General features: G+C 46.8%; 3 protein-coding genes and 1 non-coding gene across 9 annotated transcripts; 2 read left to right on the top strand and 2 right to left on the bottom strand.

Annotated features, from left to right (window-relative positions):
* Positions 1-19574: 19574 nt before the first annotated feature.
* LOC122703387 (dolichyl-diphosphooligosaccharide--protein glycosyltransferase subunit 4-like) lies at positions 19575-19904 on the bottom strand. Its single transcript, XM_043917644.1, has one exon. The coding sequence runs from the start codon at positions 19902-19904 to the stop codon at positions 19803-19805; it is 102 nt and encodes a 33-aa protein (XP_043773579.1). The 3' UTR covers positions 19575-19802.
* A 5061-nt stretch (positions 19905-24965) lies between these two features.
* Positions 24966-31980, top strand: POMC (proopiomelanocortin). The gene is made up of 3 exons (XM_043917643.1): positions 24966-25061; positions 28908-29059; positions 31147-31980. The coding sequence occupies exons 2-3, from the start codon at positions 28928-28930 to the stop codon at positions 31804-31806; spliced, it is 792 nt and encodes a 263-aa protein (XP_043773578.1). The 5' UTR covers positions 24966-25061; positions 28908-28927; the 3' UTR covers positions 31807-31980.
* On the top strand, positions 28058-28193 carry LOC122704192. Its single transcript, XR_006343804.1, has one exon. It is a non-coding gene; the product is annotated as a small nucleolar RNA U109 (small nucleolar RNA).
* Positions 31981-33715: 1735 nt separating the features above from the next.
* Positions 33716-129214, bottom strand: EFR3B (EFR3 homolog B). 6 transcript variants are annotated; one of them, XM_043917331.1, is made up of 23 exons: positions 128882-129213; positions 87125-87201; positions 85982-86109; positions 78645-78795; positions 65067-65188; positions 57961-58110; positions 56387-56521; positions 55864-55942; positions 54991-55099; positions 54555-54716; positions 53267-53378; positions 52632-52683; positions 50482-50654; positions 49876-49951; positions 49246-49407; positions 47598-47729; positions 46109-46176; positions 45115-45242; positions 44278-44369; positions 41020-41068; positions 39587-39693; positions 38196-38245; positions 33716-37756 (listed from the first exon to the last, which is right to left on the bottom strand). In XM_043917331.1, exons 1-23 carry the CDS (start codon positions 128886-128888, stop codon positions 37651-37653), a joined length of 2427 nt encoding a protein of 808 aa, XP_043773266.1. In that variant the 5' UTR covers positions 128889-129213; the 3' UTR covers positions 33716-37650. The 6 variants fall into 6 exon arrangements, with proteins under 6 accessions (XP_043773266.1, XP_043773267.1, XP_043773264.1 ...); XM_043917332.1 differs by having other exon boundaries at positions 54991-55096; XM_043917329.1 differs by having other exon boundaries at positions 54991-55126; positions 128882-129212.
* Positions 129215-140534: the final 11320 nt, after the last annotated feature.

The raw sequence follows: 140534 nt of genomic DNA, 5'->3' as shown, positions 1-140534 counted from the left end.
AAAACTCTGATGAGGTTAATTTTGAGCAGAGACCTCAGTAAAGTGAAGGGGCAGAACTAGTGGCCTTCTGGGAGAAAGCAGCCAGGGACAAGATGTGCAAAGGCCCTGAGGCAGGAGTGTGCTCAGGTGGGAATCTGTGTGCGAGTGGGGAATGCAGGTCCTGGAGAGGCACACGACCCCACAGACCCTGCAGGCCATTGTAGACTTTGCCTTTCCCTCTCAGCAGTTGCATTGAGAATAGTCTGTGGAGGCGCAAGGTGGTGGCAGGGGGATTGGTTATCCGGGTGAATTGATAGTGGCTTTACAGCCAGAACTGTCAGTAAACGCTTGTTGAACTAAGCTATTCTGGTCTGATTTGGCTTGAAATCATGACTTCCTGGCTCGCTGCAGGGAATGGAAAAAGCACCACAGGAACAAAACCTCCAAAGGAAAAACTGCCCCAATTTTGGAGGTTGAGATAATAAAAAGGAAGACTTTTTTTTTTTCTCACTAGTCTCCATCAGGAACCAGAATTCTAACAGGGCAAAGCTCCTGGCTAGAAATGCCCAACCAGACCTTGAATTTGGCAGAGGAGCTGTCTGAAGTCCAGGGCAGCGAGGTGACTCATCCAGCATCACAGTGGCCACCTGGGACTCGGGAATGAGGACTCTTGCCCTGCACTGTGTATCTTTCACTGCTTCCTTCCTTTTCCCAGGCTCCCAGATGGGTTCTTCTCTGTTCCCACAGTATGAGTTGCCCCTGGCCTGGGATTCTGCTGAGGTCTGGCTACTTGCCAGCTTGGCCAAGTTGCTCCCAGCCTCCGCAACCTTGCCCTGTTCTTCCCAGGACCCCCAGCCGGCTCTGGTCCTCTTTCCTCTTGGCTGACTCCCTGGTTCTCTCACTCTTAATTCAGAGCAGAAATAGATTTGATCCATGGCTGATGCTGTCATGCAGTGCTGATGAGAGAGAGAACTTGCAGTGTCTGTCAAAATTATAAGTGCCATGTCCTTAGACCTAGAATCCCCCTGCAGGATTTATCCCATGCAGACACACGGAGACTCATGCCCAGGGATCACTGTGGAGGGCCCTGCATTGTGAAATAGCCCCCTCTGAAGTGACCCCTCTTGAGAGTCCCTTGGACTGCAAGGAGATCCAACCAGTCCATCCTAAAAGAAATCAGTCCTGAATATTCATTGGAAGGACTGATGTTGAAGCTGAAGCTCCAACACTTTGGCCACCTGATGCAAAGAACTGACTCATTGGAAAAGACCCTGATGCTGGGAAAGATTGAAGATGGGAGGAAAAGAGGACAACGGAGGATGAGATGGTTGGATGGCCATTACCGATGCGATGGATGTGAGTTTGAGTAAGCTCTGGGAGTTGGTAATGGACAGGGAGGCCTGGCGTGCTGCATTCCATGGGGTCACAAAGAGTCAGACATGACTGAGTGACTGAACCGACTGACTGAAGTGACCCCTGCATCCTGTGACTCTGCCACCTAAGCCCTGAATGTGACTGTTGCACTGGGCACAAGGCCTCCTCCCTCTCTCCATTTCTGGGTGGGTCTCATTCAACCAACTGCCTTTCTTGTTGTTGCTGGCTGCACCGGGTCTTTTTTGCTGCACCGGGTCTAGTTGTGGTGAGCAGGGACTGCTCTTCGTTGAGCTACGCGGGCTTCTCTTTTTGCGGAGCACAGACTCTAGGCACACAGGCTTAGTTGCTCCTTGGCATGTGGGATCTTCTCAGACCAGGAATCCATCCCATGTCCCCTGCGTGGGTGTGCTCAGTTGCTCATTCATGTCTGGCTCTTTGCCCCTGTGTGGACTGTAGCCTGCCAGATTCCTTACCAGGCTCCTCTGTCCATGGGATTTCCCAGGCAAGAATACTGGAGTGGGTTGCCATTTCTTCCTCCAGGGGATCTTCCCGACACAGGGGTCAAACCCATGTCTCCTGCATTGGCAGGCAGGTGCTTTACCACTGAGCCACCTGGGAAGCCCCCTGCATGGGCAGGTGGACTCTTATTCACTGATAAGAATCAAGGAATTCCCACCCAATTGTCCTTTTATTTTTTATTTTTGAGATATAATTCACATACCATAACATTTGCCTTTCTGAAGTGTGTATTTCAGTGGTTTTTAGTGTATTCACCAGCTTGTGCAGCTATCACCACGGTATCATTCCAGGACATTTTTGTTACCTGCAAAAGGAACCCTGTACCCATGAGCAGTCACCCATCCCCATTGCCCTCTCCCCTCAGCCTTAGGAAGCTGCTAATCTGTTTTCTGTCTCCATGAATATGCCTGTTGTGTACATTTCCTGTAAATGGAATCATACGATAGAGGGCCTTTGTGTCTGACTTCTTTCACGTGGCATAATGTTTTTGGTTCACCCATGTTGTAGCATGTATGAGTACTTCATTCCTTTTTTGTGTCCAAATAAAGTGTCATCGTATACCATAAAAGTAAATCACATTTTGTTTACCCATTCATCAATGGATGGGTATTTGGATTCTTTTTCATTTTTTTTAGCTATCATGAATAACGTTGCTGTGAACATTTGTGTACAAGGGTTTGTTTGAATATGTTTTCAGTTCTCCTGGGTCTATATTCAGGGATGGACTGAATGGGTCATTTGATAACTCCCTGTTTCACTTTTAAAAAAATATTTGGCTGCACAGGGTCTTAGTTGCGGCATGTGGGATCTATTAATAGTTCCCTGACCAGAGCTGGAACCTGGGCCCCCTACATTGAGAACACGAATTCTTAGTCACTGGACCACCAAGGAAGTCCCTCTGCTTCACTTTTTGAGGAACTGACGAACTGTTTTCCAACCAGCCCCATCATTTTACATCCCCATCCGCAGTGTGTGAGGCTTTCAACCCCCGGCCTCTTGAAAGTCCCCACCGGGATGCACTGTCTCCTTTGTTGGGATGAATGACACACAGCTGTGCAAGCCAGACACTTGGGAACCATTCTTCAAACCGCCTGCATTCTCGATCCCTTCAGCCAATAAGTCCTCTCAATTCTACCTCCGCAAATAAGCCTCAAGCCTGTCAGTCCCTCCATCTCCCTGCACACACCCTGTCCACCGACATGACTCACTCAAACAGCCTATGTCGTCTCCTCTTCGGATCCTCACCTCCAACTTGCTCCCTCCAATCTATTCTCTAGCAGAGTCACTTCTTTAAAATAAATTTTTGCATATTTCATTTTTACCTGTAGGATAATTACTTTACAGTATTGTGATTTTTTTTTGCCGTACGTCAACATGAAGCGGCCACAGGTATACATATGTCCTTTCCATCGTATACCCCCCTGCCACCTCCCTCTGCCTCTTATACATGCCTCACACCTCTGCCTCCCATCACTAAAGTAAGTTTTTAAACATTTAAGTAAGAGAATTCCCTGGCAGTTTAGTAATTAGGACTTTGTGCTTTTACTGCCGAGGGAGCATTCAACCCCTAGTTGGGGAACTAAGATTCCACAAGCTTCAAGGTGAGGTCAAACATTAAAAAATAAAAATAAATTTTAAAAATAGAAGATTTAAATAAAAGTTATACATTGTGCTTCTGCTCTGTCATGTCTGACTCTTTTTGACCTTATAGACTGTAGCCCACCAGGCTCCTCTGTCCATGGGAATTTTCCCAGCAAGAATATGGGAGTAGGTTGCCATTTCCTCCTCCAGGGGATCATCCCAACCCAGGAATCAAACCTACGTGTCCTGCGTCTCCTGCGTTGGCAGGCAGATTCTTTACCACCGAGCCACCTGGGAATCCCAAAAGGTATACATACACATGGTAAAAAGAGTCAACTATTATCAGATAATACAATGGCCCACAAGGCCCTCTGTGCTCTGACTGCCTGTTACCTGCCTGGCCTCATCTCCTGCCTCTCTCTCTGGCTCACTACAGTCCAGCCTCCCAAGTCTCCTCACTGTCCCTCAAACCCACCAGGAGTACTCCGACTGCAGGGCCTTTGAACGTGTGGTTCCCTTTGCTTGGTATGGTGCACACTGTCCTTTGTCTCTTTCACCTCTTTACTTAAACATCACTAAGCGATACCATCTCTGGCCCATCTTCTAAAACTGTAACCTCCTTCTCTTATTTCATCTTTCTCTCCTGTTTTTTTTTTTTTAGTCCCCATAGCGCTTATCACCCTGTATCCTACGTTTTTTGGTGGGGGTGTTTGTGCGCATGCTAAGTCGCTTCAACTGTGTCCTACTCTTTGCGACCTTACGGACCGTACCCCACCAGGCCCCTCTCTCCATGGGATTCTCTGGGCAAGAATACTGGAGTGGGTTGCCACGCCCTTCTCCAGGGGATCTTCCCCACCCAGGGATTGAACCCATATCTCTTAGTCTCCTGCATTGGGAGGCGAGTTCTTTACCACTAGTGTCGGGGTGCTGCTCCTTAACTTCTTGCAGGATCTTAGTTCCCTGACCAGGGATGGAACACATGTCTTTGGCAGGGGAAGTGCAGAGTCCAAACCACTGAACCACCAGGGAATTCCCCTGTATCCTACTTTGGATTTTACTTATTTATTATCTCCGTTTCTAGAAGATAAACTCCATTTTTTGGCTGTTTACTTCCATATCCCTAGTGCCTTGAACAAGACCTGTCAGCCAAGTAGCTCAGTAGATACCTGTTGAGTGAATAAATGAATGAAAGAAACTCAACTGTTCTGCCTCTTATCTCTTTCCCCTCCTCCAGTTCTCTAACTCAGGGGTAACCATTCTCCATTGTTTCCCTGTTTCTCTAAATAACGTGCAGCTGCTGCTATTTCTGATTTACCCATTTTAAATATCTATCAACTTCCTCTGACTGTGCTACCTCTTTCCATGATCCCCAAACTGATACTTTACATTTAGTTACATCATTAGGACTATGGAAATATTGTTCACTGCAAAGACAAATTTGCACCCTCATTATGTTTCCTTCCTTAAACAGCTTTTCCTTTTCCTAGAGCTTCTAATTGCCTGTGTCATTCCCTGCGATGTTTATTATCATCATCATTCTAATCCTGATCACTTTTGAGTGTGGCACTATATTAGAGATTCTAAGTTGTTGTTTTTTTTTCCCTCCATGGTGCTTATCACAATTTGTAATTATGTATTTACTTGTTTACTTTCTTAAATATCTGTCTCTCTTTGGAAGGTGAGCTTCTAGAACAAAGCCTGTTTTGTTTACCAGGGTAGTCCCCCGCATCCAGTACTAATAGATCCTCAATATATATTTCCTGAATAAACGAACAGCAAAAACTGGCAACATATATGGCCACCAGTGACTGGTTTGTTAGGCAAATTGTAGAACCTGTCTCTAAGGGATAGTATTTAGTATTTAGAAACAAGGAACTATGAAGGCTGCATACTCTTTCAGATTATCACTGTTTTGGTTCTTATCGCTGATAAATTTCCTAAATTTTGCAGCTTCAAAGTAACTACTTTATTACCCTCAAGGATTCTGTGTGTCAGGAACTGACCTCCGCATTGCTTTTAAAACTTAACCTAACTTGTGTTTTGTCTTATAAGACTGAATGAAATATGGTTATTGCAGAAAAGCCAGAAAATGTAAACAAAAGATCAAATAGAAAAGACTTGATAGTCTCCCTCCTCTCGCAATGAGCACTGTTAATATCTCCAGTGTGTCCTCTCCAGACTCTTTGTGCTTGTTTTCTTATAATTCCTTCCAGGCTTAAACAAATGTATATACAAATCCATCGTGCTGGGTTGTGATCTGTATTTTCTACTCACCAACACACTGTGGCTGTCTGTTTGTATCAGTAGAACCAACCTCAGCTTCTTTCCTCTAAAACACTTCATAATATCATTTTATGTTTGTTCATTTGTTCTTTTTTTTGGCTGTTCCAGGTCTTAGTTGCAGCGTGTGGGATCTAGTTCCCTGACTGAGGTTTGAACCTGGGCCCTCTGCATTGAGAGTTGGAGTCCTAGCCACTAGACCACCAGGGAAGCCCCTGTTCTTTTCTTCATTGAACAAGTGCCTGCTGTGTGCCAGACCCTGTTCTATGTGTTCAGTGTACTGTGTTGATGGAGCAGGTGTCTGCTCTGTCCTTGTGGGGCTTACAGTCACTCCAACATGTGGAAGCACCATGGCTTATCAAGCCCGTCCCCAGTTCATGAGTGTTTAGGTTGTTTTTAATTTTTCCTCTTACAAACACAAAAGCCCTCCTTTATATATCTTCATGTACATTTTCATGCACTTTCTTTTTTAAAATGTAATAAATTATTTTATTTTTTAATCGGAAGATGATTGCTTGACAATGATGTGTTTGTTTCTGCCATACAACAGCTTGAATCAGTCTTCCCCATCCCCATCTCACTCATCTAACTTGTCACAGAGCACTGGGCTGGACTCCCTGTGTTATATAGCAGCTTCCCACTAGTTATCTATTTTACACATGGTGGTATGTATATGTCAATGCTACTCTCTGAATTTATCCCACTCTTTCCTTCCCCCACTGTGTCCACAAGTCCATTCTCTACATCTGCATCTCTATTCCTGCCCTGCAAATAGGTTCATTGTACCATTTTTCTAGATTCCATATATATGCATTAATATATGATATTTGTTTTTCTCTCTCTGACTTTCTTCAGTCTGTGTAACAGGTTCTAGTTTCCTCCACCTCACTACAACTGACTCATATTCATTCCTTTTTATGGCCAAGTAATATTCCATTGTATGTATGTACCACAGCTTCTTTACTCATTCATCTGTTGATGGACATCTAGGTTGCTTCCATGTCCTAACTATTTCCTTAGCATAGAATCCTAGAAGTGAGACCTCTATGGTAACGGGCAGGCACATTGGCAACATGGAGATGCAAAACCAGATTGATGTTCAGCCAAGTTGCTTCAAATTACTGACTTCCCCACCCGTGCCCAGTCACGAACGCAGTTGCTATTCAGTCGCTAAGTTGTGTCATGAATGAGAGTCTATTTTTTTTGCCTCTCCCCTGGCCCCGGGTATGAGCACACCTGAACATTTCTGTGGATCTGAAAAGTGTGAAATAACTGTCATTGACTTACTTTCCCATTGTGTCCTGTGTGGATGCGGTGGCCAGGACTCCTGAAGCTTCTTGGATGCGGTGGCTGTGCCTTGTTCTGTTTTTTGTTTCTGGTGACCTTCTTGTTCACACCCACTGGTGCTTTGGTCTCTCCGAGCATACTACCTGTCAGCCCTCTTAGGGAACAGGCTGTCTTTCTGACCCCTTTCCTGGTCTTTACAGAGAGCCCAACTGTGTTAAACACACCGCTCCTGCTTTGCTTTAGACTCCCCCAACCCCTCCATCCTCCTTGCTCTGCATTTGTTCCCAGCAACTGAGAATCTCACTCTCCTGTCGCCTGTAGCCTTGAAAGATTGATGTCAGTTGAAGGTCATGAATGAGAGTATTTCCAAAGACCAAACAGACTTTGCCCAGACCCCCTGAGCCCCACCACTGAGGCTGGGCCCTTCTTACTGTCACACCAGAGTCTGGTTTGTGACTACACACTCCCCCCCCGATGGTGACACACCTTTTCTGAGGCACCTCTAGGGGAGAAGACACGTGACAAAGGCCTGAAGTGTGACGAGACGGGACTCAGCTGCACCGACACTGATCCTTCAAGGCCCTGTCCCTCACTCCTTAAGACAAGGCCTTGACCTGAAGGATTATTATGGGGTGGGGGGCTTCAGACACCGCGGCAGGACGTGAAAGAGGGAGCATTGTGTCATTCGTTTAAAATTTATTATTAATAAAATTGCTTTCTTACAAAAGGACTATATGCTTATATTAGAGAATTTGGAAAATTTCGAGACAAATGAAAGGAAGAAAACAAAATTTCCCAGTAGTCCCTGAATAAGCACTGTTAGCATGTGGTGTGTGTCCTCTGGAGCGTCTAGTTCTCTTCTGCACACTCTGTCAAAACGGTGAAAATGGTGTCAAAACACCATAGATACTGACTTATCACTTGCTGTTTATTACTTAATAACAGCTTGAATGTCTTGCCCTGTCATTACAGGGTTTTCTGTTGTGGGAGGGATTTCTGGACCCTCAGGTCTGCGACAACCTTCTCATCCACTTAGATTGCTGGCCCTGCCCTCTGCCCCAGGTCCCCCCACACCCCGACTCCTCCGGGCCGTACATATGGCCAGTCTTAGCACTGGGGGAGGGTGCGTGTCCTTTTCCCTCCCCTCAAAACCTTGAGTTTTGAGTCTGTCCTTCCAGATGGCCAAGCAGACTCCCAAGTGGGGGGACCAGGGGAGGTGGGTTGCAGAGGAAAGACCCCAGGGTCTCTGAGAACTTCTGAGAGGCACCCCCTTCCTAGCCTCCCTCCTCCCTTCCTAACCCCACCCGCAGCCCTCTGCTCTTCACATCCCATTACCGTGGTCTGGCCATCATTAGCGTCTAAAACATTCACGGGGCCGCGAGTCACCGGGCTCCCAGGCCTTTGTCATCCATCCACTTGAGCGGAGCGCAGTAGGCTGAAGGCCGCAGACACAATGGCAAATGGCTACCCGCCTGCGCTGATGCAGGCCCTTGGGCTCCCCTGAAAGCCTCTCCCCTCCTCAAACTAACCGCCCCTCCTGCTCCATCTGGGAAACCTGCCTCTTCAGCTCAGGACCGAGCACACCACTTCCCCTCTCAGCTCCTGAGCTTTTTAAAAGCAGCAGCAGAAGATGTACCCCTTTTGTGCGCCCCCACCCCCAACCGCCCACCGCTGCCGCCCTCCCTCCGCCCCCTTCCCATTCAGGCCTGCGGAATGGAGGCAGCTATCGCCCAACGAGAGGCCACGTCTTTGTCAGAAGGCAGGGCCTGGTTGACTCTCTCTGTCCCTCTGGCTTCACCTGAGAAGCCAGGGCCCTTTGATGACCTTTGTTTCCTCTCAGTGATGGTCCCAGGGCCAGTGTCTTCAAGGCCTGGATGGCAAATGGTCCCCAGAAAGACCAAGTCGTGATTAGATCTTAGGATTTTCAACCCCACTCTTCACCCTTGAGAGAAGGGAGAGGGGCTGGAAATGGAGTTTCCTGCCTATGTGAGGAAACCTCCATAAAATCCCAACAGTGCAAGGTTTGGGAAGCTTCCAAGTGGATGAACACTTCCACACCGGGAGGGGGCTGCACCCCGGCTCCACAGGGACAGAAGCTCTTGTGCTCGGGACCCTCCCAGACTTAACCGTGTGTATCCCTTCATCTGGTTGTTCATCTGTGTCCTTTATCATATCATTTAATCAGCTAGTGAATGTGTTTCCCTGAGTTCCTTGAGTGGCTCTAGCAAATGAATCAAACCTGAAGAGGGAGTCACCAGAATCTTTGTTTTTTAGCCAAACTGGACAGAAGTTGTGGGAACTTGGGGACTGACTACTTAACGATTGGCATCTGAAGTAGGGTGGCAGCAGTCCTGTGGGTGCGACTGAGCCTTTAGCCTGTGGGATCTGACACTATCTCCAGGTAGTGAATTGAGTGAAATTGTAGGTCATCCATCCGGCTGTTGTAGAGAACAACACCAGACATGTGTGGGGGAAACCCCACCCCCCTTGCCCCACCACTACGTATTTGGTGACCGGAAGTGTTGGAAGTGAAGTGTTCGGTGTGAGTAATAAAGCAAACACAGGAAAGAGCGACAGGAGGGGAAAACTGGGTGGTTTTTCTTGCACAAAGGGAAGAAAGGTCACATCTTTGTATCTTTGCCCTCCTCTTTAGCTATGTTGAAAGACAATGCATGGCTTTCTCTGTAGTCACTTCTCTGTCTTTCAAAAAATCACCCCCTTTTTAGTAACAGTTTATACTGAGATATAATTCACATCCCATACAACTCACACACTTAAAGTGTACAGTAAAGTGACATTTATAATATTCAGAGATGTGCAACCATTACCACATCAATTTTAGAACATCTTCATCACTTTACAAAGAAACCTCATATCCACTAGCAATCACTCCTTATTCTTCCCAGCAGCCCCAACCCCTGGTAACTATGAATCTACTTTCTGTCTCTACCGATTTGTCTCTTCTGGGCATTTCATATAAATGGGATCTCACAGTATGTAGCTTTTACTATCGTGTCTCTTCTTCCAATTAGCGTAATGTTTTTAAATATTTGTCCATGTTGTAGCATCTATTTTTACTTCATTTCTTTTTGTTGCTAAATAGTATTCCATTGTATGGATATACCACATTTTGCTTATTCACCAATTGATGGACTTTTGGGTTGTTTTTCCACTTTTAGATACTATGAATAACACAGCTACGAATATTCATGTATAAATTTGGGGGTATACATCTGGGGGTGGATTTGCTGGGCATATGGTAACTCTATATTGTTAAAAGATTAAACCAAGGCATGTTAAAAATTTTAAGAGTTTACTTGAGCAAAAATTGATTCGATTAGGCAGCATCCAAATCTAGCAGATAAAGAGGACGTCTGAGGAACTGTCCAAAATAAAAGACTTTTGGCCTTCCTTGGTGGTCCAGTGGTTAAGAATCTAGTTGCCACTGCAGGGGACGTGGGTTTGATTCCTGATTTGGGAAGAGACCCCTTGCCATGTGGGAACCAAGCTGTGTAGCAACCAAGCTGTATACCGTAACTACTGAGCCTGTGCTCTAGAGCCCACGTTCTGCAACAAGAGAAGCCACCACGATGAGGAGCCTGCAAACTGCAAAGAAGACTCAACGCAGCCATAATAAATAAATAAACAAAATATAAGGCTTTTGTGGCAGAAGGGATTGGGAACAAAGAGATTATACTAGCAAAAAGCAGGTTGGTTATTGCAAAGTTACTTCCCTTTAGGGGATGGCCAGGGTCCATCATTCTGGGAAAGCTGAAACTAATTAAGTCTTGGTTTGGTGACATGGAGCTTAACGTAAGCAACTTCATCTTGGGCCTGTTGTCTTGTTTTTAACAAATGTTTAACTTTTGGAAGAACTGCAAACTATTTTCCAAAGCAGCTACATTATTTTGGTATGGTATGGACCTAACAGAAGCAGAAGATATTAAGAAGAGGTGGCAAGAATATACAGAAGAACTGTACAAAAAAAGAGCTTCATGACCCAGATAATCATGATGGTGTGATCACTCACCTAGAGCCAGACATCCTGGAATGCGAAGTCAAGTGGGCTTTAGGAAGCATCACTACGAACAAAGCTAGTGGAGGTGATGGAATTCCAGTTGAGCTATTTCAGATCTTAAAAGATGATGCTGTGAAAGTACTGTGCTCAATATGCCAACAAATTTGGAAAATGCAACAGTGGCCACAGGACTGGGAAAGTCAGTTTTCATTCCAATCCCAAAGAAAGGCAATGCCAAAAAATGCTCAGACTACTGCACAATTGGACTCATCTCACACGCTAGTAGAGTAATGCTCAAAATTCTCCAACCCAGGATTCAACAACATGTGAACCATGAACTTCCAGATGTTCAAGCTGGATTTAGAAAAGGCAGAGGAACCAGAGATCAAATTGCCAACATCCTCTGGATCATCAAAAAAGCAAGAGACTTCCAGAAAAGCATCTACTTCTGCTTTATTGACTATGCCAAAGCCTTTGACTGTGTGGATCACCACAAACTATGGGAAATTCTGAAAGAGATGGGAATACCAGACCACCTGACCTGCCTCTTGAGAAATCTATGTGCAGGTCAGGAAGCAACAGTTAGAACTGGACATGGAACAACAGACTGGTTCCAAATAGGAAAAGGAGTACATCAAGGCTGTATATTGTCACCATGCTTATTTAACTTATATGCAGAGTACATCATGAGAAACACTGGGCTGGATGAAGCACAAGCTGGAATCAAGCTTGCCGGGAGAAATATCAATAATCTCAGATATGCAGATGACACCACCCTTATGGTAGAAAGTGAAGAAGAACTAAAGAGCCTCTTGATGAAAGTGGAAGAGGAGAGTGAAAAAGTTGGCTTAAAGCTCAACATTCAGAAAACCAAGATCATGGCATCTGGTCCCATCACTTCGTGGCAAATAGATGGGGAAACAGTGGAAACAGTGGCAGACTTTATTTCTCTGGGCTCCAAAATCACTGCAGATGGTGATTGCAGCCATGAAATTAAAAGATGCTTACTCCTTGGAAGAAAAGTTATGACCAACCTAGACAGCATAATAAAAAGCAGAGACATTACTTTGCCAACAAAGATGTGTCTAGTGAAGGCTATGATTTTTCCAGTAGTCATGTATGGATGTGAGAATTGGACTATAAAGAAAGTCGAGAGCCAAAGAATTGATGCTTTTGAACTGTGGTGTTAGAGAAGACTCTTGAGAGTCCCTTGGACTGCAAGGAGATCCAACCAGTCCATCTTAAAGGAAAGTATTCCTGAATATTCATTGGAAGTACTGATGTTGAAGCTGAAACTCCAATACGTTGGCCACCTGATGTGAAGAACTGACTCATTGGAGAAGACCCTAATACTGGGAAAGATTGAAGGAGGGAGAAGAAGGGGACAACAGAGGATGAGATTGTTGGATGGCATCACCGACTCAATGGACATGAGTCTGAGTAAACTTTGGAAGTTGGTGATGGATAGGGAGGCCTGGTGTGCTGCAGTCACAAAGAGTTGGACATGACTGAGCAACTGAACTGATACTGATACATTATTTTACATTCCAGCAAGTCACAAAACTCCCATTTAAGAGTAAATATACTATAAGATCTTATTTACTATCTTGAAATGAAATTTATACATAAGATAACCTTCCCACACCCATCAAGAATAGAAAATATTTCAATATAAAGGCCCAACTACAGTGTACAGGAAAAATAAAAGGAACATAATAGATACATTAAAAAAATGTGATCCTGGACTCAAAGACAGGCCTTCTTGGGTGCCTTAGAAACTAACCTCGGAGTCGGCTCCCCCAGAGGGTTTGCCAAAAGCTGGAACCCCAGCCCCATATCTCTGGCATTAAAGACACTGGCCCAGGGGACGTTTTGAAGGAAACCACTTTGACCTGATGTAGAGGTTTTGGTCAGTTTGTTAAAAAAAAACAAAACCACCTTTCAGACATCCTTGCACGGCTCAGATCACATGCTCACACACGTGTGTGGGCGCAGATGCAGAGTCATGGACTTGGGGCCACGGCAGAGCAGGTCACGATGCACCAGCTGTGTGCGGGCCTGGCGTCACTCCCCCAGGGCAACCAGACATGGGGGCTCTCTGGGGCTCAGGCCGGCTGCTTGAGGATTTGCTTTCCAGGTTGCTTTGTGGAGAGCGTGGAAATGGAATTCAGGCCCCCCGCAGGCAGGGCGCAGAGATGGCACTGAGCTGAGTGCCTGTAAAAAGGCCACTTCAGCCCCCTCCATGCAGCCATTGTTGGCTCTGGAGGAAGGAGGATGGTTCCGGGGGCTCTGAATGCACTAATGGATGTGCATTATCAGCGTCCTTCCTGGCCACACGGCACTCTCCCCACTTCCACCCTGGCTGGAGAGCTCTGCATTCTTCTGGAAAAGTGGCTGCCATTCTGGAGGCCCTAACAAAGGCATTTCCCCACAAAAGGACCATTACGACCACCACTGCGTCAGGCGGTGGCTGCTGGTTTCTGGGTTCTGGAGTCTGTTTTGTTCTCAATGTCCACGACACCTTCAGCAAGACCCCACCTTCAAGAAATCTGCTCTGATTGCAGAGGAACAACTCCTCCATTTGAAAAAAAGGAATTAGGGTAGGGAGCAGCCCTTTTTTTAAAAAAGTTACTTAGTTTATTTTTCACTGTGCTGGATCTTCATTGCTACAGGCAGGCTTTCTCTAGTTGCTGTGAGCAGAGGCTACTCTCTAATTGCAGTGTGTGGACTTCTCATCATGGTGGTTTCTCTTGTGGAGCACAGGCTCTAGAAGTTTGGACTCAGTAGTTGTGGTCCATAGGCTTACTTGCTCCACAGAATGTGGAATCTTCCCAGACCAGGGATGGAAGCCATGTTCCCTGCATTGGCAGGTGGATTCTTATCCAGTGGACCACCAGGGAAGTCCCAGGGAGCTGTTCTAAAGGAACACACACGTGGTTCCATGTGGCCATACACTCATGTATAGAGTGCAGGGGAAGAGAGCCTGACATTGCTAACACAGAACTGTGAACCCAAACCTACAGGCCCCTCTCCTGGGGTGTTGCAGGGTATAGAGAAGCAATTGCAGAGTGCTCTTTGCCTGGGGCTGGCCACCTGCAGGCTGCCTGGACCCCCAAGGTAGCTCTGACCAGGAAAAGAGTCGATAATTAGTCAAAGGACTCCATGGGCTTCCTTTGGAATTTGGAGAGGAGAGAACAGACAATTGACTGGCCCCTGCAAGGGGATTCAAGTAGAAATTTAAAGAAAAATAAGGCATAAAGGAGCCCCAAGAGACTGATGAACAGAAAGGGCTTAGCTCCTTGGCCCAAGGGGTTCTGCTGTCTCCACTCTAGGCCATCTTCTGTGAGACTAGTTATCATCCACTACAGAGTGTGACTCTAGATCTGAGCTTAAAACCATAGAACATCAGGGACTTCCCTGGTGGTCCAGTGTCTAAGACTCCATGCTCCCAATGCAGGGAGCCCTGGTTCAATCCCTGGTCAGGGAACTAGATCCTGCATTCTGCAACTATGAGTTCTTATGCTACAACTAAGAGCTGGTGCAGTCAAACAAATAAATAAGTGTAAATATTAAAACATAGAACATCAGGCCTGGAAGGGATTGAGGGGCCCTCTTGTCCACATCCCTAGTCCTGGCCTCTGTTCAGGTAAAGAGCCCGAGACCCAGAGGAGAGACACCATCCAGCAACAGGGCTGGGGCTGGAACCCGGGTGGGCTGCCCTCCCGCTGCCCCTGCCTGCACTCTTGACTCCGCTTTGGGCCTGAAGGGGGCTGCAGACCAGTTCCTGGGAGGGTCATGGATGCTGGTTCCCCAGCGCCTCTGGCCTTGCTCCCCTGCCCCCAGCATCCTGGGCATCTAGACGGAGGCCCAGGAGGTTGCAAGGGTGCAGGCATTAGCGGATAAAAGCAGTCTCAAGAGTCTCTTCATGAGGCTCCTTTGGCTGTAATAAAGCAAATTAAAACCCCATTCAAAGGTCAATTGAAATCTCTTCCATTCCCATTCTTTGCACAAATTGATTCCTCTTTGCCCTTGGGGTCAGACTGAAAGCCCTTGAAATGGTCCAGCCACAGTGCTGAGTGGGGGCATGCAGTGAGTGAAAGGGGCTCTGAGTAGGAGTGTGTTGCTGGGGATAAAGGGGGCTGCTGGGACCCTCCCCTGGTCCCTGGGCCATCTGGGGCCCGGGAGACCTTCTCCTCCATGGTGCTGTAGACTTCAGGGTCCTTTGTTGGAGACTAGCCCTACCTCTGCTCCCTGACTCCCATCAGGCTCCCCTCGGAGGAATTCATAATTAATGTTTCTATTGACAAGAATCTAATGGCATTATAATAATAGTTTGAATTTCTTGCACTTGCTTATGAGTCTATTTACTTACAGCTGTGTCAGGTCTTAGTTGCAGCATGCGGGGTATTTAATTGCGGCATGCGGGCTCTCTAGTTCAGGCACACGGGCTCAGCAATTGTGGCAGGCAGGCTTAGATGTCTTGTGGCATATGGGATCTTAGTTCTCCAATTAGGAATTGAACATGTGTACCCTGCATTGGATGGTAGATTCTTAACCACCAGACCACCAGGAAAGTCCCTGCTCATGAGTCTTAAGCACTGTGGGCTGAAGCTTTGGAGGTGCCCAGAGAAACTCAAAGAAGTTAATAACTTGCTCAAGGTCACAGAGCTCATGCTTTCTCCCTCCAAACCAAACTGCCCCTTAGTCTTCTCCAGATCACTGAATGGCCCCACACCTCATCCAGCTGCTCAAGCCAGAAACCTCTGAACCATCTTTAACCCCATCCCTCCTTTGCTTCATTTTCACATCTGCTCCAAGTCCTATTGATTCTGACCCTGCCTTCCAAAGAGGCCATTGGTTGTTTGCTCTCTGATTGGTTCTTGCTCCCTAAAAGCTGTCTTTTTAAGAAGTTGTACTGGATCTTGTCATTCCGTTGCTTAAAACCCAGGAATGTTCCCCTTTGTGCTTGGCATAAAATCTAAGTTGTCATCTTACAACCTTCACAGCCTCCAAGGCCTCGTCCCTTGTGTCCCTCATTTCAAGGATTACTCCCCTTCCCTGCTTCCTCTCCAGCAGTGCCAGGAACCCCTCCTTTTCTCTGCCCCAGGGCCTTTGCACACTCTTCCTTCTGCTAAGAAGACTTTCCCCTCCCCTTCCTTCATAGTCTTTATCATTGTTGTTGTTATTTAGTTGCTAAGTCATGTCCCACTCTTTTGTGACCCCATGGACTGTAGCCTGCCAGGCTTGTTTGTCTATGGGTTTTCAGACAAGAATATGTATTTATCACAACTTGAAGTTATTTGTGGACTACTTCATTATTGACTTCCCTTTAGAATTATGCTCTTGGGAGCATAGACTGGATCTCTCCTGGTACACGGAGTGGTCAGTAAACATTCCTTAAATGAATGAGGCCCCCAGCTTGGCTCTCCAAGCCGCACTTTCCCCACTGCCCGGGAAGCCCCATGTGAGCGTCCACTGGGGGCCTGGCACTTGGCAGAGGGCATGTTGAACAGCAGCTGCTTCACTGTCATGGGGTCTCAGCCATTCCCCACCCGACACCACCCACTTTCTGATCCTCCTGGTCCACTCCCCCAGAGCCATGCCTAAATCCTGCCTGATTTCCTCCTCTCATCCTTTCTGCCCAGCATCCAGTCAGACCTCAAGGCCTGGCCTTGGCCCTTTTCTGACCCTTCCTCCCTGGGGTCCTTCAGCTTCTCTCTTCCTCTCCAGACTCTCTCCGCCTTGTGCCCTCCCTTCCCTCCTCCATGGCTGGAGGGCAGAGAGCCCCTGCCCAAAGCCTGCTCACCTTCCCGCCCTACTGTGTGCTTCCCATGGGCCCCCCTCTCTGCAGGGCCGGGGTGGGCGGGATCCTGCTTCCTGCTCCCATTCATTGCCCCTCCCACCCCCGTTTCCCTCACTGAGGATCCACTTCTGCTTTGCTCTCTCACCAGGAAGCCCCCCTCCCTGGCACCCATAACACACTTGGTGTCCTCTCTTCTTAGCTTTGAAAGAGGAGTCATGGGGCGCCAGAGATACCCCAAAGCGGCCCGTGCGCCCTGAGCTGCTATAGCCAGGGAGGGTTGAGCTTCTTCCTGCCGTCCCCACCAGGCATGTTTATGAAGGGGCAGCTGCTGGGCTATTTGTAATCCAGACACATTGTAAGGAGGGAGACGACCTCTCAGATTCAGGTTCTAGTAGCCTACAGAAGAGGTCTGGAGAATGTTTTAGAGGATTGTGAGCAGTGTGGATCATAATAAACTGGAAAATTCTGAAAGAGATGGGAATACCAGACCACCTGACCTGCCTCTTGAGAAACCTGTATGCAGGTCAGAAAGCAACAGTTAGAACTAGACATGGAACAACAGACTGGTTCCAAATAGGAAAAGGAGTATGTCAAGGCTGCATATTGTCACCGTGCTTATTTAACTTATATGCAGAGTACATCATGAGAAACACTGGGCTGGATGAAGCACAAGCTGGAATCAAGCTTGCCGGGAGAAATATCAATAACCTCAGATATGCAGATGACACCCCCCCTATGGCAGAAAGTGAGGAAGAACTAAAGAGCCTCTTGATGAAAATGAAAGAGGAGAGTGAAAAAGTTGGCTTAAAGCTCAACATTCAGAAAACTAAGATCATGGCATCCGGTCCCATCACCTCATGGGAAATAGATGGGGAAACAGTGGAAACAGTGGCTGACTTTATTTTTCTGGGCTCCAAAATCACTGCAGATGTTAACTGCAGCCATGAAATTAAAAGATGCTTACTCCTTGGAAGGAAAGTTATGACCAACCTAGACAGCATATTAAAAAGCAGAGACATTACTTTGCCAACAAAGGTCCATCTAGTCAAGGCTATGGTTTTTCCAGTGGTCATGTATGGATGCGAGAGTTGGACTATAAAGAAGGCTGAGTGCCGAAGAATTGATGTTTTGAACTCTGGTGTTGGAGAAGACTCTTGAGAGTCCCTTGGACTGCAAGGAGATCCAACCAGTCCGTCCTAAAGGAGATCAGCCCTGGGTGTTCATTGGAAGTACTGATGTTGAAGCTGAAACTCCAATACTTTGGCCACCTGATGTGAAAAGCTGACTCATTTGAAAAGACCCTGATGCTGGGAAAGATTGAGGGCAAGAAGAGAAGGGGAAGACAGAGGATGAGATTGTTGGATGGCATCACTGACTCGATGGACATGGGTTTGGGTAGACTCCGGCAGTTGGTGATGGACAGGGAGGCCTGGCATGCTGTGGTTCATGGGGTCGCAAAGAGTCGGACACGACTGAGCGACTGAACTGAGCTGAACTGAGCTTCTGCAAACTTAGGCCTCAGAGAAGCTCCCTTCCTCAGTCACTGCCTCCAGCCTTCTCTCTGCAAATAACTCTTGAACACCGGTTCTGACCAGGCCCACTTGCCAGGAACTTCTCATACACTGGTTTGGGAACTGTCCCCTTGTAGGCCAGGGGCACCAGCTGAATGGGCCTGAGGCACCCCCCCTCCCACCGCCCTGTGACCCAGACCATAGCAGGAATGAAGTGCTCCCTCTGGCAGAGACCCCAGATGGGCCCAAGGAGCCCTGAGAAAGCACAGTGGTTCTGACTCGAGATGGGACTGGCAGCCTCCTTGGCTTGCCCACTGCGACTTGGAGCATAAACTTGGAGCAAAAGGGAAGAAGGGAGGCCAGGATGGAGGTGGGAGTCACTCTGACCCTCCAGGCTTGAGTTGGTGCTCGTCCTAGAGTTTTTGAAATGCAAGCCTTGTCCCAGAGTCTTCTTCTCCCCAGTGAAATGATGCCTATTGCCTGACCCTGGGGGCCTGGAGGCTGGGGGGCCAGGCCACCCTCCTCATGCCCCCTCCCATGACGGGCTCTTGGCCACCCGGTCCTTGCTGCCTTCCGCCCAGCCCTTCCTCTCCCCGCGGAGGCTGCCTCCACACCTGTCTCTGTTACGCACTCACATCCTGGTGACATCGCTTTTCCAATTAAACCCTCAGAGGTGAGAAGCTGGGGTGACGAGAGGAGCCCTGGCCCTGTGCCCACAGCCAGGTGTAGACGCATCACCCCGCCCCAGGAATCCTCCTCGCAAGCCATCCGAACAACGCATCTGCTCCCCGCCAAAGATTCAGGTTGGCTCCGGTCTCCTTCCATCTTTCGCTCCTTCCCTTCTTCCTTCCCTCTTCTCCTCTCTCCCTCCCTCCCGCCTCCTCCCTCCTTCCTTCCACCCAGGCAGTTTCTCTTGTCACCAGAGCTTCCATGATAATAAGGATAAGGGCTGACTAAGGCCAGGCCCTGCTCTGCCATCTTTACATGTATCACTTCCTTTCAGCCACACGACAGCCACATGGGCGGGAGCAGTCATTTCTCTTGTTTTGCAGATGGGACAACTAATACAGAGAAACTGGGAATTTGCTCCGAGTCACCCACAGCCAGGCAGTGGGTGAGCAGAATTAGAACCAGCCATTCTGGCCTCAGAGTTGTGCCTTTTTTTTTTTTTTTTTCTTTTTTGGCACCACACAAATCTGTATTTTTACATTGGAGTGGGGAGTAGAAAACAAAGTAGCCCCTATACTGGGCCCTATTCAGTGACAGCTTCTTGTTTCATAGGGTTAAGGAAGACTTTGAGGAAATGACAGATGTTTGGAAAAATCCAGGTGGAGTTCCTTTGTATGTTGTGATGGGTAGAAGGGATGAAGTGAAGTGAGAAGGCCCCTCACACCCTCCATCTTGCCTCAGACTATGTCCTGGAACCCTAGGGGCAGAGAAAGTGCCACTTTCATTCCTGCTTCTTGGGATTGTTGATGGCCACGTGGTGATAGAGAATGACCAGCAGGAAGAGCATGTTGGCAAAGATGGTGAGCTGCACATCTGTGATCATGCTGATCAGCTGGGCTCGGCTCCCTAGAGCTGTGTTCTTAACCCTGACACCACATTGTGCCATCCATGCAACCTCAGATGGGGAGAGTGTCCGTGACTTCTTCCCTGACACTGATGCCACCTCTTAGGTATTTCAAGAAGCTGTCTCTGTCTGCTCTCCTGCCCTACCTGCTCCCACTGCCAGCTGGACAGGTCCCCAGGCCCTGGAGCCTGGATTCTGGATCACCCCCTGCTGGCTCCAGGCTCCCATTCTTCTGATCATTCTCCTCACTGCCACAGAAAGCTGGTCCTACGGCTCCTCTGACCCAATCACTGAATGGCCCCCAGCTGTTTGCCGCTGGCCTCTGACGGTTTCCAGTCTTTTCCCTCTCTCTCTCTACCACCTGTACCAGTATTCTGTGAACATAAGGCTTTTCCTGCCTTGAGGCCTTTGCACATGCTGTTCCTTCTGCCTGGAATGACTTTCCTCTCTTCATCCCAGTGACAGACTGTATCAAGGCTCAACCCACCTCAGCATCCCGTTCTTGGGGAAGCCCTTGCTAACCCCCTCTACCCGGCAGAGCAAGTCACCTCCCGATGCATTCTAGGGAGGCTTGAGGCTCTGTGGAAGCAGTCTAGCTCCCCTAAGTCATGCTGAAGAGGTCACGTGGCCAGACTGCATGGAGATGAAAATGTCTGAGGATCCCCAGCTCTTCTTGCCCCTAGTTGAGTCTTCCCAGTCAGGAACCAGTTAAGTGAGTGAGCGGCTTCAGATGATTTATAGAAGCCAGGCTTTGAGCTCCCCAAGCTGATGCCAAGTAGAGCAGGGATGTGTTGGCCCTGCCAAACCTTGGCCATACTGCAGATTTGTGAGCGAAATAAATGTTGTTTAAAGCCATCACATTGGACTTCCTTAGAGGTTCAGTGATTAAGACTCTATATTTCCAATGCAGGGCATGTGGGTTCAATCCCTGGTCGGGGAAGGTCCCACGTGCCATGTGGCCAAAATGTTAAAACCAAATAAGTAAATAAAATTGGGCCTTGGCAAAAAAACCCAGCAAGTTTTGGGGGTAGGTTGTGATCTAGTATTAAATAACCAGAACAACCATTATTAACACTCTGGTAACTTTTAATTTTTTTCTCTATTTCTATCTCTCTGTATTTAGTCATTCCCTCCATTTCCATGGATGATTGGTTCCAGGACCCACTCAGATACCAAAATCCACAGATGTTCAAGTTCCACAGTCAGCTACCCCTATCTGCAGTCCCACTGCCATGGTCTAACTATGATCATGTAGGACAGTATTCATATTTACTTTAAAAAATAAGAGTATAAGTAGGCCTGTGCAGCCCAAGGGTCAACTGTATATCTATGTTTTATCATATTTCCTCCCCTCAATACACAGTGATTATTTTTTATGTTTAAACATCTACTTTATTTTGAATGACTGCAAAGTACTCCATTGCATAGCTTTACCATAATTTTTATAAGTATACTCTACTGTTTTTATAATCACACCCTAGATGTTTAGTGTATTTCATTTCATTGCTACTATGAACAATGTTGTGTGAATAGTCTTAGACAGCATTTAGGATAACTGTCAGATATTTCCTCAGGAAATTCTGGGTTACAAGGTAAAGGTTTTGGTACAGAATCATTGATCTTCCCATGGCTTTTCTTACAAGTCTCCTGTGTCTATATCGCCTTCTTTTTTGGAAGAGGAAAGCGTTCCACTGTTGGGAGGCCAGGTTCTTCCTCTGAACCTCATTCTACTTAAGACTTGGATCATTTGGTTTTTCTGACTCTCATCTGCAGCGTCAATTTTCCCTTTTCTCCTGTATTACTCCCATCAGCATGCAACTATGTTCTAGTAACTCTCTGCCATCTTTATCCTAGGCCCTATATTACACTCCACCACTGCTCCATATTCACCATTAGATTTCTAGAAAGAATTTTTTTCAAGCCAGGATCAAAAGTAGAAGTAGTTAAATTCACAAAATTAATGGGGAGACTTAAAAAACATATATCTATTAGTAACTAATGAATTAAGATGATAAATAATCAGAAAGAATATAGGTATAGAAAGGATATAGAATATTTGAGTAAACATATAATACATATTCTTTTGAAGTTTACATAAAGCATTAATCAAAACAGACCATATGTTCATCCATTAAGCAGTTCCCCAAATTTCAAGGAACTAGAAGCAAAGTATGTTCTTTGACCACAGAGGAATTATGCTAAAATGTAGTTTCAAAACAGATCTAAAAAACCCCCAATGTTTGACAGTTAAACAGAGCACTTCTCAATAACCCACAGGTCAATTAAGATATCTCAATGAAAATAAAATATTTTAAACTACATGGTAATAAAAATATGATATATCAAAACTTGTGAGATGCAACTGGAGCTATACTTAGAAATTTATAACCGTAAATACACATGTCAAAAATAATAAAGGTTGAATATCAATTATCTAAGTAAAAGTATTTATTTATAATATCCAACTCAAGAGAATAGAAAAAGAATAGCTAATTAGAAATTAGAAGGTAAGAAATTATAATAAAAGTAGAAATTTTGAAAATAGAAAAAAGTAAGTGTAACAGAATATCATCATCAACATTGAAATTCATTCTTTAAAAATACTAATAAAATTGTAAGCCCCTAATAAAATAAATAAAAAAAGAGAGAGGATATATTAATAAATTACCAGTATCAGAGATAAAAGAGGACCATAGAGTTTCCATAGATACTAAGACGATAAAAGAAGATACAATAAAAATTTCAAGCCAAAATATTTTAAAAATTTAAGTGAAATGGACAAAATACCTAGAAGTGCTAAACTTACACAAAGAGAAATAGACAACTGGAATAGTGTTATTTAAGTAATTGAATCTGTAGTTTAAAACCATTCAAGAAACAAGCAGCCTTAAAAACCTAGATGGGACCACTAACAAAGCAAATGTTTGGGAAAACGTTTAAGGAAGAGATAAACACCACTGTATACAAACTCTTCTATTAAATTAGAAAAAATGGGGGTCAGTGGAGGGATTTTCAACTTGTTTTAGAAAGCATAATTTTGACACCAAAACCCAGCAGGAATCCTACAAGAAAGGAAAATTACAGGTTGATCTCATAAACATGGATGCAAAAATATTAGATAAAATATTAGTAAACTGAACCCAATGCTATATAATGGTAGCACATCATAATCAAATTGGGCTCACAGAACAGGAATGCATGGTAGGTGCAACACTAAAAATCAACAATGTAACTTACCACATTATCGGGGAAGAGAGGGGTAAATCATATTATCATCTCAGACAATCAGAAGCACCTGCTCCAGGCTTTCAAAGAGGAGCTAGTGATACAAGGAAGCAAAGGCAGTGACATCCTTTCTGGTGACATCAGTCAAAATGGGAATAGCAAGCTCCCAACCTGAACATAGAAGTGACATCTCTGTCCAATGCCTGACTTGTGGCCTCTTGTTCCCAGTAGTGGTCTGTTTGTCTTTCTCATTGGATCCGATCAGTGGCCTTGATGCCAGCCACCTTTTGTCTCTGCCCATTTTTGGATCCTGGTTGCTCAGCCTTCCCAGTGATTCTAAATGTGATTCAATGGTCTGTCAGTTCACATCCCCTAAAGTTGGTTCTGCTGCATGTAATTAAGAACCCAACTGACAGAGCAGGACAGAAGCTGGGTCAATCTGAACTTTTCCTGGTCTGGCTCTTTTGCCACCATCAACTGTCTCTTAAAGTTATAAAAATAATACAGAGAAAAATGAGAAACTCTGAGAAGGCTCATAAGCCTGGCAGTGGCAGGGGTGGGGAAGGAGTGGTTGGAAGAGGAAAGATGGAAAACAGAGTGAAATTTGTTTCAGCTTTATAAGCTACATATACAGATGAGATGAGTGTGGGCTTCTCTGGAAAACAGAGATGATCATGTTTCATGCCTTGGAAGGACAACTGACCAAGGAGATCTTCAGGGAACTGGTGGTGATGGATAACCTAAATCTTACGGCAAGAGTCTAATTTTCCCAGGTGGTTGGAAGGAGAAAGGGTGTTTTAGGAGGAAATAGCATAGACAAGGAGGTGAGGGCTCGAGAAAATAGTGTTTATGGGAATGTGAATGCTGTGAATGGTCGAAGTGCCAGGATACAAGATGGAGAGGTGAGAGATGACCCTGGAAAGAGGCCAAGGCCAGTTAATAATACCTTATTTAACTGTTAAGGAGTGTGAATCTCTCTTGTGACCCCAAAGAAAAGGATTGCTGAGTGTAAAGCCAGTGTTGCCAACCAGAAATTCTCAAGGGTGTCCTGGAGTCCAAAAGAACATCTGAGAATAAAGAAATTTCCTGCAAACGACACATTAAGCAAGAACCTTTCTGAAGTTCAGTTTAGTTCCAGCACTCCTGTTCACCCCCACTGCTTCCCACAATTTGCTTTTGCTTCTTTACTCCGGGTTAAGGTAGAGACTCTTCCATTGCAGGTTTGAGTGAGATTCTTTCCTCCTTGGCTTGACACTGGGGCCCTCCAACCTGTAACTGAGGGATTGTGACGGCTCCTGACATTTTCTCATCACAGTTTCCAAACGTTGGGGAAATCAGAGGCATCACAGACGCACTCCCTGGGTGGTGATATTTACCTCCAAATGCGAAAGAGGCAGATGCCAGCCCAATCAGGCACGCAGGTAACTTTGCCCTCTTGTCAATGATCTCAGCCGGCAGGCTAGGCCAGCCCCACACCGGGGTGCTAAGCCTCCCGCTCACCGTAACTGGAGACCCAAAACCATCCTTAATTAAGTTCTTTCCTGAGGGCTGCCAGGTGTGCCCTTCAGCAAGAGAGTGTTAATTCCAGCCTCCGGGGGAGAGAGATCCAGACCCCTTTCCGGCCACGTCTGCTCTCCAGCTCAGCCCCTACCTGGAAACCCCCTCCCGCGCCCCCATGGCCCCCCTTCCTATGGACGGGGGAGTTGCCTGTTACGTTGCAGCTGCCGGGAAGTCCACTCAACGTCTAGCGCCCACCCGGGCGGGCCCCGCAAGTATATAAAGACCGCGGAGAGGGAGTGGGACAAGACGGCGCGACGGAAGAGAACGAAGGGAAGAAAAGGGACCCAGAGGCCGCTGAACATCCTCTCCCCGGCGCAGCGGGAGCGGCCCGAGGCAGCTTCCCGGTGACAGGTAAGGGCGCAGCGGCGCGGAACCTCAGTCTTATCCCCGGACCCCCTGCTCCGGGGGCTTTGGGATGCTGTCTCCCAGCTCCGATCTCAGAGGCATCTTTTGTCTCGCTGCCGTCCTGAATTCTTTGAAAACTTTCTGTGCTGGGCGCGGCGTGGGAAGCCGCTGGCAGCGGAACGGCGAGGACTGGCCTCTCTGGACGGCCGGAGAGCCGCTGCGACGGTGAATGTGGTGCCTTTCAGGAGTTGGCGGCCGCGTCTGTCCCGGGGAGAGGGACTCTTGAGGAGTCCTACCCGTATTCTGGGGAGACTCCAGGAGACCCAGTCTTTTGGGACTTCTGATTTGCCGGGTAGGTGTCACTTCTTAAAAGATACCATATACTCCAGCTTAAATTGATGTTGAAAAAAGGGGCAGAAGAGAAGAGGCTAAAAGTCACAACAAACTCCCTGCGTTCCAGACTTCTTTGAATTCAGATTTCTGAAACTTCGTTTCCCTGCCCACCTTAGCGACCCCGACGTGGCTGCGCTTAAAGAATGACACCGTCTGCTCTACAGGAGCCGGGTGGGAACTGTCCACGGTCCTGAACCACCCCGTCTCTGCCCTCAATAGGATCGCAGAACGGACCTCCAATCCCGCAGACATTAGATCGCAGGGCAGCAGCAGCAGCCCTAGGAGGTGATGGAAGCTCAGGCAAGACGCAGGCTCAGGCAAGGTGGGTTCCCAGTGAGGGAGGGAGAGTCTGCAGAGCATTTGGATCCCCCAAATTCTTCGTGTATAAATGGGGAGCTGGTGGTTCTCACAGAAGTGCTGGAAGAAGCACTTGTCTTGTTTGTGTTAAGATCTATAGATTATGGCTTATTTAATGACATAATATTCCTTTGACATTGTTTTAGGACTTGATGGGTGTGTATCCTGGTGCCAGGATGAAACTCTGCTCCTTTGTTCCTCTAATCTTTACAGACTGGCATGGCCAGTGTGCAATTCTAGAGGGCCAATTTTAGAGGGGGGTGGGGGAGAGAGAAGGACTGGGAGTGTGGGATTAGCAAAGGCAAACTAATATATATAGGATGGATTAAACAACAAGGTCCTACTGTATTCAATATCATGTGATAAACCATAATGGAAAAGAATATTAAAAATGAAATTAAATAAAACAAAATATGTTTTGTTTAGCTCATAGAGAGTTCACCAACACATATGAATTTCTAATTAGTGTTTCTCTGTTATAAAGTTAATGTCAAGATTAGCAAATTACAAGTTTATATTTATTTTTCCAAGCTTTCAGTTATTTGACACTCCCTACTTACAAAAAGCACATTTGTCATCTACCTATTACTTTATTGCTTTAAAAACATGACAATATAATATTTATTTATTGTAGAAAAATACAAAAATATACACGAACAGAAAGAAGATAAGTTGCTTTCAGGAAGCTACCTAATATTTTAGTAGGAGACTGCAGCTCTGAGAGGTGGGGAGTGAGGATGTTATCATGTTGTATAATATAGCCCATGGGGCAAGAGAGGAAACACTGTCTGAGATTTTTCAGGAAGGTCTGATATCATGAGGTAGGTTTTTAGAAAACAGAAGTCATCCCAGAATGGCCAACTTTGAGAAGAATTGAAATATAGTCGAGGGGACAGTCAGACCTGTATGACTTTACTTTCTTCTCTACTAAGATGCTATTTTACACTTGTTCATAGTATATAAGTCTTCCTAGGTGGCACTGGTGGTTTAAAAAAAAAAAAAAAAACAACCAATTGCCAATGCAGGAGATACAGGAGACTTGGGTTGGATCCCTGGATTGGGAAGATTCCCTGGAGGAGGGCATGGCAACCCACTCTAGTTATTCCTACCTTGAGAATTCTAAGGACAGAGGAGCCTGAGGGGCTATAGTCTATGGGTTTGCAAAAGAGTCAGACACAACTTAGTGACTAAACAATAACAACAACAACATAGTAATATAAAACTACCACTTTTCTGCTTCTCTTTTAAACTTGGGCATTTTTTCTGAGCGAAATGTGCTGTGTGGTCTCAGAGATTTAACATAAATTACTTTGTCCACCAAATTCAGGCTTTGTACTTGAACTGCAGCACCAAAAGTCTACAACAGGAGCAGCCTGTCCTCGGTCACAACTGGATGCCAGGTTGACCAGTGTTCTCCTAGTTACCCTGTGATGCAGATAGGCCAGCTCACTGGCTACCAGCACCATCTAATGGCTGCTCTGAAAACACTCGGGCTGTGCTTGGCAACCATTCAGAAGGGAGCCCTTTTGGCTTAGCTTTTGGGGAAAGGAGTGGGGTGGGACAGAGAGAAGGAAGTGGCTTCCTGAAGCAGACAATGAGAGCCAGGGGGAAATTTCACTTCCAAAGCTCTCCCTATAAAAAAGATTTGGCCCATGCCTCCACAAATAGGAGATTCCTTTGGGCAAATATTTTTAAATCAGAAGAGACAATTAGTCATCTACACCTTAATATAAATTTCTTTTCTTTTCTTTTTTAAATTTCTTTTCTTATCTAATTAGATTTCTTCCATAACGGCTGGGTTGAAAAGACCTGAAATGTAGAATGACTGTGGCATGCATGGTGACAGGGCTCAGGGTCATTTTGGAGGGAAGACCTTTGTGAGGGGTGGCAGGGCAGTGTGAAAGCTAGAGGGATGGGGAAAATGTTGGGAACAGCGGGCAAAAGGCAGCATTGATTCTCCCTTTTACTGCATCTGGACCTCTTTAATTAAGCATCTGCCCAGTGGTGCTTCCTGATTTCTCTGAGAAAGTGTCTTTGGCAGGTGTTCATGATGTGATGCAGTTCTCTTCTGCTCTGTGTGATCATGTCCTTCCTTTCCACACCAACAGCATCTTCAAGTCCAGCTATTTCTTTTTTTTTTTTAAGTCCAGCTATTTCAGACTATATTTGAGAGACTCAGAGAACAAGAGGAGGTCTGACGTATATTGTATTCAGGAGATGAACCAGTTTTAAATGGGGGGTCTACTTTAAAAATACATCTCCAAAATGTCTGCTTCTCATTCCTTTGGAAGCAGGAATACGTCCATAACATGCTACATTAAAAAAGGAGTTCTCAGGGCTGCCAACCTTCCAGTAGAGGTTGAGTAGTAGTATATTTCTCCTACATTAGAAAAAAATAAAATAAATAAATAAATAAATAAATCTCCAAAGTCACAGGGGTCTAGGAAATAGTGATTCCCTGAATGGTTTATGTACAGGACATCAAACTGGGTTGGCTGAGGTTTTGGCTCAGTTGGACAGAGGTTTCATTTGACATTATGCAAACCTACTATTCATAGGAAGTGGAGTTTCTGAGGAATGATAGAATCCTGGTGGAGAGGAGTAGACCATCTCGAGCAGGAGTTTCACAGTCATTTGTCTTCCCCAAGTTACTCCTTGAATCTCGAGTGTTAGAACTTTAGTTTCCTGAAGATGGGGAAATAGAAAAGATCAGTGATGGAAACAAGAGAACTTGGCCATACTGCATTGTGAAAAACTCAAGTCATTGTCTCTCTCTAGGTCTCAGTTTCCTCATCACTCAAATAAGGGGCCATACCAAATGACCCCTAAAATAGCTTCCAACCCTAACATCCTTTGGGGTCTAATTTTTAATAGGAGATAAAGGGAAATTTGTGCAGTTTACCCAGGTCCCACTGCCCTCCTATTACAACTCACACGACCACCCTGCACACCAACCTGCTCCTTGAGCTGCTCTTGTCCTCAAAAAGCCTTGAGCTCCACAAATGAGAGTATTGTTAATGTTGGCTCATGGTCCTTCCTGATGAGTGGCCAACATTGTTCTGCTCCTTGCAGGGGTCCCACTCATCTTGTTTGCCTCTGCAGAGCCTCAGCCAGCCTGGAAGATGCCGAGATTGTGCAGCAGTCGTTCGGGCGCCCTGCTGCTGGCCTTGCTGCTTCAGGCCTCCATGGAAGTGCGTGGTTGGTGCCTGGAGAGCAGCCAGTGTCAGGATCTCACCACGGAAAGTAACCTGCTGGTACGTGGGCTGTGGCCGCCATCTTGATTTGGGTTTCAAATGGTACTGGGGTGGGGACAGCACAAAAAAAGGAGCATGCAAAAGGAGAGATTCATTTCCAGAGATATGGGTAACTCAACCAAGGGCAGGAATAGACCTCTAGGGTGAAGTAAGAATTGGGCCAAGGAAGGGAGGAAGCAGCTTCAGGGAGATGGGTTTGGTCCATAATGTCTTCTTGATTATCTTTACTTCCTGCCTTGTCTTCTTGTAAAGAGATCCACTCCTTTTAAGCTATTTAGAGATAGTGCCATTAAAATAAACAATACTAATGATAGTAATAACCATAATTGCTCCCTCGATTGACCCTACCTATTCATTCCATCTTTTAGCCTTCAAATTATTCCTTTTTAGATAACCTCATAAGACTTTCCATTTCCATTCCATTTTACTTTCCTTGTATCTGCTACCAGTTACAAAGTCAGGAAGATAATATCACAAACCATCTCTAGAAGGAAAAACTCAGGTGCCATTTTCCACTAACTGGTGCCAAATGCCTTCTGCTTCTCAAGGACTGACCTTCTGCAGCCTTTCCATAGCATATAAAAGCCCTTTGTGCCAGGCTGGAACTCCCTCTGGGTCACCATAGCTTGTGTGTGTATTTGTTATTATTTATTTGTATTGGGAAGTATAAATGAGGAACAATACCAACTAAAGGCTACAAGAAACACTACTGATGGCCATGACTGAGTTCCATCCTACTGCCTGTACCTGCCTGGTGACGGTGGAATGCACATCACTACATTGTGTGTGTTTTGTCAGTAGAGAAGCTGAGTTAAGGTGGAAAAAGACTTTCTCAAAAACAGATCAGGTTGCATGTAGAATATAAAATAGAAGTTAAGAGCCCACAAATCCTGTGAGCTCTATTTCCGAGAGACCCAAGAGACTCTTGATTAAAGACACCCATTGCACAGTCTTTCCTGTTGAGAGCTCATCAGGGAAGAAGCACTGGCTGTGGTCAGAGTCTGGAGGTTCTAGTCCCAGTCCCAGTTCTGTCAATGGGCTGTGGAACCTTGCCAAGTTCCTTTCTCCTCTCTGAGAAATTGTGTATCATTATGTGTCCAGGGGAGAGGAGTATGAGATAATTTTTGTTTTCCACTGTTACTATTCTGCAGTGTTATAATTCTAAATTCCTGGAGTATGAAGTTCCCAACTCAACAGAGTGGGTGGGATCCTTCTTTTTCCTCCTTTGTTGTCCCAAGTAACTGGAAACTCAAGGCTGCAGCCCCAAGGTCATTTTCCTAAGCAAATGTGTGCCGCAGTTGTCTAGTCACAGACAGCAGACAGGGCTCCATGTACAGGACTCCATGACCCCTGCGATGGAAATAATCCTGATTTCCTATCCTTCCATCCAGTTAGAAAGGCACAGGGAAGTGAGTCGCCCCCTCCCTAAGCTCACTGATGAGGCAAAGACAGGATCAGCTCGGAAGACCTGAAAGAACCAGAGCAAGTGCCAGATGGGTGTGGGCAAGTTTGAAGGGAGATGACTAGGGGAGGGCATGAGGTAGGTTTGCAGACCACTGGGGTACGGCTGAGGCATTACTGAAACTACAGGCCCTGGAAGCCAGACTTGTCCCAAATTTCAACCCAAAGCCCTTCCCAGACTCGAACTGAACCATATTTACTCACTATTCATTAAGTGCCGACAACTACCACCCACCTACCATTTATTGACGAATTCCTATATATCTGGCTTATAAAGTTTAGGACGTTTACCCTACCCACAAAGCTACAAAGCAAGTACACCATCGAGTGGGACAGGGATTTTGTTGTAACTGCCGGGCAGGGGTACCAGGAGCCCAGAGGACAAAAAAGGCGCTGTCCGAGCTGAGTCTCAGACGTCTGGGGATGCTCAGAGGTGGGAGTGGGTAGATAGCCTCCGCAGTTAACCAGTGGGCTCAAGCGCCCAGGCGCCCAGTAACCCCCGCACGTGCGGAGGGAGTGGAGGGCGCAGGCGGCGCGCGTGAGGGGCGGGGGAACGCCGCGGCCTAGAGTGGGAACGCTGCGGCCCGGAGTGGGCGGGGCCTGACGCGCTCGCTGCTCTCCCGCAGGCGTGCATCCGGGCCTGCAAGCCCGACCTCTCGGCCGAGACGCCGGTGTTCCCCGGCAACGGCGACGAACAGCCGCTGACTGAGAACCCCCGGAAGTACGTCATGGGCCACTTCCGCTGGGACCGCTTCGGCCGTCGGAACGGTAGCAGCAGCAGCGGATTTGGCGGCGCGGCCCAGAAGCGCGAGGAGGAAGTGGCGGTGGGCGAAGGCCCCGGGCCCCGCGGCGATGGCGCCGAGACGGGTCCGCGCGAGGACAAGCGTTCTTACTCCATGGAACACTTCCGCTGGGGCAAGCCGGTGGGCAAGAAACGGCGCCCGGTGAAGGTGTACCCCAACGGCGCCGAGGACGAGTCGGCCCAGGCCTTTCCCCTCGAATTCAAGAGGGAGCTGACCGGGGAGAGGCTCGATCAGGCGCGCGGCCCCGAGGCCCAGGCTGAGAGCGCAGCCGCCCGGGCTGAGCTGGAGTACGGCCTGGTGGCGGAGGCTGAGGCGGCCGAGAAGAAGGACGAGGGGCCCTATAAGATGGAACACTTCCGCTGGGGCAGCCCGCCCAAGGACAAGCGCTACGGCGGGTTCATGACCTCGGAGAAGAGCCTAACGCCCCTTGTCACGCTGTTCAAAAACGCCATCATCAAGAACGCCCACAAGAAGGGCCAGTGAGGGCGCAGCAGGCAGGGGCCTTTCTCCGCGGAAAGTTGACCCTGAAGGCCTCTCTTCTGCCCTCCTGCCTCCTCGCAGCCCGGGTGAGGACTCGCCCAGGCAGTGATGGCGCCAGGTATCCCACCTCTTAAAGCTGTCTGTAGTTAAGAAATAAAACCTTTCAAATTTCACGAATGTTGACTGGGTGAATTAAAAACGCATATCCATCAAGTAAAGAGCAGCATATATTGGAGGGGCGATAGTGGTTTCCATGTGACTACGTGTTAATATGTTTCACAGGATATACTGAGAATCAAAGGAAAGGGAACTTCCTCCCCGCCCCTAGCAAATGGGTCTTCTAGGGGTCAAATAAGGTGTTGGTTCAGTGTGCTGCATTTCCCACTCGCCATTGAGTGCAAAAAGGCTGATCAGCCAGCTGATGATTCCTCCAAAAAACAGGATTCTTCCTATTACCCTGGTTCCCACCTAAGTCCAAGAGCCAGTGAGACACAGATGAGCCCCAGCGGGAACTGGGAGGGCTCTGGGCCTGTGGTTAATGCCTATGTGGATCTAGCGATCTGTGAGAACTTAGGCAAGTCTCTGAACTTCTCCAAAGTTTAGTTCTCTCATTCCTTCCTATTATGAGTGCTATGTGAGGGTTAATGAGAAACTAGAGAGGTCATCTGTTCATCACTGAGAGGCTAAGTGTGAAACCTGAGGATTGGTATGGGTTCAGATTTGACTGCTCTCCCAGGCTACCCTCAGATACTCTCAAACACAGGGTCTCACCCACACAGACATATACCCATGGAGACACGTCTGTAGAAATAAAGTATGCACAGATGCTTCTTCCAGCCTCTGGGGCTTAAGATTGAAGTCTGTCTTGACCTGCTTGTCATGCCCAAGCTCCCTGTTCCCCAGGTTGCCCAGTTTCAGCCTTCTCTTCATGCTCAGGCCTCAACTAGCCTAATAGCTTCCTAACCAACTGGTGTCCTGGTCTCCAGTTGCTTTTTCCCCAATCCATTGTACAAACTCTTCATATTAATGTATATATACAAAATTTTGCTTTCTCCACATTAGTTGGTTCAAGACACAATCACCCCAGCGCCACTCTTCCATCAATTCCAAACAGTTGGGCATGATACATACAAGGGCCCTTCTCTGTCAGTTTCACTCTCCTTACCAAACTTCACTTCCCTGGTTTTATCACTTTTTCCATCCTCCTCCATCTTCTGCCTGGAATTCTCCACCATTCCCCTCTATTTTGAATGTTACACTGTTTTCAACATGAATCCAGGCTCAAGTCCACTTCTGCTGGGAAAGATGGGATGTTTTGCAGCCAAGCCTGCTCATTTTCAGGGTTTCTGAAGTCAGCCCCTCTGCACTGGAGAGCATGCTGTCCAGCTCCGATGGCAAGTTTCTTACTGCACACACATATTGTGCTCTTTTCTTTCAAGGAAACTAAGCTCCACGAGGGCAGAGGCCAGGGGCCTTTAGGAGAAGGCAATGGCACCCCACTCCAGTACTCTTGCCTGGAAAATCCCATAGAGGGAGGAGCCTGGTAGGCTGTAGTCCATGGGGTTGCTAAGAGTTGGACTCGACTGAGCGACTTCACTTTCACTCTTCACTTTTATGCATTGGAGAAGGAAATGGCAACCCACTCCAGTGTTCTTGCTTGGAGAATCCCAGGGACGGGGGAGCCTGGTGGGCTTCCATCTATGGGGTCGCACAGAGTCGGACACGACTGAAGCGACTTAGAAGCAGCAGCAGCAGCAGCAGCATCCTTTCACTTACTCCCCTTCCGTTCAAGGCAAGTAAAGTAATGGTAGGTGGGGGTGGCTAAATGTCAGTGGTTAATGCTGGTGGTATTTTCAAATCCTGTTTGCATCTCAAAAAACCATTTACTTTAAAGAAATCAAATACACAACTGTGCAGTGACAACATTAACATTTATTTGAAAAGGGCACTGGGAATTCACAACTAATAGTCCCAAAGAATAATCTTGCTAAGAGTCCTTCTTCCTACACACTGAACACCCCCCACCCCCACCCCAATCCTCCTTCCCCTTCCTTCAAATTACTTTGATTCAATGAGTTCAAAATACAGAAAACTTCCACAGGCACTAATTCTGCACTCACATATAAATATATCAGCAGTTATATACAAACACTGTCAACTATGAACTACATTATACACACATGCACACGCATGGGCACACACACACACTCAACCAGGTCATGAAGGTCTTAAGTGGACACAGACATGTTATAATGTATGAGTAACGCTGCAGCATTTGTGGATTTACAGCCCTGCACTCCACAGGCCAGAATCAACAGCCATGGAGGAAGAGCTCAAAAGGGGAAGGTGATGGGCTGGGGCCCCAAGGTCCCCTGAAGGAGAAAAGATTTGGTCAACCTAGTTGGTGATAAAAGACAGAATGGAAAACAGACCACAGAGCCCTCCCACAGGTCTGTGTCCCCTCCCATCTCCCCCACTTGGCAGGCCGCACCATCACCGTTCTTCTGCAGACTTCAGTCCTAGGCCAGATTTGGGATAAGGGGCATTTTAACTAGAAGGTTTCTAGGGTCATGAGATGAAGAAGTAACACGCTGCCCTAAGCCTTCTCCCTGGATATAAGGCAGATATCTTGTTTCAGCACAACCTGCCTTTTCAGGGTCTATGGGTCCAGAGAATTGGGTGTGGCCTGCCTTGAGGAGCCTCCCTCCCAGTCTACCATCAAACTTAATATTCAGCCTAACAGCTCAGGTCTAGTCTTTTCCCATAAGCCCCAACTGGCCAGCTGCCATTTCATGGTCATGAAAAGGAATTGGGAGAAACAGCCTCACTTCTCAATGAGACACTTTCTACCCGGGGACAATGGAATAGTATCTGGAAGGTTTCCTGACCCAGGGGCCCCAAGTGAAGCCAAGAGGTCTGGCCTTTTAGGCATCAAAGCAACTGCAAGGCTGTTCTGATCCTTAAGCCAGTTGAAACATATCCTCTGGGACTGAGAACACCAGAGCAAAGGGCAGTGCCTCCTTGACCCTTGCGCTTCAGGTACTTTAGATGGTCCCAGCCCTGCGTTTTCACTGCTCATTCGTCTATACTGATGCTTGAGGTGGAGGGCTGGACAGAGGAGAATGTCTGAGGACTTTTCTGTTTCTTCTTCTGATCCACGCAGGCTCCTTCTCTGGGGAGGAGGTGTTCAGAAGTCTAGAAATGACTTATTTCTACTTTTCAGAAAGAGGAAAATGGGAACAGGCACAGGCCATGGTGGATCCCTTTGCAAGGAAAACCAGAAGGAGCCTCCAGGGTCACACTGGGGCTCTCCTCAGCTGCTTCTGACACACTCATGTGACTCAACAAAGTTCAGTGAATTTCCAAATCCCCAGTACGTCTGTGCTACTGGGTTCTGTCAGCATTCGAGCCAATGGGCCCTACCCCTTGCCCATGAAGATGAGTCTTCACTGGTTTGGATGGCTTTGTTAACTCAAAATCATAACACAGAAGGGTAGCAAAGAGGGCTGGTCACTTGACAGTGTCACTAGATCCCGTAGGGATTGGAAGGCAGGAAGAGTGATGCTAGGCTGAAGGCCTGGGTACCCGCCATCCTCTGCTTGCCTTCTCTTCCAGGGTTTGGGAGGGCCAGGGAAGGGTGAAGGAGACTGCTTAATTTATTATTGAATTGTTTGAATTAATGTTCATCTTAAACTTTCTGATTTCGAGGCGTCTTTGACTAGAAGCCAGATTCTACAGCACGTCAGCAGGCAAGCCAGTATTCCACTGAGTGTGACTTTAAATGAAACTGAGAAGAAGGCCACTCAAGATGCAGTCAGGTCTCCAAAAGCAGCACATCGCTAGGCAGCGATGACATAGAGAGAAAGCTGTTTCAGACAGAGGAAACAGCAGTGGAGTGAAGACAGACATCCTGCACCTTTTCCTTCACTCTGTTCTCAGGGTGGGGATGAGGGAGAGACAGTAGACAGACCTGGAGGTCTCTGGTTCTGGGGCTGGCACTAGAAGGAGGCTCTAGGGAATGACTCCCATGTCCCAGAGCCAGGACCCCCAGGCAGGGCTCAGAGTACAGATGCCACGGGTGGACCCCACAGTCAGAGAAGCATGAGAGAGAAACAGGGCCTCATGTCAAAGCCGAGCAGGAGAAGAGCCAGTGAAGACATGACTGGGGTTCAAGATTTAGATTTTCTCCAACATGTCTTCCAAAGGTTACTTGTCTTCAAGTTTGTTTCTAGTTATTTTAATCTTGGTTTCTTAATAAAGAGATATTAAAGTAAAGAGGGATCTCAGTCCATGCTTGTAAAGTTGGGTTGAGCATTAGCCAAAAGCCATAGCACAGAGCCAAAGGCCATGGTGGGAGCAGGGGCCATCCCCCCTTGGCCCCAGAGTCATGTAGACCCTCTGCAAGTTGCAGGCTCACAGCACAGAGGCAGCGATCAAGGCAGGAAACTATAGGGATAAGGGTCAGACAGCCCCCCTATCCAACAAGTTTACTGCACATGCAGTAAGAAACTACCTAGGTTCAGATTCTTCTGGTTTGGGCAAATACACCTCTCTGTTCTGATAACCCGGCTCTCACAGTGCTGGGCCGTGCACAGGGGTGTGATCCGGGGCCCGGGGGGGAGGGGCGCATCTCGAGAAGACTGCCCTCTCCTTAGCAGAATGGCCTGCTTCTGACCCCACCCCACACTGTCTAAAACTGTACCCTCAAAAGGGGTTCCTTTGGGTCAAGAAATCTACTCACTCTCCATCTTTTCAAAAGCAGTTTCTCCAGGGAGGAATCATTTGACCATTCTCCCCTTCCTGTGAGTCATATCAGCTCAAAAGTTACAGGAGGTTAGACTGGAAAAGAAGCAAAGGGCTACCCTGGGCCAGAGGGTGCTTCCCCAGGAAGAGGCCCAGGGAAGGTTCTGCCAGAGGTGGCTCTCATTGGGATCTTCAGGAAGAAAGGCATCTAAGAGAGAGAATCAACTTGGGAGAACATCCCTCTGGACTAAGGAGGGGAGACGCTACAGAGGGGGACAGACTTGCCCACTTCTGTCTGCTGCTTCCCTACTGGAGGCCCGCAGTTGGGGAGCAGGAGCCCTCTCTATCAGCAGCTTCATCCTCTGCTTCCCCCAACCCCGTCATGGGGTGTCTATCCCAGCTCCTGTTATAAGGGCTCAATATTAACCAACATTAGAAAGAACCAAGGAAAGGCAACTGGCAGGGTGAGTCAGGGAATGGAAGAGACATCAAAGATTTGGAAGCCTTTGGTCCCTCAAATGGGGGAGGAGGAGGGGACGCTCTGGAGGAGATCAGCGCCTCGTTTTCCAGCTCCCACACGCCACAGCTTTGTAGGAGGAGCCAGCCTCGCTTCCTCCTTATCACATCTTCAGCTTCCTGTGACCAACTGTCTCCGTCTAGTTCCCTCCTGGGGGAATGGGAACTGTGCCGCTCCCTGCCCAAGATCCCCCTGCCCCTCCGCTGTGAAAGCCATCATTCACTACATTAAGCACAGCTTCCTGGGACCTCAGTCTCTCTCTGCAGAACCTCCCCTCCACCCCCACCCCATCACTTTTGGCCCCAGGCTGACACAGAGGAGGAGACAAAGGGCACAGGTGGTATGCTTATTGGCCCTAGAGGGGCAGGTGGCCGGATCCCCCACAGGGAAGACAAGGAGGAAGCCGGGAGGGGAGGGGCCCATCGGAGGTGAGGGGGCCTGGGGCTCCACCTTGCTTCACTGGGGAGGTGCTGCTGTCCAAGGTGCTTATTCTCTGAGATGCCAGTTAGATTTCCATGTCATAGGGATGGGCGTGAAAGCGAGCTCCTCCCTCATACCCTGCCCCTCAGAGAAGCGGTGTCTTGAATTCAGTATACGCAGAGATCAGGAAACTTCATCTCATAGACAGGGATCGAGTGGTTCTGAGGCTGGCCATAGGCTGCAGTGATGGTTCCTGATGGGCTTGGAGGGGGTCTGGGGCAGAAACACAAGGAAGAGAAAGACATGAGGAAGGGGTCCAAGGGTCCCACCTTGTGCAACAGAGATTGAGGTTTCTCTTTGAATAGGGACGAGAGATTTTGTCAGTCCGTGGGTTCCAAGGTTTCAAGCTGTTCTAGAATCTTCAGCTTGAAGTCAAGCTTCATTGCTGGTTCTATAGTGACTGTTGCTTTAGAAAGTAAAAGTACTAGCTTGGGACACTAGGACCCCTGGGTCTTTTCCAGGGTTCACTGAGCTGTCTCTTTCTCCCTTCAGTCTCTGTTTCCTTATCTGGGGAGAGCTGGTGGCTGAGCCCTGGAGACAGAGGCTGCGGGCAGGGAGGGCTAAAGACAGGTGTGAAAGGAGGACTTGGGGGGAGGGGTACCTACACTGGGCCACAGAAGTGGGGATTCCCCTGCCCAGGGCTGCCACTTACCGGATAGTGATTTCAAAGATCTGATTGAGTTTGCTCTGCAGCAGTGATGCCTAGAGATAAACAGAGAAGAAAGTGAACTGGGGGTTCCCCACACCTTGACTCCCAAGCCTACCGGTCCAGCATGCACTGGAGGTATGGGGAACCTGCAATCTTAGGAAAGAAACTGCTGTGAGCTAAAAAAAAAAAGAGAAAAGAAAAGAAAAAGAAAGAAACTGCTGTGAGCTTGTTTCCAGTGCTTATCAGTGGACCCTCACAGTGAGTTCAGATCAGACAGAGGGGCCCAGCCAAGGCCTGCCGGGGACAGCACAGAGGCCAGGCACCCCAGAAAGGACTTCAGCAGCAGTTCTGGAAGGGCCCTTAGCTCTCCAGGTGAGGCAACAGGGCCTGCTGGGCAGAGTCTGGGGGTTCGGAGCTGGTTCCAGCTCTTTCCTTAACTCCCAAGGAGCAGCTGTGCAAAGCTCGTGTGTTAGGAAAGACACTCTCTACGGTCCCCTCTGGCTCCAACTAAGCCCATGGACACAAAGAGTGAGATTGCGCTCAACTCTGAGCTCACAAAATAAGCACCTCTTGAGATGGGACAAGAACTTAGTATAATATAGACCCAGGAAAATCTGTATTATACTTACTTCTATTTTTATATACCATAATGCATGTTAATATAATTATTATATGAGAGGTTTGAATATATGTACATATATTAGAAAGTCACATGCATTTTTATGGAGAGAAAAATGTACAATAAAGTATATTATCTGTAGACTTCAGATATTTACAATTATGTTTCATTGTTACTAAGATGGACCCTGGGTCTAACAAATCCTGGTCTATCATTTTCAAGAAATGTTTGCACTCTTCCCTTACCCAGAGACTTCAGACTGTCTTTTTACTTGTCTGGTGCCCTCTCATTGAAATTTCTTCTCAAGGCCAGGCTGTTCCATTCTACCCACCAGTGTCCCCTAGTTGGAAGCGGCCCCATAGCTAATGCTGGCCATCTTTCCTGTGTCACAGCCCCTCCTGTCATTACTCCATAATGTGAGAGTCCTAATGGCAATCTCACAGAGTTAACATGAGAAGGAGATACGCTAATAAATGGAAGATGCTCTGGTGAACAGTGAGTGCTATTTATGTTCTTCCTCTGACGATTATTATTATAATCTGTTCAGTACAGGAGATGCTGAGGTCAGGATTTCTCCCTTATATGAAAATTGTGACGTCTGGAGGGTTGTATGACTAACAGGCTTTTGGTTCGTAGGGAATCAATGCAGTGTTGGGATTTAAATCCTAGTGTCTGGTGGCAACGGTACCAAGATCTCCTAGAAGTTCAGTCCTGCTCTGGACACACATCCTGCGTCCAGTTGGTCCTGGGATGGGCCCCATTCCGCCTCACTTACCCGGGCCCCGCAGTGCGCTGCAATCTCCTCAAAGGGCGCCTTCTGGAACTTCTCCACCACCTGTCGCCGCCGTTCCCGCTCTTGCTCCTCAACAGCCACGCTGTCCACTGTGGCAGAGAGCCGGGTCAGCACGCGGGTCCTGCCCGCTGATGTGGCCCCGGATGGCCACCAGCTTTCCCCTCTGCCAACGAGGGGCAGGGTGGCATGGAGGGTGCAGTGCCATCACTTGGTCCTGGGAGGGCTAGACCCTTTCCTGATTCTGCCCGAGAGCTCAGCCCCCTTCCCTGAGAGTCTGAAAACTAGTTAAGTAGACCCTTAATCGGGGCTAAAGCTCCATGTAGCTGCACTTGCTACTGGGACTTTCTCTCTCTCTCTCTCTTTTTTTTTTTTTTGGTTTGTCCTATTCAGAATTTTATTTTTCAAAATGATGATTCACTTCCCCACTCACAATGTATTGTACATTCCCACTCCTTTGAGACTTTAAATGAAATGTTTCCATCTTTATCAAGAGTTAACTGACATATAACATGGTATAATTTTAAAGCATCAGACGTTATGATTTGATACAGATATGTATTGTGAAATTATTACTACAATAACATTAACTAACATATCTGCCACCGGGACTCTTTTTTTTTTTTTTTCTAATTACTTCACAACATTTCAGTGAGTTTTCACCGGGACTCTTAAACTAAGTTTCTGGAGCAGAAAGTACTATGGGGGTAACATGAAAAGGGACATTAACAATGGAAAAGACAATGAAAAACCCCTATGGCAGAGCAGTCTGAGGCTATTTAGTTTAAGGCTTCTACATATTCCTCATGGCCTCCAAAATGAAAAAAAGAGAGAGAGAGAGAAAGGTATGAAATATGTTCATCATGCCCAGCTTAAAAATACAGAGCAGTGAAACATTCAGAAAGAGTACCATGAATGATGACAAAAATAAAACATTTGTTATCAGCAGAAAAATTCTCTGATTCGGGATACTTTACTATCCAATAATTCAGATGAGGTAATAATACTGCATTTTAAAATCCACTGCCATTATTATATATTAATAGGATTTGGTCTTAATAGCTTTCATTGATCAACTTGCTCTTTTGTATCATACGCCACCAAAAAAATTGTCAAAGTATTTATACAAATTAAAATTCCTTTTTTACTGTCTGATTGGCCATAATCCTCAACCAGCTACTTTTAACGGCAACCATTAGTAGAAAAAGGGTTCCTGGCATAGGACACTGACCCCTGTTAAGAGGGGGGACTTTTAATTGCAGCTTTGGTAGTTGTGAAGAGTTTAGAGGAAACTGCCAGCCTCTCCCCTGACATCTGTGTGAACCACGCTTGGGAGGGCAGCAGACAAGTCTCAAGCACAGCCACACACACCCCAGGACCCAGTCCCACCTGCCTCTCCCCAGGAGCCTCCCACTCACCAATGGCCTTCTTCAGCGTCTCGTAGGTGATCTCCTCGGCAGGCACTCGCTGTAGGAGAAGGGACAGAAGTGCACAGAATGCTCAGGAAGGTGGAGAAGGGGAGGGAGGAGGTGGCAGCCTCAGCTTCCTCAGTTACCTGGTAGCCCCTTCACTTCTCAGAAGACTGTCCCAGTGGGCAGAAACTCCCTCAGGACACCCGCATTCTTACCAGGGTCTCTGGAAGCTCTGTGCCTCTAAGCAGGCACAGACCCGCTAACTGAAGGGGAGCAGTGAGCGATGGAGGCTATTCCTCACGAGCCACCAGTCTCACCTGAAAGAACTCACTGTTCCTTCCCTCTCCTCTCCCTCCTCCCAGAGGGTCCGCTTAAGTCCCCTGGGAAGAAAACACTGTAATTCAAACAAGTCTTCAGAAAAATGTCACAGAAAATATTCAAAACAAGAGAAGGCGGTTAGCAAATATAATCTCCTATGAAAATTTCAAAAACTGACTAACATTTTTGTTCCCTTGTGGCTCGGCTTGTAAAGAATCATCTGCAGTGCAGGAGGCCTGGGTTCAAGCCCTGGATTGGGAAGATTCCCTGGAGAAGGGAAAGGCTACCCACTCCAGTATTCTGGCCTGGAAAATTCCATGGACTGTCTAGTCCATGGGGTCGCAAAGTCGGACACGACTGAGTGACTTTCACAACAACAACATATGTGTAGGATTCTCGGCGAGCCACTCAATTGCAACTGCAAAATATGTTATCATAGAGAACAACTGTTTTACTCTGAAGACTCATTCACTCTGAAGGTTTATTCTTTGTATGTACATTCATCTGTCCGTTCACCCAACCATCCACTGTCAGTATTGACCAACATCAGGTGGTGACAGGAAACCATGCGGTAGTGAGAGAATAAAGGAAGACAGATCACAGGCTAAGCGCAGGTAGAGAGCAGCTGATGGAGGAGGTGGGCCACAAGCTGGGCACTGAAGAAAGGGAGATTGATGAATGTGGAGGTGGAGAGGAAGGGTGATTGCAACATGGGATTCCATACTAGCAAAGACATGGAGATGAATGAGATAGCATGGGGGAGACTGAATACAGACCAGCCAGACAGGAGGGGAGACGAAATGGCCAGGCACCCCTGACTCCAAATGGCTCTGAATGTCAGGCACTGGGTTGGGAATTTGACCAAACCAGCATTTGTTGATCACCTGCTACGAGCCTGGTATTTGAGGGTTACGGGGAGTCACCGAGGGACTCTGGAGGAGTGGGGAAGGGGTATGGTGGGCTGGCTTGTAGACCTGGCTTGTGGCCCACCTCCCCCATCAGCTTCTCTCTACCTGTTCTTACCCAGTGATCTGTCTTCCTTTACGCTCTCACTACCCCATGGTTCCCTATCACTTCACCTGTGAATATCTGATGTTGGTCAGTACTGACAGCAGATGGATGGGTGGATGGATGGACAGACAAAGAATAAACCTTCAGAGTGAATGAGTCTTCAGAGGAAAAGTGTAAAAGGAAGCGGAAAAGCGTGGCAGAGGGTGGAGGCCCCCACACCCCTGCTCGAGCTACTCAGACATACCTGGGCTGAGCTGACTCTCAAAGAGGGGGAGGAACCCGTGTCAGTGACGGGGAGGCCAGCAGGGAGCAGGTGGCTGTGTACCCAGAGGAGTATTTCTCTTCCTTCTGCTGCTTTACTTTATTTATCCTTTTCTAAGGGTCTCTCGACTCTTGGGAAGAAAGAATTATAACTACGGAGGGGACAGCAGTCATCTACACTGTGGTCCTAACACGTGTGAGGCTTCCAGCCCTGCAGAACCAGAAGGGCCTTGAAGGATACCTGGCTCAACCTCATTCCGCTTCTTCAATTAGCCAGAGTCAGAGCTTCCTTCCTTCCATGGGCTTCCGGACAAGCCTTGAAAAGCTCTGCCCTGGAGGTCTGCCCCAGTAACTGGGGAGTTGAAGGAATGGCTGAGGGCATGGTTGGGGGAGGCTTGATCTTGACCCCATTGATTTGTCTTTGCCCCAAGCCCACTGGGCAGAGGCTGGGTGTCCAAGCTGCCCTCCATGGCTATGCCAGGCTGTTCGTGCTGAAGGACCCTGCACATCTTCTTGTCCCAATTCCACCCAGATGTGTGTCCTCCTCACTTCTTGCTAAGATCCCTCTCATCTCTATTAATTCCCTTAATTGGCAGTGAAGTGTGAAAGTCACTCAGTCGTGTCCAACTCTTTGCCACAGTCCATGGAATTCTCCAGGCCAGAATACTGGAGTGAGTAACCTTTCCCTTCTCCAGGGGATCTTCCCAACTCAGGGATCGAACCCAGGTCTCCCGCATTGCAGGCGGATTCTTTACTAGTTGAGCCACAAGGGAAGCCCTTAATTGACAGAGTCACCATTAAAAGCATCTGTACTGTGGGGAGGGGATAAATTGGGAGATTGGAATTGACATATACACACTACTATATACAAAATAGAAAACTAATAAGGACCTACTGTATAGCATGGGAACTATACTCAATACTCTGTAAAGGCCTGTATGGGAAAACAATCTAAAAAAGAGTGGATATACGCATATGTACAACTGATTAACTTTGCTGTACAACAGAAACTAATACAACATTGTAAATCAACTACACCCCAACAAAAAAACTATAAGAAAAACAAGTGTACTGTGTCCTGAAGCTTCTGCTCCCCTGGGAGGCCTTTCTCCCTCCTCTCTGCCCTGCCCCCATTTCTTTCTCATTTGAGGGAGTAAATTTGGCATTTCCACTATGACTCCTTATTCTCTCTTACTTGTGGGTACATCTGCTTTATTTTATGAGGCAGAAGTAAAAATGGCAGAAGAGATATAACATGTTAATTTAAACGAAGAGATGATAGAAGAAAGAGCGATCTTTAAGCCACATCATTCTCTTTAAAAAGCACCTTTCTTGGCATATCTGGAAGAGACATCGTGAAAGCTATTTTTGCCTTCATCCTCTCCCTGAGGCCTTCCAGTTTCCAGCACGGATCAGGTTTACCTCCATTGTGAATGGGGAATGACAACCAGCAAACCTTTCAAGACTGATTTTTAGAATATCCTCATGGGAGTGTATGGAGGTTCAATTACTTTTTCCAAATGGATGGAAACGTCTAGGATATATATGATGAGAGTCAGAAAGAAAACAGGGCTTACTTGAGAAATTTCCCTTCCATGCATCCTTAAATGCATAGTTCAGTTAAGGGGGCTGGATCATGGAGTGTCTGACCACCTGATCAAGAAGGACACTCACCTCCTCCTTCTCTGGGCTGTTCCTCGATTCCACCTCCACCTGCAGGGAAATGGTCTCTCCAATGCTCTTCCTCTTGGATAAGCGATCCTCATCTGGGAAAAGAGAAGCCTGGAAGCTAGAGTCCCCCAGCCCGGGAGAGAGCCAGAAGCATGCCTCCAGCACCATCTCCCATCTTCCCGTCCTCCCTCTCCCAACCCCTCCTGGCTTGGCTGGGTTCTTGGAGGGTTCAAAGGGATTTATACCCTGAGGGCAACACCTGGAGTTTATAGAGGGCTGCGCGACTTCTCTGCCCCTCTTAGGCTGGTGGGTTTTGCTCTTTAGAGCTAAGATTTTTGCAATCATTGATGAGCACAAAGAAGCTGCTTATGACCAGAAAGCATGGGCGTCGCCTGCTAACAGCTCCAGCCGCTGTCATTTGCATAGCATTTGCTCCTTCGGGCATTCATGTCTTCCCTCTAAGGCAGGTATTGTTAACATTCCTATTTTACAGCCAAGGCAACTGAGACTCAGAGATGCCAAGGGACTCAGTTAAGAATTTTCAGGAGGGAAGCTGCAGAGAATTGGGTCTCTGACTCCGTAGTCCATGGGCGCTCTTTACAGCACAGTGGGGGCATCTCCCACGCACAAGCCAGGCTATCTTGTGGGCCAGTTATTCCCAAGGACCCTGCACGGAGGGGCAGAGGTGGGGACGCTGAGGATCTCACCACGGATTCCCAGTGTGACATCCAAGTTGCTTGAGAAGGTGACAGAAGGGCTCACAGGTCCCTTCCATTCCTGCCCTTATCTGCCCAAGAAAAGCCAGAGGCAGGCTTGGAAGTGCTCGAGCAAGGCTCCTACCTGTCAGCTGAGGGATGTAGGGCACGCAGAGCCTGTCGGCATTGTAACCACTGCCACCCAGGACTTCACTGATCTTGCTCTGGCGGAAGAGCAGCTCAATCACCACTCCATCAAGGTTGTGAGTCAGCCTGAGAGACAGAAACGGGGGCGAGGCACGTGAGAGCCCTGGGTAACCAGGCTGACTTCCGGATGCCCTTCCTTATTATAAATGTAAGACTCAAGGGAGTACCCTGGTGGCCCAGTGGTTGGGATTCCAGGTTTACACTGCCGTGGCCTGGGTTCAATCCCTGGTCGGGGAACTGAGATCCTGCAAGCTGTAGCAAGTAACACTTATTATACAAAATGAAAGACGAGTGAAAGGAAAAAAAAGAAAACCATCTGCAGTCCCACTTCCCAGAGAAAACCATATCCATATTTTGTGTAGGCTCCCTCAGTCATACACATTTATGCACACATGCAAACATTCCCCTACCCTCCACAGTCCTGTTCCAGGACCTATTTTATTCACCTATTATGCAGTGACTATTTCACATGAACTATTCTTCCAAAACATTGTGGGTGGGCTACCAGTTGTCTAATGGTATGGACAGGCCATAATTTATAAAGCCATCCTTTACTGTGGGATATTTTGTTTTTGAAGAATATCTTTTCCTTGAGTTCCCCTGATGTTGAAGTGACGCTGGCCCACAGACTACAGTCTGAGTAGGCCGCTTGGATTGGTGGAGTGGCTTCTCCAGGATATACTCCCCTGGGCTTGGCCAAAGTATCTAGAGGCTCTATCCCATACTTGCGTACAGCATGCTGAGACAGCTCAAGGAGGGGATCACAGTCACGTGAGGGGGATTAAACTTGACCCAGGACTTCTGCGTCACAGGCAGGGTCCATTCTCTGCCTGTGAGCCCATAGAAGCCCGAGTTCCTGGCCTCAGATCACCCACTTTCTTGCTCAGATGCCCTGGGTGTTTTCTTGACCGTGTCCCCGCTGCGATCCTCACCTGGGCCTCTCCACAAACACGTCCTCCGGAAGCATGTATGGGGCCTCTTTCTTCCTGGTCTCTATCACCTGAGGTTTGGGAGGAATTGAGAGAGGAGCTGGGTTCAGTGGGGAGAGGGAGATGCAAACGGGCCAAGAAAAGAGCTCCTGCCCCCACAGAGTACTTCCTCCCTCCCACGCAGTCCCTGGCAGAGCCCCCAGAGCTGAGGGAGAAGCTCAGACCAACCAGGACCTCGGGGCAGCTCAGGAAGCCCAGGAGGACTGCTCAAGCTGTCTGCAGTGACACACACGCACTGCATGTCCTCCATAGACAGGGCACTTTGCTCCCAGGAGAGTTCAGTGTCTTGCTCCCATGTCCTATTCCTGTTTTCTGTTTATACATGAGAGAGGAAGCACAGATCGCACTGTTCCCAAAACCCACAGGCACCGCAGAGCATCCTGATGGAAAGCGACACAGTGAGTTTCCCTCATCATCCTTCGCAAATTTTTGAGGAGAAAAGTGACAGCTATTAAGATGGTGAGAAGTGGGAGGACAGTTGGCAACAAAGTACGTGCAGGAGGTGAGGAAGCCAGGAGGCAACTATTTGTACTGAAGAGGATGTCAGCATTGCTTTTCCTGTCCTCCTGGATCAGCCCACTGCTGGCAAGGTCCTGCTTCGTTCAGAGTGGTCTTTGGCACAGCAATACAGCATTTTCCTCCATGCCCCCCAGCCGGTCAGGTTAGCTGAGACCTCGGCTTTCTTGTTTAATTTTGTGTTGCTGGTGTATTTTAAAGTTAATCCTACATATGATATCATTCTACCTATACATAGGTCAGTATGTTTTAAAATGTCTTTTTGCAATAACTGAGAACATTGGATTGTAGACTGGCTATAAGATAATACCAAGGCATAATCAGTCATTTAATTAATAATTTTATTATGTAAATAGCATAGCAATTGAGCAGGAAGGTGGCCATATTTTTTTAGATATGAATACTGATGTATTTAGAGGTGAAACGATGTGATAACCAAGGTTTGTTTAAGCATATTTCAGCAAAGGAAAAGAAAAAGAGACAGATGAAGCAAATGTGGAAAAATCTTCCTAAGTGTTTAATCTGTGTGATAGCTGTGTGGATGTTCACTGCCCTACTCACACTGCTTTTGTGATATTTGAAAACTTTCACAACAAAAACATTTCTTAAAAGTAGTTTCAGTCCCAGATGACCTGAGAGGTGCGTACATGTGTGCTTCTGGGGGTGAGGGGGGCATAGAGGGGCAGGAAGTAGAGGGGGACAGGTAGCAGGCTGGGAAGAGGTACAGGATACTGACTATGTCTGATCCCACCCTGCTATGTCATGTCCTGCAGCAGAAGATGCTCTGCTGGGGATTTCTCATCATTAATTCTCATGCCTGGACTAAGCACGGAACTCATACAATTCAGCAAAAGGTTTACTGGGGAAACCCCAAGTCAAGGGCCTCCTGAGCTCTTGGGGTCATGAGGACACCAACCTCATGGATGTGCTGGCAGAAGGCAGGCACCGTCGTGAGTTGGCTGATAAGGTTCAGGTAAGCAGCGCCCAGTGCGTAGAGGGCACAGCGGTTGTAAACAGGCAGGTTCTCTTCATTGACTTGGGCCACATCCTGGGACAAGACAGAGGGAACAACCCACTGTCCAGAGGGTGCCCACTCTCCACCAACCTCTCCCAACCTCCCTTAGAGATGACCCACCACTCTAGACGAAGTCTCTCCCCGCATTTGTCCCATAACCTTCTGGGGGACAGAAGTCACTGAAGCAAATAGTCCCTAGAACAATCCATGAGTTGGATGCCCATAAATACTCAAGTGGAGAGGCGATAACCTCAATGCCCCACTTTACAGTTCCAGCTGTAGCGACCTTGATTGTCCAAACCCTCATGAATCCCCACTTCAAGGATGCTGTCTCCTTCACTACAGACCTTGGATAATTCTTGGAGGACTGGATTGGTTTGCTCTGCTGGATTCACACGTTAAACAGACAAAGCTATGAGAGTTACTAGGGGCTGGGACACAGAGGAATCTCACATTCTAGAATGAAGACTCTTATAGCATCTGGGTTGGTCTTGCAGGATTTAGCACCATCAAGCAGGTAGCTAAAGAGTCTCCCTGACAGAATTCCCGGGTTCACCACCATTCAGAATATGATGTCCACTTAGCTTCAGGACCCTGTGGACCCTGGCATTTGAGGTCTTAAGAACCTACTTCAATTCTTAGCATCCTGGGGAGTGTGCTTTCACCCAGGCAGACCCTGGAAGCCTAAACCCTGTCTAGTGCCACACTGGCTGCCTGAGAGTCATGACGGGGGCTTGTTGAATCTCTAGGTCCCCGAGCTTGGGTACAGTACGGGGATTATATATTTTTAGTAAGTGCTTAAGGCAATTCTGAAAGCACAGCCAGTTTTGGGAACCAGGTGATGTTTACACAAACAAGTTTGTTTGGGGATCACTGCTTCCCTGGTAGCTCAGCTGGTAAAGAATCCACCAGCAATGCAGGAGACCCCAGTTCAATTCCTGGGTTGGGAAAGTCCCCTGGAAAAGGGATAGGCTATCCACTCCAGTATTCTTGGACTTCCCTGGTGACTAAGATGGTAAAGAACCTGCCTGCAATGAGGGAGACCTGGGTTTGATCCCTGGGTTGGGAAGATCGCCTGGAGGAGAGCATGGCAACCCACTCCAGTATTCTTGCCTAGAGAATCTCCATGGACAGAGGAGCCTGGTGGGCCACAGTCCATAGCGTCACAAAGAGATGGACTAAGAGTTGGACAAAGCGACTAAGCACAGCACCAGGCTATGAGTACTCTCTTAGTAATCCATGAAGTCTCATTCAGACCTTGCAAGAGACCTGAAATACTAGGGGTGAAGTGATGTTTTTGAAAGATCCTGTTCCCTGGGTCTCCTTTACTCTGAGGATGGGTCAAAGCCATGAATTCAGCATTCTTTGGTGGTTACCCCAGCAGGACCACGGTTTGTGGTCTTCAGAGGAATGGCCGACTAAGGGCGCAGCATACCTGGGCTCCAAAACACAGTCGTTAAAACAGTGGCCACTTGGCACCCTCGTTAGTGCTCAAACAGGTCCCCTCCCCTGACCCTAACCTCTGCGTCCTGCCCACACCAGGCCCCACCTGGACGGCCAGCACCAGGCGGATGAGGTCCACCACCACCTCCTCGTTGGCCAGCTCGATGCTGATGAGTGCCAGCAGGCCGTAGAGCGCCTCGTAGTGCTTCTGTAGGTTCGTTTCCTCCTTACAGCTCAGGTAGATGTGTCTGTAGAGCTGCTGGGAGTGCTGGAGAAGTGGGTAAGAGTGGGCGCAAGGCCACGGTGGATGGGGACAGGAGGGGCCAGGGGCATGGAAGAGCAGTCTGAAGGGGGTGACGCAGCTCCACCTCCTTCCTCCTGTACCCCCTCTCTGTCCTCAGGGACAGGATACCTTTACAGCAGACCCCAGTGGAATGGAGCACACACAGGAATATGTGCTTAGGGAAGGTGGGGCCAGTGAAACCAGCAACAGAAGCTGCCGCCCACAGGGGAAGATGGTCAAGCGATGGTCTTCCTCTGGCTTGGGATGAGTATGAACTGGGGGCTTGATTCCCTAGAGGGGTCGGCTGGTCATTCTGACTAATCATAGTCAAGAGAGGAGGAAGAGGGCTCTGTAGGCATGGCCAGTGGTGATGGCCACTGGGGGCTCAAGGCTGGGGTCCACAGGGCCTGACCCACCCAGGTTTCAATGTGTCTTGAGGTCACGCTTGCTCACCTTCTTCATGAAGATGGTGTCCTGCCGGGAGCACTTGTCCACTTTCAGCTTCAGGATAGAGATGTCACTGAGGGTGCTGCAGGGGGACATGAGGGGTCACCTGAGCCCTGGGGTGAGGCCAGCAGGGCTCATGTGGTATCACTGGGCTCTGCCCCACTCCTTAGCTGTACTAATGTCTCCCTGTGTCCTTCCACCCAGGTTCTTAGCCTGATTGCCACTTTCTCTCAAGTTCTCAAGCTCCTGTCTCGTTTTTTTCTTAAAAACTGATCTAGATTACCTTCTTCCTCACTTTCTTTCCTCCCTTTCAGCCCCCAGGCTACTGATAACCCTGCATCCTCTTCTTCCCTTCCTACCAAAGAGCTCCTGTGAGTACCTGCTCTTTATCTCCCAAATCTCCACTCCCTCCCTCGCTCTCTTAGACACAAGCACCCTTTCAGTCTCCTTCCCTCGCAAGAACCCTGGGTCCACGTCCATGGTCAACTCCTTGGTGAGGGGTCCCCACTGAAGATCTGCACTGTCCTCCCACCTCAGGGTGAGACCCTACTGGGAGCCTTCTTCCCCTTCACATATCAAATTGCGGGGGGCAGGGGGAGACCCCAAGTTCACCTGATGGTAGAGAACTTGTGACGGTTGCCATGACGATCAATGAAACTGATGAGAATCTCTAGAACGAAGAGACGGATCTCTGCGTCCTCCATGAGGGCGGTGGAGAGAAGGCGGTCAAGGAAGTTGCTGGGCAAAGCTGACATCATGTTGTTGCTCTGGAAGCCAGTGGATACCTGCAAGGGAGCCCGGGATTGCATGCCTAGGAATACTGGTCCTCCTGGCAGCAGGGAGCAGACGGAGAAACAGCCAGCAGAAGCTGGGTCCCAGGCACCCATCATCTCTAAACATCCCCCAGTCCAGTTCCCCCTGTCCTTCACCTTAGGCAGCTTTGGGGAACCCTCCATCATCTACTGAGGCAACCTGCCCAGCTGAGTTTAGCTGAGCAGATGGGGACAGTATCCAGGGACATTAAGCTGCTAAAAGCAAGCAGAGGATGAGCACTGGAGGGGAGCAAGGAGCCAGAGAGTATCTGAATCTAAAGTTCCAACCCATTAAGGCACACACAGTGAATGTTCACCATGAACACACTTCATCAGGAGCATGAACGGCCACAAAGAAAACGACAGATAGAGGAAAAACTTACAGCTGGGTTGACGAATTAGAACCCACAGACATAGTCACAGTCAGAGAACACACATAGCGTTTGTTTACACCTCTTCTAGCTAGGCCATGATGGTGGTCTTTGGATTAAAGCCTGTTGGCATACTGAGACATCTCATCCGCGATGTTGTCAAAAAACAGCCAAACAGATTTACTGTTAAGTCCATATTGCAAAACAATGCCTGTGATGATTCAGCAGGCCCTTGAGGCTCTGGTAAAGCCTGATGGCATCAGTGTTTACTGAAGGGGGATGTATTTAAGGTGTGTCCCCAATCATCACCTTGGTAAGATGCTGGGTACAAAATTAACAAGGGTAAACTCAGCAAAGAAATGGCAGGAATACATAGACCAAGGAGGTAGCCAGATGTGGGTGTCAGTAGGAAAAGCCTTTCTAATAAGGGGTGACATGAAAGGTGTGGGCTGGGAAGTGGGGACGGAAGGCCTGATCAGGAGTGAGGGGGCTGTGCCGACTAGCATGGTTAACACAAAGACAGGTTGAGGGATGATATGGAGGTTCTAGGGAGGGAATGGGTACTGAGGGCCTTCCAATTTCAGTCTGAGAAGTTCGAAGTCTGGGTGTACAGCAATTGAAAACTGAGATCCACTCTTTAACAAGGAGCGATCCATGAGGAACAACATTTCTAGAAAATTCTTCTTGGTTGTATTTAAGATAGGTAAGGAGGGAGGGAGTAACCAAGAGAGTAATCTAGTTGTGAAATGTCCAGAGGTTAGGCCAGGGCTGTGCACAAAAATACCTGCGGCACTTGTTACAAATACACATTCTAGGACCTCACTCAAACTGATGGTTCAAAGTCTCTCGGGAATCTATATATTGAACAAGCTGGTCATGGGAATGGCATTTGAGAATAATAAATCCAGGCTCCAGTGATGGCTGCAAAGATGGAAGGAAGACAAATGCAAAAATATTGCTAAGTGGAGGGTGGGGGCGGAGATTCCCTGGTGGTCCAGTGGTTAGTTAGCACTTGGCACTTGGCACTTTCACTTTTGGGTCCCAGATTCAATCTCTGGTCAGGGAACTAAAGTCTTGCAAGCCATAATTGCATGGCCAAAAAACTTTTAAAGATAATTTTAAAATTAAATTACCTAAAATAATTATAGTTATTATTTTTAAAAAACTGATAAAGGCAAAGATGGTGACTGGGAGACTGAGGTGGGCATAAATGCCAAGGGAGAAACAGGCGGAGGGCACCTGGTGAGATACCTGGAAGGAGAAAGGGCAGGAACCAGTAGATTCCATCTCAATACAGAGATAAGGTTTGAGTGACAAGACCATCGGTATCTGAGAAGGTACCTTTGTGAAAGTTAGAAACAGGTGTCCTGCCTGCTCTGGACAACCTAGCCTTGTGGGTGCCCAGCCTGCCGAGTGAGTGGAACACAGGTTAGATTTCAGTCCCCTACTCACCCCTTTGGCTGGATATGTTTGTGCAGTGTGCAACCTGCACAACAGAAAGTGGCAGCCTTCTCTTGGTCCCTTGGAAGGAGCTGCCTCCTACGGAGGCAGAGCAGGAATGGGGACAGGAGAGGCTTACCTGAAGGAGGGATTTCAGCAGCATAATCTGGGTCAGTCGGTTCCTGTTCTCCCTATAGAGCAGAGATACAGATGATCAGCAGGATGGTGGTACAGATACAGAAGACCCCACACTTGTGTGCCCAGTGCTCTCTTGTGATTAGATTCTCCACGAGGCTAAACCTGTTGGGTCACCCAAGACAGTGACTTCCAGAGGAATGACGCTGACCAGCTGGTGGTAAAGAACCCGCCTGCCAGTGCAGGAGACGTAAAGAGATGCAGGTTCAATCCCTGAGTCAGGAAGATCCCCTGGAGAAGGGCATGGCAACCCACTCCAGTATTCTTGCCTGGAGAATCTCCATGGACAGAGAAGCCTGGCGGGCTATAGTCCATGGGGTCACAGAGAGTAGCACACAACTGAAGCAACTTAGCACACACACCCCTCGAGGTGGAAGATTGTTACTGATGGGACAGTCAGTGGAGTTAAGTAGGATCCAAAGGCCCACGAAAGGCTGTGGAAGGATTTGAGAGCAGAATGAGAGAAGATATGTGAGGGCAGAACCAGGGAAGTTGAGGTGGAGAAGGAAGAGAGCCCAGAAACGTGGGAAGGGGAGTTGGCGGAATCCAAGAAGGGAGAAGAAAGTAGGGTAGACTCACCCAGTCCTCCCTGTCTCCATGGGATGGTGCAGGGAAGGCAGCGGAACCTTGCTCATGATGAAGAGGATCACCTCGGAGCGCTGGTAAGTAGGCAATGTGCTGGCAAAGGAGCCTGCGGGGAAAAGACAGAGGAGAGGGTTGGCTCTGGTAAGGCCGGCAGCTGCAGGGGGCGGGGGGGTCTCTGCTCAGCCTTTCAGCCAAACAAACTACTGTGAGGAGTGCCAGCTGACTCTTTCAGGCTCCCATCCCTTGACCTGTTATTCCCGTGGCTGTGGTGAAGGTCTGTGGGACCTAGACGGGACGCTCCAGGGGCACTGGAACAGGAAGACTCTGAACCCTTACAATCATGTGTGGACTTCAGAGTTCTCCCCTTCAATATCCATGTGCATACCCACAGTTTTCCCCCTGTCCTCTTTCCTTCCTTTTGTCTTTCTTTCTCTCACCTCCCCTCCAATACTTTGGCCACCTGATGTGAAGAGCTGACTCATCTGAAAAGACCCTGATGCTGGGAAAGATTGAGGGCAGGAGAGAAGGGGACGACAGAAGATGAGATGGTTGGATGGTATCACCGACTCAATGGACATGAGTTTGGGTAAACTCCGGGAGTTGGTGATGGACAGGGAGGCCTGGCATGCTGCAGTTCATGGGGTCACAAAGAGTCGGACACGACTGAGCGACTGAACTGAACTGAACTGAACCCGTCCAATCGCTCAGACATGGAAGGATCAGGCAGGCCTAATGGGGACTAGGGTGCAAGAAGAGTTCGCCTCTCTTAGCCTCTGATTTGAACTCCAGGCTGAGAAACCCAGGGAGATTGTTCTGTGATCTAACTCAGGCCTGGCCCCAGGGACTCTGTGAGCTGTGTGCACTGTGGGCTGACTCCACTTCCTCCAGTGTCTGTGCATTAACACGAAGTGCGAGCGTGTGTGCTTAGTCGCTCAGCTGTGTCCGACTCTTTTCGACCCCATGGATGGCAGCCCGCCAGGCTCCTCTGTCCATGGGGATTCTCCAGGCAAGAAAACAGGCAAGAATACTGAGTGGGCTGCCATGACCTTCTCCAGGGGATCTTCCCCAACCCAGGGATAGAACCCAGGTCTCCTGCATTGTAGGCGGATTCTTTACCAGCTGAGCTACCAGGGAAGCCCTAACGTGATGTTGAGTGGATGACAAACCTACAACGCCAGGGACTAACGTCCTTGGGGGAATGGGGACCGCCCATCTACCCCTTCTTCAGCAGGTCTGGCCCGGGCGCCCCACCCCCCCGGGCCCCGCCCCTCCCGGGGCTCACCTATGGTCTTGATGACTGCCTCCTGGAACATGCGCTCTTCGTGTTCCTTGATGATCTTGGTGCCGAGGCTGATGGCCCCGTCGTAGCTCCCAGTCAGAGCGTAGTCGATGCTGAGCCGCAGCTGTCTTAGCAGAGTGTTGAACATCTCCAGCACCGTGGGCCCTGAGCGTAGGGGGTGGCAGACCTGACATCTGGGGCTGGCACTCCTGGCTCATTGCCCCCTGCCCAGGCTTACCGGGCAAGCCCAGGCCCACTTCCAGCCAGGGGCTTCCTCTGACCCCCCACCTTCCCTGGCTGAGTTCTCCTCCTGGATAAGCGCTCTGACACCTCCCTACCCTTGCCCTTTTCTGGAAGGAGGGACAGCCTACCGCTAAGGGCAGTTCTTCGTCCTTGAGGGGGTTTCCAGCCCCCGTTCCGCTCAAGATTCCCCCCTTACCCACAGAGCCGGTGGCGGCGATGACGGCAGCTTCCGACAGGACCTCCACGATGCCCGCCCGCACCGTGGCCGCGCTGCGGCTGTTGGCATCCAGGTGGCTCAGGAGCTGCTGGATAACCAGGTGGGAGTGCTGCGGCTGGGGAGGAGGAAGACGTGCTGGTCCCCAAACAGCAACCCCCCACGTGGCCTCTGAGCCAGGGCAGCCCTCCAGGAGGACCCAAAGTTGTGTGGACAAAAAGTGAGGTCCCAAAGCCAGCCGGCACTAGAAGGGGCGCCCAGATACCCTGGCTCCTCTTCCTAAGTCTCTCCCCCCTCCGTGGTCCAAGGAGGAGTTGAGTCAAATCCCAATGAAAAGTTGGATTTCCACGTATTTCCTGGGCCCTTTCACTTCAAGTGGGTCAAAAGTCAGTTTAAAAATATTGCTTCCTTTTCATTTCCCCCAGGTCCCAGGTCTTAAAGTAAGGGCCACAAGCGGTCACATGGTTTAATCCAGTGCTGCTCAAAGTGTGGCCCATGGTCTGGTGCCAATTCAAGATCTGTCTGATGCCCATTTACATTGAGCTAAGGACAGAAATTGAGAGTAAGTGTTGAGTAAGCAATCTGACAAAGCCATGGCAGCCAGTTACGGTCTGTGGGTTTATATTTTGCATGAGGTTTTTCACTTACTTTTTCTAGGAATTCTTTTTGTGTTTTATAAAGCATAAGTCTCTGACATATTAGAAATAAAATGTTTTAAACCAGTCCTTCTCCACGACTAGGTCAAGCAGCACCAGTTCAGACAACCAGGGGCTGGTTTTCTCCAGGTATGCATCATCCCGCTCCCAGGGGTACCCTTGACCAAGGGGACAAGTTGAACCTGGAGAACCATCATACCTGGATTGAGTACATGATGATTTTAAAGCAACGGATGGCGAACACCTTGGGTTCCCAAAGAGAATGGTTATCCAGATGGCTGTGAGGGAAAAAACGTGGAGAGTAACTGTGAAATGCAGGTGATGCAAAGAAGGAGGAGAAGCTTGGTGGGAACATAACCTGTCCTGAGAGACCCAGTCCCTCTTGAAGCTTCCAGGTAAGTAGCAAGGGCTTTCAGGTGCAGGTGAGAGAACCACGAGAAGTCAAGAAACAGGGTCTGTGGCTGTGGACTTAGGAATGAAGCCAAGCACCTTCCTTTAGCCTTGGAACTCCTGCCAACTCCTCTCCCCAAAACTGTGATTGGCCACTACGTGGTAGCTTTTGATGCCACAATGCAGAAGAACGTGGACACAGAGAAGGGACCAACTTGGCCGCAGCCCCTCAACTGTGACACCTCCTTCCCTCCTCCCAAGTCAGCAAGGAGGTGCTGGACCTGAAACAGTTCAAAGCTGGAGGCCGGTGGGCAGGGAAGGGGGACACTCACATGAGAACAGGCTTGATGGCGTTTTTGATGTTGCCAAAGGCAGCCCGGCCCAGCAGTTCCCGAAGGCACCTCTCAGCTAGCTCTGCCGGGTTCTCTTTCTCCTTCTCTGGTGCTTGGAGAGGGGAGGGGGACCGGCTGCGGAAACACACAGCCCGTGGGTGAAGAAGGATGGAATGCACAGTCTGAGAGTCAGCTTTGTGCAGGCTTTCTGTGCTTCCCTCATGCAAATGGACCCAGGAGGACAAGCAGGAACTTGATGTAGGCTGTGCAAGGTCACAGGGAGATGGCCAGGCTTTCAGAAGTTAAATGGGGTAAGGAAGCCCAGAGTGGAGGAAGATGGCGGGAGGAGGGATAAAGTTCTTTTTCTGGACACCCTAGGGACAGACCTGATGGGTCTCTGTGGGAAGGAAGGTGCCCTGAGCACCATGGACCTGGGGAGGTGCAGACTACAGGTATCTCCATGCCCCCAAGGCTTTGGAAGGGACAAAAGATGAGATAAGAAGAGAGGGATGCAAGCAGAGTTGGAGAAAGCAAAAGGGGAGAGAGGAGGGAGGGCAAAAAGCAGGAGGGAAAAAAAGAAAGGCTCAGGAGGGAAAAACGGGTGCTGGCTTGGGTGTGACTCAGTGGTACCTGAGTCACAGGGAGTGGGCTCAGATCTGGACAGGAGTCCCAGGATCCCTCATCCTTAGACCACCTGAGACCACCAAGGAGCTTGTCAGAGATAATGCTATTCCAGGAACAACCACCAGAGGGCATACTAAATTTCCCAACCAGCTCTAGTAACACAGTATCAATGGAAAGAAAGTGGGGAACTCAGATCTTCATTTGGTGTAATGCACAGCGGAGGTGGACAGCACCAGGAACCTTTCTCTCCATCCCATTTCACAGAGGGAAAAAGCAAGTGGCATGAACAGAATGAATTCATGTCTGGGGGTTCCCAGATTAAAATCTAACATCTGGAGCTCATGTCAAATGGCTGCTTGCTGGTGGGCATTTTTTAAGGACCTGAAATACCATTAGGAAGTGAGGGAGAAGAAGGGCCCTCCTCAGCAAATTGAAATGTTGTTCAGTTGCTAAGTCAAGTCCGATTCTTTGCAACCCCATCAACTGCAGCACACCAGGCTCCTCTGTCCTTCATTATCTCCTGAAGTTTGCTCAAACTCACGTCCATTGAGTCAGTGATGCCATCCATCCATCTCATCCTCTGCCACCTGCTTCTCCTCTTGTCCTAGCTCCCAGCATTGGGTTCTTTTGGCATTTAAAAACCTCCTTGTCCTGCTGCTTCTTGAAAGACCGAGGAAACCCGACTCTTGGTTCTTTGTATTCAGCACACACTCACCCCAGGGAGCCCAGCACCATCACTGCTTTTCCTTCAGGAATGCAGACCTTAAGGGGTACGGAGGGCTGGCAGAAGGACAGAGCTAACGTTCCAAAGGAACCAGCTTTGGATGTGCTGTGGAACAAGCCACAAACGCCAAGATCCCTGGCCTTGGAGCTGGGTTTTGCTGTCTGGTTGCCGAGCACCCTGGGAGGGCTGCAGAGTGGCCGTGCAAGCCGCTCCCTCGCCTGCTCACCTCTCTGCCTCCTCCACGTGTTGCAGATTGAAAAGCAGCGATGGCACGATCTTGTCCATGTGCTGTGGGTCCCAGATATTGGCCTGCAGTTCGTCATTCACCGTCTTCCTCACCACCCCTTGTAGACCTTTGATGCCTGACATTCGGATTCTGTAAAGAAAAGGGAGACAGGGGCCATGACGTCTGCAAACCTTGGCAAGTCCAGCTTCTGTGACAAGGAGGGGAGCACAGCGAGGGGTTTACAGATGCCCATAAAGGCAGAGGGGAGCCCACCTTCTACTCTGCGTGTGACTGGGCCTCCTGGCTGGCTGCCTGAAAGCCATGTCTTTCAGCTTGTCTTGGAGATTCCTTGACTGCCCTTGCCCTGTACCACCCAGGTTTCATCCCTAAGGTGCCAGTTTTCTCCAGGCTTCTTAGTACCCAGCTGAGTTTTCTCCAGCTTGAGACTAAGATATAAGAGCCCAAAGGGTTGCCAAGAATTGACAAGGCAGAAACTAGGGCTGAGGGCAACTTACAGGGGGAAGAGATCTGGAGGGGGAGGCACAGAGCTGTCAGGCTCTTGGGCACAAGAGGGTCTTGGCTGGGACTAAACTGGCTGAGAAATCAGAGGACATGTGAGTAACAGCACAGAGTGAACCCCTTTTGCACATGGTCCAGTCTCTAATGCAAGTGAAAGTCACTCAGTCGAGACCCACTCTTTGCCACCCCATGGAATTCTCCAGGCCAGAATACTGAAGTAAGTTAGCCTTTCCCTTCTTCAGGGGATCTTCCCAACCCAGGGATTGAACCCAGGTCTTCATTGCAGGCGAATTCCTTACCAGCTGAGCCACAAGGGAAGCAATGGAGTAGCCCTCATGGTCAACAAAAGAGTCCGAGATGCAGTGCTTGGATGCAACCTCAAAAATGACAGAATGATCTCGGTTCGTTTCCAGGGCAAACCATTCAATATCACAGTAATCCAAGTCTATGCCCCGACCAGTAATGCTGAAGAAGCTGAAGTTGAATGGTTCTATGAAAAGACTAGAACTAACACCAAAAAAAGATGTCCTTTTCATTATAGGGGACTGGAATGCAAAAGTAGGAAATCAAGAGATACCTGAAGTCACAGGCAAATTTGGTCTTGGAGTACAAAATGAAACAAGGCAGTATTAAGAAGAGGTGGCAATAATACACAGAAGAACTATACAAAAAAGATCTTCATGACCCAGATAACCACAAAGGTGTGATCACCCACCTAGAGCCAGACATCCTGGAATGTGAAGTCAAGTGGGCCTTAGGAAACATCACTACGAACAAAGCTAGTGGAGGTGATGGAATTCCAGTTGAGCTATTTCAAATCCTAAAAGATGATGCTGTGAAAGTGCTGCACTCAACATGCCAGCAAATTTGGAAAACAGCAGTGGCCACAGGACTGGAAAAGGTCTGTTTTCATTCCAATTCCAAAGAAGGGCAATGCCAAAAAATGTTCAAACTACCACACAATTGCACTCATATACACTAGCAAAGTAATGCTCAAAATTCTCCCAAGCCAGGCTTCAACAATACGTGAACTGTGAACTTCCAGGTGTTCAAGCTGGATTTATAAAAGGCAGAGGAACCAGAGATCAAATTGCCAACATCCGCTGGATCATCAAAAAAGCAAGAGAGTTCCAGAAAAACATCTACTTCTGCTTTATTGACTATGCCAAACCCTTGGACTGTATGGATCACAACAAACTGTGGAAAATTCTGAAAGAGATGGGAATACCAGACCACCTGACCTGCCTCCTGAGAAATCTGTATGCAGGTCAAGAAGCAACAGTTAGAACTGGACATGGAACAACAGACTGGTTCCAAATAGGAAAAGGAGTACATCAAGGCTGTATATTGTCACCCTGCTTATTTAACTTATATTCAGAGTACATCATGCGAAATGCTGGACTGGATGAAGCACTAGCTGGATCAAGATTGTTGGGAGAAATATCAATAACCTCAGATATGCAGATGACACTACCCTTATGGCAGAAAGCGAAAAAGAACTAAAGAGCCTCTTAATGAAAGTGAAAGAGAAGAGTGAAAAAGTTGTCTTAAAACTCAACATTCAGAAGACTAAGATCATGGTATCCAGTCCCATCCTTTCATGGCAAATAGATGAGGAAACAATGGAAACAGTGAGAGACTATTTTTTGGGCTCCAAAGTCACTGCAGATGGTGATTGAAGTCATGGAATTAAAAGACACTTGCTCCTTGGAAGAAAAGCTATGACCAACATAGACAACGTATTAAAAAGCAGAGACATTACTTTGCTGACAAAGATCCATCTAGTCAAAGCTATGGTTTTCCCAGTACTCATGTATGTGAGAGCTGGACTATAAAGAAAGCCGAGAGCCGAAGAATTGATGCTTTTGAATTGTGGTGTTGGAGGAGACTCTTGAAAGTCCCTTAGACTGCAAGGAGCTCAAACTGGCCAATCCTAAAGGATATCAGTCCTCAATATTCACTGGAAGGACTGATGCTAAAGCTGAAACTCCAATACTTTGGTCACCTGATGTGAAGAACTGACTCACTAGAAAAGACCCTGATGCTGGGAAAGATTGAAGGCAGGAGGAGAAGGGGATGACAGAGGATAGATGGTTGGATGGCATCACTGACTCAATGGACATGAGTTTGAGCAAGTTCCGGGACGTGGTGATGAACAGGGAAGCCTGGTGTGCTGCAGTCCATGGGGTGGCAAAGAGTTGGACACGACTGAGTGACTGAACTGCACTGAACTGAGTATCCACTGTGCTGACCCAGGTGACAGGACGGTCCTGCAGGGGGGGCCCTCTTTCCTGGCTGTTTATTTCATCCTGAGGTTCCTTTTTTTAACCAAACCTTTTTCTGATGATAACATAAAACATGCTAATTATAGAAAAGTGCAAAGATGATTTATCCCCTGCCATCACCACTTAAAGATAGTTATCATTGGCATTTTGGTGTCCTGCTTTTCTTCTGTGTATAATATCTAACAGAATAAAGAACTTGCTGCATATCTAATTTGTATTGGTTTTTTTCACCCATAGCATTCTATTACAAGCATTTTCCTATATCATTAACTCACAAACACGTTGAATGGTTACTTGATACACTGTTATAAGAACTTTCTAAACTAGTCTCCTATTGGTCATTGGTTGTTTCTAAATTTGCTTCTGTAATAATGCTACAGTGGACATCCTTTTATAAAATGCTTTGTTGTTGTTGACTTGCACAGTTGGAGTTGCCAAGCCAAGTCCGACTTTACTACATTCCAAATCATTGCCGTGAATGGAATTACTGAATCGAACGATAAGAAATAAAAGGCTCCCAATTTTGCCAGATTCCTCCCCCACCCCCATCGCACAAGCTGCAGGAGACGGCTGTCCTCTCTGTTTCTGCCTCAGCACTGGGGATCTCATTTTAAACAACTGCTCTAATTTTGTAGCTCAGAAAAATCCTCACATCTTGTAGCCATTTCAACTCCTATACCCCTTATTGGAGTTGAGCAGTTTTTCTAAACATTTAGTTGCAATTTGTAACTTCAACTTCAGTTTTAAGTGCTGTTGCCAAGGTTCAATCCCTGGGTCCGGAAGATCCCCTGGAGAAGGGAATGGCTACCCACTCCAGTATTCTTGCCTGGAGAATCCCACAGACAGAGGAGCCTGGAGAGCTACAGTCCATGGAGTTGCAAAGAGTCGGACATAGCTGAGAGGCTGAGCACAGGGTGCTATGCTGAGCTTTTTAACCCAGAGAACATAAATGGGTAGCGGGTTTGCCTAATGTACCAAGATGCCCTGGCCCAGGATCAGTTAGGCTGCTGGCAATGGACACAGATTCCCTGGGCAAACACTCAGCTACTCCCATCCTGACCCCCAGTCAGCACCCTGAGCCGAGGCTTTTCAGATTGGAGAAAAAATTAACTGGAATACAGTTCTGTTAACTATTGTTGGCTTCAGGTGAAAGGTTCTCTGTCGTGCAGTCCAGAAATAAATCCCAGACATGCTGGACTCCTGTCCCACCCAAGAGAGTCTGGCTGGAAGGGAAACCAGGCCCGGGGGGTGGAAAATTTTCTATTCAGGGTTTCGCTCTTCATGACTATGAATTAATTTTTATTCGCTCTTTCAATTTCCCCAGAATCCCTTCCACATATGAACACATTTCATTCCATGACACCTGGCGCTGACTGACTGGGCCTGAAGGAGAAGCAGCTTCTTACTGCTCCTTGTAATGGGCTCAGTGGAGGTCTGCCTGCATGCAGGGGACCCAGAGAGTGTGAACCCAAGGGGTTATACACACACACACACACACACACACACACCCCACACCCCTATTTACGAGACCCAAGGATAGTTCTTAGAAGGGAGCTCTGGGCTCTGCAAAGGCTGCGAAGGACCAGGGGAGAGCTCCTGGAGAAAGGATGCAGGGAGGTTATGGATGGGAGACAAGAGGAAGGGAGAATCGCTTCTCACCCCTCAGCCTCCCTTCCATGGGTGGCAGGTGCCAGGCTGTGGGTGCCGAGGGCACTACCCAGCTGTCAGGAGCAAACCTCAGCACCCTTCTCCCAATGTTCATTCGCTGTCCATGTCAGGACATGGTGTGACTGCGCCTTCTCCCCTCCTACCGTGGATTGTGTATATGTGCGCAGTTGTAGGTGTATGGGTGTGTGATTGCGTGTGGGTTTCCCTTGTGGCTCAGACAGTAAAGAATTGGCCTGCCATGCAGGAGACCCAGGTTCAATCCCTGGGTCGGGAAGATCCCCTGGAGGTGGGCATGGAAACCCACCTCAGTATTCTTGCCTGGAGAATTCCATGGACAGAAGAGCCTGGAGGGCTGCAGTCCATGGGGTTGCAAAGAGTCCTAAACGACTGGGCGACTAACACAACGTGACACGTGGGTTTGTGTAGTGAACGTGACTGTGTGTGTGGATGTCATTGTATGTATGTGTGTGGTTGTGTATGCAATTGTGTATTGTGTGATGGTATGCATGTGTGTGATGGTGTATGTGTGTGAGTGCGTGTAGAGCGGCACGAGAAGTGTCCCCTCCCCTCCCTTTCCCAAAGCAGGGCTCTGCCTGTGTGGTCAGCATCCCTTACAGTCACACCTGGTTACCGCCCTGCCTCTTCCTCATCACCTGCTTCTGGACACACCCCACCTGCTCCATCCCCTTCTGCCTCTTCACAGCCATCTGGAGTGAGCTGGCTGCTGCGGGAATCAGCACTGGGGAGACAGGGGGCTCCTTCCTCCCCCTGACCCCCACCGGCCTCACAGAGGCACTGCAGCAGCAGAGCCCCAGGGAGCCCCTGGCTGGTTCCAGAGAGGGGAGACTGGGGAGCCGGGATACTGCCGGCCAGTCACACGGGTCCTGCCCCAGAGCAGTCCTGAGGCTCAGAAGCTTTGGGAACTGGCAGCCTGGGGGATGGAGGGGTTTGCATCCTGGGGTTCCTCCAATCCAGACCATCAGCCATGGTTTGCAAGCAGTCATTAAGGGCACACAGGGCTCCCTGACCCTGCCATCACACACCACGTGGCACTCCGAGTCCCTTGGGGTGCTGACGTGATGCAGGAAGGAGCCAGCAGCTGAGTTCCGGAAAAAAGCCATGGAGAACTGGTCTCCTGTGGGCGTGTTGGCCACCCAGCCTCAGCCTCCCAGCCCCTGCCTCCTCCGGCTCCTGAAGCTTTGTCAGGTGAATGGCTCAGCCCTTCTCCTTCCTCCCTCCTCCTTTGCCTTGGTTTCCCATCGCCTCCCAGAGGTGATAACGTACTCCTCATAGGCAGGGGTTTACTTTTCATCCTTTGCACCTTTCAGTTCCAAGGACGATGCTTAGCACAAAACACCAAGGTACTGCTTCATAGGCCTGATGCTGTGTCGTGATTTGTCTATCTGTGTCAGCCTATATTTGTGTGAATTTCTCTGTGATGTTATTTGAGGGGTTTAATTTCTATGTCAACGAGTCTATTTCTGTGAGTGAAGTATTTTTGTATGAGTGTGTGTGCATGTGTGTGTGTGTAAAAGTGTGCTCTGTCATTTAAGATGTCCATCTGAGAAGCACTTATTCCTTCATTCACTTACTCAACAAGTATTTCTTGAGTGCCTGCTGCTCTCCAGGCACTTGGCATGCTTGAGTGAATGAAACTGATTCCTGCCCTCACAGAGCTGACATTGTAGTGAGGAGAGATAGACAATGAAGAGAGACATATGCAAATGATGAAACATGTTTGAAGGGGAAATAAAAATAGAGCAGCGTGAGGGAGAAAGGGATGGGGTATGTGGGAATTTTCAAGGGAAGGCGTTGTTGACAAGGGGCTATTTGAGCACAGCCTGGAAGAGGTGAAGGAGTGAGCTGTACAGACCCACACAAGAAGCATTTCAGGCAGAAGAACAGACAGTGCAAAGGCCCTGTGGCAGGAATGTCCCTGGTGTGTTTCCAGGCAGCACAGAAGCCTGTGTGGCTGAAGGGGAATGTGCAGTGGGAGAGGGGATGAGATGAAGTCAGGAGGGCAGCAGGGATCGACCAATGCGAGGATTTTGGCTTTTTATTTTTGGGTGTGCATTTGTGGGCTTCCCTGCTGGCTCAGACAGTAAAGAATCCGCCTGCATTGCAGGAGACCCAGGTTCAGTCCCTGGGTCAGGAAGATCCCCTGGAGAAAGGAATGGCAATCCACTCCAGTATTCTTGCCTGGAGAATCTAATGGACAGAGAAGGCTGGCAGGTTACAATCCATAGGGTTGCAAAGAGTCAGACACCACTGAGAGACTAACACTAACACACTATTTTGATGGAGAGTGGTAAGTGGGAATATTTCTGGGGTGTGTAAGTGCATGCACTTCTGAACAAAAGAGACCACGGGTGTGTGTGTGTGTGTGTGTGACTGGCTCTCAGATTGGGCTCAGAGGACCATGACCTTACACCTCACTCTGTTTTCTGCCCCTTGAGACTATTCCTTTAGAAATCCTGTATTGGGAGCACAACTCTGCCCAAGCACTCGCCTAAGTCCTGCTGCGAACCTTTTCCCTGCCAACAACACCAGAGCTGTGGTAAATGTGGTAAAATTAGACACGCAGTCCAGGCTGGGAGCTCTGGGGACCCACTGATGCTCCTGCCTTATACTCACTTAGTCTTGATCTCCAAGTCCTCGTGGCTGGAGTGGCACATCTCACTGAAGCGAGACACAAAGAAATCGTAGCTCCGATGGTAGGACGGGGTGTCCTCCTCAATGTTGGCGAACTTCACAAACTGTGTGTGGGGGGGGAGAGGGAGAAAAGACAGGAAGGTGACCCGTCATGCCCCCCACCTTTGGGCTCTGGCACTTCTGGCACTTTGCCATTGGAAAGCCACAGGATAACACATCTCGGGAAACACACACACCCCTGGATCCATCTCTAGTCTGCTTCCCAGAGCACACTGTGAGATTTGAGAACCAGATTCTGGAGATCTGAGTACCAAATTCTGCTCCCCTCTCCAGTCTACATGAAACAGGAATCCCTGGCCCTTCCCTGCTAGGTGAGCAGAGAATGGAAGAGAAAAGGGGAGCACCGTCACGTAAACTCCTGTTCCCATTAACATCCAGGGCTGCCCCAAACACACAGGCTTTGCGGCTTCGCGGAGCAGTGCTGCAGTTGAGCAAAAGTCAATCCTAAAGCACAGAGCACCACCCTAGAAGGCATTCTGGGAAACCAGGGCAAATCTGAACTTTAATTGGAAACCATAACTACGTTTTATTGTGAAAATTTTGAGTACATGTTGAAGGTGTGCCATTTCAGTTCATTAAGTCTTGCTCAGCATTCTCAGCTGCTAGATCCCTTCTGCCATCGCTGTGCTGCGAATTTGCAGTTCTAAATAGGGACTTGATTTCTACTGAGCCCCGCAGGGAAGCGAGAGTCACAGACTGAGTGGAGTTAAATTACCCAAAATGAAATATAATTCTTACAGCTTATTTTGCTTAGTACCACAAACAACTCTAAACAGATTTGATTTAGACTATATTCTCCATTATTCTGCCTTGCACTATTATTCAATTTTTACAAACCTTTGTTGGTTCAAAAAGGACATACTGTTATTACTAAAATTATCTAGTTAGTACACTCTCACAATATTCAGTATTGTCAACCTGTTTTCCCCATTTAAATACTTAAAGTTGCTAATAACTTTCTTTCAGATGAAAATTAGCAACCCACAAGCATTCTTAATTATTATAGTGTTTTGTTCTTGCAATAATAAATACACATTTATTTTCTGCTGACTCATAGATCTCAACATGCAAAGCAAATAAGGAAGTCTTTCCTTCAAAAATACATCTAAAATGTACATATGTATTTGGAAGTTTTAATTCTGCTATTAGCAATAAATCCAAATGACATTGTTTGATTTATTGATGTGGCAATGCAGAAGAAGTGTAGTGGTAATCCATGTGATCACAAGATCATCAATTAGACATAAGTTTGGGAGTTGCAGAAACAACGATAAAGCTGTTGTTTGGCTATGTGATCTTCCTAAACCCTGCAGGCTAGAACACAAAGTCAGGCTGATACAGAGTGAGGGAAAGTCACTCAGTTATGTCTGACTCTTTGTGACTGTATAGTCCATGAAATTCTCCAGGTCAGAATACTGGAGCGGGTAGCTATTTCCTTCTTCAGGGGATCTTCCCAACCCAGGTATGGAACCCAGGTCTCTGGCATTGCGGGAGGATTCTTTACCAGCTGAGCTACCAGGGAAGCCCAAGAATACTGGAGTGGGTAGCCTATCCCTTCTCCAGTGGATCTTCCTGACTCAGGAATTGAACCGGGGTCCTGGTGTCTCAGAGGGTAAAGTGTCTGCCTGTAATGCGGGAGACCTGGGTTCGATACCTGGGTTGGGAAGATCCCCTTGAGAAGGAAATGGTAACCCACTCCAGTATTCTTGTCTGGAGAATCCCATGGATGGAGGAGTCTGGTAGGCTTCAGTCCATGGAGTTGCAAAGAGTTGGACATGACTGAGCGACTTCATTTTTTTTCTTTCTTTCTTTCTCCTGCATAGAAGGCAGATTCTTTGCCAGCTGAGCTACCAGAGTTGATACAGAAGTTGGAGCTAAATATGGGTTCATCGTTGCCCTTAACCACCACCGAGATGGTCCCAGGCTTCACTCCTGGAATTAGAAGCCTGGCTTGGTCCATCAGGTGAGAGGAGTCATGCAGCTATGTGGTTCTAACCACAGATCTGCCTCTAACTGGTAGGAGGACCTCTGAGTGAGAGATTTGACTTCTCTATGTCTTGGTCTTCCCATGTGAGGAATGAGCAGCCCAGTTTTCATTCATTATAGTTCTTTCTTTTATTGATACTCTACTTCAAATATGATAAGGCAGTTTAAGATAAGACTGAGTATGCAAGAGTATGTGCATTTCAAAATAATTAAAACAAGACTGAAGAAGAAAAGAGGCCAGTAATAAAGAAGGAGAAATTGTTAAAGAAAGACTTGGTCCTTGAGACTTCCCTGGTGGTCCAGTGGTTAAGAATTTGGCTTCCAGTGCAGGGGACACTGGTTCGATCCCTGGTCGGGGAACTAAGATCCCATGTGCCCTGGAGCAACTAGCCCACCTGTGGGGAACTACTGAGCCTGTGCACTTCAGAGCCTGAGCTCCGCAACAGGAAAACCCTGAGCAGCGCAATGAAGACCCGCACAGCCAAAATTTAAAAAAATAATAATAATAACTAAAAAAAAAAAAAAAAGACCTAGTCCTAAATATATATTGACTGTGTAGACCCAAATATATATCAGGAGAATGAATAACCAGACTTCATGGTCACTGATGTGGGAGTTGATGGGCTAATAGCAATGATGTTTAGAACATACATGTTATCAGGTACTACCCTAAGCATTTTATATGCATCAGCTATTTCATTTCATGAAATGACTCTAATTTAGAGAGAGATTATTATTCTCACTTTGAAGACAAAGAGACCGAGACCCACAAACGTTACATAATTGCCCAGGGTCCTGCAGGAAAAACCCGGGTATCAACACAGAGGCCTCACTGCAGGTCTCCCCAGCAGAGCTCTCCGGCTTTGCTCTTGATCCTGGCTTCCTCTAGCGCCTCAGACCAAATGACCCAGGAGCATTGCTTTGGGGATGGGGGCAGTTGTCAGGGGGAACGGGCAGAAGATGAAGACACCGCTGGAGAGGACCTTGTGTAAACTAACTCACTTCAGTCGTGTCTGACTCTGTGACCCCATGGACTGTAGCTCACCAGGCTCCTCTGTCCACGGGGATTCTCCAGGCAAGAATACTGGAGCGGGTTGTCATTACCTTCTCCAGAGGATCCTCCCGACCCAGGTATCGAATTCCCATTTCTTATGTCTCCTGCATTGGCAGGGGGGTTCTTTACCACTAGCACCACCTGGGAAGCCCAGGTGGGGACCTTTGTTATTGTTCAGTTGCTCAGCTGTGTCTGACTCTTTGCGACCCTGTGGACTGCAGCACACCAGGCTTCCCTGTCCTTCACTATCTCCTGGAGTTTTCTCAAACTCATGTCCACTGAGTCAGTGATGCCATCCAACCATCTCATCCTCTGTCGCCCCCTTCTCCTCATGCCCTCAATCTTTCCCAGCATCACAGTCTTTTCTAATGAGTCGGTTCTTCACATCAGGTGGCCAAAGTACTGGAGCTTCAGCTTCAGCATCAGTCCTTCCAATGAATATTCAGGGTTGATTTCCTTTAGGATGGACTAGTTGGATCTCCTTACAGTCCAAGGGACTCTCAAGAGTCTTCTCCAGCATCACAGTTTGAAAGCATCAATTCTTCGGTGCTCAGCTTTCTTTATGGTCCAACTCTCACATCTGTATATGACTATTGGGAAAATTTTGACTATATGGACCTTTGTCGGCAAAATGATGTCTCTGCTTTTTAATACACTGTTTAGATTTGTTATAGCTTTTCTTCCAAGGAGCAAATTCTCCGTCTCTGAGGCCCAGAACTGCCCAGGAGGCTACAGCCTTCTGGCTCAGACAGATTATTCCATTGCCTCGCTCTCTAAGATTCTTGCTCTGTTACAAGATGTGGGGACGAGACTGTACTTGATGCCATCCAGAGGGTGTGAGCCCCATTTGTTACATTATGAGTGGTATCAGGGCTAATAAAACAGCCACTTTTTGGTACCAGGATCTCTGAGCATCCTTGGGAACCTTTGGTTTGGTAGCTTGATAGGAGGAGCTTCCCTTCCCCGAGTCTGAAAGTCGGACAACAGAGATGACCTGGTCAGGGAATGCTGACCTGAGTATCCCCATGGGTGCTGCTCTAAGAGAGCCCACCTTAAGCTGCTCGAGTCCTCCAGGGCTGATGAGAGGAGGCCAAAATGGAAACTTTGGTAATCGTGGTTCAGAGGATCAAATTGGAGGGCCCTGGTCATAGGGCCACACTCACTGTAGAAGTCCACATGGGGAACATGCCCAAAGCTGGCTGAGACAGGGGCTGAGACTCTGGGCTTTAAAGCAGAGCCTCCATTTCTCCTATTAGAGGCAGAACAGTGTCACAATTATGAGAAGAGGTTTGAAGCCAGACTACTAGGAGGCTGATCTGAGGTTCTCTGTGCCTCAGCCATCCCATCTGTACAATGGGTCTAGCAAGAGCAGCTGCCTCATAGACTTGTATGACCAGTCCATCACCGTTAACAGTTGCCACCCCATTTTTCCCCACAGTGGATTTTGGGCTTGCTGTCAGTACTCCATGAGTTTCCACTGGGCCTCTGTACTTGTGTGACCCTCTAATGTTGTTAAATGCAAATGCCTAAAACAGCAGGAACTTCCTGGCTACTTTATGCCGATCACCGCTAGTTCATATCTTAAGAACGGCTTTCGTTAAAATGCTGCTTGTCTAATGCATAAGATTGTGAAATAATAAAGTAGGGTTTTTTGTTTTATTTTTTAAAGACATTGTCATGAGGAAGGTCTCCATAGCAACAAACTGGAGACTGTGAAGATATGACACTTCAAAGGCCATGGGCACCGCTAGAGCCACCCTTTCATGATCAAAGTTTCAGCTCTTCATACACAACAAAGGGTGCTATGCTTGCAGGAGTTGCTCACCCACCCTCTGGCACAGGCAGGAAAGAGCCACAGTTGTATGAAAACTGAGAATTACTAAGGGGTTGGGTCAATAGAGAGAAAGCAAGCTCCAAATATTGACATTGCAAAACCAGCCCTCCCTGGGTCTGGAAAATGGAAGCTGAGCTGCTGGTCAGCCTTACTTCAGCGCTAGCCAAGTCTCTCCAAGCACAAGCCAGCCTTCTCTCTTCCTTAGTTGGATATTCTGAGCCACACAATTTCCTGCTGTCAACAACAGAACCATGGTTTGAAATACTGGGTATAGAGAAACCCCAACTCTGTAGATCTAGGACTGCAGGCCTTTTTACTCTGTTCACCTTCTTAAGAAGAAAGTTGTTTTGCTTCTCTAAGATGAACCCTAGCTGGAAAAGATCTCATAAACCACACTTTTCTTTTTTTAATTAGAAGCTAATTACTTTACAATATTGTGATGGTTTCAGCCATACATCAATATGAATTGGCCATAGGTATATATATGTCCCATCTCTCTTGAACCCCCTACCGACCTCCCCCGCCCCATCCCACCCCTCTAGGCTGTCAGAGAGCACCAGCTTTGGGTTCCCTGCGTCATATAGCAAACTCCCACTGGCTGTCTATTTTACCCATGGTAATGTGTATGTTTCAGTGCTATTTTCTCAAATCATCCCACACTCTTCTTCTCCCACTGTGTCCAAAAGTCTGTTCTTTATGTCTGTGTTTCCTTTGCTGCCCCGCAAGCAGGATCATCAGTACTATCTTTCTAGATTCCATATATATATATACATATACGTGTTAATATACAATATTTGTCTTTCTCTTTCTGACTTCCTTCACTCCGTATAATAGGCTTCAGGTTCATCCCCCTCATTAGAACTGACTCAAATGCATTCCTTTTTATAGCTGAGTAATATTCCACTGTGTATATGTACCACAACTTCCTTGCCCATTCATCTGTCAATGGACATTTAGGTTGCTTCCATGTCCTAGCTATTATAAATAGTGCTGCATTGAACATTGAGGTAGATGGGTCTTTTTCAATTATGGTTTCCTCAGGGTATATACCCAGTAGAACCACACAGTTTGACTCTAACATCCCCTACCCATTCTCCCATCTACTTTTGTTTACAGCTACTCCTGGGAGAAGTTTTCCTTAAAGCCAAAGGAACAGTCCTACTGTGACATGTTGGTGCCCTGCAAATTGCCTGACTGCCGGCCAAGGTGAGTCCCTCCACCCGGGGCACCCTCCCCTGTGTGCATGTGTGCTAAGTCACTTCAGTCGTGTCTGACTCTTTGTGACCCTATGGACTGTCCCACCAGGCTCCTCTGTTCATGGGATTCTCCAGGCAAGAATACTGGAGTGGGTAGCCCTTTCCTTCTCCAGGGGATCTTCCCAACCCAGGGATTGAACTCGTGTCTCTTACATCTCCTGAATTGGCAGGCAGGTTCTTTACCACTAGCACCACTTGGGAAGCCCTGGGACACCCTCCCCTGTCTACCCATAGTACAGCTTTCCTCCTTCAAGATTCTTTGCAAAACTGATGGTTGTTTCAAAAACTCCTGGGAAAGCCCAGTGTTGCTGCCCGAAAAGGTGACCTCTCTGGTCCCAAGTAGCCCCATGTACTAGCCAGCCTCCAAGGCCTACACTAGGGAAGTACAGACCCAGGGAAGCCCGGGCTGCCTCTGCTCTGAAACCCCCATCGTTTGCTGGGGCTGACCCCCATGACCTGAGCTGTTCCCCCAGCATCACAGTTCTGCCCCCACCTCCCTTCATGGAACCCACTTCTAGCCTGCTCGTTTTTAGCAGTGCTGATTCCTACCCTGGTGTGGGAGACAAGAGGATTTCTAGTCTATAGGTGACAGTTAAAACCACAAGAATTGATGAAATTGTCCAGAGGGAGCACACAGAGAGGAGGATAGAGCAGTAACCTTGGAGACCACAGACATCTCAGGGGGGACGTGGAAGAAAAGAATCACTGAAGGAAACTATTAGTTTCCTATTGTTGCCGTAATAATTTAGTGCCGTAATAAATACCACAATTTAGTGGCCTAATGCAACACAAATTTATTACTTTATTACTTATTACAGTTCTGGGGGTCAGAAGTCTAAAATGTGGGCTTCCCTAGTGGTCCAGTGTTTAAGAATCCACCTTGCAATGCAGGGGATAAGGTTAGATCCCTGGTCCAGGAAGATCCCATGTGCCACGGGGCAACTACGCCAGTGTGCAATGACTACTGAGCCAGTGCGCCTTAGAGCCCATGCTCTGCAACCAGGGAAGCCGACACAGTGAGGAGCCCAAGCACAGCAACTAGAGAGTAGCCCCCCTCTTGCTGCAACTAGAGAGAGCCCGCATGCAGCAAAGAAGACCCAGTACAGCCAAAAATAAAAATAAATTTAAAAAAAAGTCTCAAATGGGTCTGCAGGGTTTCATTCCTTCTGGACGCTTCCAGGAGAGCATCTGTTTCCTTGACTTTTCTAGCTTCCAGAAGCCACCCACATTCTTTGGCTCATGGCCCCCTTCCACCATCCTCATGGCCAGCAGAGGAGCATCTTCAAATTTCTTTCTCTCTATTCCTGATCTGCTGTCTGACTCTGATCCTCCTGCCTCCCTCTTAGAAAGATGGGAGCACATGGAGAATCTCCTTATCACAAGATCCTGAACTTGATCAAACCTGCCAATTCCCTTCTGTCATCTAAGGTACATTCATGGGTGTCAGTGATTAGGATGAGGATACAGGTAGGGGATCATTATTCAGCCAAACATAGAAACTAAGAAGGATAGGCCAGGTGGGAAGAGCTGGGGTGACAGGGCCAGGAAGTCAAGGCAGTATGAAAAAGGTGCAATCAACAGGGAGAAATGCCACCAGAGATAGAAACATCAGCTGGAAGTTGAGTGAAGAATGGGTTGTTTGCATGGTTTCCACAGATTTCTAAGTGCAAAGACCAAAAAAAAAAAAAAAAAAAGAAAATTTACAATTGAGAGAGCTGGCTGTAACCACCCTAACTTGGGATGACACTTAGCATCCATAAAAGTGGATTGCCAGACACTCCTGCTTCTTTTAGATGCTCAGTGCCCAGCACTCTCCATGAAACATTATGCCCCAAAGTATTTAACTGCATCCAATCAAACATTCAGAACCAATTCTAGTCTTTGGGAAGTATAGGAGACAAGAGAGCAAAACGAACACCACAAGGAGATAGTCAGACAAATCCAGAACATGGGACATTCTACAAAGTGATGACCTGGTCAATACCATGAAAAATGAAGAGGGACAGGAGAGGGGCTGGGACAGGTTAAGAGACGTAAGAGACATAGAAAACAAAATAAACACATGATCTATACTGAATCCTGATTTGAAAGACAGTAATACAAGACAATGTGGGGACTATGAGGGAAATTTTAATTTGAATTAAATAATTTTTTAAAATCAGGGAATGATGGCTAGTTTTGTCAGGTGAGCTAAAGGTACTTTGTGGTTATGCAGAATGTAAACTTTTTTAGTTTTCTTTCCCTTGCTTGTTTTGTTTCTTTCGTTTTATACTGGAAGAGGCTTGAACTTATATTTAGACTAAAAGAAGGAATCAGAAAAAGGGGAAGGGTGGAGACATGGAGAGAATAATGGATGTAGGGAGATTCCTGAGGAAAAGGGAACCTGTGGGGACGAAAAAGATGGACAAAAGTTGAGGGACCCCAAGCAGATAGTCCCCGTTTTCTCAGTGGACAGAAGAAGGCAAGGCCACCTCTGAGACTGAGGAAGCAGATTCAGGATGCTGCTTGAGGAGACAACAGAAGGTCTCTAGTGACCACTGAGGAGATGAGAGAAGGCAGTGGTCAAAAAATGGATAAGGAGCTGCCTTGAAAGCCCAAGTCAAAATTTAAAGCATGCCTCTGTAGATGCCCCAGTCCTCACATCAGGCGGTTTTCTGAGGGTGGTTCTTTGAGTGGGGCATTTGGGTGCAGAAGGCAGAGCATGGCTGCAGCAGGTAATCAAGGAGCCTGGTTCCTACTGGGTCTGGCGGGGAGGCCAAGAAAGCGAGCCTCAGAGGGAGCTGACCCGGGTAGAGGGAAGGGGAGGCGTCTGAGAGGTGAGGTCTTGAAGCGGCAAGGGTGGTTTCTTAGTGGCTCAGATGGTAAAGAATCTGCCTGCAATGCAGGAGACCCGGATTCAGTCCCTGAATTGAGAAGATACGCTGAAGAAGGGAATGGCAACCCACTCTAGTCTTCTTGCCTGGAGAATTCCATGGACAGAGGAACCTGATGGAGTTGCAAAGAGTCAGACATGGCTGAGCGACTTTCACATTCACAGAGCCTCCAGGCAAGTCACAGCCCCTCTGCTTTACCGGAAGGAGAGACCCGCCCCCCCCCCCCCCACTACTGGGTCCCACATCACCCCAACACGCTTCAAGAGCTTCCCTCCCCTCCCAAGGGACTTGCTTCTGTGCTGCCTCTGAGTGCGCTTGCCTTCAGGCTGGGGTGCAGTGTAAACACAAAGGGCTGTATGCCACAATCTGAGATGAAAGCACAATTTTTAAAAATTCGGGTAAAATTCACAAAACAAAAAGTGAACCCTTTTAAAGTGCAAAATTCAGTAGCATTCAATCCATTCACAATGTTCTGCAACTAAAGCAGAACCCCAAAAGGAAACCCACATCTTGGTCATCAATCAGTCATTTTCTATTCCTGTCCCCCCACCCACCCCAGCCCCTGGCAAACACTAACCTGCTTTCTGTCTCCATGGATTCACCTATTCTGGTATCTCATGGAAATGGAAACACAATATGTGACCTTCTGGTTGTTTCCACCTTCTGGCTACTATGAATAGTGCGGCCAGGAACGTTGGTATACAAGTATTTGTTTGAGTATCTGTTTTCTGTTCTCTTGGGTACATATCTAGGGAGAATTGCTGAGTCATATGGTAATTCTATATGTTTAACTTTTGGAGGAACCATTAAACTGTTTTCCACAGTGTCTACACTGTTTTACAGCTCTGCTAGCAAGGTATGAGGGTTCCAATTTCTACACATCCTCACCAACAAGTCATTTTATAGGATTTTAAAATATATAAACAACCTAGTGGGTGTGAAGAAGTATCTCTCTATGATTTCTGACTTGCATTTCTGTAATAATTAGTGATGCTGAGCATCAATTCATGTGCTTTCTGGACATTTGTATATCTTCTTTGGAGAAATGTCTATTCAAGTCCTTTGCCCATTTTAAATTGGGTTTTCTTTTTGTTGTTGAGTTGTAAGAGTTTTTCATATATTCTGGTTACTGAGCCCTTATTGTATATGAGAATCACAAACATTTCCTCTCATTCTGTAGTTGTCTTTTGTTCTGTAGTGTCCTTTGAGGCACAAAAGTTTTTAATTTTGAAGAAGTCAAATTTATTTATTTTTTCTTTTGTTGCTTTTGTTTTTGCTATCATATCTAAGATTCCACTGCAAAATTCAAGACCATAAAGATACACCCATATATTTCTTCTAAGAGTTCTATAAGTTTAACTCTTATATTTAGGTCTTTGATCTATTTTGAGTTAACTAAAAAAAAAATTTATTTGTTTATTTGGCTGCACTGGGTCTTAGTTGTGACCAGAGGGCATTTGGAATCTTCCTGGACCCAGGATTGAACCTACATCTCCTGCATTGCAAGGCAGACTCCCCCACCACTGGGCCACCAGGGAAGTCCTTGAGTTAATTTTTATACATGCTGTGAGGTAGGGATGAAAGTACAAATTTTAAATCCATGATCCTTCATAGTATTTTGTTATTTACACTAGCTTCATATATTAGGTCATTTATGTAAATAACCTCAGCATTTTCATATTTAATATTTTCAGTTTATCCTTAGTGTGACCTCAAGAGTCAGGGCACATGACCACTGCACTGCTCCCAGAACTTACATTTGTATCCCCAGGCAATAAAGCAGGTGGGCAGAAGTAAATCTCTAAGCAAACAGTGGAGCTTAGTTGGCTCCATCATCTCCTGACTCTTGATCCCTCAGTGTCACCTCAAGTTCAGATATTCTCATTAAAGACTTGAAGGCATCAAATAAATTAAAAAAACTATACTGCATATGATAAGGAATGGTATTAGCAAAATCATATTTTTTTGGTGACAAATTTCAGCATAGCTTCAACCCTTGGGGTGGTCAAGCACAGTCTGGATAAATATCCATTAAGAAAGAAGAAACAGAGAGAAGTTTCAGGCTTGGAGAGATGGAAGGAGCATCTTTCCACTAGCAAAGGCTGCCTCTGAAGCTGAACTCCGAACCTACTGCAATTATCTGACTCATTTATAATCACCTGTCCTTATATAATCTCCACTGTCTGCAGTACACCAATCATTAGTCAACTGCTCTCTTGCTAATGCAGTGATTCACTGTGATGAGGAATCGAGGAATTTGCAGGACCTGGAATTTTCAAGGCTGTTGCTAATAAAATGCCTACCAGGGGCCAGGATGTGCTGCAGGGAACTCTGGGGCTGGCAGCCACCTGCTTCTATATCTCCCCCTGAGGAGATGTCCTGTGGACACATTGATGACTGGTTTATCTTCCATTTAGATGTTCTTTTCCAGACTATAGTTATCTTAAACAGAGCAAGTCAAATGGTATCTGAAGCTGTTGCCAGGGCAACATGACAAAAGACTTTACCCTTGCTACTGTATATGTAATTTGTCAAAGGCAGCTGGTTCTCAGAGAGAGGAAAGAGGGGAACAGGTGGTTAGTTTTGGTCTTTGAAAAGAAGAGTTGAAAGACTATCTTCTGGTTAAATCAACTTTAGAAGAGGAAAGCAGTTGTGACCTATGTAATAAAGATTCAGAAAAGTCAGGTTGGGAAGACTAAGAGTGCAAACCTTAAACTTTCCTTTTTTTTCTGGTGATATCTGTAAAATAGTTGCATGTCAGGGCTTTCAACACCAAGCTGCTTGAAGGCCTAGAGCTGAAAGTATTCCCTGAAGGGAAAGGAACTGAGAGAGAGCAAGAAATTGAAGAAAGCAACTGGGATATTCAAGTAGGACAGATGCTTAGGAAGTTGGGAGTTCTTTTTGTTGTTGTTGTTTTAAACTTTTTATTTTGTATCAGGGTATAGCTGATTAACAGTGTTGTGATAGTTTCAGATGAACGGTGAAGGGACTCAGCCATACGTATCAGTTCAGTTCAGTTCAGTTCAGTCGCTCAGTCATGTCCAACTCTTTGCGACCCCATGGTCTTCAGCACGCCAGGCCTCCCTGTCCATCACCAACTCCCGGAGTTTACTCAAACCCATGTCCATCGAGTCAGTGATGTTATCCAACTGTCTCATACTCTGTCGTCCCCTTCTCCTCCTGCCCCCAATCCCTCCCAGCATCAGGGCTTTTTCCAATGAGTCAACTCTTCGCATGAGGTGGCCAAAGTACTGGAGTTTCAGCTTTAGCATCAGTCCTTCCAATGAACACCCAGGACTGATCTCCTTTAGGATGGACTGGTTGGATCTCTTTGCAGTCCAAGGGACTCTCAAGAGTCTTCTCCAACACCATAGTTCAAAAGCATCAATTTTTCAGCACTCAGCTTTCTTTATAGTTCAACTCTCACATCCATACATGACCACTGGAAAAACCATAGCCTTGACCAAATGGACTTTGTTGGCAAAGTAATGTCTCTGCTTTTTAATATGCTATCTAGGTTGGTCATCACTTTCCTTCCAAGGAGTAAGCATCTTTTAATTTCATGGCTGCAGTTACCATCTGCAGTGATTTTGGAGCCCAGAAAAATAAAGTCTGACACTGTTTCCACTGTCTCCCCATCTATTTCCCATGAGCTGATGGGACCAGATGCCATGATCTTAGTTTTCTGAATGTTAAGCTTTAAGCCAACTTTTTCACTCTCCTCTTTCACTTTCATCAAGAGGCTTTTTAGTTCATCTTCACTTTCTGCCATAAGGGTGGTGCACAGCCATATGTATACCTGTATCCATTCTCTCCCAAACTCCCCTCCCATCCAGGCTGCCACATAACATTGAGCAGAGTTCCATGTGCCATATAGTAGGTCCTTCTTGGTCACCTATTTTAAACACAGCAGTGTGTACATGTCCATTCCAAACTCTCAAACTATCCCTTCAAAGTCGGGAATTCTTGACACAACTGATAGTTCTTCTCTCCACACACCAGAAGCAGATAGCAGCCACTTGTTCAGGGACAAGTTATGTTATAAAGTTTGGACTGAGTTCAATCCACTCATGTTATCAGTGAAAAGCCAGGCTCATGAAAGATAACCTGCTCGAGGTTACCCAGCTAGGAAAGGGCAGAACTAAGCCAGAAGCCCTGCTTCCTGCTTCCCCGTGATCTTTCCACTTATCTGATGCCTCTGTCCTGTGAACATCAGTTTGTTCTATCTTTGAAAGAAGCACAACCTGGACAGGTTTCAAAGTATGCTCCATGGAGTCAGGGGTCAAGCTTTGAGGGTGCTGGGCACCTCTGCTGTCAAAGGAATACCTCCCTTTCTACTTTAATATCTATTGGGGCCCCACCTACAATTATTTAAGGGAAAAATCATTTTAAAAAATCAGAAAACAAATAGGGTTGGATCATAACAAAGCTGACCCAGAGGTTCTGCCCCACTCTCTCCACCATGCCCACCCTCCAGGGCCCCTTGGACCTCCTTACCGAGTTGGTGCCGAGGATCTGCAGATTGGGTTTCTCTGACTCAAGCAGCTTGGCCACCATCTTGAGGAAACTCTCCACGAAGAGGTTGATGCTCTGGCAGTGACAGGCCATGAGCAGTTGGTCCAGCGCCTCCATGGCGATGCACACGTATCTGGGGAGAGCAGCACCACCACCATCACTCAGCCTCATGCTGAGTACTCAGTACTCATCACAAAGTACTCAGCCTCATCACTCAGTCACCCGCATCACATGTCTGGGACAACCTCAATGGCAGTGCAGTGACCACCTGGCAGCATCCAGCTAATACAGCTCTTCCCAGGTTGCCATGTCTGGACGGCTGCTCCATCAGGTGCCCACTCCAGCCCAGCACGGAGAAGCAGAATGAAGCAGAGCTGCAAAGGAGCCTAGAGATGAATTCATCAAGCCCCTTACTTTACACACGAAGAATATGAGGACAAGGTATACTGTTTCACGAGGAAATTTGAGCAGAAAGAAAAGCAAGCAAACCCTAATAACCTCTATCCTTTATTCACAATTCTACTTTCAGAAGCAGCAAAAAACAGGACTGAACCTTCTGCTACCTGCCAGCCCTTTAACCACTTGATAACAACAATCTCTTTTACCATGTTCTTTTCTTCTCCGTGCTAAAAATACACAGTCCTGGGAATTCCCTAGCAGTCCAGAGGTTAGGACTCTGCACTTTCACTTCTGAGGGCCTAGATTCAATCCCTGGTCAGGGAACTAAGATTCCCACAAGCAGCGTGGCATGGCCAAAAAAAAAAAAAAACATTACATTGAAAAAGTAAAAATACCCAATCCTTTCCAGGCTAGCCTTTGTAGAATAACCCCTAACTGTTGTCTTCTTCAATGCCTCTCTTAAATCCCAAGAAAAATGCCACAAATCAAATTCCTACTGAGAATTAGGGATGCATGCCTAAACTCAAACCCAACATTTATTCCACAATAGTGACATAATGAGCATACGGTCAGGTAAGGCATGTCAGGAAAGATACATCCCCCACTCACAAAGCATTTGCATTCTAAAGAAAGCAAAGCAGACATACACAGAAAAAGGTTATTTTTAACTTCTAATAAGGGAGCCTCAGCAAAACTAACCTGGTTAAAAATGTTATAGTTTTCATTAAGGAGTTAGGTGTTTGGGGCAGAATGCTCGATGTTTCCCCTGGAAACTATTTTTGCCCTTCTCATTGGTTATTTAGAAGTGTCTCTGAACTGTGGCTGCTCACCAGGAACATTTCCCAGCCTCTTCTGCGGCTAGGTGAGGCCACATGACTCAAACATTGCCATTAAAATGAGGGGGAGTGATGCAAGCAGTGTCGAGCATCACTTGCTCAAAAAACAGGCTTGCCCTGTCCTCTGAGTCCTCTCTTCTCTCTTCCTGCTGGCTGTGGAGTGGGAGCAACTGGATGGCCAGAGGTGAAAGCCCCAGATGACCTTGTGGAGCAGAGCCCACTGGCCCAGACTGGACTATTGCTTGAGAGAGAGAAAAAATACTTCTTTACTGCTGGTTGTTTTTCAGTCACTCTGTCATGTCTGATTCTTTGCAATCCCATGGACTGCAGCATGCCAGGCATCCCTGTCCTTCACCATCTCCCGGAGCTTGCTCAAACTCAAGTCCATCGAGTTGATGATGCCATCCAACCATCTAATCTTATGTCACTCCCTTCTTCTCCTCCCCTCAATCTTTCCTAGCATCAAGGTCTTTTCTGAGTCAGCTGTTTGCATCAGGTGGCCAAAGTATTGGAGCTTCAGTTTCAGCATCAGTCCTTCCAATGAATATTCAGGGTTCATTTCTTGTACTGCTGGAGCCAGTATACTTAAGTCTTTTTATACCTAAGTAACACAAGTATCTGATAATCAGATTTAGGAGTGCTTTAGCAACCTGAGGGCACAAATAAAAGTGAATCCTGAGCAATCCAAAGCAACTCACAGGCAAGAGAAGTAAGGGCTGAACATGACTCCATCCTGCAGGATGGGGGAGTCACTTGAGACTCCGTGGATGAGGAGTGTGGCTCACGTGCCTATTAGAGGGCGGAGATCCCTCTACCCGCAGAGCCAAACCACATGGAACAGAAAAGTACTTCCTGATACAAACAAAATGCAGGCCAGACAGAGAGAGTGGACAACTCCAAACCTACCTGGGTGCTGAGGAGTCAGGCTGATGCCTGTAAGTCAAAGCAAGTAGGAAAAGTCCTCTCTTCAAGAAGCTGCCCAGTGTCAGGTTTATAGGCCGTGTGTATAATAGGGGATGAATTAAAAGATTTATTCTGAGGACCTCCCTGGCAGCCCAGTGGTTAAGACTCCAGAGTTCACCGCAGTGGGTGCAGGTTCAATCCCTGGTGGGAGAACTAAGATCCTACCCATGCCAAAATAAACAACTTAAGTAAATAAGTAAAAATTGAAAACAACTTAAGATATTAGTGTCTTAAGTTATTAAAATCTTAAGATCTTGCAGACCCAAACCTGGCACATTCTGGGTCCACTGTGTAGGTCATGAAGCAGGCTGACTCTTGCAGGGTTGAGGGAGCAGTCTTGGGTGGGGCCCTTCCAAAGGGCTGGCAGGGAAACAAGGACACATTCTGGCAATGAAACACGGCAGGTGGGAAATGGGAGCAGGCAGCAGCATGGAATTCTATTCTTCTATGAATCATCCCAGAGCATCCCAGGTGACACAGTGGTAAAGAATCCGCCTGCCAATGCAGGAGATGCAAGAGATGCAGGTTCAATTCCTGGGTTGGGAAGATCCCCTGGAGTAGGAAATGACAACCCACTCCAGTATTCTTGCTTAAAAAATTCCATGGACAGCAGAGCCTGGCAGGCTATGGTCCATGGGAGTCACAAAGAGTCAGACATAACATGAATCATCCCAGCGTCCTTCAATATGAAGGGTCTCACCATTATTTTACAGAGTTTAAATGAGGGAAAGGAAGGGATGGGGTGGGGTTTGGCAAAAGAAGAAACTAGAAGGCCTCCCAAGCCCCAGAGTTTAGATTGCTGCTTTTCCTTTTCCTGTAAAAAATTCCCAGAAAATCCTGATAAGGAAAACTGTCCTTTGCTAGCTGGGGTGGGGGTAGGGGGGTGGAATTGGCTACTTACCAGGAGTGGAAATTTTGATGGAAAGTGAAAATTATGGTAGAAGTGAAACTGAAAAGTAATGAAGTTTAAGGCCCCTTCTTTTTGTTGAAGATTTTTGTTTTCTTTTGATGTGGATCATTTTTGAAGTCTTTATTGAATTTGTTACAATATTGCTTCTGTTTTATGTTTTGGCCTTTTGGCCAAGAGGCATGTGGGATCTTAGCTCCCTGACCAGGGTCAAACTTGAACTCTTTGCATTGGAAGATAGAGTCTTAATCACTGGACCACTAGGGAAGTTCTAAAGCCTAGTTATTTGAATACGTACATGCTGTGTGCTAAGTCACTTCAGTTGTGTCTGACTCTGTGTGACCCCATGGACTGTAGCCTGCCAGGCTCCTCTGTCCATGGAATTCTCCAGGCAAGAATATTGGAGCAGGTTGCCATTTCCTTCTCCAGGGGATCTTTCCAACCCAGGGATCGAACCTGCATCTCTTAGGTCTCCTGCATTGGCAGGCAGGGTCTTCACCACTAGTGCCACCTGGGAAGCCCCTTTGAATACACTCTCTTTCAATCCTCATCTTTAATCCTAACACTAGGGATGGAAGGGCTGTAATTGAGAACTTAAACTTTTCAAAGTATCTTAGAAGACTAGAAGTTAGTGGGATCTTGGAACCTCCTAGCCTAACGCTCACTGCTTTGGTCCTATCTTACCATAACCTTCCTGGGTATATCCTATGCTTTAAATCCATATTCTCAAAGGGAAGAGAGTATGGGCTTCTCAGGGTGATGTGGGACCAGGTCAGTCTCAGCAGAGATCTAATCTGAACTTGGGATCCTGAAAGGGGTCCAGTGTAATAATAGGTCTGAAAAACAGACCTGACTGAGTTGTTAGAGCAGGGTGGGGAAGGTCGAAGCTGGTGAAGACTAACCTACTGCAGGGGCCTAGGGGAGAAGGCAAGAGCAGGGCACAGACCACAGCAGCAGGGGATGACCAAGGGTCTTGGATCTACCAGTAGGGCTTCTCAGCAGGTGGAGAAGGCAGAAATCAAGGAATCTGGGATGGACTGGAGTTCATGGGCAGTAACCGAGGTCAGGAGTAGCCAGTTAGTAGGTTACAACAACAGGAACTCAGGGTCATGGGCCAATCAAAGCAGAAGGTGAGTTATAACAACTGAGAAAAAGACGCAGGGGGCCCGGTGCTTGGGGAGAGGCAGGAAGTTCCTTGAATTGAATTCTAGAATAGGCAGCTGCTTCTGCTTCCCTGGTGGCTGGGATGGCAAAGAATCTGCCTGCAATGCAGGAGACTCCCTGGGGGAGGATCCCTGGGAGCAGGAAATGGCAACCCACTCCAGTATTCTTTCCTGGAGAATTCCATGGATATGGGAGCCTGGTGGGCTACAGTCCATGGGGTCGCAAAGAGTCGGACACGACTGAGCTACTAACACGGTCACATTTTCTGCTTGAACACCTCTTATTCAGCAAGGAGTGGCCTTAGGACCCTCTGGGAAAGGAGGAGCCAGCATGCAAGGTCTGGAACCAGACTTGGTTGGAAAGGAGTGCAGATCTAGGATCAGAGATGGGGACCAGCCAGCAGAGAGAGGGGGCAGCTTTAGCTGGGCCAGTCATCGCCTGAGAATCACTCAGAGCGTGGCAGCCTTGACAAAGAACCTCTCATTCTGGGCAGTCTGAATGTATGTAGTCAAGTCCCACCTACGGGACAGAAACTTCCTGGTTTTAGGAGCCCAGAAGCAGGGGTTGACATCAGCCAAGGGAAGGAAGGATGAACCTTCCCGTCTGGTAGGAATCTGCAAAATCTCTGTCTGAAGGGTCAGGTCCACTCTCTAACAGGGTTCAGGGTCCCTCTGGGGACTGTGTATCTCTCGGGAGCCCCACTAAGTCAGTTTCAGGCTCAGGCTCCTGGGGAAGTAGCCTAACTCTTTTGGCATGGGTGTCTCCATCCTCCAGTCACTGGGAAACCTGACAATTCATTTTTTAAAATAATTTTTAAAAAACTGATTTATTTGGCTGCACCAGATCTTAGTTGTAGCACGCAGGATCTTGGATCTTCATTGTGACATTTGGAATTTTTTTTCTTAGTAATGGTGTTCAAACTCTTAGTTGCAGCATGTGGGATCTAGTTCCCTGACCAGGGATCAAACCCTGGGCCCCCTGCACTGGGAGCTTGGAGTCTTAGCCACTGGACCACCAGGGAAGTCCCACTCTGACAGATTCTAATGTGGCCTTCTATACATGGTCATTGCTCCAGGGTCACTGTCAGTCGACCCCGAGTCTCACCCACAACTGTTGTTACCTCCCTTGCTCTTCAGTTTCTAGGGGTGTTCTAGCAATTGGGCTGAACTAGAAGGAGGAAAATAGGAGGAATTCTTGCTTTTTGTTTCTCTGCATCTCACTGTCCACCATAGCCCACACCAAAGAGAAATACCTTGAAATTCTTATCTTATTCTCTCTCTGCCCACATTGAGTTATCACCCCTAATGCTAAACATGTGCCTATCGAGGAGGGTGGTTCTACCACTCTGTCCAACACCCAAAGTTCTCATGTATATGGTCAAATCAAAAATACAAACATGATGGCAGGGAGACAGCTCCTCACACCATCTCACCTGTCTGCAAGTGAATATTTTGCTACTCCAAAGCTGCCATCAGTGATTAGGACAACGGTGATGAGTGTGGTAAGGAAAGGAAAACTGAGTGGGGTAAGGAAACTTGGGGAAGAAGCAGAAAGAGACCCAGAGAACAGATCTAACAGATTTCTCTTCTCACAGTGTTTATGATTAGAGCCCCCCGTGAGGCCATCAAGGCTTTAAATACTTAGATGCTGCAATGACTATTTTTAACAGACCGATGCCAATTTTGAGTGACAGTTCTGAGGGTAGTGGAATGCTTCTAAGTGGCTCTGCTGGCTACAGGACATTTTTTACTGAGAGAACCATCACTGCAGAAAGGGCAGGCAAAATTAGTATTAAATGTTTAATGTCATTGCGTGCATATTAGTTTCAGGTTCAATCTAGGATAAAGATATTTTTATTGTACTTGCTTGAGCTTGCTTTATAATATGTCAAGGCGATTTATATAATCAGCATGTTCAGTATATTCATGCCCTTTTTATTGAGCATGTTAACCTAATTTTATTATATTAATAGAAAGGGATCATAGAAATGAATTGCTTTCAGTCTTGCTTTTCTATCAGGGATAGCTTGATGTAAGAGTGGCTAGTGGGTCCTATGGAGGGTGGACCTCTATACACTGTTGGTGCAGTGAAGACTTTCACCCTCTGGTTCTCACTCCACCTTCCTCATCAGGGGGAAGGGGCCTTGGAGGGTGGTGGGGGTGACAGGTGGTAGCTGGGGGGCAGGACAGAGAGGGTCCAGGGAGGTGATCACTGCAAAGGCCAGAGAGCGCGGAGGCGGGTCGTTAGCTAGTCCATCTGGGGTAGGTGTAGAGCAACTATGGCAGGTGTGGTGGGTTTGCCTGGGGTTAAAGGCAGTTTGGGGCTTCCTTTGTGGCTCAGTGGTAAAAAAAATCCGCCTGCAATTCAGGAAACACAGGAGATGCAAGTTTGATCCCTGGTTCAGGGAGATCCCCTGCAGGAGGGCATGGCCACCCACTCCGGTATTCTTGCCTGGAGAATCCCATGGACAGAGGAGCCTGGCGTGCTGTCATCCATAGGGTTGCAAACAGTTGGACATGACTGAAGTGACTGAACACGCATGCAAAGGCAATTTGGGGGCAGGTCGTGGAAGACCTTAGAAGTCAGGCTGAGGAGGTTGGATTGTAAGCTAAAGGAGCCAGGACAGTTTAGCTTTGGGTTTGTGTTTTGAAGATCATAGCTAGCAGCATTGACCTGGAAGGTCCAGAACAGGAATGATGGGAAGCAGGGAGACTATTTCCAAGGCCACTGCAGTAACCTGGAGTCTGCACCAGGAAAAAGGTAGGAGCAGAGGAAAGTAGAGGATGGATATAAAAGGCTTCGAGGAGAATAGAACCAGTGGGACTTACAAACAACTGCCCTGGATCTGCTTTTCCCTCTGTCCAATCAACAGTGCCACCAGAAACATCTTAGTGTTCCCTTTACATCCACCCCACTCCAGATTGTGACATTAGGTAACAGACATGTCTCTCTTGCCATTGACTTTTTTCATTGAGGACCCCAAGTATTGCCCTAAAAATATAATATTATATAGTTTCTGAAAATCTCTCTCCCCCTTTCACACTACTTACCCATATCGATGACGACCCACGTCACGGATGAGCCTCTCAGAGAGGTAGGCGCCAATGCGATCAAGCTTTTCAGGAGCTGAGAGGGCGTAGAAGGTCAGCTTCTCCATGTTGGTCTTCACCAGGCCATCCTGTAAAAGACAGGTAATCCTCACTGGGGCCATGTGATGGCTAGAGGAGTTCAAGTCCAAAGGTAAGAGATCATTCAATTTAATCAGTTTACCAGAGTTCCCATCATGTATGTGACAGGTAACATGTGGGTTTCGGGGATACAGAGATGATTAAAACATAGACCCCGCTCTCTAGGAGTTCACAACTTAGACCAAAATATGCTAGCTATAAATAAAAATAGTAAGTGATAGAAATGTACATATGTGTGTGCATATGTATATGATATGGGTTTACACACTTATATGTATATGTTCATGAATGTATATATATGTGTGTGAATGCATGTGTATATGGATGGATGACAAGACTTCAATGAAAGCAACCCAGAATTAAAATGTTTTGGATCTTCAAAACCAAGAAGTAAACAGAAAGAAGGCAGCTCTACAGCTTTCGGGGAATTGTCCAGAGGATGCTGGAAATGTAACCCCCCCACCCCTGCCCATCAAGAAAGGCCACTGATTTCCAGAGAGCAAGTCAAGTACATCAAACCTTGACATTTCTGAAACCACACGACCCACATTGCAGTCTGACAGTTGAGTGGCGGCTTGGAAAACCAAGAAACCAGGCGCCTCGTGTGCCCACCTGACACCTGGCAGATACCAGAGGGAGCACATAGGAGACCATGAGCTCTAGAGCCAAAACCCAGGAAGGGCAATGCTCACACCTGACGTCAGGGAAATAGTACCCTCCAGAGAGTTAGCGGCTCCAGGAACTATCACCCAGAGAGAGACGAGTGAGCAAGATGCTCAGCAGCGGCCAGAAGCACCAAGACAAACTTCTGAGCCCTCTGCAGATCTTGCCTTCAGAGGGGTCTGAAGCTCCTCAGCCTTCAGGCTTCCAGCTGCCTCTGGTCATTGACAGGGCTATGGCTGTGGTTTCAGTGTATCTGAGGGGCCCTGGGGGGCTCGCCTCCCCTTGTGGTCCTGGATCGGGTGAGACGGTGAGAGGCACTCTGGCGCCAGGAGATGGACCCACCTCAGGATCCTCAGGGAAGATGTTGTCCACCAGCCTTTTGTACCTGGGGCGCAGGGCACCGCAGCAGCCGCACACACCTGGAACGGGAACAAGAATGCCCTGTGAGCTAAGCCTCCCGGGACCAGGCTGGGCGCCTTCTGAAAAACCAAATCCATTCCGGAAACAGAAGGGTCCCTCCATTAGAGCACCAGGGCCTCAGTCCTTCCTGCTGTTTCCCCGCCCCACTCCACTCTAAGACATTGCCTTTCTGGTTTGGTGTCTTTTGCTTGGGGATCAGGCATAGGTGCCAGCAGATCAGAATTTGTTCAGGAAACCAGGCCATTGAGCACACATGTGCGCACGCACACACACACACACACACACACACACACACACTCACACACTCTGGGCCAAGACTATATAAAACTGCCTCTTGCAGCCCAAGACTCTTCCCCAAGTCCTGTGAGATCGTCCAGCTGGGAAGAGCAGTTACTCCACCTACCCCACCCTCTCGCTTTCTGTCCACTTCTCCACTCTGGTCCTCAATCTCCTTTACCATCCTCTCTCCTGGGGCCATTTCTATTATAGAATGTTCTGCGAAACTATGATAAATTAACATTGCCATTAATTATTAACCTTGGACAATGCATCTTTAATACAATGAGACCACGGTGTTTGAAAGCCGTGGTCTTTGAGAGCAGGAGGGCTTCCGGGGGCCACCTGGTCGGCGGTTCACAACACCAGCCCTCTCCCACCGCAGGAAATCCTCACCAGTCTGGGGCAAAACAAAAACCTGAGAATAACGTGGGCTCCCCTGGTGGCTCGGTGGTAAAGATTTCACCTGCAATGCAGGAGCCATAGGAGACTCAGGTTTGATTCCTGGGTCGGGAAGATCCGCTGGAAAAGGTAATGGCAACCCACTCCAGTATTCTTGCTTAGGAAATCCCATAGAGGAGCCTGGTGGGCTACAGTCCATGGGGTCACAAAGAATTGGGCACGACCGAACTGACCGAGCGGAAGAATAATATACGTTTTCAGAAAGCTGCAGACTGACGTGAGCCCCTTTGTGAGATAGTGTTAGGAAATCAGTGATAATAGAACAAACCTTGGGAAAATAAAAAGTTGATGATTCTAGAGGTCCCACCGTAAAAAGTTTTCAATTAGAACCACTGCGCTTTTCCTCCCTTTCATCCTCTGCAGACACCTTCCTTGGCGTATCCCAGCTGCACCTTCCCAGGATTGGGAGGGGGGCAGTGACCCCTGAGGGAGAGGAGAGGATAGTAGGGAAGGGCCTGGGAAAGTCCACCCCCTTCCAAAATAATTGCCTTCTCACCCTACCAATTAACGCTTAATTTTGTTTGTACAAATGCTCTACTTGAAATGCAAAGGTGCCCTGGAAGAATCAAGCCTACGGGTCATTCAGGGAAGAATGAATTACTTTAGTGGGAATTACTTTAATCACACAAAGAGCCACAAAGAGCTTTACAGTGGAGAGAAAAGCGGCTGGGGGGCGGAGCAGGGGTGGGGGCGGGGGGACCTGGACTAGGAGGGGGTCGGGGGTGGGCGGCACCACCAGGAGGAGGAAGGAACGGGGCAATCTAGGCTCCCAGGGAGACTCAGGTGTTAGGGGATGGGCGTGTCCCTGGGGAAACTGGGGTACCTCAAAGGCAGGATATCAGATTTCTGATATTAAGGGACCACAAGGGTCCCAGTGTGTCCCCCAGTCCCCCACCCACCCCAGGCACAAGGAGGATGGTGGAACCAGTCCACGGCTGCACACTGGCCTCTGGGTTCCATCTTTCTGGGCTGAACTGGCACTGGCATCGCCTCATCTCCTCCCTGCCTGCCTGGGAGAAGGTGTGAGGGCTCCAGCTGGCTGGCATCCAGGGCTATCTCTTGTGATGGGGCAGCTCCCTGGAGGGGACCCTGACCCCGAGGCTCAGGATTGAAACCTGCCCTTGGGCCCTCTACTCAGAGCAGCCATCACTGCACTTCTTCTAGGATGCCCCGGAGCGTGGGCCCTGTGCGCTAAAACAGCAGCATGGACCTGTTTGCATCTTCAAGGGAGTCAGAACTAGAGACAAGGAGAAATTAGAGCCCCCAAACCCTCCAATGTCCGTCCCATTTTCAAACCTTTCTGAAGGACCCATGACCTGCCCTGCACTGAGGCCAAGCTCACGGTTGTTAGAAACCCAGACTTGTCTGAGAAAGCACATGCCTATTTTGGGTACTCAGGGTAGAAACCTTGGTGCAGGGGTCCCTTTTCCAGCACAGAGGCCCCCATAAGCCATAAGGCAGGGGGAACCTATCACATGGAGGCCCAGGCATTTCCCTCCTGGGGGAAGAGATGAGAAGACTGAAGAACAAGAGAGGCGAGTAGGTGCCCGGTCAGCAGAGGTGCCCTGTTTCTGGGTGCTTCCGGACCCTACAGTCTTCCCCGGTGGCTCAGACGGTAAACAATCTGCCTGTAGTGCAGGAGACCCGGGTTCAATCCCTGGGTCAGGAAGATTGCCTGGAGAAGGAAATGGCAACCCACTCCAGTATTCTTGCCTGGAGAATCCCATGGACAGAGGCTACAGTCCATGGGATTGCAGAGTCGGACACGACTGAGCAACCAACTTGACCTACACCCTAGCAATTCCTTCTTGTCCACTCTTTCATTCCAGCCTCCTCTGACCCCTGGAGGGCAGGGGCTATTTGAGGCCAAGTGGGCAACAGCATAAGTTTCAAATCAAATCCTGGCACTGCCACTTCCCAGATGTGACACTGCGCAAGGAGTGGCATTCTGTGGGTGCGGGTGTCCTGGTTTAGCGCTTGGGGCTGCTGTGAGGCCAAAGCGAGTTTATGCTGGAAAGCACTCAGGGCAGATCGCCACCAGCCGCCCTCCCCTCCGCGTTCCCCAGCCCAGGGCGGCAGAGCCATGCTGGCTGGTACCTCAGCACAGCTTCCCCACCATTCACTTACTCAGTAATGGTGACCAACTGGAGGCCTAAGAAGTGAGAGTCCCAGAACATTCCTTCAGAAGACCTAACCTCACTGGCCTATGGGTCTGCAATGATAACTTGACCTCAACCTCCAGCCACTGCCGGCCGGCTTCTCAAAGTCAGCATTCCCGAACTGCAGCAGCCTCAGCACCAGCTCCACAAACCTCAATGCAAATATGACATATTTCCAGCGTACACAACAGACCAGAGTCAAATGCTATTGAAAGATAAAGCAAGAAGCTCACTGGAGAGAACCCACGGGACTGGCTGGCTGTTGGAGGGTCACCAGGAGAGCAGCTGTGGCAGGTAACTAACAAGCACTCTTCAGAAAAAGGGTCTGAGGACGAATAAATCTATGAAACCATGCACACCAAATCCCCCATTTTAGATTCGCAGGCAAATAAGCTTACTAAAGCCTCTGAAAAGTCATAAGGCAAAGAAATCTATTTAAAATTTCAAATCAACATCTCCCCATTTTTCACTGTTATAAATAGCAACATGATGAATACTTTTAATACTCTTTTTTCAAGGCATATGTATTGCCTACTATGTGGGAGGGCTTTCCAAGTGGCGCTAGTGGTAAAGCACCCGCCTGCCAATGCAGGAGATGCAAGGGACACGGGTTCGACACCCTGAGTCAGGAAGATCCCCCAGAGGAGGGCATGGCAACCCAATCCAGTATTCCTGCTTGGGAAATCCCATGGACATAGGAGCCTGGCAGGCCACAGTCCATAGGGATTGCAAAGAGTCGGACACAAGCAATTTAACATGCATGCACTAGATGGGAACAGAAAGCTATACACTACTGTAAATAGAGTACATTGGAAACAGTGCTATTTTTTCAAGGTCTTAAATAGGATTTTATTTTAGAATATAAGAAATAATTAAAATAAGTGGATTAAGTTTGAAACTTAACAAAATGAAAAGAGAAACACAGAGTTAAAATATGAGAAGATCTTAAGGAAACAGAAAACAAATAGCAAAATAATCACAAAATACGACCTCATTATTTGAAAATACTCATAGGCAAACACCAAAAGATACACATTGCCAGTTATCAAAGAAAAAGAGATACACCAAATAATAAGTTTAGGAACAAAAATGGAACATACACAGGGAGAAAAGTGTTGAAAAAGGAACACCAGTAAATGTGAATATCAGATGAAATGGACACTTTTTTAAAAGTGTAAAATTAGTGAAATTGACCCAGTAGTATACTTGAATAGACCAAGACCAGAAAAGAAATCCAAATGGTACTATTGATCTGTCTCTACAGAAGGCACCAAGGTGACTGTTGTCAACTCTTCAAACAACAAGGGTTATTGGTGGCAGTTATGCTCCATAGAGTCACTATTAACAGAAACAGTGCTAATTTTGGAGTTTAAAAGGTTTTGAGTTCAAGTCCCAGTTCTGCCATTTGATCTTTGAGACTCAGTTTTCTCATTAATAAGAGAAGATTTCCCCCTAAGGTACAATCCTATGATTAAAGTCCCAGACCATTTGCAGTAGAATCTAGAAAGGGAGAAAACACCTTGAACTCTGTTGGTTGGGGGAAGGCTTTTCAGGAGAGGAAGGACAAGAAGATGAGGGGCAGGAGTCACAGGGCAGTGGCTGCTTTACTTCTTATGTTCCAGTTCAGTTCAGTTCAGTTGCTCAGTCATGTCCGACTCTTTGTGACCCTGGCTTCAGCATGCCAGGCTTCCCCGTCCATCACCAACTCCAGGAGCTTACTCAAACTCATGTCCATCACGTCAGTGATGCCATCCAACCATCTCATCCTCTGTTGTCCCCTTCTCCTCCCACCTTCAATCTTTCCCAGCATCAGGGTGTTTTCCAATGAGTTGGTTCTTCACATCAGGTGGCCAAAGTATTGCAATTTCAGTTTCAGCATCAGTCCTTCCAATGAATATTCAGGACTGATCTCCTTTAGGATGGACTGGTTGGATCTCCTTGCAGTCCAAGGGACTCTCAAGAGTCTTCTCCAACACCACAGTTCAAAAGCATCAGTTCTTCGGTGCTCAGCTTTCTTTATGGTCAAACTCTCACATCCATACATGACTACTGGAAAAACCATAGCTTTGACTAGATGGACCTTTGTTGGCACACTAGATGGACCTATGTGTCAGACACAGTGCTGAAATACTTCATAAGCATCAACTCTTTAAGCCTGTAACCCCATGGGGTAGGTATTGTTTTTATTCCCATTTCACAGATGTGGAAGTTGAGGTACCAAACGGTTAAGTTACCTGCCTAGAACCTCACAGTTAATAAGTGGCAGGATTTGAAACCCCAAAATCTACCTCTAGAGACAGTGATGTTCTTAGGTACTATTCCAGGGAAGGGATGCATTAGCTAGGGAGCTAGACTAGGCTCATACAGAAAGGTAAGGACCACTAGGGCAGTGCATCTTGAAGGAAACCAGAGTATGTCATCCCAAATATGCCTCTTTGACATAAAAAACTGTCTTGAGCTGAAGGCAAGCAAAGTGGCAGCAAAAGGCAGAAAAAGCTCCCCCCTTTTTGCCTAAAGACAGGAAATAAGTGTTTCTCTTTAGCGACTAAACAACAACGACAAACTGGAGGCAGATTTTTAAGAAGTCACCAGAGAAATCTGCAAGCAAACCTTGTTAAACTAACCCTTATCCTCCCACTTATTTCTTCACCCTTTACTACCCACAGGTCAGTTCTTCACAAATGCATTGTTTCTTTGCCTAAAAGGTATAAAACCTCTTTGCTCTGGTCACTTCTTCGGGTTTTCGTTCTCTTGCGAAGGCTTCCATGCACATGTGAAAATTCAATCACATTTGTCTGCGTCTCTCCTGTTAATCTATCTCTCTGTCAGCTTCATTTTCAGACCCAGCCAGGGACCCTAAGAGGGTCAAAGAAAACTTTTTCCTCCTCTACAAACTGTAAAGAGCACACTCATCATCCCTCTGGGGATCTTATTAAAATGCAGATTCTGCTTCAGCAGAACAGGGCTGGGGCCTGAGGCTCTGCATTCCCACCAGGCTCCAGGTGATGCTGATGGCCCTTGTCCAGGAACCACACTTTGAGACTGCAAGGCACCAGAGCACAGCGGCTAAGAATTTGGGCTCTGGAGTCAGGCAGGCTCAGGTTGAAACCTCAGCTCTCCTAACTTCTTACTTGTTTGATCTTGAGTAAGTTACTTAACCTAAATCCAAGTTTCCTCATATGAAAAATGAAGATGATATGGTTCCTTCTTAGAGGAAAGTAAAAGAAAGTGAAAGTGAAGTCACTCAGTTGTGTCCAACTCTTTGGGACCCCATGGACTGTAGCCTATCCGGCTCCTCCGTCCACGGGATTTTCCAGGCAAGAGTACTGGAGTGGGTTGCCATTTCCTTCTCCCGCCTTCTTAGAGGGCTGGAGATTAAATGATAGCATCTTCCTGGCTTCTCTCTTTTTCTTTTTTTCCTCTAAATTCCTAGAAGGAAAAATACAGAAGACCAGACTGGGGCCAGACTGAGCACAGCCTTGAACAGGCTGAAGCGGTCAGATTTGGCCTAGATGAACCGTGAGCTCTGGGAACCTCGTGAATCGCCCCAGGTGAGGGGCAGATGCCTGAACTGGGTGATATCAGAAGAATCAGCAAGACATGAGGGGTTCCGTGGGAAAGAAGAGGAAGGTACGAAACATGGCTGGGGGCTTTCTGTTCCAGTGACTGCAGACCACAACCCCCTCGGCTGAAACGGAGGAGACGGAGGTGGCTGGGACTAGGGGAGCGGCATCATCTAGTTCGGATCATCCAGTTAGTCGTGGGGAGCGCTGAGGCTCATAGGAGAGACCAGGCTGAAGATCTGAGGTGCTCAGTGACCACAGGTGCATCACAGAGAACCTGACTGCTCAGGGGAGGAGGGGCAGGATGGAGGAGCAGACCCCCAAGGATGGCTGCCTTGTCCACTTCCTCTGTCACTTTCTTCCTACTTTCCCCACCCACTACTTTCCTATAAAGCCTTTCACCTTTCTTTTTCTCATTTCTCTGCCCGTTCCCCAGGGTCCTCCAAGCTAAGGCATTTGGGGACTTCAAGCTGCTCACACTGACCCCAGAAATACTCCCTTGTTAGCACCCACTCCATCAAAACCCCTGTCTGATTATCTAATTCAAGAGATGCTGGTAGCTGATCAATAGTCTTCCAGAGGGTTTATGCATTTTTCTTCATATGCATTTATAAAGGCTTGAAGCCAAGTAAAATAATGTCTAATAGTTGAACTTTGAAAAAATTTAGGTAGTGAACAGTATTTACATGAGGAAATCAGCATACAAGTATCTGAAAACTGTTCTGCTATGTTGGGCTCTAAAGTTTGTTTTTTAACCCCTTTACATACCCAGTTTTAAGAAAAGTAGGAAGCAAAGTTAATAGCATTGTTTTGGCCAGGGGATGGGGGTGGGGGAGTATAGAAAATGTTAACCACTTTTTGTTTGTTTTTAAGGAATCACAGTAACTTTCAAAGGAGAATGGGGTAGACAACTATGAAGCCATAGAGTTGACCATATCCTAATTCAAGGAAAGAAACACAAGAAAGGATCATTGAGGGAAATAAACCCAAAGCTATTTACCAGTTTAAATCTCCTCTACTTAGAAAGTAGATGATCAGTCATATAAGTAAAGAGATTTGGAATCAGCCAGAAGGCAGAAAACCCTGAGTGGCACGAAAGGTTCCTGGGTAGGTAATCAAAGCAGCAGATAAAGGTCTCTCTGATAAGGCAAAGAGCCGGAGGGCCTGGTCAGGAACTCCTGGCCTCTGCATGCCACAGCAGCTCAGGAGGTGACCGGAACTCACAGGCACCCCTTGAAAGCTTCCCACCAGAAGAAGGTCATTTCAAAGTAACCACAACTAGGCCAAGGGAAAAGAAGCCCAAAGAATAGAAGATATTTAAAAAGAAATTGAAAACAGTTCTTTGTTATGAGAGATTGTGATACATTTTAGCATATTTCTTTAGTCTGGCTTCTAATGGTATTTATTCTTAATGTTCATACATAGAAGTATATGGAGTTCAACTCACAGCCAAGTGCCTATTAAAAGAACCTTTTAGATTCTGAGCCATTTTATTTCTAAGAGAGAAGCACTCTCTACCAGGGCCTTCTCCCCCTCTCTGGGGATCAGGTCTGGCAGATTAAACCATGGATGCCAAAAGTAAATTTAATAAGGATGCTTTTCTGTCACTAGGACTTGTCTTACCTAATAATTTTATACCTATTTTTTAAGAAAGAGAGGGAAACGTGATATGGCCAGTTTCACTAGTAAATATAAAGCTGCTCTGGTTTTACTGAAAAATCAAATCAGTGAGATTAAGAGAGTGTCTAATGACACTCAGTGGCTTCATTCCAGTGGCTTCCTCCAACTTTTCAAACTCTAAGAATCTTTAGACCTGCCCCAGTCATCTCCCTATAGTTCATCCTGCCCCAACCTCAGGGGCCTCCTTGCACACCATCCTGCTTCAGGGCCCTTGACTTAATATTACCCACCTGGAGTGTTTCTCTGTGTTTCCTCCAGGCGCCCACGCTCATTTTCCTCAAGGGTTTGCCCCAGTGTCACCTAACTAGAGAATTTCCCCAACCACCATTCTCCTTTAATTTTCTATCCCTATTTCCCTTCACAGCACTTTTTACCAATCAACATCCTTTGTTTGTGTCCACACTCTGTCTCCCCCACTTTGAAGGTAAGTTTCTGGAGAGCAGGAGATGTGCCTGTGCATCCCGGAGCCTGAACAGGGTGTAACGTGTGGCGAGGAGGTGGGGGGAATGGTCACACACGTCTGTTGAATAAAGAAAAGAGTGTGTGATTGGGAGAAAAGCAATCATGGATTTCAAAGTCAGTAAGGGAAAGGAATGGCAATCTACTCCAGTATTCTTGCCTGGGAAATCCCATGGACAGAGGAGCCTGGTGGGCTACAGTCCAGGGGGTCGCAATGAGTCAGACACGACTGAGCGACTAACACTTCCACTCACTTTAAGGGAACGACAGGGCATTTAGCAAAAGATCCCCGGGTGCTCACAAGACCTTGTCCTGGGAGGGGAATGTTTCTATTGAGAACTGTTGGCTCCAGTTCCTGAATCCTGCCCAGCTTGTCTTCTGGGGTTGGCACCTGAGGCTCAGAGCCAGGCCCGCTGGGGCCAAGCTCCCTCCAGGTGTGTGAGTGGGGCAAGGGGGTCTTTGGGTTCCACTGTTCTGCCCCTTCCTCCTGCTGGCCCTCTGCCTGCTGGCCCCAAACCCCGCCAACCCCGCTTGCTGGCTCTGATCCAGCCTGCTCATCTGAATCTCCTCCTGTCTCCGAGGAGGGGCCGAGGTGATCCTCTGCGACTCTGGTGCACGGCCAGAGTAAGAAGCCCTGGCCCAGCTCTCTGCCTGGCGGCATGCGATGGCAGATCTCACAGTTGCTGGCAGCGTCTGTGGACTCTGACCTCTCACTGGCAGCAGCTGTGTCCTCACACCTCCCGCATGCTGTTGCCCTGGCCTCTTTTACTCTGCTTGCCTGATCCTGTTTTTTCGACTCAACTGACCCCTTGATCAGAGCTTACTCACTACCAAGGGTGATGGGAGGCTTGAAACAAGCAAGCGCTCTCAAACACCAAGCGCATCATGCTGCTAGACATCCAGGCCACTTTCCCTCCAATTCCCTATTTCTAACCCAGCAGTCTGCCAGGCCCCCTGAGGTATAACATTAGATTCTTTAGATTGATTCATCGCCAATCCAGCCTCTGTCATGCTGATCTTTAATACCTAAAAAATACCACGGTTTACCACCTCTGTGCAAAGCACTAGGCCAAACACTTTACAAATATTTTCGTATGTATAATAGTCATAACAAAGCACCAAGGTATGTACTATTATTCTCATTTTATCAAAAAAGAAGCAGGATCAGAGAGGTCAGATGCCCTGCACAAAGTTACACCACACACCATATACTCTTCTGCAATGTGTATGTGTGTGTGCACTCAATCATGTCTGACTCTTTGCAAACCCGTGGACTGTCCCATGGACCCCCACCAGGCTCCTCTGTCCACGGGATTTCCCAAGCAAGAACACTGCAGTGGGTTGCCATTTCCTTCTCCATTTCTGCAATAAGGCTTCCCTAATTTTTCTTTCCCATCACTTTCCCTCAAAATAAATCCTCAACAGTTTCTCAGTTCACCTTGCGCTCTCCCTTGCCATAGCTGCCGCACTAGGTCACCTCCTAGACACTGATATCCAGTCCTTGTGAATGCCACTGGGCCCATTACCTTGATTCCATTCATTCTCTGGGTAGTTTTGAGGTAAATCTTCACTTGATTTAGTTTGCTGCACAGCCAAGCCGTGAACGTGGCTCACCATTCCATTACACGTCAACCCTGCCACTTAGCACTCAACAAGGGATGCCCTGTAAAGGTGGGGGTTGTTCTGCCTTCATGTCCTTCCTCTTGGCACAGCTCTTGTCCAGCAGCCAGAAGCCACAGCAGAGTCCAGCTGTGAGAAGGACAGGGTGGTCTGAGGAGCAGACTGAGGGGGGCCATGCAACCATGCTGAGGCCCACAGCTGCGGAGGAGAGGATGTTCAGGGACCAGGCAAAAACTGGAGATGGTAAAGGAGCAGGGGAGTCAGAGCCCGAAGAGTGTCCTGGGGGCCTAGAAGTCATCACACTGGGCGGGGTTGAGGGGCTGGCAGACCCCAGCTCCTGCTGAGTCCTCCTTAGAAGACCTTCATTAATAACACTCCCAACTCTAGGCTTTACTTCCTCTCTGCCAGCTAACTTCTGTATACCCCTTGTACCATATTATCTTTCTTTAGAAATTAAGTAATTAATTATTTTTGGCTGTGCTGGATCTTCATTACTCAGCATGGCTTTCTCTAGCTGCGCAAAGTGGGAGCTACTCTTCATTGTGGTGTGCCAGCTTCTCATTGTGGCGGCTTCTCCTGCTGCAGAGCAGGGGCTCTAGAGCAGGGCTCTGTAGTGGTGGCACACAGGATTTGTTGCTTCCCAGCATGCAGAATCTTCCCAGACCAGGAATCAAACCTGTGTCCCCTGCAATGGCAGGAGGATTGATTCTGAATCACTGTGCCACCAGGGAAGTCCAGTACCATGTTATATTACACAATCTTCTATTTGCTTCCTGCTTGCTCAAGCTGTTTTTCAGTGAATCGTATTTTCTACCCCCCAGATAAACTGTAAATTCCTCAGGTCTCATTTCCTTCCAACCTCAGTACAGTATTTGGAGCCCAGCAGGACCCGAGGAAAGCTGGCATGACGCGTGATGCCTTTGATCAGCGTGAGATCCAGGGAAGTCACCTCCTCTCCTAGACCTTGGTTTCCTTTTTATAAACATCAATGCCATTATCCCCATTCACCAAGAAAAATGCCTTTTTGCTCAAAATAGTTCATATTTATTTTCTTAGCTTTACAATCCCCTTGTAAAGGCAAGGGCTGGACTTGCTCGTCCTTACCAAAGAAAACTGAATTCTTTTTAAACAATTTACAATAAAACTTAACCCACGGCTAATGGCAGAGACACTCCTTTGAAATGAATTGGAGGAAACAGAACAAAGTTCAGACAGAAAGGGGCGTTAGATTCAAGTACCTCCCATGAGGACCAGGTCTTGTGTCCAGCTGATGTGAACTGAACTTTAGCACTTTGTACAGTATTCTTGCTGGGTGGGGTGGGGAAAAGGAAAAAGTTTGAAATAGATAGGTTCTGCCATCAAAGAACTTACTCTCTAGTTTGGGACATAAAACCCACCCACATTGAAAGTCGATGATATTTCACAATGAGACTAAGAAGCCCCAAAACTGAAGAAATCTCTGGGAGTTTGATGAGTCCAGGAAGGCTTCCTGGAAGAGGCAAGACCTGAGGTGGAGAGAGCTGGTAAGTACTGGTGAATCCATGAAAGGAAAAGTCAACAGGTCTTCAAAGGGAAAAACTTTAAGAAAATCATAAATGTTCTCTTTTCTCTTTTCCCCTTTTCCTTATTTCAGATTTGCAAATGAATACATGCTCATGCATATAAAAGTGTAAAATAGGAAAAAAAATTAAAATGAATGCAAACATCACTTATAATCACAGTTTGTGATTATTAACATTTTAACGTATTTGTTCTAGTTTCTGTGTTTATGCATGTTTTGAAAATAGGCACATAAAATTGGGATCATACAGTATAGCATTAAAACCTATGTTCTTATACTGTACCTGTCATCTCACTAAATTTTTTCAGAATCTCATTTTAGAGGTTACTTATTATTCCATCTTTTGACCAGATCCTCATGGCTGTTTCCAATTTTTCATTATTCTGAATGATACAGTGATTTCCCTTCGATAATTAAAGCCAGAAATTGTACTGGGAGAGCCTGATCTGGTTTTATTGGTGATAAGGAAATCAAATGGCGCCAGGTGGCTGAGAGGCCAGCAGTACAGTGGAGGGGGCATCTGTAGGCACCAGGGCCTGGTTGTCTTGTCCAAGGATGATTCAGGATCGAAACACCAAGAGGAGGTGCTGACGCAAACGTGTTTGGGGATTGAGGCAGAGTCCGAGTTTCCAGACAGATTTTATTGGAAGTGGAATTAAACAGCAGCTGAATTCTCCCTGGGGAGACAGTTTGGACCAGGCTGTGTCTGAATTCACAGACAACCAGTAGCTGTCAGTAGCCTGACTTTTTCAAACTCCATTACTTCCAATACACTCACTGCTTTCCGGCCAATCTTGGCTAATCTAATTGCCATCCTAATTGAGGATGGGCATTTAAAAACAGAGAAATGTGTCCAGTTGGGCTTCTATTCTTTACCAAAGGTAAGCTTCCCTGGGCTTGGGTATCACACTTAAAGCAAATAATAGATAAAAATAAACAGAATGTTTTTCCATTCCTTGTCTCTTGGAAACACTAACAGGAAAAATGTATCCCAACTATTTTCAGGAACCAGGCAGCCTAATTTCCAACCCTAGTTCCAGCTCTCACAAGCTGTGCAAACTTAGGCAGGCTTTCAAGCTTTCTGTGCCTCGGGCTACTCATCTGCAAAATGGGAGCAATAGAACCTACTTCACAGGTTTGTGGTGAAGCCTAGATAAGCTGCTGGAGAAGGGATAGGCTACCTATTCCAGTATTCTTGGGCTTCGCTGGTGGCTCAGTATTCTGGCCTGGTGAATTCCATAAACTGTATGGTCCATGGGGTCACAAAGAGTTGGACACGACTGAGCAACTTGTACTCACTCAGCTCTCACTAGATAAGGTAACACAAGTGAAGTGATTAGAACTGTCCAGGCATATAATAAGCATTAAAAAAATAGTATCAATACCAATATGGTAGTTATTATTAAAATCTCTTCCCTAACTTAGGAGAGAGAAAGTGTGCTAAGTCGCTTCAGTCGTGTCTGACTCTTTGCGACCCTATGGACTGTAGCCCACCAGGGTCCTTTGTCCATGGGATTCTCCAGGAAATAATACTGGAGTGGGTTGCCATTTCCTCCTCCAGGGGATCTTCCTGACACAAGGATTGAACCCTGGTCTCCTGCGTCTCCTGTACTGGCAGGTGGGTTCTTTAACACTAGCGCCACCTACTCAGGAGTGAGAAGGCAGGATAGAATAAAATGGAATTTTAGAGCAAGAACGGCCCTTAAAGACTTTTGTTTTCATTTTATACTTGCAGTGCACAAACAGCTATTAAGAAAAATAAATCCAAATCCACATAGACAGACATGACCTCTGGGATGCCCAAGGACAAATCTCCGAGTAGAAGCACAACTGATTGGGGGTTATTCTGACCGACGGCAGCAGCTACCGTGTTTTCAGGTGGGCTGTGCCAGGCACCACCCTATGTGTCTCACCTGCGTACATGCATTTACTCTTTACAAAAGTCTATGAGGTTGATACAAGTATCCTTGTTCTGTAGATGGCACCAAACCAAGGCTCTTTCAACATGTTGGCTTGTAGAAAATAAAGCACCGAGGTCTCAGGCCTCCAATACCATATATTGTTGATAGGTAAAAACAGAAATGAAAATACAATCAACAGAAATGTGGACCAAATAATCAGGATCATTCTAATTAAGCGTTACACATCCACAGAGTAGGATTGCTAAGAAACAGAATTGGAACATGTCAGAGGACGCTAATTTTGAACATTATTTATAAGAGAAGGATCCCATTCAATTGTGACAAAAAGAGGGCCTTCCATGAAGCAAGAGGGTAGAAAGAAAACACTGACAGTTCCTGAATGCTTATTATATTATGTGCCTAACTTAAACACTTTCCAGTTTTTTGTTTGTTTTTTTTTAAATCCCATGAAGTATTATCACTTTCCAGAGAGGTTAATTAATTTGCCCAAGATCACTCAGGGAGCAAGGAACAGGGCCAGCAACAGAACAAGGAAGGCCCTCTGATTTCAGAACAACACAATTTGAAGTGAGAGTAAATATGTCAGGCAGGGATATGAAGAAAAAGTACTTGAGTAGAAAATGATAAAATTTATGTATAACTGATGATGGGGGAAATCTGAGCCAGCTCCGTGGACTGTACTCACACCAGTTTCCTGGTATTGATACTGAACTATCCTTGTGCAAGATGCTAGCATTGGAGGAGGCTGGGTGGAAGGTATGGGGGCCCTTCCTGTACATTTCTTTGCAATTACTTATGAATCTATATTTCAAAATAATAAGTTTTTTTAAACTTATTTATGACTGATCTGGGTCTTTGTTGGGGTCTTTGTTGCCATGCTCCGGCTTTCTCTAGTTGCAGGGCATGGGCTTTTCACTGTGGTGGCTTCTCTTGTTGGGGAACATGGGCTCTAGGGTGTGCAGGATTCAGTAGTTATGGCCTGGGGACTCAGTTGCCCTGTAGCATGTGGGATCTTAGTTCCTGGATCAGGGACTGAACCCGTGCAAGGCAGATTCTTAACCACTCGACCACCAGGGAAGTCCTCAAAGTAAGAAGTTTTTTTTTAAAGGGTGACATATAGGACTTCCCTGGTAGTACAGTGGGTAAGAATCCACCTGCCAATGCAGGGCACACCAGTTTGATCCCTGGTTGGGGAAGATTCCACATGCTGCAGAGCAGCTAAGCCCATTGCCACAACTACTGAGCCCACCCACCTAGATCCTGTGTGTCCCAAGAGAAGCCCACGCACCACAGTCAAGAATAGCCCCCGGTCACTGAAACTACAGAAAGTCCATCAAAAAAAAAAAAAGAAAGAAAGAAAGGCTGGCATATAACGAAGGCAGAGTTCACCTCCTTTGAGAGGAGACAGTAACTAGTAGAGGAACTTGACATGGGACTCATCTGCTCGTGGGGTGGGGAGCACGGTGTCACACCAGAGCCTCTCCCACAAGTCCTTCGGGTGGCCAGCCAGCCCCACACTCAGTTGCCCACACCTGGAGGGAGAAATAAGGTTTGTCAACACAGATACTGAGCACCTATCACGGGCCCCTGTTGTGCCAAAGGCTTCCTGGGGATGTGAAGTGTTACCAAGACACAGGTCTGGCTTTCGGGGCTCTTACAGTCTAGTTGGAGAGAAAAGGCGCAGTCAGTCAATAAAATCTAAGCAGGCCTGGGTGTACTTTTCTTGACGTTTCTCAAGGAAAGTTTCGTGTGTTAACAGCAGTGACTCAAAGGTAAAGGCACGCTCCCTAGGCTGGGTTGGTTAAGGAAGACTTCTCAGGGGCAGTAGAATTTCAACAGAGCCTTACAGGAAGTGCAGGGGAGGGGGAGGGGCAGCCCAGGCAAGAGAAACTGCTAAGTAAAGGATTATATGGGGCTTTCCAGGTGATTCTAGTGGTAAAGAATCCACCTGCCAATGCAGGAGACATAAGAGACGTAGGTTCACAATGAGGTACCATTACACGCCAGTCAGGATGGCTGCTATCCAGAAGTCTACAAGCAATAAATGCTGGAGAAGATGTGGAGAAAAGGGAACCCTCTTACACTGTTGGTGGGAATGCAAACTAGTACAGCCACTATGGAGAACAGTGTGGAGATTCCTTAAAAAACTAGAAATAGAACTGCCATATGACCCAGCAATACCACTCCTGGGCATACACACCGAGGAAACCAGATCTGAAAGAGACACGTGCACCCCAATGGTCATTGCAGCACTGTTTATAATAGCCAGGACATGGAAGCAACCTAGATGCCCATCAGCAGATGAATGGATAAGAAAACTGTGGTACATATACACCATGGAATATTACTCAGCCATTAAAAAGAATACATTTGAATCAGTTCTAATGAGATGGATAAAACTGGAGCCCATTATACAGAGTGAAGTAAGCCAGAAAGATAAACACCAATACAGTATACTAACGCATATATATGGAATTTAGAAAGATGGTAACAATAAGCTTATACGCAAGACAGAAAAAGAGACACAGATGTATAGAACAGACTTTAGGACTCTACAGGAGAAGGCGAGGGTGGGATGATCTGAAAGAATAGCATCGAAACATGTATATTATCAAGTGTGAAACAGATCGCCAGTCCAGGTTGGATGCATAAGACAAGTGCTCGGGGTTGGTGCACTAGGATGACCCAGAGGGATGGGATGGGGAGGGAGGTGGGAGGGGGGTTCAGGATGGGGAGCACATGTAAATCCATGGCTGATTCATGTCAATGTATGGCAAAAACCACTACAATATTGTAAAGTAAAAAGGAATCTCCACACTGTTCTCCATAGTGGCTGTACTAGTCTGCACTCCAACTAATAAAAATAAATGGGAAAAAAAAAAGAGAGACGTAGTTTCGATATCTGGGGCCCCTGGAGGAGGGCATGGTAACCCACTCCAGTATTCTTGCCTGGAGAATCCAGTGGACAGAGGAGCCTGGTGGGCTACAGTCCATAGGGTCACACAGAGTCAGACACGACTGAAGTGACTCAGCATGGGACTATGAGTTGTGTGACCTCAGACAGGTCATCCAAGCTCTCTGCGGATTTCTTCATCTGTGGGAGATGAGCAAGGCACCTAGCATGAGTTGGTACACAGTGGAAAGTGGAAAGTGAAGTCGCTCTGTCATGTCTGACTCTTTGAGACCCCATGGACTGTAGCCTACCAGGCTCCTCCGTCCATGGAATTTTTCAGGCAAGAGTATTGGTATGGGTTGCCATTTCCTTCTCCAGGGGATCTTCCCAACCCAGGGATTGAACCCGGGTCTCCCACATTGCAGGCAGGCTTTACCCGCTTAGCCACCAGGGAAGCCACCGCAAAACAGGCTTAGCATTACCTGCTAAGCCACCAGGGAAGCCATCACACAGTAGGCACTCCATAAAGGTGAGCTCTCTGGTCCCTTCATCCTGTTTCATAAGCATTTTTCCTGTTGCTGAATCATCATCAGAACTATCATTGTTAGTGCGGCTTAAATTTCCAGGAAGAAGATCTATAATCATTTACTGAACTGTTTCCATATTATTTGACATTTATCTCATTATCATGCTATTAAAAAGTAAGGTTGACTATGACTGATTCATGTTGATGTTGGCAGAAACCAACACGATTCTGTAAAGCAGTTATCTTTCAATTAAAAAATAAATAAACTTAAAAAAATAAAAATATAAGGTTGAAATGAGTGTGTGTACCTTACAGATTGTTTCACTTTCTGGATTATCTCCTAGGATAGAGGTCCAGAATTTGAGTCAAGAGATATGGATGTTTTTAAGACTTGAGACTTTGATCTGCCTCTTCAGGGACAGAAAATGGCCAAGACGAGATTGAGAGCAGGTTCCAAGCAGAAGCCTCTCAAGTCCTTAGGATACAAGAAGCTCTGACTGCCCAGGTAAGGACTCCAGATTTGATCTTCTAGGTAAGGGGGAATTATTTGAGGGGTTGTTGAAAAGGAGGTGTAAGAGGATGAGACTAGTGTACTCTAGGAAGACCAATCAAGAGTAATATGACCACTGGAGTTTGAGTTTAGAGACAGCAGAAGAAGGAAGGCCATCAAGAGAAGGAGCTGGAACCAAGACATAGGGAAATACAGGTGGTGGGGAAAAGAAAGAGAAAGAAAGAGCCAGATGATGCCAAATCTGGGACTTCCCTGGTGGTCCAGTGGCTAAGACTCCATGCTCCCAATGCAGGGGGACCAGGTTTGATCCTTGGTCAGGGAACTAGATTCTGCATGCCACAACTAAGACCCAGGGCAGCCAAATAAATATTTTTTCTTTTAAAGGAGTTGGAATGAAGACATAGGGAAACATGGGTAGTGGCAAAAGAGAAAGGAAGAGCCAGATGGGCCAAACCTGAGAGAGAACAACCCAAAGCCGAGACTGACAGCACAAAGGTGAGGGGAGGGGTCCGAAGTCTGGAATTAATGACAGAAATGGGCATGTCTCACCCTTCAGCGGTGGCTTCCTGCCCACACTGGTCTTGGAAATGGACTTAGAAACTCTACTCTACTTCCTGCCCACACTGGTCTTAGAAATGGACTTAGAAACTGCCACTGTGGAATGACAATGTCAGTAACATCATATCACCACAGTGATGTGCGAGGTTGGGGACCGGCCATGAGAAAGAAGGTTGACTAGGGCCAGAACACCACCCAGTAAAATCAATGCACCGAAGGCCGATTACAAATCTGGAAGGCAAACAACAGAAAGAAGCCTGTAGCATTGCACTCTGTTTTCTGATGTCTAGTAATCATAGGCATACACTACCACCATGATGTTTGCAAATGAAGGAACCCAGTGTAACTTAGCCAGCTGGCTGCAATGTATTTGAATAAATAATTTAAGTGCAAACCTTATTGGCATACTTTGGAAGACCAGGTGACAGCTTGGAAAAGTGCCTAGAGTAGAATGTTGGATGAGAAAGGTATGTATGTACAAAACTATATCCACAGTATGGCCCAAGCTATGAAAATCAAGGGCTTCCCTGATAGCTCAGCTGGTAAAGAATCCACCCACAATGCGGGAGACCTGGGTTCGATCCCTGGGTTGGGAAGATCCCCTGGAGGGGGAAAGGCTACCCATTCCAGTATTCTGGCCTGGAGAATTCCATGGACTGTATGGTCCATGGGGTCATAAAGAGTCAGACACGACTTAGAGACTCACTTTCATATATTTCATATACTTTCACATGAAAATTATGATTAAATTAGGACAGGGGATTTGGAGAAAAGAAAAACAGCTTGACCTGCTGGTGTATCAAACCACAGGGAATTTTCTCCTTGATTTTCATTTCCATGAGCACTGTATGGATATTTGCAATTCCCTCTTGCCTCAATTTTGCTTGTCTGTAAGCCTGGAGAAGGAAATGGCAAACCCACTTCAGTATTGCTGCCTGGGAAATCCCATGGACAGAGGAGCCTGGCAGGCTATGGTCCATGGGGTCACAAAGAGTCGGACACTACTGAACGACTGACAACAACAGTGGGCCTGGTGAGCAGGGTCTGCCTCCTCTGAGCCTCTGCTCCCTTTCCTGGGCTCACTTCACTCCTCTCTCCTTTCCCCAGCTCTTTGTTGCACAGGGAACCACTCCCACTCCTGGCTGTGATGGGGCATTTCTAATTTAAAGGATGCTATGAGCTGCTCACCCTTTTCCTCCTCCATTTTTCATTTCAGCTAGGCCGTCACTAACCCCTCCAGGGTTGAATTTTAAATCACTACTGGGAGAGGAAAAACTTGCTGTGGAATTTTTAATAACTTTTATTTCAGCACACTTGGAAAAGGGGGGTGGGGTAGGGGGATGTATGGCATGAGATAAACTGTGGCCGCCACAAGTGCGTGACGGCTTCTCTTTTCACTTCAATGTCACTGACTCCCAGCCATCCTCAGGGCCCGGACCTCCTTTCCCTCATTTAGAAAGTGACTCTGGTGCAGATCAGACAATGAATCTTTGTTTTACTCATTGCTCAACACCCAGTATCAAATGCTAGCAAATACAGAGATCTTTAAACCGAGTTATCTTATCAGTATATTTGTGTCCCAAGATGGGTCTAGCGAACACGGTTCAGGAAGTCTAACTAAATACGAGGCACTCAACATTCCAGATTGTCCAGGTCTGCACTGAACTCAGCTTGTAGATGGATGCTGTCTGTGCCTGTCATCTTCAAACTGCTATTAATGTCTCAGTATTATCAGAGCTCATCACAGCCTGCTTGATAAAATCTAGGTTTTAGCTTCTCGGCATGGGGAGTGAAAACAAAGATCAGACTAGAACACAGCTGCCAGCTTCCTACAAAAAAGTAATAATGATAACAAGGACTCCCTGACACTGTCTCAGATACGGGGGCTGGTAGGTCACATCAGCCCTGACCCTGTACGATCAGCCCGGGAGAACCAGCGCTAGGAGCTTCAGAGATGGAATATCAGCACTCTTCCTCTCCTTGGCTCAGTACTGGCACCTGCTCATATGCACAAGGAAGCAGATATGAATGAATTGGTGGCTTTGTTTGGAATAACCTAAATGTACCTCAATAGGGAAATGACTAAATAGACCAGGGAGCATTCATGCAATGGACACTGTGCAGCAGTTGAGATGAATAAAGCAGAGCTGAGAGCGCCACTATGATAGCTCTTCATGATGTCATGTGTGCAAAACCCTCACTGGCCAAACCCTCACTGGTGCACGTGTAAATATGTGCGTGAAATATGCTGTAAGGTCACACAGAGCAGGGTCATCAGGGGTTACCTCCAGTGTGGAATGAGGAGATGAGGGAGACACCAGTCACTTGTGGTTATTTAAATCAAACAAAATTTAAAGTTCAGTTCCTCAGACACACTAGCCACACTGTATGTGTCCAGTAGCCAGAGCTGGCTAGTGGCTACCTTACTGGACAGTATAATAAAAGAACATTTGCATCATCGCACAAAGGTCCTTGAAAAGCTCTGATTTCAAGCTTTACTTTTTATTTGAATTTCCTTTGCCAACAAAAATATTTTATATTACTCCTCACCAAATTTGAAATAAATATAATTGTTAATGTTTCTCCCATTTTCTTCTTCAGGATGAAACTCCTCACAAAATCTGATGGGAATCACTTTCTGTTCAAAGATATGGAATCCAAGAGTTCAACACACACACACACACACACACACACAAACACACACACACATGGACAGTTTTCTGTACTTGCTCAGCTTGGTTCTCACTGGAGCTGATTAAAGACCTGGCGTCATCTTATTTATTCATGCACACACCAGGCAAACAACACAAATGAATCGAGTCTATTAGACATAGATGGAAAAAAACAAACAAACAGGATGCACAAGTCCTCATCCCCCTGGGCATGCTCTCAAGCAGCCGTAACAAAAGGACAAGTGTCACTTGAGTCAGAGAGCCAGTGTGCTGGGACATCAGAGGGTGGAGGTGTCATTTCAGCTTAGGTGCTTCCCAACAGAAATGAGGAACAGATAAGGTGGTGACAAAGAGAAGGGAGGGCCTTCCAGGCAGGGGGAACAGCACTTGCAAAAGCTCGGAGGAGCCAAGTCCAAGTCCAAGAGAGCCTATGAGAAAAGTCAGTAGACCAGTCTGTCCAGGGCTGTGTGACGGAAGCTGGGGTGTCAGGCAAGGGTCAGGTGGTGAGATGCTCCCGGATGCAGGGAAGCTGGGGTGTCAGGGAAGGGCCAAGTGGTAAGATGCCCCTGGATGCCAGGCCAAAGGGGAGGACTGTCATTACACTAAATAACAACCAGGTCACCTTTTATTGTGCTTTACAATGCATAAGGAATCTACTTCCAGTGTCTAGATGGTTGGGGCATGGCCAGGAAGTCACGAAGAATGTGACGGCCCTGGCAGAGGAGTAAGACAAGACCCTGAACTAGGTATGTGCAGCTGGAGGTGTGACACATGTGGGGGAGTCACACGGGGTGAGCCTGCAGTGCAGGCGGGCGGGACATATTCAGTCTCTGGCCCGTGGTGAAGCAGAAATAAGTGGAAAGGGGAATCAGGAGGAAGCAGAGGCTTCTGATGAGGGGTTTCACCAGCCCCAGAGCCGAGGGACGACATTTGGGAGCAGGACCAGAGACGGGGCGGGCGGAACACAGGCTAACCTCAGTCTCTCTCCCTCTTTTTACACAAGATGGCCACCAAACAGAGCTGACAGCTGAAGGGGGGGTGGAGGGGCTCCCTAGGAGCCACGTTAGAGACAGGAATGGCCGGGCCTCTTGGCTTTGGCACAGCATCCGCCATCACAGAGGGAGGCGAGGAACCCGGAGGGCACCAGGCCACTGCAGTTTGGGGCGGGGAGTGAGTTTCAAAAAGTGAAAAAAGTCCGGAGAGGAAAAAAAACAATGAGAACTGAGAAGGCAAAGACAAAGGGCCCAGCAATCAGGCCTCAACTGGTGATCTTCCAGACAGGTTTTCAGTGGAGTTGACCTCAGAATTTCAAATAAAATGAGCCAAGTGGGGAATGACTTTTTTTAAAAATATTTATTTATTTGGCTGTTCTGGGTCTTAGTTGAGGCATGCAGGATCTAGTTTCCTGACTGGGGATTGAACCCAGGCTCTGTTGCATTGAGAGCCCTGAGTCTAAGCCATTGGACCACCAGGGAATTCCCGAAATGACTATTAAGGGAAGAGAAGAGGTAATCTCAGCTTCCATGACTGCTGGTTTAGAAGCATGGGGAAATACTATATGAAACATTGATTTAAAAACAACACCACTGACAGTGCTTGGTCTGCCTCTGTGTGGTTCTTGGGAACACACAGCTTTGGAGGCTCAGCCCTTACCAGGTGTGAATAACTGAGGAAGTCCAGACTGCCTCCAAGATCAGCAGCAGCACAGGCCCCAGGGCTGAGGGTGAACTTCTGAGGTGGCCTTGAGACCTTCTGCTTCCATTGTGGCCTTAGGACCCTGGAGCTATTTTTATAGCTTTGATGATAGAATTACTGCTAACAGAGCATTGTTGGCATTTTATAATTTAATTGGTACTTACTTTATAAACTTCATCAGTATAAGCAGTGTATTGGTTACATATAAAGAAGGAAATGCTTTGTGGACCTTTAAAACCCAGAGAATCCAAATAAATGAGATCAAGGCGGGTGGGGTGGGGTGGGGTGGGGGTTAATAATATTTTTATGCATAGCTGTCTGTAAGGTGTTCTGAGCTCATGATAAGAATTTGTTCATCTGAAATTTATCCATCTGGATATCTACAACTCAGCACATTGAGGCATTCATTTTTTTTTTCCAAGAACACAGAAACTATGGGGTTAAGAAGCCTTCCGATGGATAACTCGTGCCCTCAAAGGGTCTGCTGCTCAGACAGTAGAATCCATCACAGGAAAACAACACAGTGTTAGAAATTTCACTGCTGATTTGGTTTAGGTTTGGAGCTAAGAACCATAAACCAGGACTCGGGATTTACCATTTATGCTTTCCCCATTCCCATGATATTAATATGTCCAGTTTCCTACTGTGGTCACCAGGCAGCCTATAAAAAGTAAGGTTACTCACCTCTCTCTTTCCAACTGAACACATCATATCAAATATAGAAACCGGAGGAAGCTTCATTGTTATAAAGCCAAAATGATTGAGAGCAAGAGTGAGTGCTTTAAATATACAGATGAACTAATATTTAAGACGCAGGCTCTTAAAGGCTAAGATTCCAAGATCAATCATTCAAAAGTTCAAATATATAATCAGAGAGTCTGTCACAGCATGAGCAGTGGGGCTGGAACACAAAATAGGCACCATGCCCAGAGCTGCTAAAAGATAAAGCCGGACCACGGGGTGACCCTGGCGCCAGAGGGGAGTTTCAGAAGCAACACTTCTGAAATGCAAAACAGAATTAGGAGCAAGCACCAGAATTCTGCAAAAAAAAAAAAAAAAGGCAAGACAAGTGCTAGGTTGAGCCACCCTAAAACTGCCATGTAAGCAGCAGTTTAGGCACAGCCAAGACCCATTTTTAATGATGCAGTTCGAGTGCACATGGGCCTACTGGGTATATACCTGCATGAAGAAGAGTGTCCCTCCAGCAGGGCCTGCCCACATTGCAAGAAGCAAAAAGGAGACAGTGTGAAAAAGCAGCTGAGCAGGCTGGGTCCTGAAAGCAGAAACCCAGCTGGCCAGGGACAGCTTCTTAAAAAGTTCTGAATGAGGAGTGGCGATTACATTCTCTAAATCAGACCCTCAGCCTCTGGAGGGGTGGCTCTGTTACCGCTACGTTGTCCTTAAAAAGGATCTGTTGATAGTAAAATATGTATTATGACCTCTCCTATTAACATCTACATCAGCTAACATTAAGCTCGCACTTTGCATCTGGAATTGTTAAGAGGGTTGAATGAATTATTTTATTCAATCCTCCCAGCAACACTGAGGTGGGATCTATGTCCCCATTTTACAGATGAGCAAAACGAGGCTTAGCACAGTTGAGAAACTTATCCAAAATCACACAACTGTTACCTGGGATAGTGGGATTCAAATCCAGGCCTATCTGACTATAGGGTTTTCACACTTCACCGCAGAGCTGCAAAGGAGATACTGAGATTTATCCACTTCCATGTGCTATTAGAAAAAAAAAAATCCACTTTTAGCTAGGGAGATGTAGATCTTTGTGCAGAGATGTCACAAGCCAGCACATTATTAAGAAACAGGTGAATAATAAGGCTATTAAAAGGCTATGCATTTTTAGGAGATGACATCCCTGGGAGATCACAGAAGCCCCAAGGAAGAAATGAAAAAATCAGTCCTGTACAAACACCCAGGCCTGCTTAACCACTGGCCATGTCTGTGCTGGCTGAGACAGGGCTGCAGGCCTGGTCAAGCTGGCCTGTGTTCTGTCTTTAAGGTCCAGCAAGAGTCAGCAATGCCATTGGCAGTGCTCAAAAGGCCTTGTACCAGATGGCTCTCTTTACAGGCTCTCTGCCCACTGCCCTGCTGGCTCTATCAGCCTCCCAGCTGCCAACGCCAGGCTGGACTTCCTGGGTCAGCTTCTTCCACTCTCCGCTCAGTATGTAAGTTTTCCAGCAGTGTGCGCCCTGACCAGCAGCTCTCAATGAGCGCTTTCACTGGGGTGCTGGGGACCCTGCTGGGCTTCGGGTAAGAGCTCGGTGCTGGCTGGCACAGGTCCCTGGCTGTCTTCTGGCATACCAACTGCCAGCAATGCAAAACAGACCTGCGATTGTTTGCATGCCTGTTTTCTTCTTTCCCTGGCTTTCCTGCTGTCTTATTGCAATATAATTCACATGCAGTAGATGCTCAGATCTTACCAGTTCAGTGCTGAGACTCTTGACAACTGTTTGTACACTTGTGTAACCGCCGCCCAAATAAGAGAGAAAACTTTGGGATGTCCCCAAAGAGTTCTCTTTTCCAGCCAACCCCTGCACCCAACTACTATCTGATTTCTAACTTCTATCAGCATTGATTTGTTTTTGCATGTATTCTTGCCTAATCAGAGATACAACTGCCAACATCCGTTGGATCATAGGAAAGGCAAGAGAACTCCAGAAAAACATCTACTTCTTCAATGACTACCCTAAATCCTTTGATTATGTGGATCACAACAAAATGTGGAAAATTCTTAAAGAGATAGGAATACCAGACCACCTTACCTGCCTCCTGAGAAATCTGTATGCAGGTCAAGAAGAAACATTTAGAACTGGACATGGAACAATGGACTGGTTCCAAACTGGGAAAGGAGTACATCAAGGCTGTATATTGTCATTCTGCTTATTTAACTTATATGAAGAGTACATCATGCAAAATGCTCGACTGGATGAAGCACAAGCTGGAATCAAGATTGTGGGGAGAAATATCAATGACCTCAGATATGCAGATGACACTACCCTTATGGCAGAAAGCAAAGAAGAACTGAAGAGCCTCTTGATGAAAGTGAAAGAGGAGAATGAAAGAGCTGGTTTAAAACTCAACATTCAAAAACTAAGATCATGGCATCTGATCCCATCACTTCATGGCAAATAGATGGAGAAACAATGAAAATAGTGACAGACTTTATTTTCTTGGGCTCCAAAATCATGGCAGATGGTGACTGCAGTCATGAAATTAAAAGATGCTTGCTCCTTGGAAGAAAAGCTATGACCAACCTAGACAGTGTATTAAAAAGCAGAGACATTACTTGCTGACAAAGGTCCGTCTAGTCATAGCTATGGTTTATCCAGTAGTCATGTATGGATGTGCGAGTTGGACTATAAAGAAAGCTGAGTGCCAAAGAATTAATGCTTTGAACTGTGGTGTTGGAGAAGACTCTTGAGAGTCCCTTGGACAGCAAGGAGATCCAACCAGTCCATCCTAAAGGAGATCAGTCCTGAATATTCACTGGAAGGACTGATGCTGAAGCTGAAGCTCCAATCCTTTGGCCACCTGATGCAAAGAATTGACTTATTGGAAAAGACCCTGATGCTGGGAAAGATTGAAGGCAGGAGGAGAAGGGGACAACAGTGGATGAGATGGTTGGATGGTATCACTGACTTGATGGACATGAGTTTGAGTAAGCTCTGGGAGTTGGTGATGGGCAGGGAAGCCTGGCATGCTGCAGTCCATGGGGTTGCAAAGAGTCAGACATGACTGAGTGACTGAACTGAACTTGCCTAATTATATCTAAAACATAATTAGAAGATGTTCGATAACCATCCACAGGCCTTTGATGATGAAAAACACTTTGGATCATATCTATGTTCTGCCATTAAAAGACATGCTCCACTATACAACATGTGAAAAATATAAAATAAGGGGGTTTGTGTGTGTGTGTTATTTAAAAAAAATTTTAATGAAGCATAGTTGACTTACAATTTTGCATTAGTTTCAGGTATACAGGAAAGTCAATCAGTTACACACATACAAATAGCCACTCTTTTTTTAGATTCTTTTCCCATATGGACCATTACAAAGTATTGAGCAGAGTTCCCTATGCTCTACAGTAGGTCCTTATGAAGTACCTATTTTAAATAATTTGCATAGGTCAGTCTCAATCTCTCAATTTATTCCTCCCCCCATTTATCCCCTGGTAGCCTAAGTTTGCTTTCTACATCTGTGACTCTTAAAAACTCTTATAAACTCTTTTAAAAACTTTCAAAAAATTAAAAACAGAGCTACCATATGATCTAGTAATTCCATCCCTAGATATATACCAAAAGTTTTTAAGAGTTTAAAAATCACCTGGGATCCTATCACCCAGAAATAACCACTATTAATATTCTAGTGGGTTTCTTTCAGGGTTAGTAGACATGCATTGATGACAGGTTCTCTAGCGTGGCATTAGCATTTTTTGTAAATAAATAAAGCCTGTTGCTGCTGACCTCAGAGCAGGTCATGTGGAGTTGCCTGTGTAAGAGACAGCTCCACCAAAAATCAATCTGCAATTTCAAGCACCAACTCTTGTGGTTCATTTGGGGCCAACATCTGAATTCACTGCTTGTTTTCTTCGGGGGGATATGTCTGACACTCTTTTTTCCACTGGCAGTCACATGACCTCTGCTGGGACCTGAGTTTTACTGCGCAGAAGGACAGTGGCTAGCTCCTTGAGATATACCTTGAGCATAGACCTCCACAACGTGAATAATGCATTTGCCATTAAATCAGACCATCTATGGGCTTCCCAGGTGGCGCTGTTGGTAAAGAACCTGCCTGCCAGTGCAGGAAACACAGGAGATGCAGGTTTGATCCCTAGGTCAGGAAGATACCCTAGAGGAGGAAGTGGCAACCCACTCCAGTATTCTTGCCTGGAGAATCCCATGGATAGAGGAGCCTAGTGGGCTACAGTCCATAGGGTCACACTGACTCAGATACAACTGAAGCGACATAGCACACATACAGATCATCTGCAACAAAATCTCCAAACTGGACCATCATTTCTCTAGCTATTTTCATAAGAATGCAGTCACAGACATGCCCTTGATATTATATAGATTTTCTTTGAAAGATGGCACTTTAATAACATTCTTAATTTTAAGTTGGAGGAGTTTTCTAAGGATCCAAGAATATGATGGTGTCAGTTGCTGAATCTTCTTTTATATACATCCCAAGCAAGAAGGCAACCAATGCAAGGTCATCTTCCCAGCATGAATTATGCTCCAGAACTCTTTTTATCTTGCAAAACTCTGTACCCATTAAACAATGCTCCACACCCCATCCCCTCAGCCCCTGGTGACCTCTGTTCTACCTCCTATCCATGAAGCTGACTGCTCTAGGTATCTCACATGAATGAAATCACAAACGGTGTGTCATTTTGTGACTGGTTTATTTCACTTAGCACAATGTCCTTGGGGTTCATCCCTTTCATGGCACGTGTCAGGATTCCCTTCCTTTTCAAGGCTAAATAATATTCCACTGAATGTGTATACCACATTTTGTTTATCCATTCATCTGTCTAGATATATTTAGCTAGCTCCCATTTTCGGCTGTTTCTCATGATGCTGCTGTGGGCATGGGTGTACTGTATCTTTTTGAGGCCCTGTTTTTGCTTTTTTTGGTACGTATCCAGGGATGGAATTACTAGATCATATGGTAGTTCTTTTTTCAATTTTTTTGAAAAACTGCCATACCATTTTCCATTGTGGAAATTATTTTCCATTTTACATTCCCACTGGCAGTGCACAGGGTTCCAATTTCTGTACACCCTCATCAACACTTGTTATTTCCCGCCTTTTAAAAAAATATATAATAGCCATCCTAATCAGTGTGGAGTGGTATCTCACTGTGGTTTTGATTTGCATTTCCCTAATAGTGATATGGAACATCTTTTTATGTATTTGTTGGCCATTTATATATCGTCTTTGAAGAAATGGCTATTCAAGTCCTATTCCTATTTTTAACCAAGTTGTATTTCTGTTGCTGAGTTGTAGGCAGTCTTTATATATTCTGGATAGAATTCCCTTATTAGATACAGGATTTACAAATATTTTCTGGGTTGCCATTCCATGGGCTGCCTTGTCCCTCTGTTGATGGTGTCCTTTGGTACATCAAAGTTTTAAATTTTTATGTAGTCCAATTAATAATCATGTTTTAAATAAGAATCCATTTGAACTAGAAGAGAAAAGTGTTGGGAAAAAATCCAGACCTGGGTTTTTTCTTAGTTATGCCACTTAATGAGCTGGATGACCCTGGACAAGGCATTTAATTTCTCTGAATTTCATTATCCTTATTTGAAGATTGTGTGTGTTAGTCACTCAGTCATGTCCAACTCTTTGTGACCCCATGGACTGTAGCCTTCCAGGCTCCTCTGTCCATGGGATTTTCCAGGCAAGAATACTGGCGTGGATTGCCACTTCCTTCTCTAGAGGATCTTCCCAACCCAGGGATTGAACCTGGTCTCCCGCAGGTAAAGAGTTGCAGGCAAACTCTTTACCATCTGAGCCACCAGGGAAACCCTATATGAAGATGGGAGAGGGGAAAAGAATATCTACTACGTAAGGCTTTTGTGAAATGTGAATGCACACAGAGCAAGAATCAGAGTGCCCAGCACTTGGAAGACACACGCCTCTTCTCCACGCCTGCCCCAGCATACCTATCAGCAAGTATCAATTCATTCAACAGGACCCCAGGAGAGGCACTGTTTGAATTAACAAAGGGATCATTATCCTGGTCTTATCAATGAGGAAATGGACGCATGGCCAGGTTACATAAAGAACCCAAGACCACAGTGCCTACACAGTTACCACTTAGACCTTCTGCTATGGATGTACCCCTCACCCCCGGTCCCTGCTGTCTCACTCATAGGACAGACCAGTCACCCCAACCCAGGTGCAGACATAAGAACTGGGAAACCCTTAAAGACCATCCAGTCCAGCTCTCCCAACTTACAGATGAGAGAATATGAGGGAGGTTGAGAATCTTGCCCAGATTCACACAGCAACATTGCCTGAGTCACCCTGCCGGCCAACCCTCCCTTCCAGTGTGGCAATGAATGCCCTTGAGAGAGCAGAAGGGAGGCCTTGTACCAGGTCCAGCACCACCCACTCCTCCCCGGAACGCTCAGCCCTGTTCTCCGCTGACAGTGTTGTCTGGGGGAGAATAGGACATTCTCAGCAGTGCTGGGGAACAGAATAGCTTTAGGGGTGAAATTTCTCAAGATAGACAGACAACTGGATGTATTTATTTAGCAGCCCCTGGATCCAGGCCTGCTAGGAGGGCCAGGCCTCTCTCGGGGGTTGAGGAAAACAATGGGATGACCCTGGTATTTTTTCCCCTTTCTACCCTACTGTATAAGCCCCCCAGCCAAGGTCAGCATACCAATTAATGCAGGTGTCCTTGCACTCCAGCCTTGAGACGGAAGGAGCACAAGGGAGCAGAGTGCTTTATCCAGGAACATTCTGGCCAAGCGCTTCCAAGCAATGAGAAACAGACATTTCATTGCTTTTGCTTCAAAAGGCCTTTTCATCTTTCTTGTTTTGTGAAGGAATAATGCACAGATGATATGAATGGAAATCAAAATAAGGATTTGCCCATAATTATGCCACTAAGTAACCTTGCTTTTTGAAGAAAATGATTGTATCATTTATTCTGAGATCCATAAACCAAGAAAGAAAGGTGTAGGAATGACTCTCTAACTGCCTCAACCATCTCATCGGTAGGCCAATTTGGCTACTTCTCATGACTAACACCATTAAAATCTGGAGGAAAAGCCAAGTGGTTATATTCTGGCATATTCTTTATTCTATAAAGAATATTTTATTCTATACAAAATTATGATCTATGCAGGAAGGCACAGTAAGATGATAAAATATTATTGTCTCTGACCTTGGAGAGATTCCTCAGCCCACCATCACTGGTATCTTGGAAACCTGAATTGCCACGTGTGTATGCATAGTTGGATGAATGACACATATAACTATTTTGCAGTTCAATGCAAATATCTGAGCTCTTACTACATACCAGAGATTTCCCCTAGGTGCCAGGAAAAACAAAGAAGTTTAAGATAGAGGTTGTGTCCTCAAGAGGCTCACAGATCTACTGTGTAAAGACATAAATGACATTTAGTGTGACAAACACATGATAAAAATAACAGCAAAGTATAAGATACAGTTAGGGACACAAAGAGGGCTTGGCAGAGGCTGCAGAGCTCTGAATTTTTTCAGCATCCATCCTGTATGATTCAGCTCCAGGAGCACCTCCCGCACAAGTAGTGAGAGGCTAGGAGTGATGCTAGGAATGCATCGCTTTATTACAAGCAGGGCCTTTCTAGAGATCTTCACCCAAGGTCTTTATAAATGTGCTTGTACCTTAGAGGTTCTGATTTATCAATGCTATTTCACATACCATTCACCTAAAAACAAAGTTGGGACATGGAGAGAAGTCTTTCCAAATAGTTATGATGAAGCTTGGAGCCCTACCAAGCTACGAATCTCCTGGTTCCCAGGTGCTTGAATTTACCTGAGTCATTCTATAGGGTAAGGAAAAAGTTGGCATTTGAGCCCAGAAATCCTAATTCTCAGATTTATAGGCAGACTTCAGGATGTGCATTAGGGCACTGAGGTTCCAAGTCCTCACCAGGCAGCCATATTCCTAGATGTAAAGCCACAACTAAACTACATACAAGCTACTAAAATATTCTGTTTGGAATTCTCTTGTGGGGAAATGTGCTGTTTGGCATAAGACACTCGTCAACGCCATCAGGTACAAAAGCAGTGTTTTAATCTCACATGCAGTTCTGTGAACACTTGCTCAGGAGACAGTGGAGAGAATGAACTTCACCCAGCTGCGTGACCTTGGCCAGATGATTGGTCTTCCGAATCTCTGTGTTCCCACCTCAGCCACCGACGTAACGACATCCACCACCATAATGGTTGTTCTGAGTGCAGACACTGCACAAAATGACTAAACATCGCTACAGTCTAGTAACGCATAAGGATTTAGCATATTCTAAGGACTTAGATGAAGATGTCATTCCTGTCCTCTTTGTGGTCTAAGAGATTTTCTCATCTTTCTGGTACAGAGATGAGAGGGACACAGTCATGGCCCACCAATCTGTGGATAGTCTTCTAGGAGACAAGCAAGTGCTCAACAGAATGGGCGTTATGTCCCCTCTCAGGGCTCCCATCTGGCAGGCAGACTTCCCAGGGTCAGGGGCTCAGCTTGCCATTTCTGCAGCAGCTCTCGGGTTTGTATTCTTATTACCCAAAACTTCTGTCTAAGGATTTTAACAAATACAGTCAAAGTATGACATAATGCATCCTCATAAGCAGGGATTATCACTGTTTCTGGAGAGGGCATGGCCATGCCCCAGAAGCATCCACAAGAATTACTCAGATGGTGATAATATTCCCCTTCATAGGTACCATGTTTTATAAAGTAAATACATGTATGGGGACATTTTCTCATTTGACCCCTCTCTCAGGGGTTGCTAGTGGTAAAGAACCTGCCAGTCAATACAGGAGACGTAAGAGATGAGGGTTCCATTCCTGGGTCAGGAAGATCCCCTGGAGGAGGGCATGGCAACCTACTCCAGAATTATTGCCTGGAGAATCCCATGGACAGAGGCACCTGGTGGGCTACAGTCAATAGGGCCGCAAAGGGTTGGACATGACTTAAGTGACTAAGCATGCAGCATGCACATACAAAGCAAATTAATTATCCCCATTGTTATCGGGGAGGAAATACGCTCAGAGAGAGGAACTAGGGACCTAAGCCTTGCAGGTGGCCACTGGGGACTTGGACCACCATCCCTCTCACACACACAGCGAAGTCCCAACCCCGCCTCTCAGAGGCAGCAATCGCTGCTTCTAGACTGGGTGGACCTGAAGATGTAGGGAAGGAGTTTTAAATTCATGGACAAACTATCAGAAAAGCAGACGCTCCCCCCGTGAACAAACGTCTCGATCTCTAGAGTCTTTCTCAGTTCTCCAAGCCCTGACTAGGGACCATGTTGTTAAGAACAATGCAAAGCAGGCATGTGTGGGACTCAGTGCTGGCTGACAGCCCCACCCTTCTGCCCGTCTCTCTCTCTTTGTTTTCCGGATCATTAATTTTATTTTATTTTTTAATTGAAAGATAATTGCTTTACAGAATTTTGTTGTTTTCTGTCAAACCTCAACGTGAATAAACCATAGGTATACATGAGAGGCAGCCCATGTTCCCGTTTTTCATGACATCCCTGGCACTTGCCTTCTGTCTTCCACTCAACCTACTCTCCTGACTCCTCTCTTACTTACCCTTTCCTCATCTAGGTCCACAGACTCTTCCTGGGGCCCTTTCTCTCTCTGACAAAGTAAACAGTCATAAAGGAGGTGGGCAGGCTGCCAAGAAGCAGAGGCTCCAACCAGAAGTGACAGCTCCTAGCTTCTCTGCTGACCGGCCTGTAACCAACCAGAAGGCATGTCCCCTCAGGAGTTCATGCCTGCTGTGTGCACTCTCTTCTCTCCCCAGATTAACATGTGCCACTCTCTGGGTACACGGAGCTCTGCAAAGGAAAGACCCATATTCTCTGAAACATTTGGAATATTCTAGGGACAGCAGTGTAGGAGTGGGGGCAGGGGTGAGCCCACAGTCTGGAGTTGGAATGCCGAGGTTCAAATCCCAGTGCAATCACATAAGTGTGCAGCCACAGGTGGGTCACTAAAACTCTCAGCATCTCAATTTTCTCATTTCTAAAATGAGAATAATAATTCCCAATCCCCAGAATTTGGGGAGGATTAAATCAATAAGTGTTTTTGAATTCTGATGCCAGAGAAGACTCCTGAAAATCTTTCGGACTGCAAGGAGATCAAACCAGTCAATCCTAAAGGAAATCAATCCTGAATATCTGGAAATCAACCCTGGAAGGACTTATGTTGAAGCTGAAACTCCAATACTTTGGCCACCTGGTGAGAAGAGCCGACTCATTGGAAAAGACCCTGATTCTGGGAAAGACTGAAGGAAAAGGAGAAGGGGGCAGTGGAGGATGAGGGGGTTAGATAGCATCACCAACTCAATGGACATGTATTTGAGCAAACTCCAGGAGATACTGGAGGACAGAGGAGCTTGGTGTGCTGCAGTCCACAGGGTCACAAAGAGTCAGAAATGACTTATCCACTGAACAACAAAAACAATCAGTAAATACTTTAAAAGTGCTTAGACTACTGCTTGGCACCATAGTAGTGCCCAATGAATGGAAACAAAATTATAAGGAGATAAATTTTAGAAAAGACCTCTAGCTCAGGGTTCATTCATTCAAGAAGGATCAAAAAGTAGGTTTTTGAGCATCTGCTCTTCACCAGGCAGTGCTCTGTGCCCTAAAGATGCAGTAGGGAACAAGAGAAGTGAACTGTGGGAAACACAGACAAGAGGAATACTCGATTGTGGTCAATGGCTGTGCAGTGAATTAAAATATAAGTCCCCTACATACAAGTGAGTTTGGTTCGAAGAGCAAGTTCATAAGTCCAACAAAGTTAGCCTAGGCACCCAACTAACACAATTGGCTATGTAGTACTGTACTGTAATAGGGTTCTAATAATTCTCACATAAATAATACATACATAAAAAACAAACACAAAAAATAAACATTTTAAATCTTAGAGTACAGAACCTTGAAAAGTACAGTAGTACAGTGCAACAGCTAGCATCCTGGAGCTGGCTTCAAGTGAACAGGCAAGAAGAGTTACTGACTGGAGGAGGGAGACAAGGTGGGAGATGGTAGAGCGGAAGGAGCTTCAGCAAAAGGAGGCGGAGGGAAAGCTGCAGTTTCACTCATGCCATGACGGCACAGGTGCAGGTTCCTTGCTGGAACCAGATACACGTTTGCATCTTTGAAAGTGTGCAGCTTGAAGGTTCGTATGTAGGGGACTTACTGAAAGGCAAGCGAATGAGAGGGATAGACAGCTTCCATGGATTGTAGAGGCAAGAATGGCTTCTCCAGGGAGCAAATTCTCAAAAGACATGCAGAGTGACATTCATCCATGAAGGGAGAAAATAACATCCACAGCTTCGAAGGTGGGCGAGAGCCTCGGCAAGTCCTGGCTCATCCAAACTAGGAAGGAAGCCACGAGCAGAGTCTCCAGCAGTTTCTGAGGGAGGAGTCAGAACCCACAAACTCCAATTTGGACCAATCTTCATACTCTACAAGGGGCTTCCCCTGTGGCTCAGCAAGTAAAGAATCTGCCTGCAATGCGGAAGACCTGGGTTCAGTCCTTGGGTTGGGAAGATCCCCTGGAAAAGGGAAAGGCTACCCACTCCAGAATTCTGGCCTGGAGAACTCCATGGACTGTATAGTCTATGGAGTTGCAAAGAGTCGGACATGACTGAGCGACTTTCTCTTTCTTTCTTTTCTTTCATACTCTACGAACTGGGATACAGCCAATGAGGGGAACTATATTTTCAAAAGAAAAATAGAATTTAGGTCAATACTTTTGAAATATCTCCTTCTTAAGGAGGAACTCCGGGAGGAATTTACCGTAGCATCTCAAAAAGCTGTATTTGTCCTAGGCAACTGCATTTAAAAAAAAATTTTATAGATGCCATGAGTTTTGCAAATGACTTTTCTCCTGTGAGCTACAGGAAGCTCAAAACTGAATTTGCAACAGGGCTAGATGGTAGGTACTTTTTCCCTGATACGACTTTATTTTTGGCTTTTTCCCCTCTGTTTTACTCTTAGATTTTCTTTGAGTTGATCTCTTTATTTATCATAGCACAGGTGTGTGTGTGTGTGTGTGTGTGTGTGTGTGCGTGTGTAAAATATATGCTCCAAATCCTCTTTAGTACTAGCTAGATTATAATAAATGTACTGTTTGAGGTAATTTAGCACCTATTTAAAAATAAACAAACTATTTTTTATATCTTCTTATATAACCCACATTTTATGTGCCACGGGAATTTTTTAAGTTTCAGTTCACCTTATCCCCACCTGCGCCCACTCCCACCCACCCACTCTTTTTTTTAAGGGGCAAACATCTTCTACTACATATGCACAGTTGTAACTGGTCCAAAACTTTCTCACTCCTGCAGCTGTAGCATCTATCTCTTTCTCTTTTCTTCATCTTCCCATCATCCCCCCCTCCCCTCGCCCACATACATTCTGCACAGTGCCCCCTAGTTTTCATTTCTTTAAAGCATCAGTTGAGCAAAATCAGCCATTTGACAGTTTCAAACTCTTCCCCAGCTCCTACTGCTCATAGGGATGAATGGAAAACTCCTTATCCTGACAAAATCTCCTTCTCATCACACACTTCATCACCTAAACTCTGCCCAGTCCCAGGTAGCTCCGCTAACTCCGCTGGCTGACTATTTGAAGAGTAACTCCATTCCACCTTGCAAAAACTGTGTAATTTTACTGAACCTGTCTCTGTATTGTTAAATTTTTTGCAGGTCTTTACAACTCATTTGCCCACTGGAATTGGCATCTTTTTGATGCTCAGTGTAGTATCATATAAAGTTGATACTCTACAAATATTTGACAGTTCATGTCTCTTTCCCTTCAAAATACAAAGCATAGAGCAAATGACAGACAAAAGGTTAAATCCTCAATAAATAAACTAGTCATATTCATATGACAATTCACTAAAACGCAAAAAGTTAGAAAACATAGGAAGTTTTAACTTCACTAGTAATAAAGAATACAAGTTAATGTGTTGTTTGCTATCAAATTAACAAAGATAAGGGAAAAAAATCTCAATCTTTAAAGCTTTTGAGAGTGAAAGGAGACAGGTACTCTCATAACTGCTGGTGTAATCAATACAAATTGAAAACAATTTGACAATATGTAAAAGCTTTAAAATGTCTATACACATTAGTGTGTGCGTTCATGCACGCATGCTAAGTCACTTCGGTCATGTCTGACTCTTTGTGACCCCACGGACTATAGCCTGCCAGGCTCCTCTGTCCATGGGATTCTCCAGGCAAGGATATTGGAATGGGTTGCCATGCCCTCCTCCAGGAAATCTTCTCAACACAGGGATCTAACTCACATCTCCTGCAGTTTTTGCATCACAGGCAGATTCTTTACTGCTGAGCCACGTGGGAAGCCCCAATTCACTGGAGGGTTAGGGACATATTCCGAAGTCCAGAGACAGCCCTGGGCACCAGGGACTCCTCCCAGGGTTATAATACTGAATCTTTATGAACAACTTAAATGTACAATAAGGAAATTATATGTCCATTAAGTGGACTGTTACAGGGCATTAAAAATGGCAGCCAGTGATTCTGTGTTAACTTGGGGCTGGGGGAATGCTTATATGTAAAGTTAAGTAGAAAAAAATAAAATACCAGATTATAGGAAATGAATAATTCTAACCACATAAACAAATGCATAAAAGAAAAGATATCAAAACAGTAAAAGCAGTTATACTTGCTTATAGTTGATTGTGCTTTCCAGGTTTTCTAGAAAGATTGGATGACTACCAGAGGGGTGTGCGGAAAAGATGCTTTTCTTTCTTTTTTGGCAGTGTGCTGTGGCTTGCAGGATCTTAGTTTCCCGACCAGGGATCGAATCCGTCCCCACCCCACCCTCACGTCCTGCAGTGAAGTGCAGAGTCCAAACCACTGGATTACCAGGGAATTCCCAAAAGATGCTTTTCAAGTAGATTTTTTTTCTTTTCTTTATACCAGGAACAGCATCACAAGCACCGTTATTGAGCTTTGAGACATAAGTTTTCATTTATTTTATTTTTGCACCTGTTTTAAAACTAAGAAACAGAGAGACGAGAGAAAGTTGAAGAAAGGGAAGGAGAGAGAGAGTGAGGGCAGCTCTCTGACCCTGATTAATCCTTGCCATGAAACAAGCATTGTTATCTTGTGGAACTAGGAGACAGGTTCAGAAAGTCAAGTTCAAGGTTACCTGAGGGCAGAGGCGCCACCACAACCAGGCTACCACGCCAGGATCAGGCAAGAGAAAGAGAAACCAAAGGGCAAGGCAGGTGAGCACAAAATCTCAGGGGTGATTTATAGAATAGTGTAAAAGGGTGGTTCTAGTGGTAAGATTGCGGTGGTTTTTTCCCCTCCTCACTTTTCCACGTTTTCCATAAGGTGATATGAACTTTTTGTTTTTATTTATGTGCAAGAAGAAAACTGCAACCGTTTGAAATCACTGAACTGTGAGCAGCAAGAGAGAAAATAGGCTCTACTCATCCTGAATTCCCTCCTAAGGGGAATACAGGGGTCGGAGGGGAAGGGGGGAACAGTCTCACAACCCCGACTTGAACTATATGCCGCACCACGGGGCCGCCTCAAGGATTCAGGGGACGAGGGTGGAGCGTGTGTGCGTGTGTGCATGTTGTGGGAGTCTCCTGTGATGAGGAGCAGCACGACTCCATGGAACTGTCCACAAAGGTGAGCCGTTGTGTCACAGGTGGAGTCAGCCCCCCCTTGCATGTCTCCCCACCATCCACAAGTCACACACAAGCGCTCTGTAAGGCACATTTACAGGAAGCTGTGTACCATGGCTGTTTTCCCTATGGTCAGCTTTCTGGATCACAAAGCATGAAGAAAGGCATGTGTTGGGGATGGGGCAGCAGGCAGCACCTAGAGGTGAGGAGGGGTTCGTTAGGGCAGCTTTAGTTAGGAGGATGGGGCCACCCAGACAGGGGTTCTGGGAAAAGCCATCCCAATCATCTTCACGTCCAGCTGCCCTGATTCCGAGGGCAGCATTTCTTAGAGAGCTTGGCCTCACCTCTGGGTGTCAGTGGGGGGCTTCTAGGCAAGACCACTGTGGCTTCATCCCTGGGGAAAGGGTTAGGGAAATTTTTAATTATGTAATTCTAACATACACACACACACAAAAAAAAACCTAATGGGAATCCATTTTTTGCAGAGAATTCGCCCAGTCTTCCCGCCCCAGTATAAAGTGCTTTTATTTTCCCAGAACGTCAATCTACGTTCATAGGTATAAACAAGATTATGGGGAGTCACCTGTGGCCTTTTGGAGAGCCATTTCCAAACAGTGACTGGGGTTTAGGAATGAGTGAGGGCTCAGAGCGGCATGGTTAAGTCTGGTGAAGGGAAGCAGACGTGGTTCAAAGGCTTGAGTGGTTAGCTAGGTCAAGGTGATTTGTGTGTTCAAGTGGGAGGTCGGGGAGATGATGCAAACATGCATCTTCAGGAGCCTCAGAGAGGAAGAGAGAAGGGCAAAGGCCCAGGAGGACCTGAAGGGCACAGGCTCTTGAGTGATTTGTCTTGTGAGTGCAGAACCTCTTATAACGCACTGTCACATCCAGGGGCCAGCCCTGAGGCTCACACAGAACTGGGCGATACATGGGTATCTTGTCATTTAATACAGAGATGTGATTCCAAGAGACAAACCCACCTGTCTAAGGTGAAATAGCCATGATCTGACTGTGGGTTGAGATGGGCTGATGCCAGGTTTAGGATTCTTTCTGTCCCAGATGATACCGTGTCCTCTAGTAAAGACAAGGGACCCTTATTCTCCCATAGATGGGAGGAAGAAGATGGGGGAAACTGAGGACCCAGAGAGACTGAGATTTCGAGGACAGAGGGAAGTGAGGAGGAGACAAGAGGGGAGATGAAGACCTGTCCAGCATCACCATGCAGCTGAGAGGCAGCAACGGGAGTGAGGTTATGCACATTGACAATGGATCCTGTAACCAGGTACAGGTCAAGGGACACCTTTACCTAAAGCTCTTAGGTGACTGTTGGCTCCACACAGGGGCCTCACTGCCCATCAGTTAATGAAATCCCTGGTGGCATTTTCCTAATGAGCACTTACCTAGGGCATTAGGGGAGGGGTACTGGGCTTGGAAGCCCCCATTTTCATTTTGCTCCTTTCTATATAACTGTATCACCCTGGATAAGCCACTAGAAAAATAAGAACCAAATATAAGAAGTCTATTGTTCTACACCTTCCCAATCTCCCTATTCACTTCTTATTTCATCATTCAACTGCCTCTGAGGACAGAATGATTGAAAGTATGACATGGACCCTTTCTTTTCAAAAGCATCAAGAAAATACTAAAATCCAGGCCAACAAGCCCTCCCCTTGGAGAGTGGGTGCCTCTCACAACTCCTGAGACAAGGCTTTGCACTAAAACTCAGTAATCATCTCCCAACCAGCACTGGCAAGACTCTGCTGCAGGCAACTGCCCAGAGGATTCCTTCATTATAATCTTTCTATGAATGATTCAGGGGTGAGGACCATCGCTGTTTGTGTCTGGAGGAATAAGAACATATTATAAAAGAGACCTGAAAATCTGTGATGTATCCAAAAATAGCACCCAGATACGCCAGCTTCCCAGCTCATCTTTCTGTACCATCCAACTCTTCCTTGACTTGCCTCACGCAACAAGGGTAGTTTGGGACCCCCACTGCTCAGGTATCCTGGGATCAGTCATCAAACAGTCTTGGACTGAATGCTGCCAGGTGACCCAGCAGAACTAGCCCTCCTAATTCTCACCCACTCTGATGGGCCTTGTCCTAACTCCTTCTCCACTGCAGGTGCCCCTGCAGTCACATGCTTTTGTCAAGTGATCTGCAGCCTTAGGCTGCTCACTCTGCAGAAAAGAATGGGGGGGGGGGGGTGGACAGAGAGTAAGAAAATATAGCTCTCTCCTGGGAACCTCACAAGCTTCTAGCTTATAAAACATAACTGCCTTGCTACCATTTCTGCAGAGTCCCCACTGGCCAGCAGCACACGCTGTGAAGTCAATCCCCTCCCACTCCACTCCCCAACCTCGGCCCATTGGGAGAGAAAGGATACTTGCTGAAGGGATCTGCTGATGTTCCCCATGGTTCAGAAATGCACATGTGTGACCAAAGGGGGCAGGAGAGGAGGCTGATCATAAGGTGGAGTGTCTCTAAATAACGAGGCCCACCGACTGCTGAGCCTCTCTGTACTCCGCTCTCAGCTTCCTGTGCCTCCAACAAACTTTGTGACTCAGTGTTTGCAGAGTGAGGCAGCCAAGCAGACTCGGTGATGGATTAAATCCAGAATGTGCTTTTCTTCCAACACTCACCCCTTGGCTGCCACCTGAGCCCCTACCTGCCTGCGGGGGTGGGAGCTGAGCATAGCTCCAGCTCTTCTGTTGGCCCTAAATAGCTACCAGAGCCTGAGTTCTGACACTTTGGTCCGTGGGTATCCTCTCTCTCTTCTCTGTCTCTGTCTGTCTCTGACACACACAGCAGCTGGAGGCTCTGTAATGCAGTTGATTTCCAAACTGGTCTGGGTCTCCTGTAGTCCATTCCTCCAGGCTGCAATCTGGACCCCGAGTGCTCTTTTCTTCACCCACACTGCCTCCAAACCCAGAGGAATTCCTGGAAATTTTTAAGGCAGAGCAGGGCATCATGAGGGTCTGGCTAACTGTTGCACATCAGTTGAGGGGATGGCCGTGGAAGGGGGCAAGAGAGATCGGGTGACAGACAGAGGTGGCCACCCAGAGCTGCCTGGCACCCTCGGCAGCGTCTCTCCCCTTCAGCACGGCCGAGGGCTTACCCGGAAGTTCGGGAGCTTGGGTCCCACGCGCGGCAGGGGCGAGCAGAGGCCAGGTCCATCCAGGGGCGGCGAGACCAGTCTCCCAGAACTGGCTCGCTGGCCAGCCCTCTGCATCGCGGGCGCCGCCTCCCACATCCTCGGAGCCCGCACAAGGCAGCCAGTGAGCGTCTCCCCGCAATTCCGGACCGGCTTCCCGCATAAAACTCCCCAGCACAACCTGCTTTTGTTAATTCTGCAAATGCTGTCACACGACCACCTCCACCAACACCCCCTGTCTCCTCGGCACTAAGGGAGACTCGCTTTCCCCGAAACCCAGCTGCTTCGGATCCCCGGAGCCCCGCCGCACCCCGACGGACCACCGCCCACGCGCCCAGAGCCCTCAAACAAGCGGCCCGAAGGAGCACAAGGACCCCTGGGTCTCCGGTCCTGAGCATCTTTGTCCTCCCAACGCAGGCGCGCGCACACCGAGCGACAGAGAGAGCCCAGCCGGGCACCGAGTCCGCACCCCCTGGCCTCGCCGGGGCCCCGCAGGGGGACAATGGTACGCGTCCTGCAAGTTTGCCAGCCCGGAGGCAGAGAGCCCTCCTTACCGTACATCTTGGCGGGGCGAGCGCCTCCCGGGAGGCCGCGTCGCCTGCAGCCAGCTCCCGGCGGCGCCGGCCTTTCATTCACAGCCGGGTTGGCGGATGGCGGCGGGCGGCGGAGGCCGGGGCGGAGCGGGAACCGGAGCGGGTTCGGGAGCGAGAGCGGGGGCCCAACGCGCTAGGGCAGGGGCCGGGAGCCGCGCGCCCATTCAGCAGCCGGGGCTGAGCGCGGCCGGCCTCCGCTCGGGTTTCTGGGCTGGGTTGCGCCGAGAGGGGCGGAGGCTATGCTAATATTGTCCCTCCTCCCGGGCTCAGTCACTGTCTGGCCGCCCCGCCCACACCCATCCCGCCCCGCCCCCTGCAATTCCCACCCTCCTAGAAATCCAGATCCTTAGAAGCACCTTTCCTGGGCTGTCAACCCCAGGTGCTGGATGGAGCGTTTTCCAGCGGCAGCGTCCCCTAAGGGAAGTGACCCGCCCTGCTCCGGTTGGAATGCTTAGGCCGACAGCTAAGATCTCCCGTATAACGTGCGGGGGCCCCGAGGGTCAGCAGGGGTGCTGCAAACTGCAGATGTAGCACCCCCCCCCAAATTTATCTAGAATGCATTGGCTAAGCCAGGGTGCGCCAGGTAGAGGAATTGGGGGGGGAGTATCACCCCCTCCCTTGGCCCCCTTAATAGACCCCGTTCCCTAATCAAGCCCTAGGCTATTACCCTCCCAGCCACTCTTTGGTCAAGTGCTTACTACAAAATCGCGTCCTTCCTGGGCCAAGAATGCAGGAAATGCACCCCGTCCTAGCCCTTAATCGCTGCAGGAAGTCACTTGCTCTTCCTCTCCCGAATTCACACGTGTAATTCACATGCTCCGTGTCCAGGATACTCTCTACCTATGCCCCAGGGATCACTCTCTGGACTCAGACACAGAGGGGCAGAAGGCTCATGCCCATAGCCTGAAGACAAACTCTAGCCCAGCTCAGGGCTTCCCTAAGGCTTCTTACCCTCCATTTCACATCTACAGCATGGTTGAAGGGGTTTGTCCTCAAAATTCTGCTAGTAGAAGTTCCCCTGATGTTGGGAAACATTGAAGGCAGGAGGAGAAGGGGATGACGGAGGATGAGATGATTGGATGGCATCACCAACTCAGTGGACATGAGTTTGAGCAAACTCCAGGAGATAGTGAAGGACAGGGAAGCCCGGTGTGCTGCTGTCCATGGGGTCCCAAAGAATCAGACACTACGGAGGGACTGACAGTAATAACAGAAGTTCAGAAGGAGAGACCCTTAAAGATCCGCTGGATCATTGAAAAAGCAAGAGAGTTCCAGAAAAACCTCTACTTCTGCGTTATGGACTACGCCAAAGCCTTTGACTGTATATCACAACAAACTATGGAAAATTCTTAGATGGGAATACCAGACCACCTGACCTGCCTCCTGAGAAATCTGTATGCAGGTCAAGAACCAACAGTTAGAACCGGACATGAAACAACAGACTGGTTCCAAATCAGGAAAGGAATATGTCAAGGCTGTATATTGTCACTGGCTTATTTAACTTAAATGCAGAGTACATCATGTGAAATTCCAGGCTGGATGAAGCACAAGCTGGAATCAAGATTGCCAGGAGAAATATCAATAACCTCAGATACGCAGATGACACTACCCTTATAGCAAAAAGCGAAGAGGAACTAAGAGTCTCTTGATGAAAGTGAAAGAGGAGAGTGAAAAAGTTGGCTTAAAACTCAATATTCAGAAAACTAAGATCATGGCATCCAGTCCCATCTCTTCATGGCAAATAGATGGGGAAACAATGGAAACAGTGACAGACTTTCTTTTCTTGGGCTCCAAAATCACTGCAGATGGTGACTGCAGTCATGAAATTAAAGGACGCTTACTCTTTGGAAGAAAAGTTATGACGAACGTAGACAGCATACTGAAAAGCAAAAATATTACTTTGCTGACAAATTTCTGTCTAGTCAAAGCTATGGTTGGTCCAGTAGTCATGTATGGTTCTGAGAGTTGGACTCTAAAGAAAGCTGAGCGCCGAAGAATTGATGCTTTTGAATTGTGGTGTTGGACAAGACTCTTGAGAGCCCCTTGGACTGCAAGGAGATCCAACCAGTCCATCCTAAAGGAAATCAGTCCTGAATATTCATTGGAAGGACTGATGCTGAAGCTGAAACTCCAATACTTTGGCCATCTGATGCAAAGAACTGACTTATTGGAAAAGACCCTGATGCTAGGAAAGATTGAAGGCAGGAGGAGAAGGGGACGACAGAGAATGAGACGGTTGGATGGCATCACCGACTCAATGGACATGAGTTTGAGTAAACTCTGGGAGTTGGTGATGGACAGGGAGGCCTGGCATGCTGCAGTCAATGGGGTCACAAAGAGTTGGACACGACTGAGCAACTGAACTGAACTGAACTGACCCTTAAAGATGATATCATGTCTTTAATTTTAGTGAAGAGGAAACTGAGGCTGTGAGAGGTTAATTTGTGTTCTTTTCCTCGGTACACTGAGCTGTGTGTCCGTAGGCCAGTCATCTCCCTGTCTGAACCTCAGCTTCCTACAGACCTGTTAGAAAATTTATATAAAACCTATGTAAGTACACACTGGCACTCATGTATACCTTTTCTTTCCTTTCTCACCCAAGGCAAAGACAGAGCCAGGGAGAGAATCCAGGTCACTGGACTCTTGGAGCAGTGCTCTCTGTTGTATCCCAAACCCATGCTTCCCTTTTCTCTATGGCCTCACCACCGTCTCCCACTCCCTTGATGTTTCCAAGTTTTGTACCTGACCCTTTATCTCTTTACCTCTCTTAGCAGCACATGCAAGTTTTAGGGGCCCCATGGGAAATTCTGAGAAAGTTCCTGGAGCTCACATTTAATGGAGACCCTCGGGTAGCTCCAAGAAGCTCATCTTCTGTTGTTCAGTTCTAGGATCAGGTCAGGTGACTCTGAGATTTACTGAGAGTCACTTATGCCCTTGAACCAGGGCAGAAGCAAGAGAGTGGAGTCTAGCTTGGTCTGGACACGCAGAGATACTCCTACCCCTGCAATCTGTGCAGCACAAAATATATTCATTAAACACTGGTGTCTGCAACACAGTGGGAAACGCAGTGTCTGCCTTTAGAGTGAAATCTCTAGCAGAGATGACAAGACAAATGTGGATAAAAATATTATATGACAAGGAGGAATATGGTAAATTGTGCATAAGAAGCACAAATCTCATTTAGACATACAATATAGCACAGACCTTATTTAGACATTACAATATAGACCCTATTTAGACCTTCAGAGGGCTGATAGGCTAATTCATTCTTTTTATCAAATATTTACTGATAACTCTGTTTAATCTGTTTTATACATACAAATGGAGTATATAAGCACAAATTTTATAAGCACAAATGGAAGGTGCTCAGGAGAGGGGAGACATGCAAAAATAATAATAAAGTGTAATAATTTCTATGGTGAAGATCCATAGAGGAAGCAGAGTAGAGCTTCAGGAAGGAAAAAAATATTCACAATGGACTTTGAGGAATGGGTAGGATATTAGATCTAGAGATCATGTAAACATTAATAATTTCAGCAAGAGGGACAACAGCTTGCAAAGGTCAGGATGGCAGAGGGGAAAGAGAATGTGAGACACAGCCTGGAGTTTCATCTGGTTGGAACAGAGTTAAGGATGAGGAACAGACATGGGAAGGGAGGGGAATTGCCGGGTTGTCTAGTGGTCAGGGCTCTGAGCTGTCACTGCTCTCACTGTTCAGGTTCAATCCCTGGTCTGAGAACTAAATACCCACAAGCTGCCAAGTAGGAAGGGAGGCAAGAAAGGTGGTCTGGGCCCATATCGGGAGGGCCTTGAGCACCCATCCAAAGGTTTCCTGTTAGATTGAAGGCTGGCAGATTTAGCAATTAAATTTGAATTATGAATAAATAAGGAATAACTTTCAGTGTATGTCTCATGAAATATGGGAGACATGTTATACTAAAAAAATTTTTTATCTGAAATTTAGATTCAACCTATGTTTTACCTGGCAACTTTAGTTGGTACCATCCTTTGGGAAAGTGATTCTGGATCCTCATAACTGAACCAGGCCTGGAGTGGTCCTCACCCTCCCCCTAACCTGTACTCCCAACTAGACCCCATTGGTATGTGGTCCCTAAGGGCCCAGGGATGGAGTCACTCTGGCCAGCCTGCACCCTTTGCTGGGGTGCTTTGGCCTAAGCACTCAGGTCCCTCCGGGTCTATCCATTCAGTGGTGAAGGAATCTGGCCCATACCCGGCTTCTCTGAAGTATAATCAAGATGTTTAGATAAAATATGTGCAGAAGATGGTGCTGTAGAAGGCTAAGGTAGTGGTGTTACATACAAGGAAGCTGGAACACAATCTTCCAGCTCACAGGTCAAAACAAAAGAGCAAGGACTTCCCTGGGGGTCCAGTGGTTAATAATCCACCTTCCATTGCAGGGGATGCAGGTTCAATCCTGTGTCCCCTTCCCTCAATTTAACCGGCATTTGCTCCTCCTCTTCACCTGTATTTCCCTCCCTCATTACTTGGGTTTGGACTGGAGAGGGTCTTGGGCTGAACAGACCAAAACAGTTGCTCTACTTTCCACCCCATTCCTAGGCCAACAACAGTGCACCTGCTGTGGCAGCCACTGCCTTCAGAGCCCAGGGGCCTCCTGGGACTGGTTGGGTCAGGCCAGAGGAACTTGCCTTAGAAAAGCTTATTATTCTTTGGCCAAACTTACCCTGATTATCCCAGCCACTCTGAACAATGTCCTTTGTTGCGGCAGCTCAGAGGATCCCCTCTGCCGTGAGCAAACACCACAATTCCCAGTTTCCTTTTGAACCAGAGACTAAATTGCCCTGCATAACAGAGAAAGGCAGGCTTAGGAGCAGGAAGCAGTCTCCCACCATCACACAAAACACAGGTCCCTCACTTGTACCCAAGATTCCATGCCAACAGGCCTGTTCTTTAATCAAAGGCTTCGGCTTCCTGAATCTCCAGCCTCCCACGGCCCACCCCTCCCCCCCAACTCATCCAAATCTGCACAGAAGCTTCTCATCTCCCCATCAGTCACACAAATGCAGCAGCTCTTGCTTGGGTACCAGCCTTGAGTGGCCAACAGCTTTAAAGGGCCTTCCAGAGGGACACAAGAGGGAAGAAATTGACAGCTTCAGGGAATTCAGCTTCAGGGAAAATATGTCATGAGACCCAGTGAAGGGTTGAAGGAGAACCGGAGGGGAGAATGGGCCCCTGAGACGTCACGTAGCTGATTTGCTGTGAAGCTTGAAATAGTCAGGATTCCTGACTCCAGGCCTGGTGACTTGAACCCCTGGCACCTCTCCCTTAAAGCAAGTACCTTGACCTACTTCTCAGAAGCCGCAGGGAAAGAGCAGTCTATAAAAACCATAGCCAAATACAGTAGCAGATGAGTATCCAAGGGCTGAAGACGGCATCTCCATAACACAGGACACCTCAGGAGCTGGGTCAGGGGAACATGCTCTTGGCCAGATCCCTGAGAGCTGCTTTGGCTTGAAGGGGGGTCTAAAGGGGGCACAGAGCTGCCTGCTGCTGGGAGAGCAGGACCTGAGTGTCTAGGGTGGAGAAGGCTACTGCAGACAGATTCTTACCTCCTCTAAACCAGAGTTCACCAGAGAGTTTGTGAAGTTTGAGATATTGATTACTGACAAGCTGAGGTTTAAAAGTACTAAGTCAGATCTCCAGCCGCCATCCTCCTCTCTGCCTTTTGTTTACCCTGTGTTTTCTCTCCAGACTGGTCAGGCTCCCTTCATTGGCTGCGGCTCCCTATGGTCCCTGGAGAAGAGTTTCCTCTTCTACTTGAAGTTCAAATGCATGTCCATGTTGCTTCCAGTTAAGAAGCTCAAGCTTTATCATGCCCTTAGCCTGACTCTTCCATCCTTGCACTCTCTCCTTGCTCCCAGCTGTCGGGAGGCACCTACTCCCCACTAATTACCTCCCATTTCCAAGTGTGATCCTTGCCTTCACAGGGAGACCCAAGCCCACCCACACTCTGAGTGACTTGAAAGCCCCATTTTGTGTCATTTTCATTTATTGATAGATGTGACTTAGAAAAGAAAACACTGGAAAATGCACAGCTGGGGGAAAAAAAACAAACATCTAGTTGATCAGATAGATGATCTCAGAAGATCAAATCTGGCTTTCCAGGCCATGGCTAAGGAGAACTGCATCAAACAAACCACAGCCAGAAGGAACAGGCTTGACCAGAGGCTGGCCAACCTGGCTAAAGAGTGGTTTAAATGAAATTGGGTGAGAGGAAGAAAAACACCTCCAGAAAGTTGCAAACCTGGCTACTGGGGAAGAAAATAGAAGATGATGCTGAACTGTAAGACCTGAAAAGTGGCACTTGAGGGAGGAAGAGCCCTAGGACCCTAATGGGGCCAGATGCCTACACTCTGAGGAAGTTACCCTGGCCAGTCTGAACCAAACCCTGCCTCCTTGGCCATGTCTATTCACTGCCTCGCAGTGGCTGTGGACCTTGAAATCACCCCTCATTCTCCCCCAAATGATGCTGGTTTACCTGCTCAGCTTTTGGCAGCCCTGAAGTTAGAAATCCCTGGCTCCTTTTCCACTCCCTGGACTCTGGAGGCCACAAGACTCCTCTTTGATAATCAGCCCAATTATCAGCTTCTAAATCTCTAGCCCAGTTTTCTCTGCTGGCTCAGGGATGACAGCTCACTTTAGTCTCATGACAGGATGCTTAGCAATTCTCAGGTGAAAATAATGGAGAAGCTCAGACATCTATTAATATATACCAACATGCATGTAACCAAAAAAGTCAATTTGATTTTGAACCTGTTAATATCTGATGCCTGTTAGGTCAGGATGACTTGTGTTCTAATTTACAGAACATGCATTTATCGAGAGCCTATTACATGCAAGAGATTCTGTAAGATGCAGTGAGGAGAGAGAACTAAGAACATCCTTGCCATCTAGAAGAGTGACAGTCTAGGAGAGCAGGTAAGTGAAGACAGAAAACTGACATGTCAGAGGAGAGATAAAAATAGTCCTAGGATGTAGACTCTGAAAGCTACAGAATGCAGCTTTAAAAAATTAAAGAAAACACAAATAAATAGAAAGACATCCATGTTCATGGATTGGAAAATTTAATATTGTTAAGATGTCCAGGGACTTCCTTGGTGGTGCAATGGCCAAGACTCTGCACTCCCAATGCAGGGGGCCTGGGTTCAATCCGTGGTCAGGGAATTGAATCCCACAGGCCACAACTAATAGTTAGCATGCTGCAACCCAAGATCCCACATGCTACAACGAAGATAGAAGAACCAGTGTGCCACAACTAAGACCCAGTGCAGTTAAATAAGTTTAAAAAAAGAAAAGATATCCATAGTATCTAAAATGACCTTCAGATGCAATGCAATCCCTATTAAAATTTCAACGGCATTTTTCTCAGAGGGGGAAAAAAACCCTAAAATTCTTGAGATGTGAGTGCTAAGTCCCATTCAGTCATGCCTAACTCTTTGCGACCTCATGGACTGTAGCTCGCCAGGCTCCTCTGTCCATGGGACTCTCCAGGCAAAAATACTGGAGTGTGTAGCCATGCCCTTCTCCAGGGGATCTTCCCAACCTAGGGATCAAACTCAAATCTACCTGAATTGCAGGCAGATTCTTTATTGTCTGAGCCACCTGGGAAGCTCAAATAAATATTACAAATATATATATATATATACAAATAATATTACAAATATATATATATATAGTGAAAAGCTGGATCCACCACCTGAGGGCTGTGGAGGCTGCAAAACCCAGGAGCTATTCCTCCTGTTGAGGTCGATGCCCTTGAAGGTCGTGGTAGAGGTCATGGCACTGAGAAGCGATGCAGGCTGGCCTGGGAGCCAGGCACTGGAAGGGTCTGATTGAAGGGCAGAGAACAGTTCCACACCCCAGAGCCAGTGACCACTGCAGGAGCCTCTGCCTGAATCAAATGTTTTCAACTGGAGTCTGGTTTTTAAATTTTTAAATTTAATTTTTAAAATATATTTTAAATCAAATGAGATACCACTAGTTAATTATTTATTTTGGTACTGAGGACTCATGGTTAAAAAAAAAAAACACAACAAAACCATGAGGGTGTGAATCTTCTGATTATCATGCTGACCTTGCTGCCCTAGATGGAAATTATGTCCCCATATTACTAGCAATTAAGCATCAACATACAGCCTCTGCTGAGCCAGGATCTGTCCATTGTGATTGAAATAAGGGGGGAGGGAGCATTGCCATAGTACAACATCACAGGCATTCCTGGCCTACTTAGAATAGCCACTAAAGCACTCTCTAAGGCTTCCTTCATGAGCATTCTCTGGACTACCTTAAAGACACAGAAAGAGAACGTGATAAATGTACTCCAATATTTCTATCTTCCAAGGTCTTTGAATTTAGTCCTCAACTTTATACCCTAATGTACCTCAGCTTTGTTTAGTGTTTTCTGCTGTGACTAGGTTTTAGGCAACCCACCAAGAAAATATTTAGAAACACTTCCAACTACTCAAGCCAGCAAGTTAAATTCAAATTTCTAGCAAATACACCCTTGTCGATAAATTCAGCCTGAATCTAAAATTTTGGGTTTTTTCCTCTTTAGAAAATCCACCCGCATGTGTATTTCCCCCGTTTTCTTGTAAATTAGCAAGTCCTGGTGTGTGGATGTTTGTGCGTGTGTGCACCTTGTCTATAGTATGTTCTGATCACTAATCTCAGGTTATCCTTAATAATTGGCCTCCCTGGGTGTGCTGGTACCTAATTTTAGTCAAATGTTTGGAGTTAATGAGGAGGGAAGGGAGTAGAGAATAAGGATAATCGGCTTCCTTCTGCTCGATAACTCCCTTTGGTGACGCTTCACATAAAGCAATAATAGCCTCATTAAACAAGGGGCAGATTGTGCTTGGACTGGTGATGTGCCCAGTGAGGTTTAGGGGCACAAGGGTCCACGAGTTCTTCAAATATCTACGTGGATCCCCACTGTAGTTCTTGAGGAGCAGCACTTTCTTGATCAGTGCCCGTTTACATAAGTGACCTGGTGAGGCTGTGGACTCAGTGGACTTGGTCATTTGACGACTCATGGAGTTTGGCTTTCAGTTACCTCTGTTCTCTGAGAAATGAGTTTCTTTTTTTGCACAGTCTTAGAAAATGTTACAATTTCTATTATGATCTGACAATCTAAGAATTTGAGCTTGTCATTTATTTTTGTTTAAGTAAACTAGATCCAACAGAAGAAGTGACATCATCCACAGTCCTTTAATTCTTTCTGACTTTCCTGTAGTTTGGCAGGAGCAAATAGTTGCTTCTGATGAGCAATAATCAAACACTTTATTTATCTTTTAATTTTTCTACCACAGTATGTCGTGGACATATCATCTCTACACTGTATACTAACATAATGTTTATTGCTCTCAGTCTTAAGTAACCAGCTAGCATAGTCCCTTTCCCGTCCATTTCCCCAAGGTTCTGTTGCCTACAACCATCTCCCAGCACCAATTTCTCTGTATTAGTCAAGGCTCTTGGTCCAAATAGCATAAACTAACTCTGGCTAACTTAGGCAGAAAAGAAATTCATTGGAATGGTATAGGATCACAGAGTCAATGGGAAGCTCAAGATAAAAATCCAGCCAGGAACCAAGAGAGATGGAGCATCCAAATACAGTCAAGATTATGCCACTAGAATAAGGCCATCGTCATTGGCACCACCACAGTTGGCTGCTGTCACTCTTGGTGTCACAAAGGATGCCCCCTCCCCACATTAGTAATCTAGACTCCTCTACTATTGCAACAATAGAAGTCTCTGCTTTCCTGTCTTCACATCCCTCCCTCAATATTAAAAATCCTGTGCAGTAGCATCTGACTCACCAAGCTGAGATCACATGCTACCTTTGGTAGAGAACAAGAGCTGTCCCCTTTGGGTTCTACAGTGGGAGGTGGAGTTCTGTCTCCCACATCTTTTGTTTTTTTTTCTGGCTGTATCATGCAGCATGTAGAATTTTATTCCCTAGCTAGGGATTGAACTTGTGCCCCCTGCACTGCGAGCACAGCGTCCTAACCTCTGGACCACCAGGGAAGTCCCTCCCACATCTTTTGGATTCCCTTAAATGAGAAGGGTGTTTGAATGCTAGTGGTCCCACTGCATTCATCCCCAAAAAAGTCTACTGTAATCCTTAAACAGAAAGGATTTAGAACACTTTGCAAAGAGAGAATTAACACAACATAATTGATTAAAGCTAATTATTTTAATACATTTAATTTTTAAAATTTATTCAAAACTGATAATTAAAACCTCCCATGTCTAGACAAATTTCTTCCTAAGATGTTAAGAAGACAGACTTGGGAGATGGATTGCAGAGTAACTATTGATAAACCTTAAAAATTCATGAGAAACTAGAGAGGACTTGAAACAGGGTTGACCTTGTATGAAAGGAAAGAGTAAGTTCTGCTAATTACCAGGTTGGTGGTGAATATTGACAATTAATAGAATCCCCTGGTTAAACAGAGTTGCTTGCTGTGAACACCTAGAAAGTAATTAAATGAACAGTTGGAGCCAGTATGAGTTTGTTAAGGACAAATCAGAGTAAATGCTTTTCTTTCCTTTTTGAATCAATTAATAGATTTGCAGACCATTGGTAGAAACAGGAGGTTGTTATAAAGATTGTTAACTTTAGAGTTAAAAATATCTTTAATTTGCTTTTAGTATAAAAGTAAAATATGAAAATTATAGAAAAGGTAGATAGAGTTTTCTAGTTTAATAACTCCAACTATTATGTGCTTCCTTCCCACTGAAAAACACTAAAATTACAATAAAGGAACAAGAAAGGTAAAAATTCATAAAGATAAAGTGATTAGAAGAGGAGATAAAAAGAGCAGTAATGACAACAAATGTTTGGAAGGTGAAAAATAAATGGATGAGTGGTAACTGATTTGGTAGAGAAAAAAATAGCTGAAAGCAGGTGCGTACAGAAGATGCCAAAGAAAAAAAGACAATTTGGGCAGCAGAACCCCCGAAAGGCTCAGGAAAAGGCAATATGAACCTCAGACGTAAGGAGTAGAGTTAAAAACAGAAGAACCAGGTGCAAGCCCTGCCTGTTTACACTTCTGATAACCATTTTAGTGAGTTGCTTTTAAATATAAACTAACAGTCAATCAGACCTTTAAGAAAAGCATCTAACATGAAGGACAGAACAAAACACAAAACAAACAAACAGTAAAAAGGACTTGTAGGATATAGAGACAGAAGAAAACTTTATATTTCATATCACCAAAGAGAGAAGATTTTATATCCATGAAAGATGACTTATTTTACATGGCATTTGTAGAGCCATATGCATTTATTATACAGGCAAGAGGCAACAAACTGGGAAAACCTCACACATGTAAGAGCACTCTTGTTTTATTTTGTTTTACGTATTGGCATTTTTAAAGTGTCTTTAACTTTTTTTAAGGGTTTTAGAGTTAGATTTTTTTTTAATTACAAGCAACAGAAACTAACCCTGGGTAACATAAGCAAAAATGCAGTTCATTAGAAGGTAACAGGTAGTTCACTATATCAAAAGCATAGGTGACAAATCAGAATCAGAAAGGGCAGAAGCCAAGGGTGCTCTGGGCTCCTGGCAGCAGAA

The sequence above is a fragment of the Cervus elaphus genome, chromosome 11 (assembly GCF_910594005.1).
Source record: "Cervus elaphus chromosome 11, mCerEla1.1, whole genome shotgun sequence".
NCBI lineage: Eukaryota > Metazoa > Chordata > Mammalia > Artiodactyla > Cervidae > Cervus > Cervus elaphus.
Note: the sequence above shows the minus strand (reverse complement) of the source record. Positions and strands in the feature narration are given on the sequence as shown.

Bases quoted from the DNA above. Each gene is read 5' to 3' on its own strand.
- LOC122703387 (XM_043917644.1), bottom strand. From the start codon at position 19,904: ATGATCACAGATGTGCAGCTCACCATCTTTGCCAACATGCTCTTCCTG.
- POMC (XM_043917643.1), top strand. From the start codon at position 28,928: ATGCCGAGATTGTGCAGCAGTCGTTCGGGCGCCCTGCTGCTGGCCTTG. The intron at 29,060-31,146 runs GTACGTGGGCTG...GCTCTCCCGCAG, and splicing joins CCACGGAAAGTAACCTGCTG to GCGTGCATCCGGGCCTGCAA.
- EFR3B (XM_043917329.1), bottom strand. The intron at 78,796-85,981 runs GTAAGTAGTGTG...TGCTCTCCCCAG, and splicing joins GTGGGTCGTCATCGATATGG to ATACGTGTGCATCGCCATGG. The intron at 65,189-78,644 runs GTAAGGAGGTCC...CCCCACACACAG, and splicing joins AGATCCTCGGCACCAACTCG to TTTGTGAAGTTCGCCAACAT.